The sequence below is a fragment of the Xenopus laevis genome, chromosome 1L (assembly GCF_017654675.1).
Source record: "Xenopus laevis strain J_2021 chromosome 1L, Xenopus_laevis_v10.1, whole genome shotgun sequence".
In the NCBI taxonomy this organism is placed as follows: Eukaryota; Metazoa; Chordata; class Amphibia; order Anura; family Pipidae; genus Xenopus; species Xenopus laevis.
In genome coordinates this window covers 70522808-70664580 of record NC_054371.1, presented here as the reverse complement: position 1 = coordinate 70664580, position 141773 = coordinate 70522808, and the positions used below count along the sequence as shown (strand labels likewise).

Sequence of the window (141773 nt, the reverse complement as noted above, 5' to 3'; positions counted from 1 at the left end):
TGCTGTAGAGTGGAAGCTTTGAGGTCATTTTTCAAAAAATTCACCAATTTCTATAAAACACTATAACTTTAGGAAACAATTGCAACTTGGTGGTTTGGAGTACAAAGATATTTCTACCCATTTTTGATTCACCAGAATCTGTTCTTTCTAGTAATGGGTAGTTTTCTTGGGTAAACCTACTGTTAGTGGAATGTTTGGCCTTGAAATCAAAAGTATGCCGTTTGGGGAGTGTTGCTTTGGAAATTTGGTTGTGTACTGCTTGTAGATTTTGAGCTATACAAGTGAGAAATCTCCATAAAACTATATATATTTGGTATTGTCGCGTTCAGGAGACATAGACCTTTCTAAATCAGCTGTGTTCTCGTACGTAAAATGAATGATGTTTCTGATATATGTGATTGTTCTTCGTGCAACATGATTTTTTTCATTTTATTTGACACTTAGAATCCAATATTTTTTTAGAGAAGTAGAATTACACCAAAATTCTTGCATATTGTGAAAGTTCAGGTTGTCCTGAAAAAAACAATATATTGTTTTCCTGGGTTAACTAAAAGACCACCCCAGGAAAGGCCCTTAAAGTGAAAGAGTGCAAAATATCTAAAAACTGCTTGGCAGTAGATGTTCGCATCTAGGACAAAACGGCTGGCAGGGAAAGGGTTAAACTTGTTGGAGCAGAGAATAATTCTCAGGTAATTACATTTTTTGCTTGGCTTTATGTCCCTCCATATAACTGTTGGCCCACTCATTTCAGGTAAATACCATAATACCTTTATATATGTATGAGGAGACATTCATAATTAGAGGTCATTTCCATTTGAAAGATTTGAAATGACTGATCACAACAGCTTATTCATATTTTTGGGATCATTGTAAAACATCTGATAGTGTCTTAGTTATGTCTTCATAATATAACTACCCACACAAATCTGTATGTACTCAACACTTCTAGCAATATGCTGTCCATGTTATGCAAACATGATTTTTTTTCCTTTCATATAGACAGAAGAACTTAGGAGTGCTCTGTTAATGCAGCCAAATCTGTTGCATATATTGATCATCACCTGTTTTTAAATAATGACAAAAGGGCCTTGTGTACCATAGACAGTTGCTTTATAAATGGAATATTTTTTCAAATTTTTAATTATAATCAAATTCCAATTTTTCTTTTCTATATTTTTCTTTTTCTATAGGGACATCTTCTTGTAGCCAATGAAGAGTTTAGAAATATGTAATGCCAATTTTAGCTGCAGTGTGGTTATACAGTGCCAAAGACACACATTCAAGCTTTGACTTGTTATCAAATACTTTCTGCTTCTTTTAACTTTATCAATACACTGCAATTATGTTCACCCCAAACTTTTGAGCAAGCTATTAATGTGTATCATGTAATCTTTAATTCATTTTATTAAATTGATAAATCAGTTTCATTAGATAAAGCTAAATATGTTGTCTCTCTGTTAACTATCTGAGCCATATTAATCGACCAAACTCCCATCCACAAATTTAACTAATTTATCAAGGAATCAGCTCGAAAAAGTCAATGTGGGAAAAAGTAGTGACACAATCGCACCTGAATTAAACAATCTTTTCCAGTCCAGTGCAAGAAACAACTTCAGGGACATCTGCCATTGACTTCTACATGACCTTGACTGGTTTTAGATGGAGCATTTTCGGATTCTGATTTTTAGCAACTGTGGGGTATAATAAATCTTCGACTTTTTTTTCCTCTAAAAATTCATGTTTTCCCCTTGACCAGAAAAAAATCGAGGCTTCATTAATAGGCCCTTTAATATCCTCCTAAAATATAATTCTATGCAGTAAATTTTGAAAACTTTATTAAACTTTATTAAAAGCAGTAACATATTTCTAAATAAGGATAAATAAATGTTTTTAAAGTGATGTAAATCATATAAATCTATTTAATTATGTGTATGGATAAAAGTGATGCACAACCAAACCTAAAGATCACATGTTTTAGATTGGGCATTGCTGTCATTTCACCCTGGCTCTTTTCTGTACCTTCATTCCTGGGTGCTCCCTTGTTCTTTCCAGTCATGCACAGACACACCCTGTATACAATAATCCTTGCCAAACAACTACAAACCATAGAATTTGCAAGGTCTGGAAATAAAATGGGCCTTTCCTGTTTTGCTACCCTTGCACTGTTTCAGCTTGCAGAATCAGATTCATTGGTAGGAATCACTGCTTTTAATGAATTTCCTCAATGAACAGCTCGGTTTAGTATTTTAAAGTTGTGTTTCAAAGAGGCTATTCGCTATAGTTTAACTGGGAGTTTAACAACCTGGGATAAAAAGAAAATGGCTGAAATGACATATAATCAGTACATGCTTGAGAACTCAGCCTCCAAATCTGCTACCACTCAGGGGGCCACTGAGCTACAATAAATTCACAAGAAATGCAGCATTATATAGCAACATTTACCTAAATTTTCTTCCTTAAAGTGGACCTCTCACCCAGACACAAAAATCTGTATAATAAAAGTACTTTTCAAATTAAACATGAAATCCAATTTCTATTTTTTATTAAAGCGTTCATGGCTGTTGTAAGTTCATTTAAAAATATCAGCTGTCAATCAAATATTGTCTGCCCCTCCTCTATGCCTTAGGCATTCAGCACTTCCTTGATGTCACTTCTCTACACACATTCCACCTCTCTCTTTACCATTTAATTGTGTAGCCAGGGCATGGGGATGGACATCAGGTTCCCCATTCTGGTGCACAAACAAGATTCTGAGATGATACAAGACTTGTCTTAATAACGGTGCCCACTAAATGGCTCCTGCCTGCTTGCTATAATTATGAATTCCCAGACTGAAGGAAACCAGATTCAAATAATTTATACAGTGTAATTAAAGTTCATTTTGCTTGACTAATGTGATAAAATAGGATTTTGAATATTTTTTTCAAAACAGGTCCCCTGTAATACATTGGGGAGACAAAACAACCGCTCACCAAGCGAATGGCTCTGCATAGGAGGGCGAACTCTACAGGGCAAGACTCAGCTGTCTTATCTACACCTAAAAGACAAGGGACACTCCTTTTAAGATAACTGTGAAGTTACCCATAGGAGACTCATCAGCAGTTAACTCTTAAATGCTTTATTGAAAAGAGTGGTAGAAATATGTAAATTGGATGTAACTATTGGTAACTTGATAACAGTGGCATGAATAAAGCATTTCAACATGTATATGACAAAATAGCTGCAACAACAATTTACAATCCACACGTCAGTTTCTCTGGATGATTATTAGGGAGTTGAAGCTGTTCCACTCACAGGGATGCAGCAATGGACTCCCTGTGTGTTTATTCATGTGAAGCTGGTGATAATGGTGACTATGAGGTGTAGTTCTAACCAGCAAGCCATTTCACACTGACATAATCCAGCACATGTGCAGGCTGCACAGTTTAGTTCCACAGAGAACACAGTATAGTTCCACAGTCTCTCCTCAAGACGTGTCAAGCACAGGGGCACTGCAATGTGTGGGCACAGACTGGGCACAGTCACTGGCACATATAGTGCTGGTAGCACAAATACCAGAGGGTGATATGGAGATGAAGGCCAGGGGAAATACAGCACTTTGCCCTTATCCTGCTCTCAAACTCGGATGATGTGTGGGCTTTATGAGCAGCCCATTACTGGCACTGACCTTTATAACATCCAGTTTCCCACTGTCACAGAGGCGGGGGCCTTCGACACCATCTGTCTGCTACATACAATGCTGTTCTAACATCTGTACCCCGGCGGATTCAGAACACTTCACACATCCATTCATGCAACTCTCACAAGTAACACCTGTTTCTAGGAGTTGCATGATACCTTGGTAATCCAACACAGTAATCCCACAGAATCACAGTTTTGCGAGTTTCAGATGTCACCTCTCTGAAGAGTTACAATGTGCCATTGTGATTGGATTAGTGGAAGAGTTTATATGCAGAGGAATTTCCACACCAGTCAGTTGAACTGAAGAAGCTGCTCAGATGAGCAGTGAAACGTCTTCATTGATTACTCAGCAAGTCCAGTTGTTTTAGAATTATTTATACTAGATATGCTGTGACCTGGATGAATGAAAATCTTAATAGTTATAATAAAGTGAAACTATTCATTTCTAAACAAAGCTGTGTAAAATACTGGATAACGCAGCAAACCCAATTGAATAACAACACAATAGGAAAAATACTAGAATAATTAAATTTTTCTTTTTAAAGGGATACTGTCATGGGAAAAAACATTTTTTGTAAAATGAATCCGTTAATAGTGCTGTGTCAGCAGAATTCTGCAGTGAAATCCATTTCCCAAAAGAGCAAACAGATTTTTTTATATTTAACTTTGAAATCTGACATGGGGCTAGACATATTGTCAATTTCCCAGCTGCCCCAAGTCATGTGACTTGTGCTCTGCTAAACTTCAATCACTCTTTACTGCTGTACTGCAAGTTCGCCGTTACTAAAGTTTGCCGGGCTGGGGGGGGTGGAGTTAGGAGGTACCACAATATAGGTAAGCGATGACAAGACAAGCACTGTTATATTTTGAGGGGGTAATGCAGCTGTATAAAGTATTTTAATAGCTTGCCCTACTGCTGCATACATTTGTATATCAGACATTGAGGGTCTGATACAAACTGTTGGGTATTAATATATACCAGTGCTGAGGAAGAGGTAATAGAGTCTAAACAAAAAGGAGAAGTGCATTCAATACTCATTAACTTACATCTTCTTATATCAAATTGGTGGTGAAATCCTTTGTCTTTCGACATCTTCTAAATTAATTCTACTATAGAATGGGTGTTCCCTTATATTTCCAAGACATTTGCATGGTTGTTTCTTCAAAAGCTGAAAAACAAAAGAATGGTTGTTTACATAGTATACAATTCAAATGTCCCAGGATTAGGTGTGGTCAGGAAAGAGCAAAAGAATGGCCTAAAATGTTGGCAGGTATGAGTTTTAAGATTACTTTTATTCTTTTTAGGTCATTAGGCCTATGGAACATATGACATTTTCTCCACTGAGGAGAAAATGCCTTGCTAAACCTATTGTCAGTGATCAATTGTCCTGGTTGTTGCTCACAGTTGGTCCCAAACTACACCCCAATAATGGGTAAAATAATGGGCACACCCCACAAACATGGATCTTTAAGGCCGTCACTGGCCATTAAGAGCTGAAATATCATAAAGCATGGTCTGGCCACATTTTTGTCTTTGATAATAAAAGCATTTTAACTTTCTATCATGATCTTTTATTATGCTATATATAATGCTAGCAAATGACACCTAAAGGTATGGAATTGCTGTCCAAGTCGCTGATTGTCAGTGACCCATGAGGGTTGTGCAAACACAAAATCCTTGCAGTTTGTGTAGCGAATAGATTAACTGCCCATATTTGCCTTCTGTAGGAAATCTTGCAGTTTTGTGCTTATCCATTCAGGAAACATCGGCTCACCGGGAGGATGGAACATCTCACATCCTGTCAATAGCTGTCATCTTCAAACGGGGAACTTCTGGTGGCCATTTTATTGAGTATTATTCCAAATGACCACCAGTCTACTGCTGCATTGTACTTCTTGTTAGCTAGCATTTTATCTTTAGCCCAGCTTTCCACCCCCCACTTATACTTTCTTTGTTGCTATTTCTTTGTGTCCAATAAGAGAACTCATAATTAACCTGTTTCACCAAGCTTCCATTGCAAACTGATATTAAGGCGTAACAAAAGGGTCTGGTTAGTTTAGGAGAAGTTTTTTAAAGTGATCAGCTTGGAGCCTGCTGTCTGCCCTCAAGCACTAAACCAACATGGATCGTGAAATGATTAGACTAAGTGCTCTGAAGATGTGACTGGATAGGGGCATTAGTAACAGCACAGAACAGCACATAATAGATGATCTTCAATTTCATAAATAAATTGGTAATTGTCACAACCACAGAGAGATCAGCTGGGGGGGATTTTGGATCGATGGCAAGACAGAATGCTCCTTCATTGGTTGCATTACAATCAGGACACGTGCAGATTCCAATAATAGGGAAAAATATTGCAATGCACTTATTTATATATTTGTCCTAGGAGTCATATAAGCCCTCTTAAAGGCGTTAATGGAATCTGCTATCAAAACATCACCTGGCAGGGTATTTTGCAACTACACTTCCTCACCATGAAGTCTAAGCAGGCGGAAGCAGTTTGGGGAGATTAGTCGCCCCAAAGAAGAGGCGATTAGTCGCTGAGCAACTAAATCTCCCCGAATCTCCAGGTGTGTCCTTACCCTTAGGGCAGGGGTACACAGGCAGATTCAGGGAGATTTAGTTGCCTGGCAACTAATAGCCTCTTCTGCTGGGCGACAATCTCCCCAAACTTTCCAAATATATATATAAATATATATATTATATATATAATATATATTCTTATATATTTGTCTATATAAAGAACACTTATATAAGGGAAATCTGCCAGTAAAAGGATTAAAATTCCACTCTGTTTTTCAGTTTGTAAATTCATGTTATCTTCTACGTTTGTGTTTCTGTTTTTGAAAATGTTTCAAATAAAATATTCATACAACAGAACTGGTGGTAAAAATGAGCGATTTTACATGACTTCACTGCCTGAATTTAGTCTTAAGAGGAGAGAAAGTGGCCTCAGTATTATGATAGTGTTACTGGGATTTAGGGTTTCCACACCTCTAATGGAAAAAAATACTGGCTATTCGGATGTTTTTTCCCTAAAAATGACATTGGCATCAAGCATAATTTCTACCGAGGGGTCTGTGAAATGCCAGCCAGGTGGCAACTCTACGAGTGGGATTATGGTTGCCTTCTATGTTCTATATAGATAACTGAGCTATATTCTATGTACATAACTCAGTTACATAGAACATCATGTTTATTCCCTCATAATGACACCAATACTTGTTCCCTCCATAATGCCACAGCTTTCCAGTATCAGTCTGTGCTCTCATATCTACTGCAAAGTTTTTTTTCTGCTCTCCTTTACAGCTTTAAAACTTGCCCCCCCCCCCTTGGGCTCAGTCCTCTCATCTGCATTCTGCCACACCCTCCCACTACAAACTACCTTCCTGCCTGCTCTGTCCCCCTCTGCCCCTCCTCCCCAGCTTCCCCCCCAACTGTGAAGTTATGACAAGTAGTGAGGAGGAGGGTGCAGAGGGTGTTGTACAGTTTTAGTTACATTTGTGTTTCAAGACTAGTGTTAGCAGCAATGTAACGGGTTCACTTTAAAAAGAGGCGGGTCAAGCAGAGAGACTGCTCTCCGTTGACGTTTGATGATCCCCCTCCCTTCCCCCAGCAAACCAGGAGATCCGGTGCTTGCTATTGGTGCATCATGCAGAATTGTTTATCAACAGTGCCCTGGTGAGCTGCTACTGAGAGCTGTGGTGCCTGCTGCTGCTGCTACTGCTGCTGCAAGAGCAAGTGGAAGGGAGCTAGAATGTCGGGCCCAGGGGAGGACAGCATGTCTGGGACACTAGACTGGAAACAAATGTACTATGCATCCTGGTCTCAGATGAGTAACAGCGCTTCCTTGTCAACAATGCTGCTCTACATTGTATTGTTTCTGGGACTGTACTTGCTTATGGGCTGCCTTTGGCGTTACTACCAGATCCTTCATAGTAACGCACCTCCTGGCCCTACCCCCTGGCCCGTTGTCGGTAATTTTGCCTTCATGCTGATGCCTGGGTGGCTCATTCAACTGCTGAATTTTGGGATAGGCAGTGGGAAGCTGCGCAGGGTGCCGGCTGGGGCCACCAGAAGAGGTGCTTTCCTGTACCCACACATTGTGCTGACTGATATGGCTAAAATGTACGGAAAGATCTATGGTCTCTACATTGGCACCCGCTTAATGGTCATCCTGAATGACTTCAACACTGTCAAGGATGCGCTTGTCAATCATTCGGAGGTGTTCTCTGACCGGCCCAGTGTCGCATTGGTCACCATCATTACCAAGAGAAAAGGTATTTTTAGTGCTTCTCTCCATCTCAAGTCCCGTCCTACCCAGCAAGTGGTTTTCATGGCATGGGATGAATTTTCTGCAGCAGCAAAGTCAAATCCTGAAGATCCCTTGCGGGCATAGACAATTTCCAAGAAAGATCTTTAGTTTCAATACACACTTGTCAGATATACAGGTGGAAACAATAGAATTTTACTGTATCTGACAATGCAGCACTAACAATGGGCAATGTTCCTTCAAAGGCACCAAAACAAAATTTTCCGTCCAGCCCGATCGACGAGCTGACCGATATCCAAGTCTTCTGACGATATCGGTCAGCTCATCTTCCACCATACACGCGCTGAATATCATACGAAAATTTGTTTAGTACAATATTATTGGTGCGTCTATGGCTGCCTTTAGATCTATGTTGGATTTCTTTCTTTGCAGCTACTGTTATTATGCAGCTACTGTCCAATTGCTTTCAGCTCACAGATGAAAGATCCCTTTGGTTATATAAGATTTATATGCTAATTTATAGTTCACAGGTGGTATATTTGCTTTTACTCGGTTCACGTTTGTACATGTATGGGACCTGTTATCCAGAATGCTCAGGACCTAGGATTTAAAGGGATACTGTCACGGGAAATTTTATATTTTGAAAAAAAAAAACCATCAGTTAATAGTGCTGCTCCCATAAAGAGGATCACCGTACCAGAGGCCACTTCAGACTAGAAGAAAATAACTTTCATTTGAAGCAACATAGGTGGTTCTTCACAGTGAGACCATGAGGTTGTGGAATGCACTGCTGTGTGATGTTTTTATGTCAGTTAATGTCTTTAAGAATGGCTTGGATGATTTCTTGGACAGACATAATATCAAAGACTATTGTGATACTAAACTCTATAGTTAGTATAGATATGGGTATATATAATTTATGTAAAAGTATGGAGGGGTGTGTATATGGATGCTGGGTTTTCATTTGGAGGGGTTGAACTTGATGGACTTTTTCAACCCGATTTAACTATGTAACTATGCTCCAGCAGAATTCTGCACTGCAATCCTTTTCTCAAAAGCGCAAACAGATTTTTTTATATTTAATTTTGAAATCTGACATTGGGCTAGACATATTGTCAGTTTCCCAGCTGCCCCCAGTCTTGTGACTTGTGCTCTGATAAACTTCAGTCACTCCTTAAGGTGGCCATAGATGCACAGGTAATATTGTACTAAAACATTTTTGTACGATATTCGGTGCGTGTATGGTGGAAAAAGAGCCGACCGATATCAGCAGAAGACTTGGATATCGGTTGGCTTGTCGATCGGGCTGCATGAAAAATTTTGATCGGGTGCCTTTGAAGGCACCCAAACATCAGCCATTGTAAAGGTGGCCATAGACGCAAAGATCCTATCGTACGAATCCGTACGATTTTCGGACCATGTGTGGAGAGTCCCGAAATTTTTCGTCCGGTGGAGATCGGTCGTTTAGTCGATTGGACAGGTTTGATTTTGTCCCGACCGTCCTGCTGGAGCCCATTGCGCTCTCATCATAATCCGATCGTTTGGCCATAGGGCCGAACGTTCAGATTACCCCCGATATAGCCATGCCCGTTAGGGGCATATCGGGGAAAGATCGGCTCGTTTGGCGATGTATATAATGTTGCAATGTTTTTAAAACTGTCATTGTAATAGAATGAAGGCAGGTGTGGGTCCGGCCCATACAGTGTGTCTTCTGAGAATCAAATTAACACAATCCCTTGCACCGTATTCTGTTTTCTGGAGATAAACAGCTTGTTTGTGAATCAAGGGTCATTGTACTACCTTGCCTGGTCAACATACCCTGTTTCCAGTAACCCTCAACTTTGAACTGTGTAAATGATAATGTTCCACTGCTCTCTGTTATTTTGAAGCAGTGCTGATGCTGTTTCCATGAAGCAGGAATTTCTTATCATGAAAGTCTTCAAACAGAATGTACAACTGTACAATTGATCATGCCCATTCTCAATTGAAGCAAAACATACTTGAATTTGGGTGGCCACTGGGATTAATGTTTATCTTCTACCCTGGGCATTTCTGAAAGCCCAGCCAGTGGCTATGTTTCTCCCTCTTCTGATCTTATCAGAAAAAATGGAATCTAGATGTAAGGTAAAAGCCAAGTCAAAGTGCATAAAGTACCCATAGGAGATATCGCCAAATGCATTTGTTTATTTACGGGATAGCACATGTTTAAACTTTGGTCAAAATTCATGTCCTTTCAAATTTTTCTTTGAACTTATCTTATCATTGACTGCAATAAAACATTATGCCTTATTATTTTTATCGAAGAAAAGATGTTTCATGGATAAAGAACTCTGCACTGACTTGCGTTGTAATGCAATGCTTAACTTGGTTAGGGTGTTAATAGTTTAGAATAAAGGTAACCTTTCCTGCAACCATTGGTTCGTCCATCGTTCATTATAATTACAGACGTTCAGAGCTGAATTGTCAGATATTCAGGTAGAAACAATAGAATTTTACCTCTATTTGATGATTCAGCAGTTAACCCTTCAAAGGCACCCATTCGAAATGTTCCAATTCGGCCGATCGTCAAAAACACTGATATCGGTCCCTAACTCCTTGTGCTTGTTCATTCTTAATGACACACAAGCTAGGACCATGTCATGGGGTACCCATGTGCTACCCAGCTCCCTCCACTACTGTATGCAATGGCACATAACATAGAGAGGTGTAACTTGCAAATTTGATAGAATTTTAACGCAAGTCGCTTCTGTCTGGAAATTTTTGTGCATGAATATTTTCAGTTTCTGACCTCCTACACAGATGGATTTTAATGATCTTACAACCAAAAATCAATTCCCCCATTAAATATACTGTAGCTTGGCACAGTATAGAGCAGTGATCCCCAACCAGTAGCTTGTGAGCAACCTGATGCTCACCAACCCCTTGGATGTTGCTCCCAGAGGCCTCAAAGCAGGTGCTTATTTTTGAATTCCAGGCTTGGAAGCAAGTTTTAATTGAATAAAAACGAAGTATAGTTCCAAGTAGAGCCTCCCGTAGGCTGCCAGTCCACATAGGAGCTACCAAATAGCCAATCACAGCCCTTAGTTGGCTCCCAAATCTTTTTACATTTAAATATGGCTCAGGGGTAAAAAAGGTTAGGGGCCCCTGGTAAAGAGCATGCCTCACCATGTCCCCTTTCATGCAAATTGTGCAAAATCCCAGTTTCCCTACAACATATTGTCAAATGTGGGGCAACAATATTGTTGTGTACTTGTCTTCTTATAACACTGAATTGTTGGTAAAAAGTATGAAAATTTGCTTCCAAAAATGGCATCTTACATTTTGCACTAGTCTCAAAAATGAGGCCCTCCATCCTAAAAATAAGTCTAATAAATGAGTTAAGCATTAGGGTTATCAATATTGATTACCAAGTTATATAGCCACTTTGATAGTACTTCCTGGTTGGTCTATCAAGGAAGTTTTCCCACTACTAGTCACCACATGGCACAGTGACGATTAAGGTTAATGTCACATTTGGCATTTTCTCCCCCAACTGAAAGGGATTCTTTCACTCTCTATCATATAAAATTTAATTCCTGAACCAGCAAGTGTATTTTATTAGTTGTAATATTGGTGTGTAGGTGCATCTCAGGTCATTTTGCCTGGTCATGTGCTTTCAGAAAGAGCCAGCACTTTAGGATGAAACTGCTTTCTGGCAGGCTGTTGTTTCTCCTACTCAATGTAACTGAATGTGTCGCAGTGGGACCTGGATTTTGCTATTGAGTGCTGTTCTTAGATCTATCGGGCAGCTGTTATCTTGTGTTAGGGAGCTGCTATTTGCTTACCTTCCCATTGTTCTGTTGTTAGGCTGGGAAAGGGAGGGAGGTGATATTACTCCAACTTATAGTAACGAGTGATTGAAGTTTATCAGAGCACGTCACATGACTGGGGGCAGCTGGGAAACTGAAAATATGTCTAGCCCCATGTCAGATTTCAAAATTTAATAAAAAAAAATCTGTTTGCTCTTTTTAGAAATGGATTTCAGTGCAGAATTCTGCTGGATCAGCACTATTAACTACACTATTAACTAATGCATTTGAGAAAACAAATTCCCATGCCAGTATCCCTTTAAAACCCCAGAGAAGAATAATACAGTCTGCTCCATTCTGTTTAATCTTGGTCAATCATCAATGACAGGTATGGCTTCACTGAGATGGTAAGGATATGCCCCCCTTTGGTTGGGTGTTCAAGGTGCGCTTAAAACCGGGGTGTCCAAACTACGGCCCGCGGTCCATTTTTAATTGGCCCGCAGCCAGGGCTGGATTACCCACAATTATAATTAACATATAAAACACCATTGTATTGGACAGGGCTTATTTTATCAACAGCCCTGAGCAAAATAATGTTAAAGGGGTTGTTTACATTTAAATGAACATTTATTATGATGTAGAGAGTGATATACTGAGATAATTTGCAATTTAATTTTTTCTTATTATTTGTGTTGCTAGGATGCAAATTACCCTAGCAACCATGCACTGATTTGAATAAGAGACTGGAATATGAATAGGAGAGGACCTGCATAGAAAGATGAGTCTAAAATGTAGCAATAACAAAAAATGTATAGTCTTACACAGCATTTGTTTTTAGATGGGGGTCAGTGACCCCCATTTGAAAGCTGGAAAGAGTCAGAAGAAGAAGACACATAATTTAAAAACTATTAAAAAACCCAATTGAAAAGTTGCTTAGCATTACCCATCCTATAACATATTAAAAGTTAACTTAAAGGTGAACCACCCCTTTAAACTGTACATTGGCATATATGCGGAACATTTGGTGGCTGTGAAAGTTCTAATTGGCTCCTTTTCTTCTCTCAGGTATTGTATTTGCACCTTATGGACCTATCTGGAGGCAGCAAAGAAGATTTTCCCATTCTACGCTCCGACATTTCGGACTTGGAAAACTCAGCCTTGAGCCCAAGATAATAGAAGAATTTAAATATGTAAAAGCTGAAATGCTTAAATTCGGAGACAAAGGGTTCAGCCCCTATGAGATCATTAATAATTCAGTTTCCAATATTATTTGTTCCATAAGTTTTGGCAAACGCTTCAATTATGAAGACAAAGAGTTTAAGACTATGCTAAGACTGATGTCTCGTGGGCTTGAAATCAGTGTAAACAGTGAGGCCATCTTGATCTGCCTGTGTTCCTGGCTGTATTACTTGCCATTCGGACCTTTTAAGGACCTACGTAAAATTGTTATTGATATTACCGCATTTCTCAAGAGAATCATTGGAGAGCACGAGGCCACTTTAGATCCTGCTAACCCCAGGGATTTCATTGACATGTACCTTCTTCACATAAAAGAGGAGCAAAAAGAAAAGGCAGAAAGTATTTTCAACACAGACTATCTCTTTTATATCATTGGCGATCTCTTCATAGCCGGCACTGACACAACCTCAAACACTCTACTGTGGTCTCTTTTGTATATGTGTCTTTATCCAGATGTGCAGGGTAATTTTCTTTATTCTTTGTTTGACAAAAGATATGTAAGGCTTTATGATTAAAGGAGAAGGAAAGCTACCAAGGCATTTTAATACCAATAGATTAACCACAATAGTGCAAGCTATAACACTATATTTATTCTGCAGAATGCTTTACCATACCTGAGTAAACAGCTCTAGAAGCTCTCTCTGTTTGTTTTCGATAGCAGCTGCCATATTAGCTTGGTGTGACATCACTTCCTGCCTGAGTCTATCTCTGCTCACTCATAGCGCTGGGCTCAGATTACAGCAGGGAAGGGAGGGGGAGAGGAGCAAACTGAGCGTGCGCAAGTCCTAGCCCAGAAGGTTTATGCTGTAAAAAGGTAGTCTGATACAGAAGCCCATGTGTACACAATAGAAGGAAAGAAATGCTGTGTTTCTTTTGACAGAGGACTCAGAGCAGCATTGATTTGAGGGTTAACTGATGTACAGTATTTATATAGGGGGGGTTGTGGGAGCACGCCACATTACTAAGTAAAAATGTATATAAATATAAGGGAAGTGCTACTGACATGTCCAAATTGGTCAGTGCACATTCCCTGGGCCCCTGTCTAGGTAGTTCAGTAGATATGCAAATGCATGTGTTAACTAAGACAGGGGTTTTTAGTTACAAAGTTATGATCATAAAGTTGAAAAGCCACCATACCACATCAAGGTAAACCCCACATGGCGGTCCCTAACTTGTTTACCTACCAGTCACATTATTGAGGATCCTATGTCTCTCTGCATAATAGCATTAGTAGAAGTCTGCTGAACCTTGGTTTCTATCTATGGGCTGAATCCTCCCCCGCTACTGACTCGCAGCTTTTAAGAGAGAGTGATTGCCCAAACCAACGCCCATTTTTTGAAAAAATGTATTTTTATAGACCTTTCTGAAAAAGCTTACTTAATATTAGAATTTCCTTCTCCTTTAAAGTATGACTACATTATTGTACATTGTATGAGCTAAAACAGATTTATTATACCAGAAAAAGCAAATAAGCATAGACACAAGTTAGCTAGTGATTTGCAAGTAAGACATAGCAGCTGCTGGCATGTTATTGTGTAAAATGCATCCAAGGCATGCTCTCTGTCTCAGCTAAGGGGTTGGTTTATGTACTTGTCTCTCTGCAAAGCTCTACACATAAGAAAGATATAGTGAAAAATAACCAGTCACGTTTGAGTTTCATAAACATATAAGTACTGTTTATATTGTTAATAAAGTACCCCCTCTTGTAAAATATAAGGATATTATAAGTTGCCAAGGCATTGCATGACCATATAAAAACATATATGGTAATGCCATATAAAAACTCAAGGTTTGTCATAGAACTCCGAGGTGACTTCTAATATCCTCATATTTTACAAGAGAGGGTACTTTATTTATTAAAATACACAAGTTTCAATGAGTCATGTGAAAGAAATTACATCACTAAGCTCCAATTATAACCGATGACATCACTAAGCATAGTTTATAAGGATATCATTTACAGGGTATTCATGGCTCTTGTGTATTATATAGTGAATAAAGTACCCCCTCTTGTAAATTATAATGAAATTATAAGTTACCGAGGAGTTTCATGACCATATTTACCATGTTTTTATACAGGAACTTCGAGGTAACTTCTAATATACTCATATTTTGCAACTGGGGGTACTTTTATTTATTATAATACACAAGTTTCAATGACATCAGAACTCACCGTTTATAAGGATATAATTTTACAAGATAGTCATAGCTTTTGTGTATTATAAGGATATATTTTATAGAATATTCACAGCCCTGGTGTGTTATATTATATGACTTTCATGAAACTGCTGATTAAAGGGATAAAGTCATGGGAAAACATGTTTTTTTCAAAACACATCAGTTAATAGTGTTGCTCCAGCAGAATTCTGCTCTGAAACCCAATTCTAAAAAGAGCAAACAGATTTTTTTTTATATTCAATTGTGAAATCTGATATGGGGCTTGACATATTGCCAGTTTTCCAGCTGCCCCCAGTCATGTGACTTGTGCCTGCACTTTAGGATGGAACTACTTTCTGGCAGGCTGTTATTTCTCCTACTTAATGTCACTGAATCAGTCTCAGTGGGATTTGGCTCTTACTATTGAGTGCTGTTTTTAGATCTAACAGGGAGCTGTTTGGTTCTGATTACCTTCCCATCGTTCTTTTGTTAGGCTGCTGGGAAGGGGGGTGATAGCACTCTAACTTGCAGTACAGCAGTAAAGAGTGATTGAAGTTTATCAGAGCACAAGTCACATGACTGGAGCAGCTGGGTAACTGACAATATGTCTAGCCCCATGTCAGATTTCAAAATTGAATATAACAAAATCTGTACAGTAAGCCTTCACTGGTTTCATGATGTAGGCTGTAAAGATTCCAGTAGACATAAAGATACAATTGTACAAAACAAACAGTGGTACATGTATGCTGGCCAAACCATCCCAAATCCTGCAAAACAATGGTGGATTTCAGCCAAATCCCATACTGATCCCTCAATAGGTTTCATCCATAGCAAATACACACAGAGTGCTTTGCGGCCTTAAACTAACACTCTAAAATAAAATAAACTGAAGATTGAACTTTTGTCATATGTATAGTTGGAGGCATTCTCTTTATGTGAATATCTTGCACACAGATAATTTTTAACACCTGATGGTATTCATATAATCTACTTTCCTTTAACAGATAAAGTCCAGGCTGAGATTGACACAGTCATTGGAAGGGATAGGCCACCGTCACTTACAGACAAGTCTCAGATGCCCTTTACAGAAGCTACTATCATGGAGGTTCAAAGAATGACTGTAGTCGTCCCTCTTTCCGTTCCACATATGGCTTCAGAAACCTCAGGTATGCAGTTACGCGTAGTAACAAGTACAGAGCTTTGAAAAAAACCTGCTTGTGGAAAAAAAGCTTGTTTTTTTTAAACACATTTGGCAGCATGCCAAAGCAATCGATTGCAAAAATTGTTGGTGTGATCAGAAAATCGTTCATCGTTTTTGCGTTTGCTTTGTCGACCCCGGACAGCCGAGCCTTCCTAAATCGACCACAGATTTACAAAATGTGAGTTTAGAGCTTAATAAATAAAAACTCAGCCACGTCCCATTCATTCCAACGGGAATTTTAGAAGTGTATTGATCAATGATTGAAGTTAGAACTCACCATTTGATAAATACAGTTCTAAATTTCCCATAGGAATATATGGAACATGGCTGAGTTTGTAGTAGTTAACCTTCAAGTTAACTTTTAGTATATTATAGAATGATCAATTCTAAGCAACTTTCCAATTGGTCTTCATTATTTATTTCCTATAGTTTTTTTAATTATTTGCCTTTTTCTTCTGAATATTTTCAGCTTCCAAATGGGGGTCACTGACCCCATCTAAAAAACAAATGCTCTGTAAGGCTGCATATTTATTGTTATTGCTACTTTTTATTACTCATCTTTCTACGCAGACCTCTCCTGTTCATATTCCAGTCTCTTATTCAAATCAGCACATAGTTGCTAGGGTGATTTGGATCCTAGTTACCTAATTACTTAAAATGCAAATTGAAGAGCTGCTGAGGGTTGTTCACCTTTGAGATAACTTTTAGTATGATGTAGAGTGATATTCTGAGACATTTTGCAATTGGTTTTCATTTTTTTTACGTTTTTTGAGTTTTTTAGCTTTTTATTCAGCGGCTCTTCAATTTGCAGTTTAAAGGAACAGTAACACTAAAAAAAATTATGTGACGAATCCACTCTAAACTGCTTCAATAACAGCTCTATTGTGCATAAAGTTTATTATATTCAATGCTTTGTCCAAAAAACATATTAAATCTCTGCTTCCGGATGTACACTGTAGAATGGTGAAAGGGGCGATTCCGAGGCGTGGCGCTCCACATCTCTGCTTAGACTGCTGAATCGGAAGCTAGTTCTTGCTGCCGTACTGAGGATTTTACAGACCTCTGCAGGACTTGCTTCTATGCTGCAAGCAGGGAAGGAATGTCCGCAGCGTAATTTACTTCTGTGAGTCCTGCGAGTGGAGAAGGAATGCCGCCGGGGGTTATTCCTAAGCTTGCTTTAGCTCATTCAGTGCTGCGAATGGTAAAGGTAGCACGCAGATCAGCCATAAATCGAACACACAGGACCAAGTTACCGCTGCGGGCATTCCTTCTCCACTCACAGAAGTAAATTACGTTGCGGACATTCCTTGTCCTGTTACTGTTCCTTTAAGCAATCGGGTAACTAGGATCCAAATTACCCTAGCAACCATGCATTGATTCGAACAAGAGACTGAAATATGAATAGGAAAGGGCCTGAATGGGAAGATGAGTAATAAACATTAGCAATAACAATACATGTGTAGCCCTACAGAGAAGGTCAGCGATGCCCATTTGGAAGCTGCAAAGAGTCAGACGAAAAAGGCTAATAATTATAAAACTATTAAAAATAAATAATGAAAACCAATTGAAAAGTTGATTCGCATTGGCCATTCTATAACATACTAAAAATTACCTTAAAGGTGAACCCCCTGGTTATCTGGGTCTCAGCTTAGAACACTCTGATAATGTAATTGTGAATGCTTGTAGTCAGTCATAGCCATTGTATCTGCTTATAGGATCCTGTATTATAAACACTACTTTATTATGTTGGTTTGAAAAAACCAACATATTGTTTTTCGACTTCAGCTTATTCTTCCGCTTATACTTATTATTCTTAGCGCCCCCAATGATCTAAACGCTCCTCCTCCTACAGTTTTAGGGGTACAATACCCAAACTCTTCACACTTCTTCGACCTATAGAGGAGCAAGATGCTTGTGATTTTCTAAGCGATCCTGCTCTCCATCTTTTTGGGGCGGACTCCGAACACCTCAATTTTTCCAGGGAAGATAGGGAAGATTTTTGGACTGCTGCCACTCTTACAGCTTTGAAGCCACAATCACCAAACTTGAATCACATTGTTATGGGGTGAACCCAAATGAAAAGGGGGATATTGGTTGGACGCTCAAAAGTGGGAGGGGCCAACAACAGCATTGACTTTAAACTTATATTTGATGCCAGTGTCCCCAAACTTTCCACAGTTGGTCACTGGGGGACTAAGGTTAAAAGTCACAAAAGTGGGTGGAGCCAAAAAGAGCCAATCAGATTTTGACTGAGCTCACATTTTTTTCAAACCAACATGAAGTTTGTTCTCAAACTTCCCTTTCTAGTTATTGACCTTTATTATTATTTTGAAAGTTTGATATTCAGAGATTTATATGCAGTCTAGTGTACAGCCATGTGTAATAAAATAACTTTTGCCCAGTATCCCTGCTTACATTTTAGATCCTCGATATTGACAGCCCAAAGCTTGATAACCAGAGGAGTTGGCCAGTGTTTGTACTTGTGTCTTATACATTATGTTGTGAATTATTACACTTTGAAAGGCCAGAACTTTATCTTTAAATGTTTTTTTTGGTTATATTAAACAATCAGGATTTCAAACAAAGATCAAAGAACAACGAGGCACACCTATACAACTTGTTGTGACTAAATGCACAGAAAGAAAAAAAAAATACAGTTTTTAATTGGTGATGCCACCTAAACAATTTACTAGATTACAAACAAGTAAATTAAACCAAAACCAACAACCTAATTACACTCAGTGAATTTATGTAAGATTCTTAACTGTTACAATCATACAAGGAATGAAAACGACTTTTTATGAACACATCAGATTAACCACTATCAGAAAATTATAACTGTAATTGCTCTGGAGGTATACTGTATGTCTGCCCTATTTGAGCTGGTTTAGTTCTTTAAGAACTAGCATTTTCACACACATTAATTCAGAATGCCAGCTTACAATCAGCCTGTTCCTATCACATTAGCTCTTTAATATTAATTGAATTTGCTTTTGCAGTGTGGAACTGGCAGCAGGAGTCCCTGTTTGACTTGGGAGTGGCTGCTGTACCTTTATTTTACTATTTGAGCTTTGGTAATGCAAATATGTTTTTCTTTCAATTCAGTGTTCCATGGATATACAATACCTAAAGGCAGTGTGGTTCTGGCCAATCTCTGGTCTGTGCACAGAGACCCGAACGTTTGGGAGAAGCCTAATGATTTCATGCCCAAGAGATTTCTAGATGAGAATGGGCAAATCCTCAAAAAAGAAGCATTTATTCCTTTCGGAATAGGTATGGCATTGTTCGATATTTAGCATAAATTGTGCAGCAACAAATGTATTATAGTAAACAGATGAAAGAAATCTTGCTTTGGAAAAACCCAAGGCTCTATTAAAAGAAGCTGCAGCTAAAATATTTTGCTTATAATGTAGATATAGAAAGAGTCTCTAAACGGTAGAATGATAACTCACCACATAAGGGAAGAGGCCCAGGTGCACCGAGTCCTACATTAGCCTTCAGCACAGGGAGCGGATAAACTGAAAAACCTATGTAGTGGGCACTCAGAATGAAGGCAGTTGTAATAAAGTAGAAAAGTTTATTATGTGGAAATAATACGGAAATAATACACTTTTCTACTTTATTACAACTGCCTGGTGGAAGAATGCCTTCACTTTGAGTGCCAGCTTCAAAATATTTCCAGTCCCTAAAAATATGGGAAGTGATATGTAAAGCCATTATCCAGAGAGATATAGCAATATTAAATGAAACAGAGAAGCCTTCACTTGCCAAATTGCAGCTGTGATATCTGTTCCATCACAGCTTTTTCTTAATAACTATGAATATTACAGTTTCTTTTTTTATTTATTTTACAAAACAGCAGCATCCAATACCTTGTACTTGATCCAGACTGAGATGTAATTAATCCTTATTGGAAGAAAACCAGCCTATTGGGTTTATTTAATGTTTACATGATTTTTTATAGTAGACTTAAGGCATGAAGATCAAAATGATTGAAAATCCATTATCAAGAAAACCCCAGGTCCCGAGCATTCTGGATAACAGGTCCCATACCTGTACATTCTTTATAATCATTTGGAAATTTCCCCTGTGGTTCCAGGGTTTGGGGGCACTTGGCTTAGTTTTTGCTACATGTTTGGGTCCAAAACAATGACTGATTGTGATGGGCTAATATAGTATTTCTAATGACTGTATGTTTACTTCCATTTAAACAGGTCGACGAGTCTGCATGGGGGAGCAGTTGGCTAAGATGGAAGTATTCCTGATGTTTGTGAATCTGCTACAGTCTTTTAGTTTTTCCTTGTCTGATAACAAGTTCAAGCCATCACTAGAAGGGCGGTTTGGTCTCACGCTTGCACCCTATCCATTTGATATCAAGATCAAAGAACGATAGAGCTTATAATAATGTGACACTATCTTTCCCATAAATCAATGTCTGCTCTTAATTAGTGGCAGAAAATAAGGCATTTGTATTACCCCAATTTCTGCCTTTCTGAGCATACATCTTGGATTGCACTTAGGTGTAATTTGCTCTGTGTACTGTCCTGAAACTGCCATGAAGTAGATTTGATCTGTGAACAAGTTAATAATGATGATCAAAGTGGTGATTGATTAAACTTTAATAATACCTGTACCTTTCTCTATATGATATGCAACAAATAGTAATGCACAGCTATATCCAAATATAGATAACCACTGATATATGGATTAAGACAAATTATGAAGTGATAAAGAAGCAGTATATAAGCGTTCATAAACAGGAGAAAGAAGGATAATAAAAATAAATGTTTACCATATGTATGTACTGATACATAGAACAAAAAATTCCTAAAGAACTTTTAATCACTAATTCAAAGGGAAGGCTTAAAGCCAAAACAGAATCATAAAAGGAATCTTTATATGACTATTGTTAATACCAGTGACCAGTCAGTGTGCTGTAGCATTTTTCAGCAGTATTGTTAGTATTAGGAACTACGAGAATTTTATGTATACTGTGTCTAGTGCTTACAGAAGGAAGATAAGACTGCTACAGAAACATGAACGGTTGAACTAGGGGAATGTACCTGAAAAGACAAATAGCTGTTGCCCATAGTAAGTGGCACAGAGCCAGTATGCTTTTATACCAATTCAACAGTTAAGTGTTAAAGGAGAACTAAAGCTTAGCTAAAGAAGTAGGCTAGAAATGTTGTACATTATGTTTTGGGCTTCTGTACCAGCTCAAGGCAACCACAGCCCTTTAGCAGGGAAGATCTGTACCTCCAAAGATGCCCCAGTAGCTCCCCATCTTCTTTTCTGCAGATTCACTGCACATGCTCTCTGCTGCTGTCACTTACTGAGCTTAGGGACCCACTGACATTATACAGTACACATAGAATAGAAATAAGGCTGATTAGTAATAAATACAGATAATTACTATATGTCAGTTCAGAAACCAGTGCTTATATTAGAGGACAGTCATTTTCTGCTGGATAATTTGCAACAACCCCTACGTTTAGTTTATCAACAGCTGCTCAGAGCCCACTGAGCATGTGAGTGTCACAGACACTTTCCAAGATGGTGACCCCCTGTGAGTTTGAAGTCCTGGATCATTGCTGCTATTGACAAGCTGAAACTTTAGGCTGGTGCAATAAGTTTAGTATATTTTCAGCATTTTTATCTGTATGCATTTTTAGGGTTTAGTTCTCCTTATATAGTCTAGTAGACTATAATTTACCCATTACATTTTCTTTCATATCTTAAAGCAGAGGTGCCGACAGAGCATTCAGAAGAATGGTGCTATTCTTTGGCTGGCTAAAAACATAAGTGCTATGGTATCATCTACTTTATACATGACTCAATTTCCCTATTTCCATAGAATTCTTTGTTCAAATGAAACTCTGCATTACATTTCCCTGTTTTTAATGAAAGGGATTTTTTTATGGTCGCTAATGCTTAATTCTTAAATATGGTTTTCATTCACGTGAATGCATTCACTAAAATTTTCATTATAGTATATATTTTACCCTGGATGGATTATTAATGCTATCAAAGTATTTTTACAAGACTATAGTTGCTCACTTTTAATGTTGTATGTTATTATGTTACTTGTATTACTTACTTTTCTGTTTAGCCCCTCTACTATTCACCTTCCAGTCTCTCATTAAACCACTACCTGGTTGATAGGGTAAATTGTACCCTAGCAACCAGTTAGCTGCTAAAAAAAACTGGAGAGATGCTGAACAAAAACCACAAAAACAAAGGCCAATTGCAAACTATCACAGAATGTCACTAAGTGAAACTAAAAAAAGAAAAAGTGAGCTACACCTTTAATCAGAAAAATTCAAATTTTTGGGCCCTTAGTAGGCTCCCAGCCACAAACTACCACCTGTAACAATTAAGTTATTTGTTTAATTGCAAGAAGTCTTTTGCAGAATTCTGACTCCAACATCATTACCAGTGTTAAAGCCCTTTTCTATAAAAGGATATACTTTCTCTGCATAATCTTATAATTACATGTACTCATGCAGTTTCTCAAGACATCACAAGACACAGAGCACTTGTGGCCAAAAATTGATGTTGCTGTAGGGACAAGCAGTATGAAAGGTCCCTTGTACAGTATATACCGGTAGTAGGTATAATGCAGGGAGGGAATTAGTGATGCACTGGGAAGAAAAACTCAACCCATACATCTCTAGATACAATGTGCTGTGCACACAATAAAACTGGCCATACACATATCCTTGTAACATACTATTGTACAAGACACAGAGCAAACAGTTTCTTTATTTTGTACAAAAACACAGTTTATTCTGAAATGTAAATGTTTGCTTTATTTTTATTAAACAAAAATTGTATTCTAAAAATATCTGTTTTTGTCATGTTTTTGTATCACCCTACATTCATTTTAATTCATACAACAAAAGTGGCAAAATTCCTGTAGCTACACCTTCTAGCTCAAACAATTTAAACAGTAACACCAAAAAAATGAAAGTGTTTTAAAGTAATGAAAATATCATGTAGTGTTGCCCTGCACTGGAAAAACGGATGTGTTTGCTTCAGAAACACTACTATAGTTCAAATAAACAAGCTGCTGTGTAGCAATGGGAGAAATTGAAAAAAGGCTATATGGCACAGGTTAAATAGTGGAGAACAGATAACACCATTATATTCTACAGAGCTAATCTGCTGTGTAACCTGAGCCTTTTCTCCTTTGAATGGCTGCCCCCATTGCTACACAGCAGCTTATTTATATAAACAACAGTAGTGTTTCTGAAGCAAATACAGAACTTTTACAGGACACTGCAATATATGTTTATTACTTTAAAACACTTTAATTTTTTTGATGTCACTGTTCTTTTAACAAATGAAATGTCATACAGGGCTTCCTTAGGATTCTGCACCAGTGTATAAATGCATGCTTAGATCAGATCTGAACCAAGAGGCATTGCATCAGCCTCAGTGCAGACAGTGGATCAGATTTCAGCACAGAAATAGGCGAGTATACATTTTCACACCAAAATCTACATTGTGTCTGCATAGAGGCCAATGCAGTACCTCTTGGTGTAGACACAGGAACCAGCAGATTTGCTGGATTTATACACAGTACAGGATCAGCCCTTCTGGCAGTACAATTACGGCGACTGAACCCCACAAGAATAGTGATCATTCAAGAACAGGCTTGGCCTCTAATGAGCAATACACATAGGAGTGTGTCAGCCAAGGTACTTGCCTTTTCTTCACTATTACATGTTGTGGCTGAAAGAATCTGCCGGCATGATGTGTATTGCAGATAATGGGGATATAAACCACAATGTATTCCAGAAGTTGGAATTGACTTGTAACTGTGACACAGAAAATCATGGTTGTATCGCTAAGGGGTGGGGGGTGCTGTTGTTACAGCTACACTGTGCTAGCTCAGTGTTTACAGTATTACAATTTATTCTTAATCCACTAGACTCCCACCATGGGCAGAGCGAGATAGACAGAGCTATTTTTCTTGTGCAGTGCTGGATGGGCAGCCTGTCAGGTGGGACATCATGTGGGGCCACCACACAACATCATATTTATGGAAGTAATATGCTATTTAGTAATACAAAAATAGTATATATTATCCAAAATAGAGGGTTTTGGATAAGGGATCTTTCTGTAATTGGGATCACCATACTTTAAGCCTGCTAAAAACCATTTAAACATTAAATAAACCCAATAGAATTGTTTTGTTGCCTATATGGATTCATGTATCTTAGTTACCATCAAGTACAAGGCACTGTTTTATTATTATTATAGAGAAATGGGACATTTTTAACCATTTTTGTTACTTTAGTTACTGTTTTTATTAAATTGACTATGGGAAATGGGCTTCCCACAATTCAGAGGTTTTAGTATAATTGTTTTCTGGGTCAGGGATCCCATACCTGTCACATACTGTATAGTAACTGAATCCATGGGTATGAGTCAGTAAGTAACCCAATGGGCTGCACCCCTGGTAGGCCATCCTGAGGGTGCAATGATGGTACATAGTGTGTATGGAGACTACTCCCATATTAAAGGGTACCTGCTGGATAAAAATGTTATCCCCAACCAAAGGTGCGGGCTAATAGAGCCATGCGCATGACATCACATGCACATTATGCACATGCTAGTGACAACATGGCTGCTCATACCAGGAGCTCCCTCCCGGTGCGGGTAGCCTAGCGCTGGACATTTTTTTCTTTCTAAAAAACTACTGTTATCTCCAACCGGAATGCAGGCTCTATTAGCCCACACCTTTGGTTGGGGATAACATTTTTACCTGACAGGTGCCATTTAAGGGGATGTGTCTGGGTGGATCCATACAGCAATATTGGTTGACCAACTCCAGCAGTCCCCCACTTTACATTTGCTGAAGCACTGGGGCACTTAAATGCCAAATCTACTGGGATCATGCCATCCTAGGCCTTTGTGGGGGATCTGTCACACACTGACTGGCACAAGGGCACCCTATGCTGCGGGTGCCCTTGGCCTAACATAATATACAGTAAACAATTAACCTCCAGTAGTGTTTAGACAAAACTGTTTATTACTTGTGACGTTATAACACAGGTGAGGCCAGGCCAAGCATACAAACAAATGCAGGTTATCTAACAATGATAAACAAGTTTAAATGTAAGATGAAAGGTTTTGGACAGACAGGAATGTAACAGTCTCACATGGTATTTAACGGGATGAATAAGATAATTAATGAAACAATTCTCTTCAACAAAATAATATATAACAGCACCCAAAGTGCGGTCCTAGGCTGCAAAAAAAAGACGAAGGCTTAAGACCAGCTGTATGTTACCTTTGTAAAATGTGCATATTAATTGTTGAGTAAGAGGCAATACATAATTAGCATCTAGAAATAGCAGCTGTACTAGAGTTCTAAAAACCACTGCCCAGAGCTGCTTTCCATCCTGTCAGAGTCTGATGAACTAGTCATCGTCCCCACCACAGATAAGAAGGAGCGCATTCCTGTAGTCTCCAGAAGTGTCACCCTGTAAGAGGAAAAAACACAATTAGGAGCCTGGCAGAAAGTCACGGAATGCATTAAAAGGAGAACTAAGGCTAAGGCCACACTAGGCGATAGCGCCGCGACTTTTAAGCGCAATCGCTGGGGAAACTTTTGCGCTGGCGTCTATGGGGAATCGCCAGCGTAAAAACACACGCGGCGATCTTTTTTCTATTGTCGCTCGAAATCGCCTAGCGAGGCAATTTCGAGCGACAGTAGAGAAAAGATCGCCGCGTGTGTTTTTACGCTGGCGATTTTTCGCGATTCCGCATAGACGCCAGCGCAAAAGTTTCCCCTGCGATTGCAGCTTAAAAGTCGCGGCGAAAAGTCGCCGCGAGTCAAATCGCGGCGCTATCGCCTAGTGTGGCCTTAGCCTAAAGCCTTACTAAAGAAGTAGCTAGAAATGTTGTACATTATGTTTTAGGCTTCTGTACCAGCCCAAGGCAACCACAGATTTGTGTCTCCAAAGATGCCCCAGTATCTCCCCATCTTCTTCTCTGCTGATTCACTGCACATGCTCTGTGCTGCTGTCACTTACTGAGCTTAGGGACCCACTCAAAATATACAGTACACATAAAATAGAAATGTCACAACATAAGGCTGATTAGTAATTAAAATGGATAATTACTTCATGGCAGCACAGAAACCAGTGCAATTAGCATCAGAATCGAATTATCAGCCCTGTAACATCCGCTTATATTACAGACAAATCTCATTTTCTGCACGATAATTTGTGACAACCCCTAAGCTTAGCTTCTCAACAGCTGCTCAGAGCCCACTGAGCATGTGAGTGTTGCAGACACTTTCCAAGATGGTGACCCCCTGTGACAAGTTTGAAGTCCTAGATCATTGCTGCTATTGACAAGCTGAAACTTTAGTGCAATAAGTTCGGTATATAAAATATGGCATTTTTAGCCACATTCATTTATTGGTTTAGTTCTCCTTTAAAGGATTATAGTGGAAAGGTCCAGAGAGAGTATTTGTGAATGATTACAATGACATTTCTACAGATTGATATTAAGACTTTGTTTGAATTCCATTTCTATTTTTACTTCTAATGAAATCAGATGGAAGTTTGGTGCATGTGATCCAGATTGGCAGACTAAAGTTTCATCATCTCGAGCTTTGCTTCTCCAGTTTAAATTAGATGGCACTATATGACATATTCTGAACACAAACATAAGACTTGCTCGTACAAGATCTGACTTGTTCATACCTGATTCAGGTAGTTCGTTCAGCTTCTTTGGCCAGGTCACAAAAAAGCAGAACTTTGGAGAGCCATGTAATTAGCCAAATCTGTATCAAAGTCACTGGATACCTGCCCAGGGATTCCCATCCAAACTGATCTTTCATTAGGTCTGATAGATATCGGAGTGCCATTCATGCCATCTATTGGGAAACCTTACATGACCCTAATTAAGTTGGAGAATTAGCCTTGCCACTCAATAGTTGGTTTATTTCTACTGAAGGAGGAACTTTCACTGGGTTCAAGGGAAACATAAACATAACAGGAACCCATATTTGGGTCTCAACCCATAGTTTAAGAATTCCGGTTTACTATATTCCATAATCAGATTACATTTACCTGGATCATTGCATGCAAGGATTTGCCAAAGTTCTTGCGGAACTTCTCCTTGATATCAAGCAAGTCAATCTCACTCCTAGAAACCATAACTCTAATTAGAGTACAGTCATCAGTACCAGCACCCTGGTGAAAGGAGGAGAAAGAAGACATTAAAAGTTATAGCAGACAACAATGAATAATTATATGAGAACTCACAGAGAAATATAAAGCATGCATGTACAACAGTCACGCTTATGTTATTATGGTATATGAAGGGTGCTGCGTCAACCATATCTATGCAAAAAACAAAATCGGTGCTTTGTCCAATGATATTGCGGTCTGCAATAAACTAAGAGAAAAAAGTACCATTGCCTGGTCTTTGTCTACCAGAGATACCCGATATATCACTATGCATCTAGTCAAGTATAGTATGAAATTAGAATTTGTGCAAGCATCTGTGTAATGCATTAGGCAAGTCTAGTTAAATACTTATCATGAAAATATAAAATGTTATAAACATCATCATCATTTGGCAAAACTGCTGGAGATAATAAAGTGTACTAAGAAGAATACTGATTATTATTACTTTTATAATAAGCTACAGTGGAAATAAAACTTGCACATACATACCTTTATTGCATGATAAAGAGTATCTGCCAGGTATTCAGGAATGCTTCTAACGCTCTTCACTAAAAAAGCACACATAGTCACAAAGTAAGTAAGGGTGCAAACCTGCAGGTAACTAACCTCCAAAAAATTTTGTTCAAATCCTGTCCTATATGTATGATGGTTGCTGGATGTGTGCATCCCCTTGAAATGATTTGGCTGAGTTTACATGTAAAACCAAGCCTGCTGGTATTCTGATATGCAATTTATATGCAGCTACCTGGCCACAAAGTTCTGATCATTCCTACGTGTGGCCAATTATACTGTATCTGTTTGTTTGGCCTGGTGGCTGCAGATGCACACTATAAACAGCAGGAAAATGTATGACCACATTAAATCCCCCAAAGAAAAACTAAACACAAACATTATTGCTTACCGATTGCAAGAAGCAGATTCTCCAGGTGGCCAGATGTCTCCCGGTCAATGCTTTCTTCAATTTGATACCCAGAGATAGTCATGTACTTATCAAACACTAAAAAATAAGGGAAACACAGTGATCTATTTCTGCAGATGGTTAATAGGCTGCATAAGAAAAGGTCTGACAGTACAGAATAAGTGCATAGGTGCTTGAGTATCACCTCAAGCACCTATGTCCCCAGTGATCATCAGTTCCATGATCATACCCCCAATATGGAGCTATATCCTCCAGCTACTGCAGGTATACTCATTTTCCTCCCATACTCCAAAGCAGCTTAACTGGCTCCTGATAAAGTTGACATAATGTGTGTGTGTGTGTGTGAGACTGTGTTAGGGGCTTAGTCTATAAACGCCTCTGGCACAAGGGCTGATGTGAAAGATGTCTAATCTCTGTAAATAATATTTAGGTGGGATTGTGGGTCTGCTTCATGTTCCGGTTACTCATATTGGAGAATGCCAGCCACTGTGCGGCTATTCTTGCAAATGTATAATGCACCCATTGCATGTCTTCATTATTTTATGCTTTCATGTTAGAGTATTTTCATTTAGAAGTATTTTATAAAGAAGCATTACTAAGACTGAACACTCTTTAAGGGCTGTGGGAGCTTTCTGTTTCCTTTCAATGTACAATTTTCAACTCACTTCGATGCAAAACACTGCAATTAGCTCCCAGTCTGAGATTCTCAACCAAAACATGGACAGTTCCATTTCTGGGAAATGACTGTATACTTGTAACATAGTAGTCAATCGGAAGTGATTCCCAATAGGTATATCATAGCTACTTTAATCATCCACAATCAGATCTTTGTGTAAACCACATTAATGCTACACCCTGTATAAAATGCAGCTGGATATTACAATGTAGAAGAATCAGTATTATCCTGCTCTATTTATATAGCGCCAGCAAGCTCTGCCTTCTTAGTCATCAGAAATATTTAACCACTGTCAAGCTACTTTTCCACAAGAGGAAGTCAAGAAGGTATAACCGTAATATTTAATACTTTCCATCTGTGGACAGAGTAAGGATATCAGTGCAAACATGGTACAGTGCATACTTTTTATATTCATGACTCATACAAAGAAATGACCAGAACAGACATTTGTATAAATGAGTCACAAAACAAGTATATTTTTTTCCAAATATTAGGATAAAAAATACGACACAGTCTAGTAAGTTACAGGGACAGAGATACCAACGGCTATTAAGTAGCAGCTCTGCAGAGATGGGAAAATCAATTTTGCCCACATAATGTACTTCTAATAATAGACTAAAGTGTCAAGGGATGTTGGGAGTTGCAGTTAATCGACAGCTGGAAAATCATGGGCATGTTTTGATTATATTATAAAAAGCTATATTCCTATGTAGAAAGTGAAAGATTTAAGATACAGACACATGATCCATTAAAATATATTTGGCATTGGCAGTAATATGTGGGTGCTATATACAGAATCTCTTTGTAGAGACTTTTTATTATTCAGTCCTTACTCCAGCACAGTTTACACTTCGAAATGAGATTTTCAGGAAAGTTCTAATCAGAAGTGAAAGAATTATGCAGGCTGCCATGGCTCCCTACCAAGCATAGCAATAAAACTTATTTTAACCAGGTACAAGTTGAGGATATTGTTCTCCCCATATGATATAAGAGTTGACTAGAAGACTGACAACACCAACAGTGACATCCTAGGAGTACATTTCCAGTTTGCTGAAACACATACAATATCTATTGTAGCCCTGCAAAACCTTACTTGTTGCGTTAGACAACTGAAATACACTATGAATAGCTATTTATAATATAAAAATAGTGTTTATTTACCTTTCCTCAAATGAGAAATGCTGCGGGTTCCCAAAATAGTAATAAACTTTTCTTCATCTGTGCCCCACTTCACTTCTCCAGCTTTGAACAAATCCTGTCACAGTCCAAGAATTCAATCTCCATTAGCTCTTGTACTGGTCAGAAATCAATGGATTGCTATACACAGTTTACTCCTACTGCATTGTGTGTTTCTGTATGTGCTCTACTCTCAGGGCTGCCTTTAAGGGAGTACAAGGCCAGAGGTAATGTAATCAGGGGAGCTGAGATGAAAAAGTGTTATTCATGAGTGTGAAATGGTAGATCATGAGTGGGTTTTCACATACTTGGGAAGTGGCCTGGACAGATATAGGTAAAGCCATGCTTTTGACTTTTTTTGGCAGGGCCCAGCACCTAGGGGTCCTGGGCAACCAGTGGGCTAATAAATGGGGTCCCCTGGGAGGAGGTCCCTGCTAACTTAACTGTATGGGGCTCAATGGTTACTGACGGCAACCCTGACACTTGTACTTAAGTATTTCATTGCTGGATATGCCTTGTTGCTTTTGCTATCGTATTGCTAGTTATGCTTAACTGCACTTTTTTGCTGTATTGCTGTATATTCCCTACTGCTACTGCACTGAGTATTGCTGTATATTCCCTACTGCTACTGCACTGAGTATTGCTGTATATTCCCTACTGCACTGTGAATTGCTGTATATTCCCTACTGCTTCTGCACTGAGTATTGCTGTATATTCCCTACTGCTACTGCACTGTGAATTGCTGTATATCCCTTCTGCTACTGCACTGTGTATTACAGTCCTGCATGGAACCAATTTCTAAGACCCAGACCTGTCCCGCAACCCGAACCGCAACCCACATATTTACCCACTTTGATATGCTACCCGACCCGGACCCGTAACTGCCTTATCCGCAACCCGACCTGCAACCAGCCGTCAACAATGATGCTGCAAACCGGAAGTGACATCATCAGAAGTGCCCGATAGCTTAGAGGGACAGAAGCGTGCTGCTGGGAGAGAGCTGCAGCACGAAGAGACCCACAACCTGACTCGCAACCCCTCAGGTCCGCATCTATACCCGCACCTGAAAAGCCTACCCTCGTTCCGCAGGGTACCCGCTCTTTTTGTGGGTAACCCGCGGGTACCTGACCCACTGCAGGACTCTGTATTGCTGTATATTTCCTACTGCTACTGCACTGTGTATTGCTGTATATTCCCTACTCCTACTATACTATGGATTGCTAGATATGCCCTGTAGCTGCTGCTGTTGTATTGCTGTATATATATCTACTCCTACTGCACTGCTATATAGGCCTGACTTCTACTGTACAAAGTAGCTGTACACAGGGCCTGTTTCTTCTGACATATGTATTGAAACATAATCCCTACTCCTATTGCAATTTGTATTCCTATACCATGTGCTTCTGTTCTATGTATTGCTGCACATTCTCTATATTTACTGAAGTGTATTGTTATTCATAAAATGTGCTTCCTGCACCGTGCTTTACTGTATTTGGCCTGTTCCTATCAAACGAATGCTGTCCTTGCCTTATCCCTGTTATACAGCACTGTGAGTATATTAACATTTTATAAATAACAATCTCCACAATCTCTAAAGCAATGCTTTTAGTGTTCTTCGAAGTATGTTTGTTCATTATCACTGACCTGTGCATCTTGTTCCACCAGAGAATCATTCACTTTAGAATCAGGATCCCTGTTGCCCTAAAAACATAAAAATGTATTTTCACCTACCACAAATGAACAGTAAACTGGGATAATGTCAGTTATACTATTTAATGCAACATTATAGGGAAAACAAGGATACAGGAAAATCTTTATTAAAAACTGCTGTCCTAAGAGGGGTTGTGCCATCAGCACATGGACATTGAGACCATTAGACAGGGCAGGGGTTCCAACACCCAGAGCTGTGCTTCTCCCATTTAACTACTGTTAACCTTGGCCACAGTGCATTACCCATTTGCTGTAATATTTTAGATCACAAACAAAGTAACAAAGACCCTCATTACTTCCTATTTTTGCCAGTAGTTCTATATAATCTGTACGTTTAATGTATACGCCCTGCTATAATACAACACTGCAGAATATATTGGTGTTTTTATAAATAATAATAACAATGGTTAAGTAATGTTTAGTTTATTTAATAGGTAGATTATTTTAGATCATCCTGAATTAAAGAAAGATACCTCAAACGACACGCACCTATACAGTCTGCTCTGGGCTGCTCTTGATGCTCGCTTACTGTTTAACTCTGCATTCATTTAACCAGAATACATTATTTAATTTTCCGAAATATAAAAGAAGTTATAAATAGAAGTATAGAACTATTTAATTACGAGACCAAGAAAATCACCTGTACAAGGACAACCAACATCCTCTGGAAGTATCCAGATGTATCTCCAGTGATGCTGTCCTCCAATTCAGTTCCATATTCTGCAACAAAACCCCACACACACAGTTAATGGTCTCCCACTGTATCCTGACTATAATGCATACTACAGATCACTGCTATATTTCCATTTAATCCAATAGATTCAGGAATACTGAAAGAAACTCCAGTTCATATTCTGATTCTCCAGCGAAGAACATTACCTTGCTGGTAAACCTGTTTGATGTGCCTCACTTCGTCTGTAGTACGAGAAGCAAGGATTTCTGTCAGCACATTCTCAGTGGTGCCTGCTCCCTGAAAACAGAACATTACATGAAGGTTTCAGTGTTGCTATTAACTACCAAACATATCACACATTCCAATATATTAGGAAATACATCTTATTAGATGCATTTTGCAAGTAAAATTCATGTTACATCATTGTTTTCATTTCTTATATAAGTAATGGAATGGACCTTGAATTATTTGCTATACTATAAAGTAAGAGTATTATAAATAAAGATATCCAATTTGAGACCCACAGGACAAATGCAAAACTCAGTCATGCATAGGCCAGTGATGCATGGAGGCTTGACAGAGATGGCAGCTTGTTGGTACAGTACATAATGAGGCCACATTAGCCAGATATCAGGGCCTAGGGGTACTTCTGTCTACCCATGGGTAGACAGAAGAGGCACATGCCTAGGGCGCCAAGTTGGAGGGGCGCCAGGCACTGTACCTCTTCTGCCAGATTCCCCCTAGTTCGGACCCTTGTGCCCCCACCTGCGGCAGCAATTCCAGCCACTAGCGTTCATCCATGCATGCGCACGCACTAACATACGAATCACCAGCTAGTGCGCTGGTTCGCGCATGTGCACTTGCTCGTTCGTGTGCACCAATGTGGAGGGGGCAACATAGTCGGCTGGGTTGCCTAGTGCGCCCAGCTGACTCGGCCCGGCACTGTCAGATATTGATGGGGTTGACTGGACATCCTGTTGGGTGAGGTCTGTATAAAGGCATGGATATGGTCCTCTCCCCAAAAGTCTACACAGTAGTGATGTGCTGGCTTGCCTGAAGACTGCGGGTTAGGCGGGTTTGGGACAGTTTCTGCACAACGGTCTTCTTCTACCCCACTTCTGTCTCTGCGTGCCTCAATTTGTATACTCCTGCAGGCCCTGCCCCCTTTTGTGATGTCAGTGGGGCAGGCACAGGTATATAAAGAGGGGAACGCTCCAGCTTAAAGGTGAACTAAACCCTAAAAAATGAAGCTGTGCCATATTTTATATATTGAATTTATTGCACCAGCCTAAAGTTTCAGCTTGTCAATAGCAGCAATGATACAGGACTTCAAACATGTCACAGGGCAGGGGGTCAACATCTTGGAAAGTGTCTGGTCTGTGACACTCACATGCTCAGTGGCCTCTGAGCAGCTGTTGAGAAGCTAATCTCAGGGGTTGTCGCAAATTATTAACCAAAAAATGAGGTTCCCCTGTAATATAAGCTGATGCTACAAGGCTGATTATTACATTCTGATGCTAGCCGCGCTGGTTTATGTGCTGCCATGTAGTAATTATCTGTAATAATTACTAATCAGCCTTATATTGTGACATTTATATTCTATGTGTACTGTATATTGTGAGTTGGTGTCTAAGCTCAGTAAGTGACAGCAGCACTATGAGTATGTGCAGTGAATCAGCAGAAGATAAAGAAGATGGGGAGCTACTGGAGCATCTTTGGAGACACAGATCCTTCCCTGCTAAAGGACTGTGGTTGCCTTAGGCTGGTACAGAAACCCAAAACATAATGTACAAAATTTCTACCCTACTTCTTTAGTGTAACTTTCCTTGTCGTTAAAGGTCGGGTGCGGGTGGAGGAGCAGGGTGCTTGGGTCTGGTGCGGGTCGAGTTTTTCTATACAGGTTCCCATGTAATATAAGCCAAATGAGGTCAAGCAGTCAGATCAGTTTGATCTGATGAACAAGGGCAGTCAAATCATGCAAACGGCCCAACCAACATATGTGTATCAGATTAAATAAATGATTAGTGCCAGGTTCAAAAGAAGGTGATTATCTTTGCTTTGCAGAGACACCAATAAGCACAGAAAAATTGTAGTCATATAAATAATATGATGGCAGTATTTTTTAAAAAGGGCCAAATATATATATATATATATATATATATATAAAATTGACATGTTCATTTTGCATGTTGCTAGCTGGCCAACATAATGACCTTAAAACCTTTTGAGGCAACAGATGCCCTTGAAACTAGATGTACAGAATGAAACTAAGTTAATTTGAAATGCAAATATAAGCATTTTTACAACTCTGTATAGCCCTACGTTTATCTAGTACCTTGAGTGACTGAGCTCATCATTTTTATAAACAGAAACCAAATATATAATGGCAGAATCAGCAGGAGTGTTTCCTTTTAGAGCAACGCCTGTATACATTATGCAACTACAAAGTATGTGGAGCCGCAGCAGAACTGTAATTCTCCCACAGGGGTAAATGTTTGATGCCCATTTCCATCCACAAGAAAAAAAAAAGTCACTGGAAATTTAAATTAAATTAACTGTGCTGCAGAAGCCCAGGCAATTCTTTTTACAGCTAATACTGCAGTCGAATTTGCAATGTATGCAGTACTAAAAAGATATTAAATACACTATATGGCCAAAGCATTTTCTAGCTTGTGGCACCAGTTTAGGAAAGTTCCTTCCCAGCTTCAGTAGGATATAAACCCAGCACACAACGTCAACAACTGTCGGAAAACTGGACCACTGGACCAACAGGCCTGAGCTCCAACATCAGTGCTCAACCTCACTGTTGCTCTTGTGGCTGAATGGAAACAAATCCCACCAACAATGTTCCATAATTTAGTGGAAAGTCTTCCAAGAAGAAGTAGAAACTGTTATAGCAACTTCATATTACTACCCATGGTTTGGTAATGAGATGCTGATGACAGGCAGACACCTACATGTAATTGCACGTGTAATTTATCCTGAATCTAAATTGTGCACTACACAATACATCAGGGGTCCCCAACCTTTTTCACCCGTGAGCAACATTCAGATGTAAAAATAATTGGGGAGCAACACAAGCATAAGTTCCTGGGGGTGCACTGCCAAATAAGTAGCCCCTATGTGGACTGGCAGCCTACTTGAGGTTCTGTTCGCAGTACAGCTGGTTTTTATACAACCAAAACTTGCCTCCAAGCCTGGAATTCAAAAATCAGCTCCAGCTTTGAGGCCACTGGGAGCAACATCCAAGGGGTTGGGGAGCAACATGTTGCGATGAACCTGGAAAACTCACCTTCATTGCATGTCTGAGTTCATAGGCGTCATACAAAGCAGATGGAGTCATCAGAGCCACAATCAGATTTTCAAATTTACCAGATATCTCTGATTTCAGATCATCAACAAGATCCTAAATTGGAGGACACCAAATAATTAATATTGTGCCATCCTGTTATATTAAGCCTATAGCATTATAATCTTAACATGGAAGAATAAAACTTAATACAGGTATAGGACCTGTTATACTGAATGATCGGGACCTGGGGTTTTCTGGATATTTCCGTAATTTGGATCTTTATACCTTAAGTCTACTAAAAAATCATGTAAACATGAAATAAACCCAATAGGCTGGTTCTGTTTCCAATGATGATTAATTATATCTTAGTGTGGACAAAGTACAAGTTACAGTTTTATTATTACAGAGTAGAAGGCAATGGAGTCTGAGAGATGGCCTTTTTCGGAAATGTAAAGCTTTCTGGATAACGGCTTTTCAGATAACGGATCCCATACCTGTATATACAGGTATTTGGTTACATAAAACTCCTTGTATATGAATTTGAATATTAAAGGGATCTTGTCATCAGAAAACATGTTTTTTTCAAAACGCATCAGTTAATGGAAAGAGAAGAAGGAAAATAATTCAAAAACTATAAAAAAATAAATAATGAAGATTAATTGAAACGTTGCTTAGAATTAGCCAATCTATAGCATAGTAATTTTTTTTCAAAATGAATCAGTTAATAGTGCTGATCCAGCAGAATTCTGCACTGAAATCCATTTCTCAAAAGAGCAAACAGATTTTTTTATATTCAATTTTGAAATCTGACATGGGGCTAGACATTTTGTCAGTTTCCCAGCTGCCCCTGGTCATGTGACTTGTGCCTGCACTTTAGGAGAGAAATGCTTTCTGGCAGGCTGCTGTTTTTCCTTCTCATGTGTCTCAGTGGGACATGGGTTTTTACTATTGAGTGTTGTTCTTAGATCTACCAGGCAGCTGTTATCTTGTGTTAGGGAGCTGTTATCTTGTGTTAGGGAGCTGTTATCTGGTTACCTTCCCATTGTTCTTTTGTTTGGCTGCTGGGGGGGGGGAAGGGAGGGGGATTATATCACTCCAACTTGCAGTACAGCAGTAAAGAGTGATTGAAGTTTATCAGAGCACAAGTCACATGACTTGTTATTCTGATTAGACATATTAGTCATATGAGGTCTTGGCATCCTTTAATTGAAAAGCAAAGAAAACAATTACACGTCTCATACATAAGTCATGCAGCATATCTAATGGTCTTGTTTAAAAACGTCTGTAGCAATCCTCATAAAGGAGGGGATTAGAATCTCAAACTGTTACCCTACAAAACATTATCTACTTTAATGAAGTTCTAATGAACCCATAAGACAGCCATGGTTCTGAACCATTCTTCTGGTAATAATTAATGGGTATAATTTCCAATACCCAAATTCTTAATTACTAGGAACTTAACTTAAAAAAAACCCAAGATTACATTGTTTCAATGTTTTGCCCAATAACTTCTCTGTCTGATTAGTTTCTCGTCAGAGGTTCCCAGTCTTGCCTCTCCAGCATATTTGAGCTGATATGAGTGATTATAGCAAATATCACTTTCTAGTCTTCCAGCATTATTTTTGGGTATGTTTTCTTTTGCTCCTTCCCATTCTGCATTTTAAGAAATTCCTGTGGATGCTGTGGTATTAGCCAGGAACAGAGAATATTTTATCCATATGTTCTGTAATTTTCCTTTTCTAGAACAGCAGATGCCAAGATCTCTCCCCTGATCCGTAGCTTTGCACTTAACTGCAATGAAATATCTTGTACTGATTTGCAGAAATATTCCCATAACAATATTTCATGGTTGTATTATTATACTGGAGAGAGGCTGTCCAATCAGAGGCAAGACAAGGCCCTCCCCTGTTTTTATGTACTGTACCGCATCAACTTTTTTGTATGAGATCTTTAGTTCAATGTAAATCTGGACAACAAGTTTGTTATATACAGAAATGGGACCTGTTATCCATAATGTTTGGAACCTGGGGTTTTCCTGACAATGGATCTTTCCGTAATGGGGATCTTCATACCTTAAATCTACTAGAAAATCATTTTAAATAAACCCAATAGGCTGGTTTTGCTTCCAATAAGGATTAATTATATCTTAGTTTGGATCAAGTACAATGTACTGTTTTATTATTGCAGAGAAAAAGGAATTCATTTTAAAAAATTTGGATAATTTCTGTGGGAAATGACCTTTCCATGCTTTCTAGATCATGGGTTTCCGAATAATGTATTCTATACCTTTATCTGATAATAAGCCCTCAACAACACTAAGAACAATTTTAACTTATTCTCCTGTATACTGTATTACCTACATTCAGTACTGTGCTCTAAAAAGAACTATTGTAGCTTCTGTGCTTTTAACAACAGTAATCATCCATCTACTATGTTATCAGATTATAGAAATGTATTTAGATAATAGTCTAAACAATAAAGAAATGAAAGACAACTTCAAATAGACCACCTTTAAAATTCCATAGCATAAAAGGATTTTGCAGAGATAGCAGGGTATAAAGCATAAGAAATGATAAAGGGGAAAAAGGGAATTGCAGTAAAGAAACTAACAACAACATGACAGGTAAGGCTTACTTCGTTTTCGAATCTTCAGCTTGAATTTTACTTTAAAAGTGCACCATAGGAGAAAGGCGAAAAGGAGACGGCAGCTTAATTTCTTCCCAGTAGCGATCCTAGAGGGGGGCGGGCCCTGGTGCGTGATGTGCAGCCTGGCCCCACCCTCTCCATACGGCCGCATTTGTCAGTGGTGCACGGACTGCCGGGGGGCCCTGAGGGGGTGCCGGCCCTGGCCCGCTCTCACCCCCTGCTCCCCCAGTAGTTCCGGCACTGTTTCTTCCATGCTCTGAACTGGAAGTCAGCTTCGTACTGAAAACCTAAAGCACCTAAGCTTTCTTTTAGTGTCTGCAGCTTAAACATTTGCTCACATCATTACCCCCAAAAGCTGTCTGAAGGAATAGAAACATACATTTAAGCTGCAGACAATGAAAAAAACGCTTAGGTGTTTTAGGCTATCAAGCTTGCCGGCGCCTTTTCGCCTTTCTCCTTGAGGTACTTTGCATGTCAAATTCAAGCTGAAGATGTAAAAAAAGCCAAGGGGAAGTAAGCTTTATCTAACATTATCACTGTTTTTGGGGGGAAATAAGTATTAAAAAAATTGGTGTTACTGGTCCTTTAAGTTTGAGCTCTTACCCTGCCGAACAAGGTTTTGTAGGCAACATCAATTTCCTGACGTTGAGCATTGCTTCTAGATATAAGTATCTTAATGATGGCTTCTTCATCAGTACCTGAGAGATGATAAAAGAAAAAGCTCTGGGTGCCAGGGATACTTATAGGTTTAACAACATATTTAAATGAATGGCAGAACTGGATTGCTAGATTGCAAGAGCTATTTCTGTGTTCTGTCAGCAATGCCTCCTGCCTGTTAGAGAGAATCCTGCCAAAAGCTAGAGTATTTGGCAAAGCCCGATCCACCACATACTGGCCAAAGTGTCACTTCCATTACTGTCAGTTCCCAACCTTTTCTCCATTTCTTTACATAAAACTAAGCCCACAATCTCAGCGTAAATTTTTCATTGATAATCGAAACACTTGTATCATGAAGCCCGATACCACTTGTACTTTCCCTTTGGAGAAAGCAAAAGTAACATATTTAGTGGATAATGTAATTTATAAAGATATCATAAGTCACCGAGGAGTTATGTGCTTTTATACAGGTCACATAACTCCGAGGTGACTTCTGATATCTTTATAAAATTTCTAGTAGGGGGTACATTATGCATTATGATCTACATTTTGTGGGGGGGGGGGTCGGCGTCGAAATTTTGGTCACCGGCGTCTGTTTTGGGCGCGCCAGCGTCCGTTTCGGACACGCTGCATCAAATTCTGATATAGTGAATAAAGTACCCCCTCTTGTAAAATATAAGGATATTATAAGTTAACGAGGAGTTTCATGACCATATAAAAGTACGAGGCCGAAGGCAACTGGGGGTACTTTATTTATTATAATACACAAGTTTCAGTGAGTCATGTGACAGAAATGACATCAGAACTCACCGTTTATAAGGATATAATTTACAGTCTGGTCCCATAGGGAAATGACCAGACTGTAGATTATATAGTGAATAAAGTAAAGTACCCCCTCTTGTAAAATATAAGGATATTATAAGTTACCGAGGAGTTTCATGACCATATAAAAACACGAGGCCGAAGGTAACTCCGAGGTAACTTCTAATATCCTCATATTTTACAACTGGGGGTACTTTATTTATTATAATACACAAGTTTCAGTGCGTCATGTGACTGAAATGACATCAGAACTCACCGTTTATAAGGATATAATTTACAAGATATTCATGGCTTTTGTGTATTATAAGAATATAAATTGTCATGTTTAGTTGTCCAGAGCCTTAATAATCTACACAGTCACAAACAGACATGCTCTTTTATAATTAGCTGTAGATCATGTATAAGTCGATACAAGTAACATGGCAGCTCCAACTCAGGTGTAAATCTTTAGATATGCAGAAAATTAAATGTGTGCATGTGTTTTTTAGTTGAACATAACTGTATACACTGTAAATATGGGAGGACCGCTGGAGGGTTGGGTAGGATACCTTCAAGTTAAGGTTTAGTATTTTATAAAATGCCCTGTTTTTAAAATTTTCATTTGGTAATTTTTTTTTTACATTTCCTGCCTCTTTCCAGCTTTCAACTCCACCACCCAATAAATATTGCTCTGTGAGGCTACAGTGTTATTGTTACTTTTTAATACTTTCTTTCCTATTTAGGCCCTATCCTATTCCTAGTAGCTAGGGTAAAATGGGCCCTACCAACCAGAGAGTGGTAGATATTTCAAACTCAAGAACTGCTAAATAAAAAGCTAAATAGTTCGAAAGATAAACTGCAAGTTGAATAAATTATACTTAGGATGCATCATTTTGACATCTAAACTGCTGCAATGAAATTATTATGAAAAAATTACTTATTTTTGTCATGGGGTGGGTTATCCGGCTGGTACCACATCAGCAAACCAAATATGCATTTTTGTCAGCATGTCCTCAAAGGAAAACAGTATGTCTATCAAAAAAAAACTAAAAAAAAAAAACAGTGAAGCTTTAACTTAACTTACCTAATCCCTTCATTGCCTTGCGAAGAGCTTCGGCATCATCATTTGCCTTAAATCCAGGGAAATCCTTTATTGTTCCTCTGGACTAGAGAAAAAAAATTGTGTTAGCTAATACTTTTTTAAAAGAGCAGTTTCTTCAGGTCTGCGTTGTGGTGCTGGCACAAACGATTTTACGTTTTCTAGAAGTAATAGGAAGTACATGTATAAACTGTAAAATACTGTATTAGAATTTTTTCTCACTCGTAAAACAACTTCTAGCATTATCCTATGCCAGTGATGTCTATGGCATCCCAAGTTTTTTTTTTTTACATGCATTCTTTATTTTTCATTATAACAAGATAAGGGTACATAAGGCAAGAGGCGGGGGGCAAGCGATTTGTACATCATAGAAATAACAGTTACAAATCATACAAGGCATGACAAAAAGTTATGTCTGCTGGAGATTAAAGGAAAACTATACCCCTCAAACAATGTAGGTCTCTATATAAAGATATTGCACAAAGCAGCGCATATGTAAAATCCTGCTTCATGTAAATAAACCATTTTCATAATAATATACTTTTTTAGTAATATGTGCCATTGGGTAATCATAAATAGAAAACTGGCATTTTAAAAAATGAGGGCCGCCCCCTGTGATCGTATGATTCACTTTGCACACAAACATACCAAACAAACCATACATGTTAGGTCACATGAGCCAATTAACAGACAGAGTTGTGTCTTTTGCTTCCACACTTCTTCCTGTTACAGTTAGAGCTGCAGTATTTCTGGTCAGGTGATCTCTGAGACAGCACACAGACCATCACAAAATGGTGGTTCAAGGCAAGAGATGTAAAAGGGCAATATTTAATTAAATATATACAGTTTGATAAGATTCTTTAATATGTCACTTAATTTGATATAAGCTCTGTTCTCTGTATAAACATCTGTTGCTCAAGTATTCATTTTGGGGGTATAGGTAACATAGGCCACCGACATAATCATTCAGTAGATAGATCTTCTTCCTAATATAGGTTGGGTTCAACCTGGAACTAAGTGAGTGTCTTGATGGTTGTGGTGGTTGTCCGCTGTAAAGGTAAGACATGGCCTCCATGTATTCTAGAAGGTGTTACTTTTATTATTAAAGATGTGTGAGATTTCTTCATTCTGCATGTGTCGGTGGATGGGGTGTCCTTGCTGCTTGTAGAAGGTGCAAGTTTTCTTTTCAAGTATTACATTTAATAATGTCAATGGAATATCAGTATTTTACATGACAGCCAAATGTGTGTATGTGTACCTTTATCTCTTTCATACCTCCAACAAAGTTCAGAGCTAGTGGGGTACATTCTGTGTAATTTCTCTGGGTTAATGTGCCGCCTAGCGGCTGTTTTATAATTGAATTCCCTTGTTCTTGCTGCCCTGGATGCTTTATGACTAGGTAGGCCTTTTGAAGAGGTAAATATCTTTTCTCACAGATGGACTGACATTTCTAAAACCAGTTCTTTCTCCCACTGTTCACAAAGGGGTTGGGTTTTGTTTCAAAGTCCTGTATAATTATCATTTTAAGAGTGCCCAGCCGTCCCCGACCCTCTGCACAAGACTGCCCGCTTACTTCCTGGCCTCCCCATGGATGTTTCTGCCATAAGGCAAGGTGAGTTCCCCAGAAATTACCAGGGGCTGCAAAAAGCCACTCCTCCTTATTAAAACAGAAATTCGGCTTTTCTAGCGCAATTTTGCTCTCTGTGCAAGTGATGCGGATGGGGCGGGTGGTCCGTGGGGGTAGTGGAGGGGGGTCAGAGGGCCCAGAGGGGGGTCAGAGGGCCCAGAGGCTGGTGTGTTTACATGGTGATGGTCTTAATTTAAAAGCCGAAAGTCCAGCAAAACTAATATTTGTGTAATAATTCTGGGTAAAGCTCATAAAGCAGATTCTTCTGGCATACACAATTCCCCAATGTATGAAGGAAACATTCTTAACCAATTAGCTTAACGCAGCCATTTCCAAGGAGAGTAACTTGGAAACGTATTCTGTTTATAGGCTCAGAGCCTAAACAGCTTTATTTATTTAAAACAACAAAGGGAAGATATGGTTTATTAGATACAGTTTAACCTTGGAACTTTCTGGATAACGGATCCCATACGTGTATAATATTGTAGAGCAGTACTACTGTGCAGTGTGATATCTCTTGAGTTTTCATAATATTTGTTAATTCAGTTAGTACCACTATTCCGATAAGAGTTGAAATCTCACCCTGAACATGATTTTAAAAGGTTTTACAGATAAAAACATGAATGATAAATAAAAAAACTGCAAAGTCCTTTACAAATTAAACATGAAACACAAATTCTTTTTTTTATGAAAACATCCATACCTGTTATAAAGGTGTTTAAATATCTGAGCTATCAATCAAATATTACCTGCCCTGCCTCTATGCCTGAGGCATAGAGTTGGGGCAGTCATTTACTTTCACTTTCCATTCAAAAGTTCTCTCCTCAGGCTCTATCATTGTGTAGAGCACTGTGCATGGGCATTAGGTCCCCCATTTTGGTGCATACACAAGATTTTAGGATGATACACAATTTGTCTTAACAGTGTCCACAAAATGGCTCATGCCTAATTCCTGTGATTGTACAATTCCAAGACTGAAGGAAACTAAATTTTAAAAATACATATAATGTAAATAAAGTTTATTTTGCTCAACTAACATGAATGTGGAATTGTTTCTTAGGGGGACAGGTCCCCTTTAGGTTGCCATACACTGTACGATTTGCTAGATTGGCAATGAGCAAATCTTCCCTCCGACAGGTCTACCTTAATTGGGCAATATCGTGGTAATATTGTGGTTTGGCCCAGAAAAATCAAGCCTTCCTAATCAATCTGGCAGATTTTTGTCCAGATATCAATCACAGAGCTTTTTGCACGGCCCCATACATGTGCAGATTAGGTGCCGAATCAGCATCTTAAATCTGCCCGTGTATGGCCACTTTAATTCATTTATATTGTGATTGTGCACAAGAATAAAATCAGCACCCTTAACAGCCAGTATATAAAATGAAAATGAAACATTAGAATGCCAGTTTGTCTATACTAAAATACAAAAGGATATTCATAATATAAATAATTTATAATAAAAGTTCAAATAATATGGCCAAATTTGCTTCAGACATAAAAGAAACAAATTTGATCAAAGTACATCCCTGGATCTGTGTATTATTAATAATTCATTTAGTTCAAGTGTATACATTTTTTTAAAAAAATGGGGATTGTTTAGCAAATTTATGTTTAGAAAATTGCCAAGTCACTATGCCACATCAAGGTAAACCCTTAAACTCTCTATTTTTTTTATAGAGACCTACAGTGTTCAGAGGGTATAGTTTTCCTTTAAGGGCATGGGCAGAGTCACTGGGAATTTTTTTTATTCTCTATGGACCTAAATTTTGCCACAGATTTTAAGCAGCATTCACTTATAGCCACACCCAACTGGGGCCTTCCTTATTTGAAACCATGTTCTTTTTAAAAGGCAAATTGTGGAATGCTAAAAGAATTCTAGGAATGAATAAAAGGCACGAATAAAGGCAAGTTAGAAATTCCCAAGGTGTAGATAGGAATTCCATATTCCCAAACACTGGCTTATTAAATAAATTATAGGGGAGCACTATGTACATATACATGTTGTCTGGAGCCCTGCTTGCTCACTCACCGCTGACTCACTCCTTTGTCATTTTTTAGGACAGAAACGGAATGCCTCGTGGTTAGTTGGTAAGTTTAACATGCCATGATCTTTTCACTTTACTGTGCACTTATATGATGCATTTTACGTATTTCTCAATGTTAATTACAGCATGCATCAAATGCTCAAAAATGATGCATGCTGCTTAAAAAGCATATGAATTTAAACTGTAGAAAAAAAATACTGCTCAGTGTACATTGAATTCCAAAAAAAAAAAAAAAAAAGCAGCAAACATGCATAAAACGTTTGCCTTGTGTATGAGCCCAAAAGGGAAAGCAAAATCATTTATATATTTTGCAGTCTGTGCCTTTCAAGGGGGCAAAGAAAAATCCATTTTGAAACTATAACTTTCACCCCTTGGGATTTCCGTTGTGCTGTTTATAATTAGAATAGCCTTGTAGCTGATTACAACAGTTACCACTGCAGGGAATATTTATAACAGAGCAGAAATTAAAGAGAAACATACACTTACACAGGGTTCGTCCACTTTTTTTCCTTTTTTAGTACCAGCGTAGCAGCCAGTTGCAATGACTCTCCGCAGCAGACAGTTGCAACAAATCCCCACCTTAATTGTATGGCTGTTTGCTATAAGGGTCAGGGCACAGGCTCAGATTCGGGGAGATTAGTCGCCCGGCGATAAATCTTCTCTTCTTCGAGGCGACTAATCTCCCCAAACTACCTCCCGCCGGCTAGAATGTAAATCACCAGCGGGATGGCACTCTGAGCGCTTCGTTTTCTGAAGTCGCCCAGAGTTTCCTCGTGAGGCAACTTCGGGCGACTTTGGAAAACTAAGCGCTTCGAGTGCCATCTCGCCGGCGATTTGTATTCTAGCCAGCGGGAGGCAGTTCAGGGAGATTAGTCTCCCCGAATCTGAGCATGTGGCATGACCCTTACTCCGGAAAAGGCGGACCCTTACTTCTAGCCGGCGGAAGGCAGTTCAGGGAGATTAGTTTCCCCGAATCTGAGCATGTGGCATGACCCTTAGACAACACACTTTCTATTCAACTGAGTCGCGTGGATTCAAGCACTTCTGATTTCCATAAGGATCAAGTAGATAAAGAACAGCTTTGTGGCCTAATATTTTATTCATGCAAGCTGCATAAAGCAGGCACAGAGCAACAGAGGGAGATTCAGTTTATACATTACTTTTGCTTATTTAAAAGGGTTGTTCCCCTTTGAGTTAACTTTCAGTATGATGTAGAAAGAGATATTTTGAGACAATTTGCAATTGGTTTTCATTTTTTTATTATTTGTGGTTTTTAAGTTAGCGTTTTATTCAGCGGCTTTATTCAGTTTGCAGTTTCAGCAATCTGGTTGCTACGGTCCAAATTACCATAGTAACCATGCATTGATTTGAACAAGAGACTGAATATAAATAGAAAAGGGTCTGAATAAAAAGACGAGTAATAAAAAAATAGCAAAAAACGTAAATTTGTAGCCTTGCAGAGCATTTGTTTTTTTTAGTTTTGAAAGCTGGAAAGAATCAGAAGAAAAAGAATGCTAATCATTAAAAAACTATAAAAAAGGAAAAAATTAAGGCCATTGAAATATTACTTAGAATTAGCCATTCTATAACATACTAAAAGTTAACTAAAAGGTGAACCACCCCTTTAATATTCTTTTTATAGTGATGAAATGTTGACAGAGATGGTTGATTCACATTAGTCCCTGCTCCAATGAGCTGACAATCTAAGTTCCCTATCACATTCCTACAACACAGACTAAAGTGAAGTCAATAGGAACCAGTTAGCCTGCCTGTATGTTTTTAGAGCGTGGGAGGAAACTAGATAATCATACAGCATTACTTCCTTTGAATATTACACAATATTGCCCACCACAGTTTAGACTTAAAATTCACCAATATACACGAGTGGTATGTTTATATAATAACAATACTGTCCTTAATATCTTGTCACATGAACTGCTTGATTAATAACCTACATTTTATTTGAAAAGAAAAGTGTTCTTAGGAAACCACCCGTTCCCCCACCTCTCTTTTTATAAAGCACCATGCCTCTAGATCTGCTAACCCTTCTCTGTGCCACAAGGCAAATCCATAACTCAAAAACCAGTTTGACAACCTCCTGACAACAAGCTGCTTTGGCACATTTAAGCACTTCTGAACAAATGTATATTTACACAGGGTGCAACGAGATCCTCTTTAATCACATTTAACTACAGTACAGCAGTTTCTAGTGAAATGGCCAGCAATGGCAGGGGTTAATATAACAGAATTCAGAAAAAGCTGCAGGCTGCCTCCTGTCATGTGACCAGCAAGGGAGCCCAAGTTAGCACTGCCGATTTGGGTGGGTTCTGTACAGTTACAGAAAATGAGAGGAATGACTATGAAGTGTACACGTCAATAGGGTTTTCCCGCATAAGTGTCTATTTCGAGGGAAAACTAGACTTTTAATAATACCCTTGCAAAGCAACAGATTAGTGCATACAATAACACATAACAAAAAAACAATACATTTAAACCCATGTCATCCAGATAAAATATCTGATATCAGATTTGAATCCAGTTTTATACTATATCTAACTAGTTCTGTAAAGTACAGCTGCCAGGCTGCCTAGGCCAGGAATAGTCAAACAGAAGAACTCCAGATGTTGAACTACAATTCCCAGCAAACCCCTCAAAAAGAACCTTTTGGAAAGCTGTTTAAAACTAAAAAAAAAAGTTAGAAGTACTGAACACAGTATATTATACTTAAAGATTATATATAATTATCATACCTTTGTTTTAAATGCCATTTTAGTGTTGATGAGGTAAGTGCCTAGAGCTGCAAAATAAAATACATTTGAAATTAAAATTACAAAAGGATATTTAGTTTTGGAAAGAGTTTCTGAAGTAGCATGCCAAGCACCAGATACAGGCTTGGCCGGATGTAAAAACTAGTACATGTGCAACTAGACACCCTTCAAATGTTGTTGGACTAGAACTCCCAGCAAGCAGTCAGGGGTGCTAGACGCTGTAGTTTCACAGCATCTGCGGGGCGGCAGGTGTCCTGATCTGTGATCTAAAGCTAACACACACCTGACTGTTAGTAAGAGCGCTATAAAGTTACATATAACCCCACCCAATGGACAGGTCTACAATTACTACAGTGCTGCAATTTCATATTCAGCGTTACATTTAAATTAGACTGACTTTAAAAACCAGGTAAGGACTTATTCAAGCTACTGCTTCTGCCTAATTAAATGGCAGGTATCAGTATACATAAGGAAATGCTGGAAAAGTCCTTTGAGTTGTGTTAACCCAACTCTTCCTAAAAAATACTCTAACAATTGACGTTTTGGATTAATTATCAGGAGAGTTTAGGGTTGCCAACTATTTAATAAATATTAAATAAAAATTAATCTCTTATGTCTTTCCTCCCTATAATAAGTATTATTTATACTGAGGGAAGGCCAAAGTGGCAAGCAAGTAATAGCAACCAATTGTTTTGCTTTCATTATTCTTACTACAGGTAAGCGGTCAGTGCTAATTGTAGATTGATTGCAAGGTGTAACTCTGTGGTAAAGAAACTATAAATTACCGGATACCTAATTATTCAACATATTTGTGTTTATTTGTTTGAGTGGGAGTGCCTATTCTAATTATTCTGTGTATAAACATTTTCCATTGAAAATAATACAGCTGTGCTCTTCAATTTGTTATAAAAAGTGGCAGTTAGGCTTGGCTGGATTTACTAAGCCATTAAATATGTATCTCCCAGATAGAGGAGTACCATTGTTTTGACCGAGCAAACATAGAAAATATGTATTACTTTTCAATCTGTAATTGGTGCCATTAACAGAAGCGGCTGCATTCAGCAGGTGCAGCTGAACTTTAAAGGAGGGCTCCACCCAAAAAAAGGGTTTTTTGAAAGTGTAATGATCAGTTTTCCCAATATATTTTAGTTCAGCATGTTCAGCAGTTTTTAGAAATGTTTGCAAATAGACTTGCCATTAAAAAACAGGATCTATCTGGCTGTTTATATCTCATACATTCATTAGAACAAGTATAAGTTCTGGGTGCAAAACAAAGTTTAATCTAGGTATTTACTATGTGATTCAGTACAGATGAACAGGTACCATAAACTCTCCCTTTTATTTAATCCAACCTGCCTAGCCTATGTGCAGCAGGACATTGAACAGCAATGAATACATTTGACAGCAATAAATACTTACAGAGGCTGCTGAGAAAGTGATGCCTCCTGTTTCCTCGGATTCCAGAGAGCACTAGGAGAGGGAGCCTGACTGAAGCAGTGGAAGTGAGTAAGATCCACCCTCTGTGATCTGACACACCCTGGCTCTGCTCTGCCTTCTACCACATCACTACTCTCTCGGCACAGGCCCATGTTCCCTCCTCTTCTGTGAGCTGCTCAACCATAACACTACCTGGCTTCCTACATCATCCCTTTCATGCTGCATGGCAGCAATGAATCATTTTGTTTTCACCTATTATAAGTGGTAACAACAATTATCAAGCAGCAAATTATTACAGTTGCCGCTTGGCATGTGGTTTTTATAATGAAATGAAAGTTAAAAGATATAGGAAGGCCTGTGATTCTTACTAGAAAAAGTGAGATTTTTTTTTTTTTTTTGCAAAAATAAAACACTGATTCTACACCATAGTTTCAGATTCCCACATGCTGGTGATGTGCGGTTTGAGTTTCCCTCAACCCACACCCAACCCTAACCTGCCCCATCCGAGGTTTATATTCATTTTATATTTTTAGTAGTGTTTGACATATTCGCAGATTTAGACATTTTACAACTCTTTGCCAAGAATGTCAGTGACCTATCTGACCCATGTCTATGCACTTTCTGGATTCAGTGAAACCCATAGGCGTCTGCAGAATATTTTTCAAGAGGGGGGGGGCTAGTGATCTGCGGACTGGCTTGATACCCACGGGTCGGGCGGGTTCGGGCCGGCCTTGAACCTCCGGTTGGTCCGGGTTGAGCTCTTCTTCCTGCTCTCCCCTCCCACCACCTTGCACTTCCGGTCTTTTTTATAGATGCGCACCTTATCATGCCAATCCTTTTTGTGACATCATTGGCGGGGCAGGTTGCACGGGTCTATAAAAGGAACCCGGAAGGCGCGGGTGGAGGGGGGCTAAAACGCAACCCGCACATCACTGGGGGGGCAAAGTCATCAAGTGAAAACAACCTGTATTTTAAGAGTAAGCCTGTATACAATAACTAGGGGCCAAGCTTGCAGAAAACCAATTTATTGTCAAAGCCCACACTATCGCTCACAACTTGCATAATTGTACAGCTAGGGGGGCTAGTTGGAGTCATCTTGATTATTTCCTTACTTTTAGCTGTACTACTGCAATGGGGGACAATATTCCCAGGATGATGCAAAGGGAAAGAGCAATATAAGTCTACAAAGGGCGTCGGTATATCACAGGTAGAAGCGGCAGTAGTAAGAGCAAGAAAATAATCTGGTTGGCTCCGTCTGTGACAGTGCAGACTGATTTTACAGAGCGAATTGGCAGTCCTCCATATATTGAACACTACAGCCAGGAACCTCCAAAGGAAAGGGAAACTCGCAGCATCCTGGAGAATTTAAATCAGAGCACTCATTTCAATCAGTTAACTCACACAGATTCTTCAGGAGTCACCTTGTTTTGTCCTACACGAGTCACAGTTCAGCTACCCACACTCTGCCATTGAGAAGGACAGAAAATGCACTTAATATCTTCAGGAACTAGAAGGGTGCACAATGGGGTTCATGGCCATAGGCATAAGGTGCACGGTCAGGGTATAGCCAGGAAACACCCTTAACCTAAAACCATTGTTTTGGCTTTGTTTGCATCTGTTTGATGAAATTCTTAGCAGGTCAAGTGTTTCAAATAGTGCTGTCAATCTTACTAACAGCAACACACACAACTAATAATACAGTACCTTGTACTTGATCCTAACAAAGATATATTAACTCCTTGTTGGATGCAAAACAATCATATTGGGTTTATTTAATGTTTAAATTATTTTTTAGTCAACTTAAGTTATGGAGATCCAAATTATGGAAAGACCCCTTATCTGGAAAACCCCAAGCATTCTAACAGGTCCCATACCCATAGTATATTGAATGTATGGACAAGCACTACATTTCTTTATTTCACCATCTCACTGTGATTCCAGTTTATATAAAATCAAGGTATCTGCATTCAGATTGATCAGGAGTTCAATTTCAGAATGAAAATTGTTAAGGTGGTGAACAAGATATGCAGTATATAGACCTGTCAATTTCTTAATGAATAACTTTGAGGGACTTGCAAAAATGTGGGCATGGTCAAGTGACTTCATGCCACTAAATGATTACTGCACATGAGAACACATTTTTTCAGAGAAAAGGAAAACCAAGGGGGCATTTTGCACTACAGAAGGGAGTCTCAACTGAGTAACTCCTGGGAATGTATAGCTTTGAATATACAATCTATTATTTAGAACAGGGGTGCTTAAACATTTTGCAACATTCACTAATGTGCCCAAATATTACTGCTACGGTTACTTGATTCCTGTAATTTAATGTTAATGGTTCAAAGAATGTCAGACTGAATGGTTGGCCCACACACATTTTCACCTCACCAAATCTGGCCCTCATTGCAAAAAGTGGCAGATCATTTCACTAATGTGCCCAAATATTACTGCTATGGGATTCCTGATTGCACTGTGCGGGGGGCTCATTATTATTAATTTCATGACGGAGGCTGAGGGCCGGTATAAATTTGAAAACGGGCCGCAATTGGCCCCCGGGCCGCACTTTGGACATGCGTGATTTAGAATGATCTGGAGTTTTCCGGTTAAGGGATTATCAATGGTAGAGTGCACCAAAAACATTTAATCAGGGAAAGTTTTTTGGATTTATGCAAGCTTAGTTAAAATCAAGTACAAGGTGTTATTAGTGCAGAAAACAAGCAAGTATGTCTAATAATTGCTTAGTAATAATTAATAATATTTTAAATAAAACATTGTGAAAAATAGCAATTCATAGTTTTCTGGATATTGGGTTTCCTTATAATAGATCTCAAAACTGTGGCATGTGGGATAAAAAATGCTAACCTCTTTGAAGCATTTGTTGAGTACAGGATGGCTGATAATTCTAAAGCCATTATGCATCGGCAAGCGAAATGTTTTAACTTACCTGGTCACATGGGTGTCTTAAGCATACCTGTAATTGTGAAAAACCTTGTTATTGTGCAAACCAATAGTTGTTTTCAGTACTTATCGGGTTAGCTTTAAGCTATGGTCACACATTCATCAAGTCACGGTATGACCCTGCCTGCTATACTGTATATGTTGTTCAGGAGCCAGCAGAGAACCCTATCATGAATGATGATATGATTACAGTGGAACCTCAATTTTACATCCCCTGATTTTAAGTCTTCCCTCATTTTAAAATGTTGATTTTACATTTTCCTGGATTTTACACCATTTTTTCTGGGGGTTCTACTGTATTATTATTATGCTTTATATAGGGCCAGCATGTTAAGCAGCACTCTACAGAAATTGTACATCATTAATATCAGTCCCTGTCCCATTGGAGCTTATTTCCTACCATATTAGCCTTTTTCATTTTTGACTGTGCAGCTATATTCTCTCCAATATCAACTGCCCTGGATTTGCCCTGCACCATGAAACCTAGTAAATGCAATGGTCTGTAGTTTACACATACATCTGTCTGTATGCTGATTTATGCAGCCAAGTAATAGTTATCGTTAACTCGTGGAAGTCTGAAATTCAGACTGAATTTAAGCAAGAAATGGCTTACATACACTATTTCACCATGCATGGTTCATGTTATTGTTAAAGGGATACTGTCATGGAAAAACATGTTTTTTTTTAAACGCATCAGTTAATAGTGCTGCTCCAGCAGAATTCTGCACTGAAATCCATTTTTCAAAAGAGCAATCTGATTTTGTTATATTCAACTTTGAAATCTAACATGGGGCTAGACATATTGTCAGTTTCCCAGCTGCCCCCAATCATGTGACTTGTGCTCTGATAAACTTCAGTCACTCTTTACTGCTGTACTGCAAGTTGGAGTGATATCACCCCTCCCCCCCCCCCAGCACCCTAACAACAGAACAATGGGAAGTTTACCAGATAGCAGCTCCCTAACACAAGATAACAGCTCCCTGGAAGATCTAAGAACAACACTCAATAGTAAAAGCCAAGTCCCACTGAGACTGATTCAGTAACATTAAGTAGGAGAAATAACAGCCTGCCAGAAAGTAGTTCCATCCTAAAGTGCAGGCACAAGTCACATGACAGGGACAGCTGGCAAACTGACAATATGTCTAGCCCCGTGTCAGATTTCAAAATTGAATATAAAAAATCTGTTTGCTCTTTTGAGAAATGGATTTCAGTGCAGAATTCTTTTGGAGCAGCACTTGCAACTGATGTGTTTTGGAAAAAACATGTTTTCCCATGACAGTATCCCTTTAATAACTGCCTATGCAGGGTTATCCAGGGCACTTCTTATTTACATCTATGTATGTACTGCTAAGCCACAGGTTGACATTGTAAATAATAATTATGAATTTGCTAATGCTTTGGTTAGTACAGTCTTACTGCAGTACCTGCAGGTATTTAAACAATTAAGTGCTTACAGTGAGTTCTCACATACCAGTAATAGCATCCTGAAAACGTCAGACAGATATGCAGCATATTTTACCACTTTCCATTTTACTTGCAAGTGATCTATGTTTTTATTAACACATATTTCTAAAGTGTCAACCTAATACACAGTACTGTAAACCAGAAGGTGTTATACTTCATACAAATGACATACAAACACTAATTTATACAGTAGGTAAGAGGAGCTTGCTCATTAGCGATTGCAATAATAAAAGAGAAAGCTTGGTCTACAAACTAGAGAGTGGCAACTCCTGTGCAACTCCTAGAGAGTGGCAACTCCTGTGTAAACCCCTGCCTGAAGAACCAGCAGCAGGGGAGAAGCTTTATGGTTCCACCAAGATGGAAGTGACACCATTGACTCCACTCTACAATAAGAAAAGAGAAGGGTGATCTTTAGTATTCTGCCATAACCTGCATAAATGAAACACTGTCTTGGGTTCTACTTCTAAAGCTCAGGTATGAACAATTGAAAAGACCTAAAATACTGGAAGTGAATCCAACATTTCAATTGCATTTAATGTCCCAAGGTTATTAAAAGTAAGCGAAACAATGATAAAACTTTAACTACTGTTTATTCAACAAGAAGTTCTGCAAGTGCTGCTTTCACTTTTAATTGCATAAGAAACCTTGTAAAAACTTTTAACTTGTGCAACATTCTTTTCATTTCTATGTATAAAAGCTCTTACATGGTCTATTTCTTCTTGAAGATCATGAAGTCAAAAAATAACATTCTGTTTGGTAACAAGCTGAGAGTACCCACAAACAGAGATTACATGTATGAGAGGTATAAGCCTAGCATGATTCATTGAGACAGTGACTCTGTCTGATGATGGATCAGGATCAGGCACAAGCATCCTCCCGGGAGGGGTCATTTATCCCCATTGGAGTTTTTCCCTAAAGATGCAAGGATTTCAGGTCCCCAAATTATTGCACAGAAATTGGGGGCATGAGTAATAGTAATGTGCCCAAAACCTGCAAGTTGGGTGGGCACAGGTCAGGGTGATAGGCCAAACTTTACCCAAGGTCTTCCCTGTTTCATATCTGTTAAATGCATAAATGAGAGAATCAAACAAGCACAGGTCACTGCTATTCTAATCTATTAAGATTGTGGTTTTGCATATTTTAATGTACTTTGTCAGATCAAATACCACAATTACCTAAAGAGAAAAAGGAGAAATTTAACAGACCAAGTTTGCTGTATTATTAGTCCTACTAGAGTCATTAAAGAAAATCCCCATTTCATAAAGAAAGTACATAATAAAAATACTGCAAAGCAACTGTTTGTCTGAAATCTCCCAAAATGCTCACTTTTCCTTTCTGATCACATGAACGGACATTTACTTAATACAGATGTATGAAATTCAGATTTTCCTATCCTACCCACATCATGACAACAGAATAAACATGTCCAATACACATTACTATGTTAGTAAAAACCATAAGAATAAGTCACCAGTTCGACTGACTCATTCATTCAACTGTCTAAGTAGAAATGATTCAGAAAATGACTTCTGGTTGGAGGCCAACTCACAAGGGTAAATATTTCAATGACGTAAATATCAATAATATAGTAACTGTGAATATAGCAACTGAAAGCAATAAAAAATTATTTTTTTCTTAAATACTTTCTTGAATTTAAAACAATGTTTTTTGACTTACCAACACAAAATGACTAGGGCTAATATGTATTATATTATACTGTGTATGAACAACTATTAAGACACTTATTTTTGGGTTGAAAGCGCTGACACCCTGGCATGTTTGAGTCTGAATTTATAAAGATCATTAAAGGTCATGGCTGGAATAAGCACTAAGGAAGAATGAGTCACATTTAGTAAGTCAGAGTCACATGGACACATCTTTTTTTGAGTGGAAAAACTAACTGGCAGATGTTCTGATAGAGCCGAGAAGGGAGTTATGATTCTTGAGGAATTCTTCTCAAACACTTCTGCTTGTAACCAATTTATTTGTGCTTCATAAAAACAGTTATTTTGGTCTTGACAGTCACCAACTGTAATTCAGTAAGTATCCAGGACATTAAATAAGCTATCACCCTATTCACAGAGGCACATAGTGGGTACAGAGCTTTGTGGAATGAATCATACGAGGTAGGAAGGAGGAATGCAGTTAAGCAAACCAAAGAATCTCTTTGCCAGAAAATGTAAAGAATTTCCGAAGTGTTACTATAGGAGTGATAAAATGTTTTCTGAAACACTTGAACAGAATACTTAAGAATCTGAGTTGTGCGTTGTATAGCAGATATAGAGCCATGAAAGGCTTCCTATACTTTTTTTAAAAAAATACGGTATGTGAGTTCTTTTTTATTTAAGTCAGTAACAAATATGATCAATTTAGAAAACAATCTCCAAATTGTATTTACATCAGGATTACAACACAGTGAAAAATAAAATCTACCTGGAGTTTTGGGTAATAAATTATTTATGGAGGCGTAGGAAAGACTGAGGCTGTTACACCTCAACGATAAAAAATGACACATTTTATTTAAATGAATAGGCTACAGGGCCATTCATTTTTATTAACCCTTCAATCTTGGTCACACAATGGTACAACTATAGTATAAAAGAAAAAGTTACTAGTATATAAATGTATGCCCAAACAGTCCTCAGTTAACGTAAAAGATCTCTCAAATGATCTTCTGCAAATTGTAGCACATAGAAAACTCTGATGGTCAAAGCTATGAGACAGAAGTAACATCATTTAAAGTATACAGTGCAGTATGTTAATAAACAGGGACATACCCTGATATACACAGTGTTAATTAATGCTACCAGATAGTACAAGAACAAGCCAAACAAATTAATTCTAAGCCAATTACACTCTATTCTCAATAATTATACAGTAGATATAGATAGATTAAAGGAGAATTCAACCCTTAACTAAAAAAAACGTAAAAACTGACTGCTACATGACGTTGGAAGGTTTGAAATGGCAGATTTTCAGATTTGGACTTTTTGCAGCTTCAGGGTATAATAAACCTCAAAAATTCAAGTTTTTTTTCCATTTGAGTTTTTGCCCATAAAACCCAACCAGAAAAAATCGTGGTTTAGTAAATAACCCCCTAGGTCTACTGAAATGTGAGTGTCTCCTTGGAAGTCTCAGGACACCAAGGGGTCATTCATAAAAGTAGAGCAAACTGAAATTAGAGTGAGAAATATTATTGGTGTTAAGCTTGAGTTAAAATAATGTATAATTTGGCAAAGCCTTTCTGGTTTGTTTTTTGTACACTTTGGAGTTCACTAAGTACATTGTGAGTTATAAACAGCCCAGGAAAATGAGCATAATATACTTACTCCTAAGAGGTGCCATCAGACTGCATATGCTTTGTCTTTTAACTGGAGGTAAAAAACTGTTGATTTTAGATCGTATTTCTAGAACACTTGATGATTAGCTTAAGTTTCCAGTATTTCCATGTGAAGTATTTCCATGGTGAATTAAATCTGTTCGTTTGATTTGGACAATTTCATCTGGGCAGGATCAGACATTCTCTCTCTGACTCTTGAGTGTTCCCAATGTAGCATGCTGCTGCTAGACAAGGAATTCTTCAGCTGCCGGGTCAAAAAGAAGATTAGCAGAATCAACAAAAAAAGCAAAATGAAAAACAATGCCAGATACAGCATTAGGTTTGTATCCAAGTCCATTCTTGATGTTCTTACACGGTATAAGTATATCCCCTTATGATTATTCAGACAGCGACTCTGTATCTTAACAAAGTAACTTATTGAAAACAAAATTACATTTACAGTATCTTCAGTAACTACCTGTAATACAGGCATATCTTCTGTTGACTCTTTTTATTTCAATGTTGAGCCTTCACAAAGTCACTTATACAGATGCTAGGAATTTGTTTTATTATTTAATATTAGGTAACACAGTGGTGAAAAGTAAAACAGCCAGAGGCAGGATCCTTCAAGGACACATAGCAAATTCTCATTCTATGGGGAGACATCTGTCAGCAGCAAGCTGTCACATACTGCCTTAAAACCACTCTATGTCCTGTTTATGTCACCTCCTCCATGCTAATATCTTGCATATAGTAGACCCCTCATTTCAAATCCAGAAAAATGTTAAATTAGGGAAAAGCATTATGCAATATATATTGGTGGGACCAAAAAAAAATGTAAAACTCAAAATCCGGGGATGAAAATTTGAGGTTTCACTGTACTTAATTTCTTTGTTGCAAATTTTCTTCACTACAAATTTAAACAGAGAAATTACGCCCAGGAGAAAATTCACCCCAATTCTCTCTAGCGTACTTACAATTTTTAGTAAATAAGAGATGTGTTGTGAAAATATGCCTGACAATTGGGCCAAACTTTGAAAAGAAAATTAACACTTTACTAAATATGGCCCAATATCTTTCATATACTGGACTTGAGATTGTGAAGTGGCACTCCAGCTCACAGTTTTATTTTCATTGTGTGATGAACAATCCTTGTTTCAGAGCTCACAAGGCTCCGTTAGGTCTCAGTGCCTGGGTGTGGTCCCTTATTCTGCTATGTCGGACACTTTAGAGAAAAATTGTTCCCTACACTGCAGAGAATATTATGGTAAGGAGACAAACATAAAGTAACTACAGGTGAAAGCAAACATTTGTGAAATATAGTGTAACTGGGTATTAGCATTGTTTCTCCACTCACTAATTCCTGCTGTTACTACTTTTTACTAACATATTTAACTTAATATATAATTTATCAAACGGTGCTAAAACATTTGATTTCAACTAGTACACTGAAAATCACAATACTTTGAGTTTGTGTCAACATGGTTTTATGTGTAATAGATCTTGCCAGACTTTTCTAACTGCCTTCTATGAGAAGGTGAGCAGGAACCTAGACTCTGGGATGGTAGTGGATATGATCTACTTAGAATTTAATAAAGTATTTGATAAAGTACCACACAAATTTTAAGTGCACAAATCCTTAATTGAGGATGCTCCCGACACACTTTGGGGATTTTTGTGCATAACAAGCTGTGTAATACTGGGCAGTCACTCAATTGCTACCAAAGCAACTAAAGTACTATCTTGCATTTTTTGCTTAAAAAACTATTAACTCTTTAAAGGTCCCAGGTAAGGCCTCACCTTGAGTATGCAGTGCAGTTTTGGGCTATAGTCCTTAAGAAGGATATAAATAAAGTGGAAGGAATACAGCTAATTGTAAAAGGGATGGAGGACTTAAACTATGAAGGTAGACTGTCAAGTTTGGGACTCTTTTCTCTGGAAAAAAAAAAGATACTTTCGAGAGGACATGATTACATTTTACAAATACATAAGAGGACTTTATAGATAGACATAGGGGGATTTTTTGCCTTATAAAAGATCAATGAACGGGAGGCTGCACCTTTAGATAAAATGAGCTTTCATTTGAAGCAGAGCAGGTGAGGTCCACTGGGGTTCGCTTGGAGGCATTAAACTTAATAGACTTTTGTTTTTAAAATCCAAATTAACTATGTAAATGTATGAAGTAAAAACTTTTTGGTGCAATCATTTAGTATACCAATAATTCAGTTTTAAATTCATCTGTTAATTGGATCGACTTGCACTTTTACTTTTTCTTTAGCATCATCAGCTTCATCACAAAGTGCTCTTCCTTGTAATTTATATAACAGCCCCCTTAATAGCACATCTGAACAATTCCTGGATGTTCAAACCTTGTTCTGTAAAACAATGGACTGTGATGCACATGCATGTCTACATAATAAGGGTTGCTTTCCTCCAGGTAATAATCGATTGGTGCCAATTTCACAGTGAGCTGAAAAATTACTCTGGACGGGATTGGTCTCAGTTGAAAGCTATGATTCAGCATGTAAATAATTGGGATATAGACATTTGGAAAAGCCACTAGCAGAAAGCTTAACAAAGGGTCCAAGAGCCCTAAGAAAGCTAGGGTGCTAGGGTCACCAAATACACTAGAGCTTCAGCTATGCTTGCCAAGGTTATCTAAACAAACTGAGGATTATTAAAGGAGAGAAATAAATCTGGTGGCTTTCCTATTGCCCCTGTGTAATTGTGCTAACAGCTAGTCACTTAAAATGAGCCCATTTGTCCTGACTGCCCCCCTAAACCTGTGGCATACATCCAGTGCAGCCACATAAAATATTTTTCATCATCCCTTCTTGATTGCCCCTAAACCTTTACCAGTGTCCAGTATCAGTAAAGCCATATCAAATATTTAACCAGCCCCCTTCATGTTTTCCCTCCTAAACCTGCTCCAGCATCCAGTGCAGCCAAAAAAAAAACATTTAGGCAGCCCCTTTCATGATTACACCCCCCAAGCCTGTGCCAGAATCAGTGCCTACTCCTAGTTCTGGCCCAGGGAAATACTGTACCATCCCTCCTGTTCAAGATCAGCAGTGAGCTGCACTAGTGGTCGCGTTGTACTACCTGCCTGACCTCTCACCATCTCCTCAGAAACTTGATCATTTGTATCTTGTTCAGAAGGAAAGCTACACAAAAGAAAAAGACATTGCAACTTTAATAGGGAGCTTGTTATGTTCCACCATGTCACACATAAATTATTTGTGTAGTTAAAGCCTATAAATTGCCACAATTTCTCTGCATATGTCAAGAACAAAGACAGGATCCCTTACACGAGGTGCACAGTTACAGCTCTTCTGTTAAAGTATCCCAGAAACCTGAGCTAGCAAAACATAACCCTGTTCTGGTCTCAGCACAGGCCTCATTTGTGGGAAAAACAAGCAGCATACCACATATTCATTTGATCATGCAAAAGCATAACAAAAGGATGGGCTAGGGTTGCCACCTGTTCGGTTTTGACCAGGACAGCCCGGTTTTGGAAGGGCTGTTTGGGTCAAAACTGGCTGCTTGGTTTTCCAAATTAGGAAAATCGGGAATCGGGCAGGATTTCCCAAGATTGATGCTGCGATCAGCCAATCACCATGCCATAGCTATGCCGCCACAGCTCCGTCCCCATCACGGCACAATCCTGCCCCTCTAAATCACAGCCCCACCCCCCTGGAGTTCATCTGGGGGTATAGGTGGCAACCCTAGGGTGGGCAGACGCTATAAATGCCAGGGGCCGCAGGAGGTCTGGACTCACGGCCTGAATTTCTATTTGGGTGTGCCCCCCTTCGCATGTGCAGGCACCTTCAGTAGTGCTGGAGATTAGGTTTGCAACAGCTCTTCCCCCAGTGCTTTGATAATATTGATTTGCGGCTGAGCTTCATGCCGCCCATAAAATCTTGCCGCCCTAGGCCTTTGTGGCCTTCCCACAAATCCAGGCATGTCTGAACTGAGAGTCAAAATAGGTCCTGGCATTCCAAGTACACAGAGGCCCAAACAGCCCAATAAATAGTGACCGTCTATGGCATCTTTAAGCAGCCCCTCTGACATTTGCCAGAATCCACAGATTGCCAATCTGGGCCCGAGGACAGTACAAGGCTCGGACCTGACTCCTCATCTTCCAGAGGAATTAGAGCCCTAAAATACAACTACACTTACATACTTCTATAATTGCTGCTTATAAATGTAAAAAGGGAAAATAAACATGCTTGGAAGTTGAAACTACACTGTAAAGCCTTCTCCAAAAGATATCTTTACTATTTGCTAGTTAACAAATTAACTTGTTGATATCAACAATACCTTTTAGTCTAATATGTGTTCACTCCACTTTTATGAATGTCCTCCTTGTCCTTATTAAACCAAATTCCTCTTTACTCTTGTCAAATGATCTCACTGCACCAGGTCTCCAAATAGCCCAACACCTCATAATCACCCTCCTCCATCACAGGTGGGGACACAATTTCCTTTACACAAATTTAAAGGGGTTGTTCACCTTTAAATTAACTTTTAGGGGCACATTTACTATTGGTCGAATATCGAGGGTTAATTAACCCTCGATATTCGACCCTCGAAGTAAAATCCTTCGACTTCGAATATCGAAGTCGAAGGATTTACCGCAAATGCTTCGATCGAAGGAAAAATCGTTTGATGGAATGATTAAATCCTTCTAATCGAAGATTCAAAGGATTTTAATCTATTGATCGAACGATTTTCCTTCGATCAAAAAAAGCTTAGAAAGCTTATGGGGACCTTCCCCATAGGCTAACATTGGTGCTCGGTAAGTTTTAGGTGGCGAAGTAGGTAGTTGAAGTTTTTTTTAAAGAGACAGTACTTCGACTATGGTCGAATAGTCGAAACGATTTTGTTTGAATCGTTCGATTCGAAGTCGTAGTCGAAGGTCAAGTAGCCAATTCGATGGTCGAAGTAGCCAAAAAAAAACTTCGAAATTCGAAGTTTTTTTCCTTCTAATCCTTCACTCAAGCTAAGTAAATGTGTCCCTAAGTATTATGTAGAGCATCATGTTCTTAGGCAATTGGTTTAATTTTTTATTATATGAGGTTTTTGAGTTATTAGGCTTTATTCAGAAGCTTTCCAGTTTTCAGTTTCAGCAATCGGGTTACTAGAGTCCAAATTACCCTAGCAACCATGCACTGATTTGAATAATAGAATGGAATATGAATAGGAGAGAGTCTGAATAAAACAATGAGTAATACAAAATATCAATAACAATAAATGTGTAGCCTTACAGAGCATTTGTTTTTAGATGGGGTCAGTGACCCCCATTTGAAAGCTGGAAAAAATCAGAAGGCAAATAATTCAAAATCTATAAAAAAAATTTGCTTAGAATTGGCCATTCTATAACACACTAAAAGATAACTTAAATGTGAACCACCCCTTTAATATGGCTTTTGTGAACAAGGAAATGGTTTATCGACCCTGTTTTCCAGTGGAAGAATGTAAAGGTTATAGTTTGCCAGTGCTCGTGCATTTAATGAAACTTCTAAATAAAAAAGTTATTTTTCCTCTGAAAGATTACATCACTTTCCAAGCATGCCTTAAAAGTATTAAAGGATATGGAAAGGCTAAAAGTTAAGCACCCCCAAATGATTGTATATACTTACATCACACCCCTGGCACAGGGCTCCTATAAGGAGAAAACTGCATCGGCCTGGGGTTCTTCCAGTGAGCACTTAGGGGTGCCTAACATGTGGCACAACCCTAATTAAATTTGCCATTTTTCTCCTTTAACATCCAAAATGGAATAACAGCCTAATGAAGAAAATTACATTTAGGGATGCACCGAATCCTCTATATTGGATTCGGCCAAACTAGCTCACTGCCATATGAATCATCTATTTCCTATGAATTTGCATATGCAAATTAGGGGTGGGAAGTGGAAAACGTTTTTTACTTCCTTGTTTTCTGACAAAAAGTCACACAATTTCCCTCCCTGTCCCTAATTTGCATATGCAAATTCATAGGAAATAGATGAGCTAGTTTCTATCCCTAGATAGGACCTAAAGCCCTCTAGTGGTGAGGTAAAAGGAAAGCATAGGAACTAGTCCAGTCTATAATGACAAAGCTAAATGGCATCCAGTACAAGGACCTTCAAAGTAAGGTCCCAAATAAGGATAGACTCTAGTCTGTTTTAACAGAGCTAGCTATTTACAATCCTTATAAAGGCCCTAACAATATATTAACCTTTTGGCATGTTAAATAGATAGAAACTAATTTAGAGATAGTATTTATTTATTCATATATATGATTTGTGAAATCATCTTGTGTTCAGCTGTTTTACTGCTACTTCCTATGAGGTCCAGTACATGGATAGAAACTAGTCAGTTCATATAAGAACCAGCTAATTCCTATCCTGTATAAGGACCTTCTCTCACAGAAAAGGGACCATCTGTATTTGGCAATTACCTTATAGGTCCAGTAAAGGAATAAAAACTAGTCAGTTCATATAAGAACAAGTTAATGCCTATCCTGTCTAAGGACCTTCTCTAACAGTACAGGAACCATCTGTATTGGGCACTTACCTGACAGGACCAGTAAAGGGATAGAAACTAGTCAGTTCATATAAGAACCAGCTAATTCCTATCTTGTCTAAGGACCTTACAGGAACCATAGTTGTTGAGAGTCTACTTGAATGCGTTGGGAATTTCACGTATATCACTGTAAAGACCACTAGTATTCCAATGTCAGTGTTTGCTGCAACCCAAAGTCCTGTCCTGCAGACAGGGAGACCAGGTTTAGCAAAAGGTGCAGTACCCAAATATATTTATTGGTACCCGCTAAAAAAGAGCCATTGACAGACATCAAAGGACTACTCCTAGGTACCAGGGTTTAGCAGTCCACTAAAAATATCCACTTCCAGGTTCTCTCTGCCCAGTTACGACCTAAGTTTATTGGTCCATCCAATCCTTGAAATGCTAAGTCCTGTCAACGTTCCTTTAGAGCTGCCAGCATCTTTTAAAATGGATAATGTAATTTATATTTCTTTAAGCTGCTCCACGCCAACTATAGGGTCCAGAGGCAGCCCTTTGGGGGGTAATGTAACATCCTGCCTATAGTTGAACCAATGTTCTGGTGTTTTATATTGTTTCCATTACTGCTACTCTATAGTAGTCAGCTATGGTACTGGTTTACCTGTACCTTATCTGGCCACAGATGATCAGTGGAAGCCATTAGTCTGGCTATATTGCCTCCTGCTCTGCACTGACTCATGGTCCGTTATAGTCAAGCTCGCTTGGTCCTAGGTGCTCTGAATACTGCTTTGCTGGTTCCTTGATTTCTGTTCCTGTTCCCTGTGTGATTTCCTGGTTCTGACCCCAGCTTGTTCCTGACTTTTGACTTTGCTTGCAGCTGTTATTTGGTTCTGACCCGGCCTGTCTGATTACATCCAGCTTCTTCCGTACCGGCTTCTTCCCAGAGTATACATTTAACTCCCTTGCCTGCACCTGTGGGAGTACTGGATTCTTGTATGGGAAGTCCTGGTGACACCCGAGTAGCTGAGGGGCAGGCCCAAAGCCAACGGTAATTGTTATAGGCAGAATAGCAAGCCTCAACAAGAATCCAGTCACTCCCCTGCCATACATGATAAAACTCTTAAATATGGGACAAGCAAAGTCCATATCATGCAGGAGGCAATATATTTTTAACCCACTACTAAATAAGATACTGGGTTTCCCCCTTGGTAATTATGGGTCTCATTCATCAACAGTGGGCAATTTTGCCCATGGGCAGTAACCTATAGCCAGCTGCAGCTAAACAAATTAATGCAACAATTAGATTTGTTGCTCACCACTGGAAAATGTACCCAGTGTTGATAAATTACCCCCCCCCCATTGACATTATCAAAATGAAAAGAACCTGTAGCAGCAGGGGGAGGTAGTTGCAAATCAAAGAGATGGCAGTGGCACTGGAGGTTTCAAGGATATTTCTACAAGAATAAAGGACAGCAGACAATAAAGAGAAAAATATTACATACATGAATGATACTTTTTGTGTTCTTTTTCAGACACTAAAGGGTTAAAACAAGAGTTATACTTTATTTTAATCGATGAAAAATATAAAATTGTGGTGAACTCACATTTTCTCTGTTTGTGCAAAATGAATTACACACATATAATTGAACTCCCAAATCGGCTGAAGACTAACAATACAGGTATGGGATCCGTTATCTGGAAAACCATTATCCAGAAAGCTAAGAATTACAGAAAGACCATCTCCCATAGACTCAATTATATCCAAATAAACCAAATTTAAAAAAATTAAGAAATGGTTGTCATTTAAAATATTAAATTGTTACTGTTCTCAATTTATTCCCTTAAAGAGTAAATGTAGAAGCATCACCCTATGTGGCTTAATATAGAAGTAAGGAAGTTAATAGGAAAGAGGACAGAAGCATTTAACTCTCTGCATGGCATACGTGTTGGCAGGCAGGGGCTTTAACTGCCAATGAAGTACTATGTACGTCCTTGCAGTAATTAGGGCTTTTCTCTGCATTGGGGGCTTTACCCCTAAAAACTTTATTTTGGCAGTTGGCCTGCGTGAAAATTCATATGCATGTTTTTCATTTGGGGTTCCTACATACCACATACTTTGGTAAATCTATGCTTTTGGGGGGTCTTTGTGCTGTTAGGAGGGTCTTGAGGCACATAATACACAGTCAGGGATCTGTCATGTGCACTATTTTTTATTTGGGGTCTGCACATGCCAGCTGCTTTGGTATATCTTAGTGATGCACCGAATCCAGGATTCAGTCTTTTTCAGCAGGATTCGGCCGAATCCTTGCGCCTGGACGAACCGAATCCACTACAGAAATTCAGAGGCACAGTGACCCCCCCTCACCCAATAGAAAATTCAGAGGCACAGTGATCCCCCCTCACCCCACAGAAATTCAGAGACAAAGTGGCCCCCCAACTCCAAAGAAATTTAGAGGCACGGTGAGCCCCCCTCACGCTACAGAAATTCAGAGGCACAGTGATCCCCCTCACCCTGCAGAAATTCAGAGGCACAGTAACCCCTCAGTAAATGTACCCTCCCAATAAAGCCCCCACAGTAAATGCAGCAACCTGCAACATTTTTAGGCGATTTTCAGAAATGTAGTAAAAACCTCTACGTTTAGAAAAGCTTTGCAGTTTGGTAGTTTGTTGTAGAAAGACGTCTTTATCTTTGTTGGATTCGTCAGAATGTGTACTTTCCAAAAATATATGGTTTTAGGGTCTTTGTGCTGTTAGGAGGGTCTTGTGGAACATAATAAGCAGTCAGGGGCCTTTGTTCACAGTAGGTGAATCGGCAGCAGAGAAAATTCATTTGCACTATTTTTATTTTGGGTCCGCACATGCCAGCTGCTTTGGTATATCTATATCTTAGGGAAGCACCGAATCCAGAATTCGACCTTTTTCGGCCGACTCCTTGCGCCTGGCCGAACCAAATCCCCCACAGAAATTCAGAGGCACAGTAACCCCCCTTCCTCACCCCCACATGAGCATCCAGAACAGTAAAAACCCTTCACCCCGTACAAACATCCAGAGACACAGTGAACTGGCCCCAAAACCTAGAGTAGAGGTTGCAACCTGTACCAAACCTACATTACAAGTTGGCAACCCCGGAGATTGAATTGCAGGTACTGCGAAGTGTTCGCTGCTTGCCACTACAATCCATTAGCGCTTTTGCGAGTCTTTACCGCTCACTAAAAGGTAATGCGCAATGGTGCGCTCTAATAGTTGGATCACATGATCGTGACGTCAAGGAGGTCCTTTCCGAGGAGAGGAACTTGCCACTATCCTTGGTCCAACCCACCCCGAGCTGAAGGATACAGACGTCCCAGTTGTTTTCAACCAATCCGCAGGCACCTCTAACATACGCACAAAACAAGCGCGCGGTACTTCATGTTGCTGCCATGATTACGTCACAAACATGCGACAGATTTGAGTTCCTGGCAACACATGTTTGATTAGATAGAACTGTGTAGGTGCCGATGAGTCTATAGTTATATGATTTGCCGCTGTGTGTTACAGACATGAAGGAGACGCCGCTGTCCAACTGTGAGAGGAACTTTCTTCTTCAGGCAATTACTGAGAAAAAGGTGCGCAAACCTTATGATTCTTAAGTGGGCAGCCTCAATTATAGGCTTTACCTCTGTGTGTGGGATATTCATACAGTTTTCTGTTGTGCGTCTGTGTTGATGACAGAAAGCAAACCCGTCACAAGTGCTGCATGTACATGTCAGGCAATTACAAGTCTTTTGGGGGGGGGAGTCAGTCTGTCTGTTGTTTACATGCCAATATCCTTATCAAATATAATCTTGCACAACAGGTTTGTTTTAATAATGCATTGGAAACGTTTTCTAAAAAGTGATTTTTAAAGAACTGTTATGTTTTATACTTACAGCGTCTTGATGGCAGGCAGACCTATGATTACAGGAATATTAAAATTGCTTTTGGAACAGACTATGGCTGTTGTATTGTGGAGCTTGGAAAGACCAGGTAAGTATTTTGCATAAACCTATGTCTTATTCATTAGTAGGCTTCATTTATTAAATACACAGGACTTAGTAAATATCCATAGGTACACCTGCCCTACAGCCGGGAAGTTTTAGTTGTTGCGAGTTATTCCTTTGTAGCAGTACTTATTCTATTTTCTGTTTTCCCAGGGTACTTTGCCAGGTCTCCTGTGAAATCGTTGCCCCCAAGATGAGCCGTCCTACTGAGGGAATACTTTTCTTCAATCTTGAGATTTCCCCAATGGCATTTCCAGGTTTTGAAATGGGGAGGTAAAATATTTCATTTCTTAGCAAGTAGATAAAGGGTTATTCTTTTTTAAAAAAAAATATGTTGTTGCGCTTTAATAATTCATCATTTATTCTATACCAAACTGGGGTTATTTTTTGGCAGTTAATATCATAAAGAGTGGTATGGTTCAAAAAGCTTTACATTATAAAAAAACAGGTGAACAGTTGTACTGCAGGTTGTATATCTGCTAGCTACATTTTTTGCATTAAATTGCATTGATTTATCTTTTTTTAAAGTAGCCCATTTTGTTTTGCTTAAAGGAAATGTAAACCCTCAAGGCAAATTAATGTAAAAAAAAAAAGTTGCTTCGAATTGGTCATTCTATAACATACTAAACGTTAACGTAAAGGTGAACCACTCCTTTTATACTTACTGGCTTTTGAGTTTGCCTTATATCTGAATTTACTTAAGTTAGAGCTACTAATTCATGAACATACCATACAGATAACTTTAGTTTCTGTAACATGTGTGACCTATTGCATTGTACCAAACTGCCGTTTCGCCGTTATTTTGTTTAAAATTAAATTATATATATATTTTCTTATTGCAGGCAATCAGAATTGTCTGTAAAATTAAATAGATTGTTGGAGAGATGTTTGCGGAACTCCAAGTGCATAGACACAGAATCTCTCTGTGTTGCTGCTGGCGAGAAGGTAAAGTGAATGAAAAGTTATGTTCTTGTATGAAGGTATGACCAAATACCACCCTTAAAAATACACACAGCTGTTACAGTGTTGAAATATATCTTGTTTTATGCTCAAACGAAGTAGCTCATTTCATGGGACCTGTAACTTCTGCAGTGTTATAACTGTGTTGTAGGCAAGCATGATCACGGAGTATGAATTATATTTTATATAGTATTAAATCTGACCATATGATAAGTTAGAGCTCACTCACATTGATGCATTCCTATTTCTTTAATCATGATATAATATACCTTTACGGTCGTTTTTATTCTGCTTTAAAATGTACACAGAGTTACCTATATGTTCTTGCAAAGCCACTGTTCTCCCAATGCATATGTTTTTTAAATATTACCTTTAGGGCAGTGGCCGACGGGGAACTTTGTCGCCTTGGATTATTAATGCTCAACTGCAGGTCGACAAATCTCCCAAAAATGCATCTGGAGGAAACTTCAGGCGACTTTGAGATATGTTGGTTTTACTGCCAGCAATTTCCGTTATTTCCACTGAAGATGCATTTTTGGGAGATTTGTCTCTCACAGTTGTGCAATAATAATAATTGTGGGTGACATATCTCCCCGTCGGTCACTGCCCTTAAATGCCATGATCTTTGAAGATTAATAAAAAACATATGAGGTAGCAATATATACATGCCCTCTACCATGCACTTGTGCACATTTTATGTTGCAGGTATGGCAGATACGTGTTGATCTGCACTTGTTAAACCATGAAGGAAACATCATTGATGCAGCAAGCATTGCAGCTATTGCAGGATTGTGTCATTTCAGGAGGCCCGATGTGTCTGTCCAAGGGGAAGAGGTCACTGTGGTGAGTGATTCTAGATAATGGTGAGATAATCTATACATGAATATTTTAATTTTAAATCATTTTAATGCAACCTGTTTCCCTTTTTGCAAATATATAATCAGCCACAGTGTTCATTTACTGCAGAACTAATATATGCATCTTCATCCTGTACATTTAACCAAATTATAACCTAGTCCTTAGTATCCCTCTACACAACCAACAGAACAATCCTTAAACAAAGCAAACCCTCAGATTAAGTAAAGTAAAAGTGCATGAAGTGTTCTCCCGAAACGACAAAAAAGGCTTCTTATGGTTCTATCCCTCTGATAGCCCCTTCAGCAATCCGGGAACAATAATTTTGTAATTGTGCTTTCATATAAAGATCATTTTGAAGGGATCATATAAAAGTCATCTGACCAGCATGAGGGATTTTTAGTATAACTAAGACCTCTCCCAGGGGAAGTTGCTCTGGCCCTTTTCAAGAGAGCAATGTTAGCAAAGAGGCACTGAGCAAGTAGGTTTGGCATAGTTGCTTCATAAATTAAAGTTGGCGCCAGCCGCTGTTGTAGGGAAAGAGATATTTAAAGCTTATTTTGCTGGGATTCTTTGAGAACCCTTGGAGTTTTCCACTTGTTGCTCTTGGTGTGACCTTTCTTTGACCATTCCAGGGGAGGGTAGCTGTGATGTTGAATTGCCTTTTTTTGTACACAGTCTGCCTGACAGTTGACTGGTTTGGGCACATTTGGATAGGGAAGATCCAGATTTCTGTTCTTTAAATAAGGCAGAGCCTCCCATACTCCAAAATTATTACTGTCCCATTGATACACCTAATTCTGAGTTTCTCATTCAATGAAATTTGCATTACTTTTGCTACTCTTTCTAATTTGCCACTCACACAAACTATGCTTTTGACATGTTTTTGACTCACTTCTTTAATTAGTTTTATACATAACAGATTATGATTTAGGACAGAAATATTGAAAGTTTGAAAGGTTTCACAGACTTGAATAACTGTTTGTTGTTCTTTTGGTTTCAGTACACTCCAGAAGAACGTGATCCTGTGCCTCTCAGCATCCATCACATGCCAATTTGTGTCAGCTTTGCCTTTTTTCAGCAAGGGTAAGAAAGATTCAGCAGACATTTCTTTTAACAGTACAGAAAACTAGGATTAGAGGTTTACCATTGCCTTTGTCAAAGTCTTGCCTCAAGGACCACATTAGGCATTACGAAGGCCTTTGTCCTAATTCAAATTAATAGTTGCGTTAGCCAGTTTGGATGTCATTAACATAAGGTGTCCAGCAAAATGGAATATTTTGGAAGTTCAGCTATATATTTATTCCTACTTAAGTGTGTTATATATACCATGTTGTCCATGCTGCATGATAACTGTGTATGAACAACTTTTTTTCATTTCACTTTCTTTGTCTGTAAATTTAGAATATACTTGTTAGTAGATCCCAATGAACGCGAGGAGCGGGTTATGGACGGCTTACTGGTGATTGCAATGAACAAACACCGTGAAATCTGTACAATTCAGTCCAGTGGTGGGATTATGCTGCTTAAAGAACAGGTAAATTTGTCACTTGCACAGGTCATGTAGTTTATAAACTGACTGCAAGAATACTGAATTGAATGCAGAGGTGTACAAAAGTACACAATGTGATGCACTGGAGTGTGATTATGAGGTTTTGTGTCTGAACATAAGATAGAATAGTACACATTTCACATTATAATACTGCACCAATTAAGCCCTCCTCTTTAAATGACAAGAGACTGGACAATGTGTTAAGTTTGTTTCTGTCTTTCTTGCATTAAAACTAAGCTGGGATATATGATAATGAATGTGAATGTGCTGCTAAGGTCGGAGAGAACAATGTCTTTGTAATGCTTTAATGCAGAGAACTATACTGCTAGTATAGTTTTCTTTCTTTCTTTCTGAGACTACTTACTAACTAATACCAGTTTTTATTTTGCATGTAATTGTCACATATACAGGTTCTGAGGTGCAGCAAGGTAGCAGGTGTGAAGGTGGGAGAAATAACAGAGCTCATTCAAAAGGCCCTGGAAAACGATAAAAAGGCCAGGTTAGTCATGCCTCAAAATCCTAATGCATGACTTCTGCTCTTACGAAAATGTACTCTGTTGAATAGCGATGTTTTATTTCATAGTGTTTCTGTTTTCAGAAATCTATTTTCTCTTCTTTATTCTTATTTTGAACTAGTGCCTAGCTGACTAGCTGGCCATGGTTCAGCTTTAGCTTTGAAGGGTCCTACATTAAAGGTGGGAAAATCCTCTAACTTGGTTCAGGCCCCAGTACAATGCTTTAGATATAGGCAGTCCTCCTGTGGATGAAGTGGAACAATAGCAAATATTTCAGCTACACCCACGTGTAAGATCATATACTTATACTATAACATGCATCACTTGTTTTCAGTTCCCTGAAACTATTCAGTATTGCAGTATTTAACATGCGAAGCCATTATTTCATGACCTAGTGGCTCCAACATTTTGTTACAGTGGCCTCATAATTTAATGAGAGATAAAAGTAACCCTAGAATTTCATGGCCTAGCTCCCTGATGATATAAGATGGTGAACCCAGTGTTGTATGAGTATTTATTACGACATTCTGTTTCTTCACACTTTAGACAGATTTGGTTTGCATTTAAACATCTATGTAGAGTTTTATTTAGAACAATAAAACTGTTTCAATGTTTTAAAATTGTTTGTCTTTTTGTGCAAAGGAAAGAAGGAGGCAAGTTTGGATTTGCAGAATCTCTACCGGATAAAAGAATAACTGCTCTAAAAATGGAAAAATCTTCCGTTGATACAACAGATGTGGAAACCAAGGCCGAGAAGATAATATTGGATGCTGATCCTCCATGTAGAGTGTATCCTTTCTAAATAATCCTTATTGGCATTTTTCACTTCACTGCTTTGGTACCTACACGTGCTTTGTCTTGTTCTGCAGTTTATCCATAACAACACAAATAACCATATTCTACTAACCAACTGGGTAATTACCATGTCCAACACATTGCGCCCTATTGTTTCCTTCCAATACACAATTCTTGACCATAATATTCCCATGACCACATGAGAAAGAAAGAATGAAAAAAATTCTATAGGTCGGTATATTTCCAATGTGTTAAGTTGTCATATTCTGCCTTGAGCTTTTAATTTTGAATTGGCTGCTGTTTTTTCCTTAACTGATGAGTAGCATTTCTAAACCAGTAGTATGGACTGAAGGAACAGCCCAGATTGGGGAGGGTCAGGGAAACACATGGGGCCAAATTGACGAATCAGAAGATGATGAGGATGATGAAGACTCTGCCCCTGAAAGCCCAGTGGTTGAGATTCAATCAAAGAAAACAAGTTTAAATGGTAATTGCTGGATCATGTCCCAGGAAAATGTTAATGGTTGCACAAATAAAAAGGGGAAATGTTCAGATTATTTGCTAATATATATTGGTCTCCAGACACTAAATAATGAAATAATGGCACATTTCGGGGAAACTGCTTTGTGGAAGAGTTATCAGTGAGGATTCCTTCCTTGCCCTCTCATTGTCTTCTCCCTGAGTGCCTGCACAACTGAGCGTGGGCTGTGTTACTGTCATCGATGTGGGGAAGTTAGGAATGTGTGTGTTTGTAGGGGAATACGCATATATTTAACTTTGCATAGTCTGCCCAAACAACAGTATAGCGTTGCTAGCTGCATGCCTATATAGCTACCATACCAGGCCCTAAGATTAAAGGACACTGTTTCATTGGTATGTAAGGATCAAGCTGGATTTAGTATTTGTTTCTAGATTTGCCCAGCACTTTTGCACAGTTTAGATGAATACTTATTGGCTGAAACAAGTGCCCTTTAAAGGAACATCATTTAAAAACTCTTGACAACTGATGGTGACATTTTTTTCAGATTTTGGGAGGTTTTCCTTATTTGAATAATCATATTTGAGATTGGATTCAGTTCAGTATGTATTCTAATGCAAAAAGTATTCTGATTCTGTTCTGAGCTGCTGTATGCCCAGTACAATGTATGAATGTAGTTTCTTTGTGTACTCTTCTGTGCCTTGAGCCCTGCCCATCCTCCAATGATAAAGTGGTGGCCCCACACATAAGCTTTGATCACCAGCTGAGGTTGGCTTTTATTTCTTCTGCCGCAGACTTTGTCCCAATGTTGATTTAAATATTCAAAACATACAGATGCTTGTGCTGAAAATCATAATTAGCATTAAAGGGAAAATATCATTTGTGTAACCGATTAAGGAAAAATTAAATGTCAAATGTATATTTTTTATAAAAAATATATAAGTGCATGAAAAGATGTGTTGCTACATTCCCTTTTTGCCAGAATTTTTGATATAAAAATGAGGAGAAAAATTGTTTAAACCTTTTCTTGTAGATGATGTTGTGACACTGTCGGATAGTGAAGAAGAAGATGTAATAATTCTACAGCCTGAGAAACCATCACAAATAAGGTAAAGCTCTGACCTCCTTTACCCCAATAGTAGAGGGTGGGTAATGATAGAAGAATATGGAAAGGGGAGCTGTTGAAAAACTGCAATGTTCTCACCTCCTCCATTGACTGTGCTTTTCATGGCCTTGGATATAGTTTAAGATGCATAATCTGCCTGGCAAAAAGTCCTGAAGCACTGAATAGTCCCTCATTGTCTGTTGATCAGATATTTTCTCCTATTTTGTGAGTCCAGCAGTTGGTAGAACTAAGAAAGATGTAGGAATATGAACATGAGATGTAAACCATTATCTCTAGGTAGATCCAGAGCTCCCTGGTGCAGAGATCACAGTCAAGTTTTTTACATAAAGAGGAATGTTGTTCTCTGCAGGGGCAAAATTCTTCTTGCCTCCTAGTAAAAGTGTCCCTGTGAATTAAAATACCTGATTCGTCAAATTTGACCATGTTGAATTGTTTTTTTCCTCTTGGCTAGAGTCACGGAACAACAAGCATGTTCAGCAAGTGATATATCCAGTGCGAAGAAGAAGAAAAAGAATAAATCTGCACAAAAGTGATCTGTGGATAGCACTCAAAGCGAGAAGCTTGAGAAATGTCTGATTCCAGTAGCTTACAGACCGATGTATATTGTTTTGGCATAGATGAATGCTGTTAAATCATATGTTTGCCTTCAACAACAGTCTGCAAACTGTCTCTCACAGACTAGCTTTTTTTATTGAGTAAATGTAACATTTGACAGGTAAAAAAATAAAAAAATTAACACATTGGTTAGTTGTTTGCTTTGTAGATGAATGCAGAAAAAAAATCAGTTTTTGTTTATAGAGAAAAGTCAATTTCGGCTTTTAAAGAAATTATTTGATAGTATAAAAATATAGTGTGCGTGTGTGATATATAAATAGGCATAGATTTAGCAAAGGGGAAATAAAGTTCATAGCGGTTGATAAAAGGGGACTCCATAGTTACTGGTTAACTTCTATAAGGTTATCTAAGAGCCAATTTAGTCGAGCGTGAGCATTTTTTTCATGAGCAGGGCGATATCACAGGACTTGCTTTTTTCACTGACTTCATTTCCTTATGTGTCAGATTAGGTGAAATGAACAGCACCTTCAAATTAATTTGAAAACTAGAAAAAAAGTATCGGTGTAAATTGTGACACTGCTTTTGTAATAAGGGTTTACAGGGTTTCCATTTCTTTCAACTGGGCTTCAATTATGTGAGCTCTTGAAACCTAAAATGAACTCCCAACCTAAAATGAACTCCGAACTCGAATGGTTTCTTAATTAAGAAAAAAACTCAAATCAGCTAGTTCTGGGTTAACAACCCAAAAACTCTTAATTGATTGAGTTTTCGATGGAAATTTTTTTTGAATCGCTTGAATTGATTGAGTTTTTGGGCAAAACCCCCATGAAAAAAACTCAAACATCATGAAGGCTATTCACATCTTCAAATGGTTCAAGGGACATCTGCCATTGACTCCTACATGACCTCAACACATTTTAGATGGTGTTTTTTCGGATATATAATAAATCTTGAAAAATGAGTTTTTGAAAAATTGAATTTTTCAAGTTTTTTTTTTTTAACCCGAAAAATCTGTTTTTGTCTGAAAATAACCTTTCATAGCTCAAATTTTTCATGGAAAACACAACTCGACCACTAATCAGTCTGCCCCTTAGTGTTCATTGCTCTTTCAAAAAACAGGAACCCATATTCTAAAATATCTGGCACCAAGTAGTGGGAATGGTGAAAAAGTTTAAAAATTCTCCGCTGATCAGTTTCCAGCCATCCTTACTTTTCTCTTATTATTAGACAGATGATATGCTGTAGGGTCTGGACACACGGGCAGATACGGGGAGATTAGTCGCCAGGCGACAAATTTCCTCTTCTCCGCTGTGACTAATCTCCCCGATCTGCCTTCCGCCTGCTAAAATAAAAATCGCCTGGGGGCACAGACGGAGGAAGGCAGATCGGGGAGATTAGTTGCCTGCTGACTAATCTCCCCGAATCTGCCCGTGTGGCCAAACCCTTAAGTAGAGGTTCTGAATACATCTGTTCACTGAAGGAGATGTTTACAAACTATCTCCACTTTCTCACCAGGACCTTTAATTTCCATAAATAAAACAGGCACAGGCTTGTGAAAATGTTTTCCAGCAGTGTTGTGGGTCTTTTCCTAGGAATGTGTCAAAACTTAATCATTTGTGAAGCTGAACCATCAATCTAGAAAAGGTTCAAGCACTGGACACTTGCTCTTCCACTTCATTAAACTGATTATACATTAGACGAACAGTTTTTCATCCAGTACTTTGTAAACCTGAAAGAAAATAATCCACTCTGGTTATGATTCCATATTCACGTGGGCAAGGTAGGATGTACTTATGCTATGAACCATAGCAATATATATATAAATTATTGCACACAACATCCAATAAATCTTTTGGTTGGAGGATAGCCTGCAGACCTGTTTATATTAGCATATCATTTTAAACACAACAGTGTAATAGAAAAAACATAAGCGAACCATTATTTTGATAACAAACCAGCCAGTCTTTGCTCAGAACCCAGCAGGCCGCCTTTTGACTATTCAAAAATGTTCCAAACAATATTAATGGCATATTTATTTGTTATGGCAATCATGTATGCACCATACTTTCCACCATTTAGTGCTGTGACAGATTTTTTCTTTTTAAAATATACGTATACAACTCATATATTGAATACAATGAATACATGAAGCGGGGGGGGGGCATCACAGTTTCTTTCCTTCTGGCTGGCGTGCTGAACACCCTGTTTGCCTGGCACAGGTATTTATACCCCCTGGGGCCCTACCACCTGACCTAAACCTCCCAATAGGACCCTATTCTACTACCGATTACCTCACCTGCCGAGTACAACATCCCCTATTAGGTAACCCCTTGGCAGATGAGTATTAACCCTTCACTGGACATTCCACCCGCCCATGCCTGCTTGATGTTAATTCCCATGCTAATAGTTTCTGGTGTGTCCATTTTTCAAAGCAATTCATATGCAGCATACATTAAAGTCTGTTTAAGGCTATAATGACGTGTGTATCACTCTGGAGAACCAATCTCTTTAATAAGTAATCACTTTATTTGCAAATGCACTACATGTTTCGGATCAGGTGAGGAAGGATCACCGGTTGCGAAACAGAAATTTCAGCATGTTGTTTGCTTCCAAATGGACAATACCCCTCCATCTTAGTGGATTGTAACTCCTAGTGATATAACCTACCCCAGTGGATCCCAAACTCTGGGGCTGACCCAACCAGGGGATGTGAATTAGTGACTTAAATAGACAAAAAAAATACAATAATGTACATTAAAAGTTACCTATAGGTCACTATCCTATTTCTTGCTTTTATCTCTGCTTTTGAAAATAAACCGGACTGTTTTACCAACCTGACTGACCCTTCACAATCTGTCAGTGTCTTTTCTTTTTTTTTTTTTTTTTTGCTCAAGACAAGTTACACTTTGCACATTACACATTGGCGATACATGGTATATCATACATTACATTCTTTTGGTATTCCCCCTGAGTGTAAGTGCCAGGTCTGGTACACTCTCCAGTTGAGAGATTTTAGCCGTCTGGCTTGGAATAATAATTTGGTGATTATTGGCCTATACGGGCCTGGTACCTCTGCTTTTACCACTATGTTGAGTACACCAAGTGCTGGAAGGTAAGGCAGAGTGGTACCCATTAGTTTGGAAAGGTGTTGTAGAATACTTGCCCAGTATTGCTGCAGGGAGGAGCGGTGCCTTATGGTATGGAACAGAGTGGCTGTTTGGGCACCACACCTGAGACAGGCAGAAAACATATTAGGGTACATTTTGTTTAACTTATCCCTGGTATGGTAGGCTCTGTGTATCATGTATAGTTGCAACAGCCTGTCCTTGTAACTCTTAGAGGCTCTACAAGCCCCTGCATATATCTCTGACTGTGCACCATTGCTTTTATTAATCTTTTCTAGTTCATTGAGAGGGTGCCTTTCTGCAGTGGCTGCTGGAGGGAGGCTATTACCGGGGAAGGGGCAATTGGTTTATGCTTTGTTTGCCATTTGAGGGCAGTGCAGATCTGCAAATAGACCAACCATTGTGCATTCAGTATACGGTATAGAGTTTTCAGTGTAGCAAAGGGTTTGGCGAGTTCCCTTTCCAGATATCTGTAACAGCTACCATTCACCTATTCATCCAAGCTCTGCAGGGGATGGAGTTGCAGCAGTTATGGGAATACCTTGTTTTTCCATAGGGGGTCTGTAGGGCATGATGGTTAAATTGTATTAGAGCACGCACCTTCTTCAAGGCCTGGGCCTGTGTGTTCTGAAGTGGGTTAGGAGATTCTACACCACTGTGAAATATTGCATTCCAGGGGAAGCATGGTGTATTAAAAGTTGCTGCCCATAGCTTGTATAAGGGGGGTGCAGGCCAGGATGGAGCAGTACTGTCAGGTGAGACAGCTGAGCAGATGGGAAAGTAATAGAACTTATTCGGTAAGCCCTCCTTCTCTTTGAGATTTAGTAAGCATCTGTAAGCTTAATCTAGCTCTGGAATTTCCCCATATAAAGCTTCAGAGGATAGCATCTATGTTGCCAAATAGCCTTGCAGGTATCCAGTTGGGGGAGTGCCATAGCGGGTATAGAAGTTTTGGCATAACCACCATTTTTATGGGTTGAATCCTACCAATAGGACAAAGCAGAAGGCACTCCCATGACCTTATTTTGTCTTTTAGCCATCACAATTGCTTCTCTATATTTAGGGTACCATATTTGCAGAGCTGATTGTTTACCTCTATGTCAAGATACGTAAAGTGGTCAGCCTTTTGCATTGTACAGGGGGTTGCTTGCTGACCAGGTGCTGGGAAGGGGTCCAACAGAAAGAGCACCGATTTAGTGGGACTGACTCTTAAGCCTGACAGCTCCCTGAACATCTGGGCTTTGGAGAGACATTGGGTAAGTAAGGGCCCCCTGTCCTCGAGAAATATGAGGGTGTCGTCAGCATATACCTGGATTTTCTCTTCTATGCTCTGAAGTTTGAACCCCTGAATTTTCGGATCTTGCCTGAATGCTTGGGCAAATGGTTCTAATGCCAATGCGAACAGGAGGGGTAACAAGGGGCAGCCCTGCCTGGTCTTCCTTTGGGGGAGAAGTAGAGGAGCTTGACCAGATTCTGGAAAATGAGCCCAAAGCCAAATAGTGTGAGGGTTGAGCAGAGGTACGACCATTCTACTGTGTCAACACCATGGCAATATCCAAAGCTGCAAATGCCCTAGGAATAGGCGTCTGGTGTTCAGCGCCGCAGTTCTTCCCAGAAAAAATCCAGTCTGGTCTAGATTGATTAACATGGTTGTAGCCTTACTAAGCTGTGTAGCCAGTATTTTGACTACCAATAGTAGGGCCAATACGATGGGCCTATTCACAAAGCAGACGGACAGACAGACAGACCGATGGACGACCGGACTGATGGATGGACAGACGGTCATACAGACGGATGGACGGACAACGGACAGACGATCAGTTGGACGGACAGACAGCTGGATAAACAGACAGACAAACAGATGGATGGACAGATGAATGGATGGACGGCTAGATGGACTACAGCACAGACGGACAAACAGGGGGGGGACAGACTGACAGACAAACGGTCAGACAGGACAGATAGACGGACAGACAAATAAACAGATGGACAGACAGACTGACAGACAGTCGGCGGTTAGACAGGCGGAAAGACAACGGACAGACGGACTGACAGACATACAGAGAGATGGATGGACGGACAGACAGACAGACGGAAAGAAAAACGGACAGACGGAGAGAAAGACAGACAGACGGACTGACAGATGGACAGACAGTCCGAGAAACTCTTTGCAGGATGTATTGTATGGTAGTTTCAGAGGTCTGCCAACTGTGAGGGCGAGGGAGGAGCACTTTGCCGGAGTCAGCTCCATTTTTCCAGCCTGCTAGCTGCCAGGGAGGCCTGTTTTGAGCTTTATTCTTCCCCACAAGTGCTCTCTGAGGAAGTGATTACCGGTGACTATCCTGTTGGAAGATGGATTGTAGGGCAAATTACTCAGTGTAGTTGACCATTCCATCCTCAAGATGTGACAATGAGTCAAGTAATAAATAAATAAACTAATTAACTCCTGAAAACAGGAGCTCTAAGATGTCCTAACCTCCTGAGGACACAACGAAACTGAGCTGTGTCTGCAGAGGGAGGTATAGCAGGCGGAGGGACTAGTTTGTTTTAATTGTGTCCTGCCTCCTAGTGGTGCGAGCTATACTGCACTATTCCTGTGTCCCCCAAGTTGACAATGGAGAAAGGTCAGGATAAATGAGGCCCAGGGAGAGGAGCTCTTTAGCATATGTCTGCTCACATGAAGTCTACTGCTGCACAAATATGGCATCCCCCTCACAGAGGAACATGACCGGTAATATAAACGCATTGGTGTAACACTTTTCTGGCAACTATAAATAGCAAATCAAACACAATGACAGAAAATTATGCTATTTCTTTAAAGGGCATGTAAAGGCAAAAAATAAAATCCCATTTTTACTTTATTTAATGAAAAAGAAACCTATCTCCAATATACTTTAACGAAAGTGGACTGTAACCCAGACATAAAAAGCTGTATAATAAAAGTCCTTTTCAAATTAAACATGAAATACAAATTATTTTTTATTAAAGCATTCATAGCTGTTGTAAATTCATTAAAAAATCTCAGCTGTCAAATATTGTCTGCCCCTCCTCTGTTCCTTAGGCACAATTACTTTTTACTATCCATTCAGCACTTCCTAGATGTCACTGCTCTCTCGTCACTCTCTTAATTTAATTGTGTAGCCAGGGCATGGACATCAGGTCCCCTATTCTGGTGCACAAACAAGATTCCGAGATGATACAAGGCTTGCCTTAATAACAGTGTCCACAAAATGGCTCCTTCCTGCTTGCTATAATTATGAGTTCCCAAACGGACTGAAAAAAAGATTCAAATAATTTATACATGTAATTTTGCTTGACAAACATAAAATATAATTTGGAATCATTTTTATGGGTGACTGGTCCCCTTTAAAAAAGTGACACCAGTGTTAAAAGTATGCAGTGAAATTCTCCCTTCATTTACTGCTGTGGATAGGAATTGTCAGACTATCCCTAACTGCTCTGCAGGGAAACAATTGCTTATAAAGAGCAGGCGGAGCCCCTGCCTTATTTCCCAGCCATGCAGAACTAAAGCAGCTTTGTTTTTCTCCCTGTAGAGCAGTCAACGACTGTAGAGATTTGTATTGGATTTTATATTTGCCTTTACATTCCCTTTACTGTTTCCAGCTGCAGGGACAAATATCATGGAGCCAGATTTAAACAGAAACTGTGATTCTATTTGGAGGATTATTTTGCTGCAGCCACTGGTTCTGCAGAGTTGGGAGAAAGTTTGTAATAAAAATATAAAATCCACATTAGATTACATAACACAGGACCCAGTGCAGTCTGTATATTCTGATTATTAATCAGCCTTAATGTTTTGGCTTCTGGCAGATATTTCACTTGTGCTGTTTTGATAATTTATGACGACCTCTAAGCAGCCCAGAAAACACGGAGAATGTCTTGGTCTTGCAAAGTTACAAGATGGTGACCCCCTGTGGCCAATTTTGAAAGCATAAATCATTTGTTTTATTAGGCTTCTGGTGCAGTAAGTTAATGTTTAGTATACAAAATACAGCATTTCTAGTCTTATTCTATTTTAGACTTTTTTAGTTGCCCTTTAAAGGGCCCAACCCCTTCAAATGCCCCTTTTCTGATCTTGGAAATCTAGTTGGAAGTGTTTCCATGTTTGTAGATAAATATTTGTAAGAGGCTCTAATGGAATGGACTCTGAAGCAGGGCTTGGATAAGAAATAAAAACCACAATAAAATCTGTACTACATCTAAGACTTATTGCCTTAAAATGCTCATCAGGTCAACCTGCAGCACTTTCCACAAATGTTGATTGAAAGCAGCCTGAGGCCAAATTGCACTGATCAGGTCTCTGATATTACCATATTAAATGGGGAGGCGTTATTTGACAGCATTTGTGCCTATTATCTGCTCTACTGGGTCCTCTTAACAGTCTTAAAATGTGCAACTACTCTGTTGCTGTTTGAACAGTAACAAAACTGAATTGATCTGGATTGTAACAGAGGTATACTTTTAGTGCTATATATAGCTACATAAGCATACCTGTCTTGGCCCCCCTGCCATACTTTTGATCTGACAATTCAAGTTACCATTTTATGTAAGGCATTCAACGGTCAGGAGTCCACATCTGAATTCTGGAAATCCCCAATTAAGCCAAAGGGACTTGCCCCAGTTCACAGGCAATCATATACAAAAACATTTTATATCAAAAGATCTGTCCCAAGGCCTTTTCTTTTAGTTAAAAAAAAAAAAAAAAAAAAAAAGTACATACTGACCCCACCTTAAGCGTTTCACACCCTCCGTACTTGACACCTATGATTAAGCACCAGAGGGTGTGAAACGCGCAAGGTGGGCCATGTGGGGTCAGTATGTATCAGATTTTTAATGTGAATATAAATAAATATTTTTTTTACTAAAAGTAAAGGCCTTGGGACAGATCTTTTGATATCATTTTTACCATTTTCTGTAAAACCATTATGCATGTGACCACACTACCCATAGCAACCAAATACATTTACAATCTTTACATAAGGGTGCTTGAATATTTCCCCATAAAAGATTTTCCAAAAGCAGCATATAAACTATGCCTAAGGCATATGGGGGGGGGGGTTGACTGCTCTGGTGCAGAAGTTAAAAGCATCATGTCAATCACTTTAGAGCAACATGGGAAATGTCACCTTTGGCAGAAAAGTTCACGCAGAATGTGAGTGAGCTTGCCTGTGTGCCAGAGTTTCCAAAGCTTCTATGTAAAGGGCTGTATTAACCACAGCAGTTCTCCCTGAAAACTGTCACAGCGTTGCACATGCACGTTCGGCAGTACTGACCAACTAGTTCAATAGAGGTGTATTTAGATAATGGGTGATTGGTCTTGACATACAAACCCAAGACACTTCGATATAAAAAAAAAAAAAAAAAGTGATGTGCTGTTTAGTTAACATTTATTGTCAAACAATGATCAATAGACAAAACAATATGCTAACTGCCTGGTTAAAAAGCTGTTGTGCACAGATTGATTTAAAGAGCCAATATATCTAACAAGATTCCACATACATAAAAGAAAAAAAATTTACAAAATGTAAAACCTTATAAAATAAAATTAAAAACATGACTGCTTCGTAATTCTGCTGCTCCAATCCTCACATTGAAGTTTGAGATTTACAACCAAAGTCTATCATAAAAATAAAAAAAAAACTGTACATCATGTGCTTTTATCAATATACATTTGAAAAGTCCATTCCTCGAGTTTATAAAAATATAGACAGCAATTCTGGAGGATCAATAAGAGATACAGCGTGATTCCTGGAAGAAAAACCAAGAAACAGTCAGACTTGGGACCTGCAAACAACCACTAAGAAAATCAGTTTTATTAAATCAAGTCTCCATTTACAGTAGCATGTCTGCACATTGCTTTCATGCTTTTTCACAACAGTTTGTAGTGCATTTCCACAAGCAAAACCAAAGCTACTTACTTAGGAGTTTTGTATTTCTCTCGCACAGCTTGCTGTTGGTGACTTGCTGCAGAGAGGTAGGCCTGGTATAGGTCCAAAATACAGGGTTTAAGTGTTTCAAGTGTGTAGCTTGTGTACTCCACCAGAGAATCCGGCTGCAAAAACAATTTTAGGCAATATGAACTACATGCAGTTTTACTATGATTGCACCTAACAAACATTAGCAGCCAACTAGGAACGAGGCAAACTGGCTATTCCAGCAACTGTTTGTAATGAAGTACCTTAAAAGGGAAACTATTAAATAAAAACAACTTACACTTAGAGTACTGCTTCATATAAAACATTGTCATAAAACAATACTTGGGTGCCATTTGGCGATTCCAAACTGCCATTTTAAGTACCAATGTTCACCCCAAGATTCTACAACTCACTGTTTACAGACAAACTAACCACATACATGCTAAGATACTATAAGCCAACAAATGGCCTGATCTGTCTAAATGTGGCCATACACGGAGAGATCGCCAAACGAGCGGATATCTCTCAGATATGCCCCACTTTGAGGTGGGCAATATCTGGCTGATCCGATTGTGGGCCCTAGGGCCCAACGATCGGATCCTAGTGAATGGGAACGGGTGGTCGGATCGCCGGAACACATCAACGAACAGATGCGGCCGCGATCTGATGGGATTTTTTTGTCCCATCCGATCTGCCCGACTTTCAGCCAGATCTCGATCGGGGAAGCCCATCGGGGGACCCCATACACGGGCCAGTAAGCTGCCGACTCGGTCTGTCGGCAGCTTTTATCAGCCCGTGTATGGCCACCTTTACTCCCACACTTCATCCAGTTAGAATTAGAGCTGCATCTCCTGAAAGGTGATCTGAGGGAGCACAAAATGGTGTCAAAAAAAAAATTAATGACCGCTTTAATATGGCACTTGCATAAACATTCTGTTGGTTATGCATCAATTCTGAAATTAAGTTTTCGTTAACATCCTTGACCTCATTGATATGTTTGGGGCATCAACTACTTCAAGTTAAAACGTTTTGATGGTGTGGCATACAGTGTGTTTTTTAGTAGAAAAAGTACTTCACATACCCAAGTTCTCTCATTAATTGTGTAGTTTGCAATGACAAATGCGGCAGCAGCAACAACAGAGGGCAGATACCGCAGGAAAGGATCGGCATCAATCAAGCTGAGCTCTCCCAAGAACTGCAAGGCAAAGAGATTTAATGTAACCATTTTAGAAACAACTCGGCATTTGATTATACATAGAAAGTTTATTTCCATCGCTACAATCAAACAGGGAGGTGGATATGAAACTGTTTTTCTGGGATTAAGTGAATAAATGTAAAACGCATCTGTAAAGCTGTATACATACCATGCTTAAGCTTTCCACTTTCGGAAAGACAGGATGTATTTGGAAGTACTGATTGAGGTATTGTAAAATAGTTGGAGAAGCAAGGTCAAAGGAGAGAACTTTGAGCACCAGATGCTCCATCTTGAGAACCTGTTTCTTTGTGTATGTATCATCGGTAATGTAAACAAACTCCGCCACTTCAGGAGGATAGATTTCCTCGAATTTTCTATACAAAGAAAAAAAGCTATAATGACGGTTTGGACTGAGAGTAGCCTATTATACATTAAAGGGGGAACTATTGCAAAAATGAAAACTTAACATAAGCTTTATCGTACTGAAGAAACTTTGTAATTACAATCAAATTCTGAATGGTTTCTGAAATCAAGTTAATGTTCACTATCCCTCTCTCAGTATCCGTTTCTCTTCATGGAGCAGTTGGGCGTCAGATATTCATTGACAGTTGGATCCAACAGATCTAATAGGGGGCTCCTTTTGCCTAGCAGATGTATTGGAGCTCATTCAAATAACCAATTCCAGTACAAACAAAAGTAATTCAATTTTTCACAAATCCTGCATGTAGAGAGATGTCTGGTGATTTTAATAGAGTTGGCTCTAATGCATCTTCAAGGCAAACGGAGACCCCCCTACAAGATATATTGGATTTAACCATCAATGAATATATGACACCCAACTCCTGCATGGAGAGAATGAAAAGAAACATATGCTGAAAGGAATAGTGAATATAAAATTTCAGAAACAGTATATAATTTTTAATTGGTTTAGAACATTTTTTATTTCAGTATGCTCAAGCTTATGTTAAATATTTTTTGTGATAATTCCCCTTTAAACAGGAACCCATCGCTGTATTTATTAAATAAAAAAAAAAAACCCACCCAACTGTATATTAAAGGTGGCCTTATACATTACAACTTTCCTGTGACCAATGGATGCATTAAAGATAGTTTGACCTTAATAAAACCTTAATATAACGAGCTGAAACATACAGATGTGGATATACTCTACTTTTAAATATGGTGTACATAACCCATAAATACCAATATTATTAGCAGTGTGGCCAAAAACCCCATTCAATAATTTCTTATGGCCATTTGAAGTGTACCATTTCTACTTACGATGCTAAAAGCATTGCAGCGGTTCCAACCAACTGGAGCTTGCCTCGCAATACAGACATAGACGAAAGGAACCGATCTATATAGTTAACAGCAAGGTACAGGGTCTCATTTTGCAGCTTATACTCCTCACCAACTTCAACCAGCCAGTCGACAAGGATAGCTCTCATGTTGCCGGTTATGTCTGGTTGTTTTTGCATGTAACCAGACTTTGGCTTACATTTCACCTGCAGAAAAACGTGTAAATAGGATATTTATTTGAAAAAAAATATATAAAATAAATATTCGCTTCTACAAACTGATCAGTACCTCTGCTCCACAGAAAGATTTGTAGAAGAACATATGTTTGAACAGACCACTTGAACCATGCCAAAATTAATGTGAAGCTCAACAACCATTCTTTATTTACTATTCTTCAATTCAGGTAATCACCAGTGCAATCTGTTATGAACGGATTTGCAACTATACAAGAAGAGGAAATTCAATAGGAATGGCAAAGTGTTAAAGACACCACAAGTAAACTATCAAATCTTTCCGAAGAAGAACCAGCATTTTACCCATCTTTACCAGGCTTTCCTGTCTGACTTGGATATGGCAATAAAGTAGAAATTTGTCCCAAATTACACTACTTTGAAAGTGTAGTCTTGGTGTAAAATGCCTGGGGTAGAGGTAAGATAGTGGCACTTTTATAAAGTTCCATGGGATGGAAAAAAAAATAAATTAGTTTGAATTAGGCTTTCCCGGCACTTTAATGGAAGGCTCTATTTGTGGTCCCATCGCCTTTATTGCATTTTTATTAAAGGGATACGTCATGGGAAAACATGTTTTTTTCGAAAAGCATCAGTTAATAGCGCTACTCCAGCAGACTTCTGCACTGAAATCTATTTTTTTATATTTAAATTTGACATGGGGCTAGACAGTCCGTTTTCCAGGTGCCCCTAGTTATGCGGCTTGTGCTCAGATAAACGTTAGTCACTCTTTACTGCAGATTTGAGTGATATCTACCTCACCCGAAAACAGCAATGGGAAGGTAACCATACATCAGCTTTTTAAAGGAACAGTAACATCAAAAAATTTGAGTTTTAAAGTAATACAAATATAATGTAGTGTTGACCTGCAACTGTTTTGTTTGCTTTAGAAACACTGTAGGACCAGTATGCACTTACAACTCCTGTCCATGTAAATGCATGTAGTGCAGTAGCCATTTACCGATGCTGTCTTAATTTTTTTTTTTTCTAAATTACACTGAAAATAATTCACTCTACCATATAAAATAATTTTTTTTTTTTGTAATATTGGTGTGTAGGCAGCCATCTCAGGTCATTTTGCCTGGTCATGTGCTTTCAGAAAGAGCCAGTGCTGCACTATGGAACTGCTTTCTGGCAGGCTATTGTTTCTCCTACTCAATGTAACTTAAGCCGTCTCAGTTGGACCTGGATTTTTACTATTGAGTGCTGTTCTTAAATCTACCAGGGAGCGATTATCTTTTGTTTAAGGAACATTAACAAAAAATTAAAGTGTTTAAAAATTTCGCCCTGCACTAGTAAAATTGATCTGTTTACTTCAGAAACACCACTATAGTTGATATAAAGAAGATACTTTGTAGCAATGGCAGACATGGGGGGGGGGGAAGCTAAATAGCACAGGTTAAATAGTGGATAACAGAACACCATTCTGTACTACAGAGCTTATATGCTGTGTAAGGGTAGGGGGTGATTCAGGGAGATTTAGTCGTCTGGCGACTAATTGCCTTGTCTTTGCGGCGATCAATCTCCCCGAACGCCTTCCCTCTGTCTTATGCCGGCTATAATGAAAAGTCGCCTGCGGCATGGCACACAAGCCGAGGGAAGGCGTTCAGGGAGATTGATTGCTGCAAAGGCGAGGCGATTAGTGACCAGGCGACTAAATTTCCCTGAATCGCCCAGCGAGTCCCTACCCTAACCAGAATCTTTACTTCTTTGAATGGCTGCCCCCATTGCTACACAGCAGATTATTTATATAAACAAAATATCTTTGTTGCTGTGATAGCACCAACTTCCATTTAAAAAAGGTATTTACTTTCAACATGTGCGTGAAAATTTCCTTATCATAGGTAAACAAGCTGGCATTTGCTACAACCGGAAATTGAGGTTAAACACATGTGCCATGTTACTATTTAAGACAAGATTAAAAGTTTACCTCCATTTCTCGCAGGTACGTGTGAATCTCTTTAGCATAATCAAGAACATTACTACAAGCGACTACTTTTTGTTCTTCATCCACAATTGACATATCCATAGGAGAGCCTAAAGAGAGTCAAAACATTCACGTTGTAATGTGCTGTAGCATTTGGGGGGGGGGGGGGCAGTAGGGCATTCAGCAAGTGACAAAACCAATCCCAGCTGGCAATAGCAGCTGAGAACACAATGAGCAAAACCAACATACCAAAGCTAGTTTCCATTGCAATCTGGATAGGTTCTAAAGGTTTTCTAGTACCAATGGTACCCAGAACCGTATTTAGTTGTCGTAGATTTTCATCTTGAACGGTCTTCTTATGAACAGGCTTTCTTCTGTTATTTGCACAGTCTGGCTCATCCACGTGGATTGTAAAAGTTGGCTGTTTGTTGGCGGCTTTTCCTGCCGGTATCTTGCCATAATTCTCATCATTAACTCCTAAGTGATTAACGGACAAAACCTAAAAATGAAAAACAAACAAATTATATATTTACAGAATGATTGGAGACATTGTCTCATTGACATTTGGTTATATATTTTAGCTATTAAGCTACCAACAGCCGCTGCTACACCACTAATTGAAAAACATTGTGATCACTATCTCTGCTAGTACCCCTACATTACCCCAACATGCAGTAGTGAGCATTTTTGAGCAAGTAAACTGCCAGGGATTCAGCAATTAGGTTATTCAAGGGAACATTGTACCTAGTAATTTTATCGCCAACACGCGCAACATCGGTGTCCTAAATGAAGACTACTTCATACCATGCCCTGGCATTTTAAGTAGAGGCCTATCAGTGCCCCAAAAGCCTGGTATAGTGTCAATGTATGGGAACGTGTGTTACAGGCTACAATATTTGACAGTCTATCAGCCCAGCCACATTCTCCACACTAGCTTGTGTACAATTGTTAGATGCTGCCACTACGCAGACACCTGGCTTATGTTTCAATCAGAAATATATGAAGAAAAGTAGGCTTTGAGAGTGCTTAAAATCCCTTCACCAGGATACAATATGGACATCATTTTAAAGATGCCTTGAATGAGCCCCTTTTTATGTAAATGTAGAACATCCCAGCCCACTCAAGCTATTCTGCATTCCTAAAATGGTAGCTTAGTCCAAGTGAACTGGAAGCGCCTGCTCATACTATGCTGCAAGCAGGTCCAATTTGGAGGGGTTTGAAGATTCACACCATGCGGCAACTCAGCCCTAAAACAAAGAGTTGTGCTGGCAAAATACATCACACAAGCTCAAGATTACCGAGGTAAAGCTTGCTTTTAAACAAGTCACAATTTATATTGACATTAAATGGGATTTAAAGGGGCAACGCAGGTAGACAAACCAAAGAGGCAAATGGTTAAAGGAGACAAAACTGATACATTTCAGTGCTAGCAGATACTTGAAATTCTTAGGTAGCCCGTGTAGCAACTTGGTTATGAGAGTAGCAGAATGGAATGTACCCATGGTGTCAAATGGCCACATGACAAGGAATGGCTGACATTGCTACCAGGGCACATGCACACAAATGAATGGGACAGTGACTTGAAATAGTAAAGCAACAGCAGCCCATGGTGTGAATGTATTCTCTGCTGAAAAATGGGTCAGACGCCGACCTTCAGGTCACAGTTGTTAGACACCAGCAGTGAAATGGCGGCGGCGGCAGCAGGTATCCCCCCCCCATACACGGTGCTCATGTGGTATAGTCAGTCCTAGCACAGGCCCTCACCAGGGAATATAAACATACTAGTAATACCTGCACCATGAAGGATGTTAGGAGTTGTAGACAAATCCCAGGGAAAGAGTGAAGACATGTCATAAGGACTTTATTATAGATAAAGTCTCTATACAATTGGCGGGACCTGATCTACCGGACAATCAGCCTTTTAGATCGCTTCTGTGCTATTAGCCATTGTGGTCGGTACACGGGCTCCATACACGTACCTGAGTCTGCTGGAGGGCCGGCTTGCCCGTTTTCAGCGCCTGGCGGCCCCGGTGGTTTTCCTGCAAGACCCCCAGCACGGTGCGTCCACCCACAGGGGCGAGGGGCTTTCGGGGCTGAACATTTTCCTGATTCTCGTCCCGCAACAGAGGGTCGGCCATACCGTGCACACCGATCCGGAGGGAGGAAGAAAGCGGGGGAAGGACTGGCGCCTGTAGGAGAGTGCGCGGCTGCACGTCTCCTGCCCTCCCTAGGGTTATAAGCAAAAGACGATGGCCGACCGTCTGTCTACTGCTCAGCTATACGCCCCTTCCCGCTTAAATGCCGGTATAGTATTCTAAAAACCTCCCACTCCCGCCGCTTCTCGCTGCACCTCTCTAACAATCCCTTCCACTACAGCAGCTGCAGCTTCTCAATTCAAGTAGCCCGCGACTATTGAAATCAGCCAATCGCAGGACAGCGCGGGGAGACGTCAATGGCCGTATGGAAGCCGGGAAGGGAACGAGGAGGAGAACGCGTTTTCCTTGCACCCGTGACGTCATTTAGTCTATAGGGCAAGGTTTGAGGTTTACTTGAAAACGATTGTATTTCTAAGGCGCCAACACGTACTGGAGCACGGTACAATAGAAGGGTGTATTCATAATCATAAAAAAATTACATTACAAACATATACTGACCGACACAGGAGGCCCTGCATATTACAGTTTAGATTCTACATTTATGATATCTTACACTTATTTTGTTTTGGTTTAGTCATCAATTAGAATTTGTAGCTCATAATTTCTGGGACATTGCATTTGTTGAAGCCTTGTAGGGAAACCACTTATAGGAGCCCTTATGTGTGCAGTTTGTATAAATTGTAACAACCAGTCAGCAATGAGATTTGATCTGCATAGGCAGGGCAGCCTTACAGGACAGGGGCTCTTTGAGGCAACATGGGAATCTTAGGCTGTACAAATGGCTGCTAATAGCTGCTCCTGGAAACTTTAAGAGACACATTTATTGATTTTTTAACCAAAAATGTGTCTTCTTTAACACAGAGAGTGCATTTGTTTCCTTAAGCTTGCACCAATGCAAGTAGGGTTGCCACCTTTTCTGGAAAAATAATAACGACCTTTATATATAGTTATCTTTTTTCCCTATTAATAACATTGAAATCAAACATCATTTTTACCAGCCAGGCAGGTAAAATACAGGCCAGTTGGCAACCCTGAGGTTAAAGGGATTCTGTCATGGGAAAGCATGTTTTTATATTTAATTTTGAAATCTGACATGAAACCAGGCATATTGGCAGCTTCTCAGGTGTCCCCAGTCATGTGACTTGTGTTCTGATAAACTTCCAGTCACTCTTTACTTCTGCACTGCAAGTTGGGATGATATCACCCCCTCCCTACCCCCTCCCCCTGCAGTCCTTCGGTAGAACAATGGGAAAGTAACCAGATAACAGCTCCCTGACACCTACATCACTATAAATACTCCCACCCTAGTGGTATGAGAACAGCATTCAATAGTAAAAATCCAAGTCTTGCTAACCCAAGGCAGACTGCTTTAGTTACATTTAGGCTTGCCACCTGGCTGGTATTTTACTGGCCTGGCCGGTAAAAATGATGATTGATCCCAATGTTATTAATAAGGAAAAATGATAAATATATAGGAAGGCCGGTATTTTTTTTCTGGAAAAGGTAGCAATCCTAGTTACATTGAGTAGGAGAAACAATAGCCTGGCTGAAAGCAGTTCCATTGGGAAATGCTGGTTCTTTCTGAAAGCACATGGCCAGCCACAATGTCCCGAGATGGCTGCCTACACACCAATATTATAAAATGTCATGACAGAATTCCTTTAGAGGGGGCAGTACCAGGATTGTTCTTATAAGTGGGCCAATCATTTTGTAATATATTTGCTATTACTTCCCATTCTTTATGTGCCTCCCATTAGTATGCTCCACCAAATTTTCTAAAAGTTTGCTTTACTGGCTAATTACTTTAAAATGCCTCCTCACAGGGCCAGAGTTACATTGATCCATTGATTCGACTTATTGGAAGTTAATCTGTCCATGATTGTGACAGCAATTTGACAAGGCCGAAGCAGAAGGTCAGACACACAAGTGTAAGGAGCTCCCAGTAATGAGAATCACTGTACAATTTGAGTGAGCAACAAAAAGTAAGGTTCCTCTTGGGTGAGGAAAATCTGGAACTAGTTTGCTACTATGTAAACACTTGCCACATCTTAGCCAGCATTTTACTGGTCTAGCCATTAAAATATCAGCCAAGGTCAATATTACGTGCCAGTAAATTTGTAATCTCTACTCATTACATCGCTGACCTGCCTCCAAACCAGAGATTCATAATATCACCTTGTGAAAAGCATACCTTAGTAATACTGGATGCCATTCTGTCTGAACTTATAGTATGATGTTGATGGGGATTTGCATTTAGTCTTCAATACACTTATTTTATTTTTTTTAATTAGCTTTTTTTGGGTTAGCTCTTAGGACTTACTAATATGAATATGGGAGGAAATCACAGTTAGTTTATTTTGGTTGCTGAAACTGACAACTATATAGTATTTTCAGTTGCAGAATAAAACTAGGCAAAAAAGAACTGCTAACAGTAAAACATAATATAACAAAAAATAATGAAGACCAACTAAAAAGTTGCTAGAATAGGACCCTCTCTAGCATACTAAAAGTTAATTTAAAAGTTATTTTTCCCTTTAACTGTGGACAGTTTGCCATAGTAGAACTCCACAGATATATTCATCAGTTGGCCTCCATTTTATATTTTTATAGTTTTGAATTATTTGTCTCTTGTATTTCTTTCCAGCTTTGCAATGAGGGGGATCAGTGTGCACAGCAGCCAAAAAAAATATTGCTCTTTAAAGTTATAGTTTTGTTTGGGATGTACTTAATTTTGGGATTTGGCCGAATCTCGAATCTTTCACATACAATTTGTAACTCTAATAAGCATAAGCAAATTAGTGCTCAGAATGGCAAAACAGATGTTGTAAAAAATGTTTTCTTAAATGTGTGATTATCTTTCATAAAAGCCATGTGATATTTAGGGTCCGGATTCAGTTCAGCCAGATTCTGGATTTGGTGCATCCCTAATTTTGTTACTTTTTATTACTTATCTTTCTTGCCCTCTCCAATCTATCTTTCAGGTTCTCAATGGTAATGCTCTGGATCTCATATTTACCAGACTCTGTTCAACCACCAATTTTACTAACTCACCATTTCCCCTCTCTGATCACAATATGCTCACATTTCAACTCTCACTAACTCCCTCCTCACCCCCTGCTATTCCCCAAACACGTACTTACCGTCACTTGCAGGCTGTAGACGTGTCACATCTCTCTTCTTCCTTTGACTTTCTTCACTCTAATATCTCAGCCATCTCAATGTCCTAATGTGGCTACCTCTGTCTACTATAGTACTCTCACCACTGCCCTCAATGAGCTTGCTCCTATAAAAACTAAATATTCTAGACCCAAACCACTTCAACCTTGGCATACTGCTCATACAAAAGCGCTCCAAAGACACTCACGTGCACTTGAGCGTCGCTGGTGCAAATCCCGCTCAGAATCACAAATCTGCCCTGCGCTCCTATAACACCAACCTCTTCCAAGCCAAACAAACATACTTTACTTCACTCCCTTTCTAAAAAAATAGCACATTTCTTCTCCTTTAACACTCTCCTTTCCCCTTCTCCACCCCTTCCATGCACATCTGTCTCTGCTCAAGATATTGCTGAGCACTTCAAAAACAAAATTGACACTATCAGAAGGGACATTATACTACTCAACCCCCCTAGACTTCCACCACCCTCCCTCCACACTCCCCAGTCTCTCCTGTGCTCCTTCACCCCTGTCACTGATGAGGAAGCCTCAAAGCTTCTGGCCTCTTCTCACCTTACCACCTGCCCGCTTGATCCAATTCCCTCAAAACTTCTCCGCCATACCAATCCTTGTCTAATCAAAGCCTTAACTCACCTATTTAATCTCTCGCTCTCAACTGGACTGTTTCCTTCTCAACTAAAATGTCACTCTTGTCACCCCCTCTGAAAAACCCTCTCTTGATCCCTCCAATCTAGACAACCTCTGATCTCTTTGCTACCTTTCATCACTAAACTACTTGAGTGCCTAGTCTACAACAGACTAACCTTCTTCCTCTCTGACAATAACCTGCTGGACCCCCTACAATCTGGTTATAAGCCACAACACTCCACTGAAACTGCCCTGACCCAACTAACTAATGACCTTTTAACCGCTAAAGCCAATAATCATTTCTCACTACTAATACTGCTTGATCTCTCAGCTGCATTTGACACTGTAGATCACCCTCTCCTCCTCCAGTCCCTCCATTCGCTTGGCCTTCGTGACACAGCCCTGTCCTGGTTCTCTTCTTACATCACCAATTGTTCCTTCAGTGTCTCCTACAACGGAGTAGCATCTTCTCCCCTACCTCTTTCTGTTGGGGTTCCTCAAGGCTCTGTCCTGGGCCCCTAACTATTCTCCCTCTATACTTCCTCCCTTGGCAAATTAATCAACTCGTATGGTTTCCACTACCACCTCTATGCTGACGATACTCAGATCTATCTCTCATCTCCTGATCTCAACCCAGAACTCCTAACTCGTGTCTCATCCTGCCTGTCCACTATCTCTACCTGGATGTCAGAACGCTACCTTAAATTAAACCTCTCTAAAACTGAAATGGTTCTCTTTTCTCCAACTAACACCAGTAACATCCGGAAGTATCCATCATAGCTAACAATTCCACTATCACCCCCTCTCCCCAGGCTCGGTGCCTTGGGGTTATCCTAGATTCTGCCCTGTCATTCACTCCTCATATCCAGTCACTTATTAAATCATGTAATTTCCACCTAAGGAACAAAATACGATCATTTATCACCCAAGATGCTGGCAAAATTCTTATTCACTCTCTCGTTATATCACGTCTAGACTGCTGTAACTCTGTTTTATTTGGCCTTCCCCTCCAGAGACTGTCACCTCTCCAGTCCATAATGAACACTGCTGCGAGGCTCCTACACCTCAGCAACCGCTCCTCCTCTGCCTCGCCATTCTGTCAATCCCTGCACTGGCTTCCGTTACCTTTCAGAATCAAATTTAAATTAATGACCCTGACATTCAAAGCACTTCATAACCCTGTCCCACCCTACATCTCTGAACTCATCTCTATATACTCGCCCAAATGCTTACTACGCTCCTCTACTGACCTACTACTCAACTCTTCTCTCATTACCTCCTCACATGCTCGCATTCAAGACTTTGCAAGGGCTGCACCCCTCCTCTGGAACTCTCTCCCACGGTCTGTCCGAATCTCTTAAAACGCACTTCTTTCGAGAAGCCTACCCTCACTCTGCTTAACTACCAAACGCAACACCACATACAATACCACATTTCTCACCCACTTAATTTGATCTTGCCCACTCCCACACCTTGTGTATTACGCCCTTCCCTTTAGAGTGTAAGCTGTTTCTGCATAGGGCCGTCCTCACCTTTTGTACCAGTATTGATTGTGATTGTATGTAATTACATATGTTCTATGTATATAATTCATGTGATTTAGTTGTATAATCACATTTACTTTACAGTGCTACGCAATATGTTGGCGCTATATAAATACATGTTAATAATAATACTGCCTGGTTGCTAGGATAAATGGGACCCTAACAACCAGCTGCAGAAATTCCAAAAAGCCAGAGCTAAATAGCTATAAAAAAAAAATATACACATTGACAGATTGCTAATTATTTCAATCAATGTACATCATACTAAAAGTTATTTTTTAAAGTTTCACTACCCCTTTGACAGTATCATTTTGGCCAATCCTGTGCATGGCATGTCATCTGTCTAGCCTGCAGGCCAATTGGTTGGATACCCCAAAGTGTTAGCCTGTGTATAGTCAACTTAAAACTTTTTGTAAACTCATATTTGGGAAGCAAGTTTGAGCACACCCAAAAACATGCTTATTGATTCCAGTTTATAGTGCCTTTTTGTACACATTTATTAAACTATGCATTTTAATGAGTGTGGATAGTGTATTAAGGGCTCATATGGGCAGGCGTTTTTACCCTGTGCTCCCTGTGATCTTTTTTTCCTGTCTTCAAGGAAAAACCGGAAAGCAGGATCGGGTGAGATCAATCCAATTATTTTGGGGGGCATTTACAGCTCAAAAAAAAGAGGTAGTGGGGGACGCCCAACAAATCCCTTTGGAAACCTGTTTTTCATCTACAGCCTTATACAAATTAGCTTGATAATCCACTGAGAGAAGTACCTTGTACCCTATACAGATTTACCGTATTGGAGAACTATAACTCACACTCTAAACACAAAATAACTTTTCCAAGTTGAACTTTAACTCACAGGGGCAAATTCACTAAGCACCACACTTCGCCAGGGCGCAGCTAATTCACTAAAATCCAAAGTTGCGCTCAGGAGGCGAAAGGTAGCAAAGTTGCGATACCGTTAATTCGTCAAGCAAATCGAAGTTACGCTAGCGATGCCTAATTTGCATACGGCTTCAAGTTAAAGTACAATGGACGTATATGTAGCAGCAAATACATTACACTACACAAGCCTGGGAAAGCTTCATAACATAAAATAGAGTTGTTATTTTGCCCTATACATGTGCCCACTATATAGACTAGGTGCCATATGTTAGGAAATGTAGGGGGGAAGGGAGGTACCCCCAAAAAAACTTACAATTTTTTTCAGCCTATCACCCTTAAAAAAGTAAAAGACACCAGCGTTTTTTGGGACTTAGAAAAAATTTCAAATTTTTTTGAAGCAAGCTCTATCTACTCTATTGCACTTCGCCTGGTCTGAGGCGGCGAAGGCAAGTCTGGCGTTAGAGGTAACGTTCAGTAAAATCCACAAGTTAGTGAATTAGCGTAGTTACGTCCCTTCGCCATATCGCAACTTCGCATGGCGTAAGGGTGCGAAGTAGCTCTAGAGTAGGTCCACTTCGCTAGCGAATTTACGCCATCTGTTAGTAAATCGGCGAAGTAACGAAATGACGTCACACTGGGGAATTTTCGCCCCACAGTCTTCCTTGCTATATCATAATTGGGGCAAGCACCTATCACAACTAAGGAGCATATATTGTATTATTTAAATTTAAACAAGTGATTACCCACCTGGAATAACTTGACAATTGTTTTTATGTACTTTTATTGATTATCTATTTATTGTGTTTCCTGGCCGGACAGTTTTTAAGAATTTTGTTTGATAAATAAATTTTACTCTTTTTGAATATATTGGTCTTATAATACACCTTCAATTTACTCTTTTGATGTGTTCTTCCTTAATGCCACAATACCTCAAATTATAACTTTTTTTCCTGTGTTCCACCGCAGGGAGAGCAGAACGAAACACAGCTGACTGTTCCTTACCCATACTGACACAGGCGTTGAACGAAGGTGAAACGCATCAGGATGCACAGGGTGAAAACACCCATCTGTATGAGCCCTTAAACAGGGGGAAATCACAAAATTGTACTTGTACATGCATTAAAAAACTCCTAAATGCAATGCTGTATATGTATTTTGATATGTTCATGCATGCATATCCACATTCGTGTCTGTAAGAGTCCTAAGTCTTTAGACATCAGCTCTAACTACAGTAATTCGTGTAATAGTATAATTGAACTGTTGAGAGCGAAGCATTTTACAGCACACTAACAACTCATTTGGATTGCATCATTTATTGAAAAAAGAAAGGAAGGTTTGCCAGACAATGGTATTAACTAATTGCCCACCACACTATGTAGTTGCAACTAGCCAGAAAGGCATTTACCAGTTTGCACATGCAAATTGGTAGTGGGAGATTCAGTTAGATCCCTTTTCATTGACATGCTAATGTGCTGTACTTTGCCCCACGTATGCTCCGGGAAAGAATTTACGTTGAGTGTGTAGAACAGATGTCTCCTTTGTTTTTCATTTGAGATGATGCCAGTGAGGGTAAACAATGTACACACTTCCAAATAGAATAAAGCCTGAACATAGTATTCACAAAAGTGTAGGAAACTAAAACTGGAGTAAGAGGAGTCTATGATGTTAGGAGCCATACACACAGACATTTATGCTTGCCCCTGTACTCACAGCACTGTGCTGAACCAGCAAATCCAGGTGTGATGCAAAATGAAGTCTGCAGTCAGAGGAAGAGCACAGTGTTGTGAGTACAGGCAATATAGAGAAGAATGGGCTCTGAAAATGCACGTGGGTTCCTGTGAGTGTAAAAATTAATACAATAATAACCACCTTTGTATGAGGGCCCTATGAGTTTACAAAAAGAAAGTGAACACCAAAAAAATCTTACTCCAGTTTCAAGAATTCATTTTTATGAATTTAAGGAATTACAGTTTTTTTGGTGTGTGTCATTAACACTTGTTAACAATGTCATATTCATAAAGATTGAGATGAATTGGTAAAGCTGACTTACACTAACCTTTTGAAGGGAAATCACAAAAAAAGAGCACATAACTTGGACTAAGAAATTGTATTGGGCTCAAATTGAGTTAAAAGACTAAAGCTGTCCATAGACGCAAAGATCCGATCGTTCGAATCTTCGAACTATCGGACTTCCCCATCTCCCGACCTGCCACTAACCATTCAGATCAAATAAAGTAGTAAAAGAACAGATCAGCTGATGTTCTGCCCCTGATAGCAATCGTAAAAAAGTACTGAAAATCAACAGACAAAATTGGTGTAAGTTTTTTTGGAGGTATCAATGCCATTTTGCTGCAGTTAATAACGTTGCATTCAAAAAGATGGCATTAAACTGGCAAAATTGCTTTACTATACCTTTTTCATAAAATCAAAAAAACATTTTGCAGTAGGGTGGTGCAGAATTTTTTATTTAGATATTTGTGATTGATTTCATGGTGTAAACAAACATGTTACACTAAATAAAGATATTTTGTCTGTGAGGCCTATTCCTCCTACAGTATTGTGTCCACTCTGTAATGATCATACCATTAACCCTTCTACTTCTGCAGGGAAGCAGATGCATATTGCCGAGCAAATCACAGTTCCTATAGAATGGATCCCCGAGTGTCAGCTCTGTAAATTTTTTACATTTAGCGGCAGGTATGTTGTTAGAGATTAAAGGAATTGTTCAGTGTAAAAATAAAAACTGGGTAAATATATAGGCTGTGCAAAATATAAAATGTTTCTAATTTAGTTAGTTAGGCAAAATGTAATGTATAAAGGCTGGAGTGACTGGATGTCTCACATATCAGTCAGAACACTACTTCCTGCTTTTCAGCTCTCTTGGTTTACACTGACTGGTTACCCTGGCTACCAGGCAATAACCAATCAGAGACTTGAGGGGAGGGGCACATGGGTCATATCTGTTGCTTTTGAATCTGAGCTGAATGCTGAGGATCAATTGCAAACTCACTGAACAGAAATGTACCATGTGGCCCCCCTTCAAGTCACTGACTAACTCAGAGTTATAGAGCTGAAACGCAGGAAGTTGGATTCTGGCTGTTTTATTAGACATCCTGTCACTCCAGCCTTTATACATTACATTTTTGCCTAACTAACTATATTAGAAACATTTTTTATTTTGCACAGCCTATTTACCCAGTTTTTATTTTCACACTGAACTGTTCCTTGTTTTTTTATGTGAGTTGGTCAGTAAAAAATCTGTAGGGTACTTATAGGTAAATCCTTGATGGCATTAGGTACTTAAGGATAATAGACTTAAGCGGGCCATACACTCAGATATAGTCCTATATTAGACAAAGTTCATAAGGTCCACGGTACATTTTGTATGAATGTATGTATAACTTTATTTATGAAGCACTGCAAGGATATGCAGCACTGTACAATTGTCATCATCTGTTAAGATCCTACTATTGATATCTTTAGGTCATTCATTTATAAATATGTTGTCATTCCAATGAAAGGATACCACCACAAGTACTTTTTAAACCTGTTTGATTGCCAGTATCCATGGTGTGATTATGTCTATGCCAGATTTGTGGGCATGATACAAATGCCCAGCCATAGGGGAGCAAATTTTTGGGGACTGCATTTTTCGAGCAGTCGACCCTCTCAGTCGTCTCAGTACAGTCCTGGGCAGAAACAGTTTTTGAAACCTCAAACCTGACCCAGACCCACAAACCACATTTTTACCATTACCCAACGTGCAACCTGGTGACCACCATTAAACTGGAAGTACTGTTGCTGCAAACCAGAAGTGACATCATCAAGTGGACAGGGCAGAAAGGAGTAAAATATAGACAATATAATATAAAAATATATAGACCAACAACCTGACATCCATGCGAAAATCCTACCACAGCCCTGCGGGAGTCCAGATTGGGAGCTTAGGGCAAATGTCCTCTCTAACCCCCAATATATTCAGGGTGCATGGTATTTGAACAGAGAGATAGTTTATAGTTACAAGGGATCAATGAACCAATGAATATCACATGCAGTTGTTTAGCCAACCTCCAAACAGAATTATTTTGCAAGTAGTATTAATTGAGGATTAAGGAATTAATGTTTAATGAGAGACCAGCTGCACCAAGGTATTTGTTGTAGAAACAGAAAACCCTTGAGCATTAGGGCGCCTACCATCGGGGACTGTGTAACGCCGTTTCTATGGCTGAAATAACAGAAAGAGACTCTACTCATTAATAGTGGCTTCTTCCCAGAATGTAAGGAAATGAGTGGGGGGAGGGTAACCAGAGATCAGCGTTTTGTTCTACCATTTCTGTTCACTACAGGGCTGGTTAATAATCCCTTGTTATTAGCAAAGTAAAGCCAATTGCTAAAAATAACTGAAGCTAACGGGCTTTGTTACTAGGAGCAATGAAGGGGCAGGAAAACATTCACACCTCGTATACGGAACGTTAATGAACACAGGTAAAACATTTACATGCACCCTCCCAGATGGATGCACAGCAGTTTATATAACATTGTATAGCTGGAATTGGGTTTAGCTAATTCAACAAGACAGGCCACTTTCACTGTTCCAAATGTTGTAGAATTAACTCCCATCAATTCCTTCAGTTTACTTTTTTATTTTTATTAAACAAAGCTTGAGAACTGTATTGTTTTTTAATGATTTATGGGCACATTTACTAGGGGGAGGGAAAAATGCAAAAAAAAAAAAAAACATCTGCTATGTTAGAGTAAGGGCTCTTACACATGAGCGTTTTGACCTGCGCTCCCCTGCGTTCCGTTTTTTGGCGTTCAGCCGCAGGGGAGCGCAGGAATAGATGCAAGTCATTATTTCAAATGGGGCTGTACTCACTCAGGCGCGTGTAGGCGCCGAACGCAGGAAAAATGCAGCATGTTGCGTCTGAACCTGCGTTCGGCGCCTACACGCGCCTGAGTGAGTACAGCCCCATTTGAAATAATGACTTGCGTCTATTCCTGCGCTCCCCTGAGGCTGAACGCCAAAAAACGGAACGCAGGGGAGCGCAGGTCAAAACGCCAGTGAGTAAGAGCCCTTAGAACTGGGCAATCATTATGTGGTTGCAAGGCAATCTATAGCAAGAACCTGCTGCAGGTGTTAAGTACAGAGTTTCCTTGTTACAGACTGAAGGAATTTGTGATTTGCACTGGGTTTACTAATAAAGGAATAAGGACATAGACCACAGCAGAATGCAGAATGAAATCAAGTAGTATATGCACAGTGGAGATATAAAGATGTGGTGCATGGCAAACATATGATACATAAATTCTCAATGGTATGTTCCTATACAGTATGTTGGGTTACTGGATCAACCCCTAAACTAAGAAAATGGCATTTGCAATTACCCAAGCAGGACATATTTGTCATAAAAGAGTTATCTGATCAGGCTATGTTAATATGTATCAGTGCATAGGGGTTGTTGTACCACATACACAGCTCCACCTTATTCTCTAGTCTGTTTCATCCGCTTCCCTGCTGTGATGTTATGCCCAACACCTACACTGTTTTGAGACGCAATGCATACAATTTGGACTATAGGGAGGAAGAAAGAAGGCAGTCCAGAATAGAACACAGTGGGGCTCATTTATCAATACTGGGCAAATTTGCACATCGGCAGTTACCTATAGCAACCAATCAGTGATTAGCTTTTTGAAGCCAGCTGCAAGTAGAACAATGAATGCAGCAATTTGATTAGTTGCCATGGGTTACTGCCCATGGGCAAATTTGCCCAGTGTTGATAAATGACCCCCCGTATGTAAGTAGGGGAGATCAAAAGGATATAACTTGAGCAGAGACATTAACCAACCCCATGTCATCCAGTCCTGGATTTTTTAGCCCTAAATTCCTCTTCACACAAATAGTATCAAAAAGGCCCAGAGTTGATCATTATAACCCTCATGACATTGGGGTGGTTGATGTCTTTGCTTTAGGGCAAGGGCACGCAAATCGTTGGCTCTGCTGCTATCAGCCTCCATTTTCTGCAAGCGGAGAGAATCGGATCCACTGCAGTTTTGCGGAGTGTCATTGTCAGGCCAATCTCCATTCTGCTCCATGCACTCGAGAGGCTGTACTTTTTCATTGCAGATAAACAGCTGCAGAATAAAAGCAGGATGAGAGCAGCAGAACGAGCACTCCTTGTGCCCTTGCTCTTAGGGCCCTAATAGTTTGCTAATAACAGTTTGGCGAGCACTGGTATGCATGGCAATGAAACTATTTTATTCTCTGTTACAACTTCATTCCAGTAGTGAATAAATGCCCATAGATCCTACCCAAAAGCAGCCACAAATTACTTATCAGATAAATCTTAGAACCCCCAATCACTTAAGCCCCTAAGTACTGGTGTAAGGGTTACTTACTGTATACTTTTGTAAAACAAGGGCTAAAAGTTTAAAGAAACCCTGCACTGAGCATCAAAGGGCAACTAATGTCTGTGTTAAACTTAGGGTGTATGGAGTGACATGTGGCCGACTTGCTTTTAATAGCCAGCAGCCCTTCCCGGGCAGTCCCAGGTAAGTATACTCTGGCAATGCACTGTACATAGATACAATGAGCTTTATACACATTTCCAGTAGTACACTGTCATGCTTTTTACTGTGGAATCTGTAGCAATGGATTAGTACTAAATTATATTTTCTACCAGCATTCCACAGGGTATTTTAACAGCTGGGCAATGCTGGCATTTGTAGTTGGGAGCAGGTGTAGGGTCATGGTTCTGCTGCTCAGCATTAGCGATTTTCTCGCATAAGCACGTTACTCACGAGCTAGACTTAAATGGGCCACCTGTCACTATACAAAACAATGCAATCTATTTTTAGCTTCCGATAGGATTTGTCTGGGTTTTTTTTTTTTTTTTAGTTCAAACAAGACCAAACTTGCATACAAAACAAAGATCTGCACAAAGCTGGACCATTGAATATTCACGGGTGGATTAAAGGGGTGTTTCACCTTAACACTCACCTTAAAAGGGCACTCCACCCTGACAAGTATTTTTACTCCATTTTTTAACTTAAACTGCATTCTTTCAAATCAGCAAGTAGAAAGGAATAAACAAGTACTGCTTTCAAATGCGATTACAAAAATCCACATCCTGCACAAGTAACTAGCAATACATTTACATGCAGATTGCTGCTGTGGCAACCCTATCTGGTCCTGAGGAGTATACAGGCACACTGGGTAGAAAATTGACAATATTCCATAGTTTTGCTTTGTCTAATAATACTTTCAATATTTTTCATTTCATGAAAATAGGCCAAAATTTGACTCTGAAAATATTTAAGTGGTTTGTAAAAGACACAATGGGGCAAATTTACTAAGCGAGGAAAATTCGCCACCGACGGCTTCGCAGGCAGCACAACACTTTGCCAGGCGAAAATTCGCTCAGACGATGCTAATTCGCTACCATGCAAAGTTGTGTCCAGGGTGCTGAAAGCTGACGAAATTGTGCTAGCGTTAATTTGGCAAGCAGAGTGAAGTTGTTACACTTACACTACACTTACACTACACCAGCCCTGGAAGCTTAATAAAATAAAATAGAGTTGTTATAATGCCCTACACATGAGCCCAGTGTATAGTTTAGGTGCCATATGTTAGGAAATGTAGGGGGGAAGCCGGTTACCTCAAAAAATTTGTACGATCTTTTGCAGCCTATCACCCAGAAAAAAGGTAAAGACGCCAGCGTTTAACCTCTATGTTTTAAGGTTTTGTGTCAGAGAATGTTATATTATTATGTGATGGTGAATAACCAAACACCAAACAGAAATGTATATTGTAGTCATCTAAATAAATGAACATTTAGGCACTGCCTGTCTGAGCAGCATACCTATCCCTAAATATTTAGGGGGTTATCAAAGGTCAACTTTATCAGGTTTTTTTCTACTCAAATACCTCAAATTTATTAAGTTTTCCAGGGCAAATCACTGTAAAACACCCGAAAATCATGAAGGTAAAAAACATTTTCAAACGGTTAAAGGGACCTCGACAGGTTTTAGCTGGAGTATTTTCAGATTTGGGCTTTAAAGGAAAAAGAAAGGCATCCTGCACTTGGGGGTGCCAAATGTTAGGAACCCCTAAGCAGGACTGCCATCAGAAATCGCAGGGCCCCATACGACAAAATTTCCTGGGCCCCCTGGGCTACGCCCACCGCAAGCCCCACCTACAGGTCCGCCACAGGTCCGCCCTCCCCACCCCACAGGTCCGCCCCCCACCACACAGTAAAAAAACAAAAAAAATATTGGTGGCTAGGGTTCCCACATGTTAATAAAAAAATATTGGTGGTCAGGGCCCCCCATAAAAAAACATTTGTGGCCAGGACCCCCCCCATTAAAAAATATTGGTGGCTAGGACCCCACATGAGAAAATAAATTTGGTGGCCAGCCCCCCCCCCCACATTATAAGAAAATTGGTGGCTAGGGCCCCTTAAACGATGTGGGGCCTGGCTCCGAGTAAGTGTGGCATGGCTGGGCCCCCCTTACCCTCGGGCCCCCTACAACTCTCCCTCCTGTCCCCCCCTTATGGCGGCCCTGCCCCTAAGTGATTATATTGACTGCAGGCAGGTGCTCCTATCATTGCACCGGCCTGGGGTTAAACCAGTGAGCACCACGGAGTGTCTTCCGATTTCTTTGCGTGGCTGCACATGCGCAATAGAACGTAAATCTGAACTTTAACTAAAAAGTCAGCTATTTCGTTCAACTGCACTTGCATTTGCCCTGGGAAATTCGAAGCAAGAAGAAACTGGAAGAGGATCGCTCTGTGGTGCTCACTGGTATAACCCCGGACCAGTACAGTTTTCTGCTGATAGGAGCACCGGCCCGGGGTTTCAGGTAAGTCAATAGAATCATTTGGGGGGTGCCTAACATTTGGCACAACCAAGTGCAAGATGCCTTTCCTTCTCCTTTAAGCAGCTTCTGGGCCCTTTTCAGAGAGAGAAACTACACTAAAAAAACTAGAATTTTTTGAAACAACACAACTCAAACATAACGCCTATAATATGTTAGATTGGATCCTATGACATTAGATACTCAGGTTAATAAAATGGCCAGGGCCTCCGACAGAAATCACATGGTCCCCCAACAATTAAAGGGGTAGTTCACCTTTAAAAACAACTTTTAGCACGATATTGATATTCAAATTCTAGGACTATTTGCAACTGTTTTTTTATTATTATTTAGCTTTGTATTCAGAAACTCTCCAGCTTGGCATTTCATTATGGTACCTCAGACTCCAAATCCTCTGTTTTTCATAAACTTATGTATTTTCCATGTTGATTGAAATACGTTAAGTACACAACATGCAAGGCATTTTATCACTGCCAAAGTAATTTTAAAGCTTTATGAAGATGGGGCCTGCTTTTGGGAACAAATTAAAGAACTAATGGCCATCTAAGCCTGTCCCTGCCAATATCAATGAGAATACTGTTCAAGTTTGGGTCTGAATCTACAACTAAGCCTACTTTATTGTGGCTTTTTCTTCTATTTTTTACAGAAACTTTAAACATTCCTTAAACCTAAACATAAAACTAAGATGAAAACAATAAGTTTATATTTTTATCCAGAGGCCATAAAGTACAGGTATGGGACCTATTATCCAGAATGCTCGGGACACAGGGTTTTTAAGGGGTCTTTCCGTAATTTGGATCTCTATACTTTAAGTCTGCTGAAAAATGATTTAAACATTAAATAAACTCAATAGGATTGTTTTGCCTCCAATAGGGGTTAATTATATATTAGTTGTAATAAAGTACAATGTACTGTTTAATTATTACAGAAAAGGGAAGTATGTTTTAAAATATGCATTATTGGATTATAATGGAGTCAATGGAGATGACCTCCCTGTAATTCAGAGCTTTCTAAATAACAGGTTTGCGTATAACTGATCCCATACCTGTAATAGCATTATCATATATAAAAATCTGAAACAACTTTACCAAAATATAAACTACATGATTTGGTAATTCTAAACCAAAATCAAAGTTAAACTACATAAACCAAAAACAATTGGAAAACCTAAAACAACTTACAGTATATACTAATTGAACCTGGAATATAGCTGTAGAAAAGCTGGTGATACAATCTAAAATGAACTAAAGCATTGTTCCTAGAAACAGAATTGCTTCTGCCATATCCTCTTAACTCTCGGACAGGTAAAAAGATTTATTTCAGCTACTGATAAGATCTCTGCATGTATTGCCTATATGACGATATCAACGGGAGATTGCCACTACTATGTGTCAGACATAACTTACGTACAATTGCTGTTCATCAATTAATGGTCTGAGCATCATGTGATTTGTTCTATTTACTAATTCATATTAATCTGAATGGTTAGTTGCAGGTCAGAAGACTGTCATAGACGATCGTTTGTCTGACATAGGCTATAATTTGTGTGTTTTTGGTGCTTAAAGGTGGTCACACACTATAAGATCTGCTCGTTTGGAGAAGTCAGCAAAGCGGCTCTTTTACAGAAATCTAAAGGGCCCAAATGGGCAGATTAAATCTTCCTGTGTATGGCCACCTTAAGGCTAAAGCGGGTGGAGTAAATAATATACTATTACATTGTGTTGCAATTTCCTGACGCATAAATGCACATGAAGAGCTTCCAAGATCTCTACCTGATGAAGTATTTGGTCTGTTATGTCACAGCATGAAATCAGTTTCTTCCCATTTGCTTGTTTGTTTATTCAGAGGTGCTAGGGTAATTAAGTTCTATCAAAAACAAAGCTGGACAGTAAACAAAAACTGAAAGAATTCACCTGCAAACTGTCTTAAAGGTGGCCATACACGGAGAGATTCGCTCGTTTGGCGATGTCACCAAACGAGCGGATCTCACTCCGATATGCCCACCTTGAGGGACCGCATAAACTAACAGATGCGGCCGCGATCCAACGGGATTTTTAGTCCCATCTGATCGAGATCTGGCCGACTTTCGGCCAGATCTCGATCGGGGAAGCCCGTCGGGGGGCCCCATGCACGGGCCAATAAGCTGCCGACTTGGTCTGTCGGCAGCTTTTATTGGCCCGTGTATGGCCACCTTTAAGGTCCCCATAGACCTTTCGATTTTTCTTTGCCGAACGACCGATTTTAACGAAGTCCTACAAATTTGTCAAATTATCGTGAAGTTAGTGGGATTCAAACGATCGTACATCTTATGATTTTTCGTCCGACATCTGTCGGAAAATTGATCGGCCAGGTTAAAAAAATCTTTATCAGTCCCAGTGCAATCTATCTATGTTTGCAGGGCCAAGCAGGAAGCTACCCTCAGTTTTGCTGGCAATATCTCCTAAAATGGTCTTTTTGGTTGATGGACACTTAATGTACATTTAAACGATCGTTTCGAGATAATTGTGGTCTCATGATAAAGTAAAGATCTTTTAAAGATCTTTACATCTATGGCCAGCTTTAAAATCCAGTTTGCTACTATGTAGAGTTGTAGACAGTGGTATTCTAAGGTAAACCAGGTAAGGAAATGAAGGAAAAGGTATGCAGTATAAAAAATAAACAATATAGGGAAAGGAAGGAAAAGGTAAAAACTAAGCAGTATAGCCATACGCCTATTGCAAATTCAGGTTGCTGGATGGCTACATTATTTGAACAGTACATGAGTAGTTCCTATCACACTATTCACATCACACTGTTCAAATCACATTCAGTCTGGCTCACAAGTGAAAACTTCCTACACAGGTTACCAGCTAAATAAATAAACATCTAGATCAGTGCTGTATATCCATTTTGAGCCATGGCCAGTCCTGCAATGGCATTCTGCTGATTTATACCAAATGCCAGAGGGGCTGCTGTAAGCTGCCATAAACAGTCACTATTTAGGGCATTGGCGACTGGGAGATTTGTCTGCCACTGTGGGTGACAAATATAGTGAAAATGCCTCTCCATTGGAAATAATTAAAATCGCTGGCAGCATGACCAACATATCGCTAAGTCGCCTGAAGTTTCCTCCAGAGGCAACTTCCAGTGGAGAGGCATTTTCGGGAGACTTGTCATCTGCAGTCGCTAATAAATAATAGGGGGCGACAAATCTCCCAGTCGGCCACTGCCCTTATCGAACCTGTTCTTTGGGCCTCTGGGTACTTAACATGCTGGGGCCTATTTTGAATCTCAGTCTGAACATGGCCGTGGCAAGGGGTGGTCATAAAAAGCCTTGGAGAATCTGATCGGGCCAACCGATATCTAAATGTTAAAGGGATCCTGTCAATCGGAAAACATGTTTTTTTCAAGATGCATCAGTTAATAGTGCTACTCCAGCAGAATTCTGCACTGAAATCCATTTCTCAAAAGAGCAAACATATTTTTTTATATTCAATTTTGAAATCTGACATGGGGCTAGACATTTTGTCAATCTCCCAGCTGCCCCTGGTCATGTGACTTGTGACTGCACTTTAGGAGAGAAATGCTTTCTGGCAGGCTGCTGTTTTTCCTTCTCAGTGTAACTGAATGTGTCTCAGTGGGACATGAGTGTTGTTCTTAGATCTACCAGGCAGCTGTTATCTTGTGTTAGGAAGCTATTATCTGGTTACCTTCCCATTGTTCTTTTGTTTGGCTGCTGAGGGGTAAAGGGAGGGGGGTGATATCACTCTAACTTGCAGTACAGCAGTAAATAGTGACTGAAGTTTATCAGAGCACAAGTCACATGACTTAGGGCAGCTGGGAAATTGACAATATGTCTAGCCCCATGTCAGATTTCAAAATTGAATATAAAAAAATCTGTTCGTTCTTTTGAGAAATGGATTTCAGTGCAGAATTCTGCTGGAGCAGCACTATTAACTGATTCATTTTGAATTTTTTTTTTTCCCATGACAGTATCCCTTTAAGTTCAGCATGTTCAGAACATATGATTTTATCTTTAAAGGCATTGTAAAATATACAAATAATAGACATTTGCTGCACAACTCATAAAGAGAATAATTTAATAAGTTATTACAAATTTTTCAAGATAATGCAAATTAACTGTCACATTTTTAAGACAAGTGCTGTGGACAAGGTTATCAGGTAAAAGCAAGTCAGACTGATAAACTTGTTTTTTTCATGTTTGTACTATAGGAGTTGGAAGCACTGGAGCCCCCACTCAATGATTTCAAAGACCACAGATGCTGAAAATTAGCATACATTTGCATGTGTGTGTAAAGCCTCTATTATTCCTGCAGGTGTGCAAAAGTGTGAAACTGTGACAAATCAACGTCGGACAGGGGTTCCGGGACTCCGATCTCAAGGGCCCCACTTGTGATTTGAAGGGGCTCCCCTACTGACGTAACCCCTCTTCATCCCTCGCCGTCACTGTGCTGCATACCTTTTACATTCACTTACGATTGGGCGAGAGGGTGCGTTTGAGGTGCTACAGGGAGTGGGCCTGGGTCGGCAGGGCCCATGAAGGCTGCGGAGCACCTGATTTTTGCCCAGTGTCCCACCAGCCCAGTCCAATCCTGGTGATGGTCATTTATTCTGTATTTCACTTCTGTAGAATAAACTGTAATGGTCAATCATTCACCATACTCTATCCATTTCTCTTGATTCCAAGCAATGCTGATCTTATTTATATCCTAGACACCAGTATAAAAACTCTCAATCACTATGTGTTACTACTGTTGGAACTGTGATTACCCCTGAAATCAATGCTCCCCGTACGAATGACAGGGAAATCAGCAGGTTCTGTAGCTTTACTGTGCTGTTTTTTTGTAATGGCATATACTAATTAACTCAATAGCCACATTCCTAACATAGGAAACACAATAATAGGAATGTTACTAGTATCATCTTTCAAACTACACAAACATTTATGAATAAAAGACTGTTGGGAAGGAGGTCAAACAGAGAGACTGGAGAAATAAATACTATTCATCAGGCATATCAAACGTGGTTCCTTGGGTGTTGTTGAACTATTCTACAACCCCAGAATGGCCAGATTCTGCTATTATACATGACTGCCTTGATTCACATTACTCTGAGCTGTATCTGACTCACGTAAACTCATTGTGCAGTCTCAAAAAAAGCCATAAGAGCATTTTGTTCATAGTTGTCCAAAATCTCCAGCAAGAGAGGGACCTTCGTTTTCACATTTGTGCCCTTGAATTTGAACTTGTCAATGAAGAGATCAGTGATCATACCTGCAAAAACAAACAAAAAACTATACTGAATTGTCAGCTACTTTCAGAGGAGTGTTTTTATTCCCCTTTACAACCACCTTTTTGAGTTTGACTCATTCCAACAGAATCTCTTTATTAGTAGAGCCATAACTGATCACTAGTTTATTTCTATAGGGTCTATACAAAAGCATTTTTACTTTCTGTTTGAGGATTGCAGATATTATTAGGTAAGTGCAAATTGCTTTACTTTTACTCTATAAAGATAATAGTGACTCAGCTTGCAGTTCTAGCATTGTCTACTGTCACTGGTTGCATCCTTTCTTATCATCTGTTGTAGGTCTGTTAAAAATTTGCATTTGTGCATGGTCTGGCATTAGATATAACTAGGGGTGTAGTCCGTAGAGCAAAGCTGTAAGTGAGAATCTTTGCAATGGGATAAATCCCTATATACCATAAAAAAAATACAAAAAAGGTAAGTTCTGCTCACTACTACAAACATTGTGGCTAAAATACAGAGCCCATGTATAAAAAAACAACAAAAACCAACCATAAAGTCTTTCAAGGTGTGCAGGTTGCTTCTTGTATTCTTCCTGAAGTTTTTCGGCCTCTTCTAAAATAGAACGGTACTCTGGGATCAGAAAGTCTGTGTTTCCTTCATGAACTTGCAGCTCCTTTTGGACAAAACCATATTTTGATTTTAATTCAGTGCTAAGAGCATTAATTCTACTCTATGGGGTAAATTTACTAAGCGGCTAGAATTCACCAGCCGACGGCTTCGCAGCCATCGAAACACTTGGATGGCTTTGGTTTTTCAAAGTCGCCCGAAGTTTCTAACAACTTTGGAAAACTGAAACGATCCGAGTGCCATCCCGCCAGCGATTCACATTCTAGCCGGGAGGAAGGCATTTCGGGGAGATTAGTCGCTCTAAGAAGAGGAGATTTGTCGCTGGGCGACTAATCTTCCCAAAATGCTACGTGTGCCAACACCCTAAGAGGGAGAATAAGACAAAGGAGTGGGATCCTTCCCACGACGGGAAATGAAGAAGCGAGTCTCACTCCTGCTAAGCTCATGGTGTCAGATAGGTTCCTAACAAGACATGTGGAAAGAATAGAGCTGGCAGAAGTGCCAGAGAAGGACAAAACTATGTGCCCAACTGAAAAACGTTGATTTTATGAAATTTAAGTTCTGTGTTTAAAGGGGTTGTTCACATTTAAAACAACTTTTAATATGATGTAAAGACTTATATTCTGAGACCATTTGCAATTGGTTTTCGTTTTTTATTATTTGTGGTTTTTGAGTTATTTGGCTTTTTATTCAACAGCTCTCCAGTTTGCAATTTTAGCAATATGGTTGCTAGGGGCCAAATTACCCTAGCAACCATGCGTTGATATAAGTAAGAGACTGGAATATGATTAGGAGGAGCCTGAATAGAAAGATGAATATCAAAAAGCAGCAATAACAATAAATGTTTAGCTTTACAGAGCATTTATTTTTTAGATGGGGTCAGAAAGAATCAGAAGAAAATGGCAAAATATTCAAAAACGATAAAAAAAACAAACAAACAATAAAGACTGTTTGTAAAGTTGGTTAGAACTGGCCATTCTATAACATACTAAAAGTGAACTTAAAGGTAAACCACCACTTTAATATGATTATCCATATACTGCCTCATTTGCAGTGTTCTAAAATGTCCTTTGACATAAATGATTTTGAATACATGAGGAGAGAATGACCAGCTAACTAACTAGAATAAGCACACACACAAGAAGAAACTCACATTTTACTCACCTTTAGAGCATCAATTAATTGTACTTTTTTGGCTAAGAGCAGCTGGTACTCCAGTTTTGGATGAATCATTTTCAAAGTGTGCCCAACAGATTCTTCATTTATATCTATATATAATCCAAAAGAAGTGGGACAAAACATAGTTTTATATGGCCAGAACAAAGATGTAAAGCTTGCCACGCACGGACAAACTGCAACATTCATTCTAGTAATTACTAACTAAACTGCACTAACATTGGTCCATGTGTGAGGCAACTGCATGCACTTATATTCCAAGGAAACCTACTTCCTGGGGATTGTTGCTGGCTTCCTCTCTGTTGTAAACTTATTGTAGCTGCAGAATATCCCCTATGAGCTCATGGAAAATAATAGCACTAAAAAAGGTTGCTTGATATCCTTTTGAAAGGGTGTTAAAGGGCAATAACACCACTTTTTTAACAACTTTTTCTTCAAATTTAAAGGAAACTATACCCCAGAACTAGCCATATGCTTGTTGAGAAAGCCTCGACCTGCACTGCCCCTCCCCATCCATTTTTAGACAAGCGCCGCAACAGGCCGGGACAGGCTCTAGTCTATAAAACAGGAAGCCAGCAATCTAAGGTCACGGGTGGGGAGAGCAGGCAGAAGAGCTCAACCCGAACCCACCAGTGACCCGCAAGAAGAGCAACGAGGTGGACATGAACGCGCCCGACCTGTGGGTAAACATGTGGATCTCGCGAGTATCAGGCCGGCCCTCACATTACTACCCTGAACAATGTAGGTCTCTGTAATTCATGGACAAAGTTCAGTCTTTAACTCCCACCTTCTAGTTCAAGCTGTATTATTTCCTGTCATGAGATCTCAGAGAGCACAGAAAATATCATAAAATGGGGGCTCTATATTCCAGTTTGGTAAGATTCTTTAATAGGCCACTTAATGATATAAAATATGATACAAACTATGTGTTGTTTAAGTATTCATTCTGGCAGTATAGCTTATATTAAAAATGCTGTCACTGACATTTACATAGTTACATAGTTACATAGTTAAATTGGGTTGAAAAAAGACAAAGTCCATCAAGTTCAACCCCTCCAAATGAAAACCCAGCATCCATACACACACCCCTCCCTACTTTTAATTAAAATTCTATATACCCATACCTATATTAACTATAGAGTTTAGTATCACAATAGCCTTTAATATTATGTCTGTCCAAAAAATCATCCAAGCCATTCTTAAAGGCATTAACTGAATCAGCCATCACAACATCACCCGGCAGTGCATTCCACAACCTCACTGTCCTGACTGTGAAGAACCCTCTACGTTGCTTCAAATGAAAGTTCTTTTCTTCTAGTCTAAAGGGGTGGCCTCTGGTACGGTGATCCACTTTATGGGTAAAAAGGTCCCCTGCCATTTGTCTATAATGTCCTCTAATGTACTTGTAAAGTGTAATCATGTCCCCTCGCAAGCGCCTTTTTTCCAGAGAAAACAACCCCAACCTTGACAGTCTACCCTCATAATTTAAGTCTTCCGTCCCTCTAACCAATTTAGTTGCACGTCTCTGCACTCTCTCCAGCTCATTTATATCCCTCTTAAGGACTGGAGTCCAAAACTGAACTGCATACTCCAGATGAGGCCTTACCAGGGACCTATAAAGAGGCATAATTATGTTTTCATCCCTTGAGTTAATGCCCTTTTTTATGCAAGACAGAACTTTATTTGCTTTAGTAGCCACAGAATGACACTGCCCAGAATTAGACAACGTGTTATCTACAAAGACCCCTAGATCCTTTTCATTTAAGGAAACTCCCAACACATTGCCATTTAGTGTATAACTTGCATTTATATTATTTTTGCCAAAGTGCATAACCTTGCATTTATCAACATTGAACCTCATTTTCCAGTTTGCTGCCCAGTTTTCCAGTTTAGACAGATCACTTTGCAAAGTGGCAGCATCCTGCATGGAACCTATAGTTCTGCACAATTTAGTATCATCTGCAAAAATAGAAACAGTACTTTCAATGCCCACCTCCAGGTCATTAATAAACAAGTTGAAAAGCAAGGGACCTAGTACAGAGCCCTGCGGTACTCCACTAACAACACTGGTCCAATTAGAAAATGTTCCATTTACCACCACTCTTTGTAGTCTATCTTTTAGCCAGTTCGCTATCCAGGTACAAATACTATGTTCCAGGCCAACATTCCTTAATTTAACCAGTAACCTTTTGTGTGGCACTGTATCAAATGCTTTAGCAAAGTCTAAGTAAATCACATCCACTGCCATCCCAGAATCGAGGTCTCTACTTACATTCTCGTAAAAAGAAATTAAGTTAGTCTGGCAAGATCTATTACGCATAAAACCATGCTGGCACAAACTCATAGTATTATGATTTGCTATGAAGTCCAGTATCTTATCCTTTATTAACCCTTCGAAAAGCTTTCCTAATACTGACGTCAGACTAACTGGCCTATAGTTTTGAGGCTGAGAACGGGATCCTTTTTTGAATAGAGGCACCACATTAGCAATTCGCCAGTCTCTTGGCACAATACCAGATCTCAATGAATCCTGAAAAATTAAGTAAAGAGGTTTGGCAATCACAGAGCTAAGCTCGCTAATTACCCTGGGATGAATACCATCTGGCCCTGGACCTTTGTTAATCTTAACCTGTTCAAGTCTCTTTTGAATTTCTTCTTGTGTGAACCATGCATCATTAGTTGTATTACTAGAATTGGGAGTGTTAAGAAGGAAACCTTCACTTACTGGTTCTTCATTTGTGTAAACAGATGAAAAATACGAGTTCAGAATCTGCGCTTTTATTTTGTTTTCATCAACCAGCTGATCCCCCTCTGATAGTAAGGGTCCCACCCCTTCCTGCTTCATTTTTTTACTATTGACATATTTAAAAAATAATTTGGGATTTTTTTTACTGCTTGCTGCAATATCCTTTTCTATAGCAATTTTAGCTTGCCTTATAGCTTCTTTGCATGATTTATTGGCCTCCTTGTACCTTATAAATGTTTCGGCTGTACCAGCTAACTTGAAAGCCTTAAAAGCACGTCTTTTCTTACCCACCTCAACACCAACGCTTCTATTGAACCAAAAAGGTTTTGCTTTGCAACGACGTTCCTTGCTTACAAGTGGAATATACTGACAAGTATATTTATTAAGCAGCATTTTAAAGACTTCCCATTTTTGTTCTGTGTTTAACCCTGTGAAAAGCATTTCCCACTTAATATGTTGCAGAGATGCCCTTATACTGTCAAAGTTTGCACGTCTGAAATTTAGTGTTTTAGTTACTCCCTTATAGAATTGCTTCTGCAACAGAATCTCAAAGGAGACCATGTTATGATCACTATTCCCTAAATGCTCACCCACACAAATGTTAGAGATGAGTTCAGTATTGTTAGTTATTACAAGGTCCAAAAGAGAGTTATTCCTAGTAGGTTCTTGAACGAGCTGGAATAAAAAGTTGTCATTCAGCATATTTACAAACCTACTAGCTTTTTCTGTCTTAGCAACCCCATTACCCCAGTCAATGTCTGGATAATTGAAGTCACCCATAGCAACAACTTGACCCAGCTGTGAAGCCGCTTGTATCTGCAAGAGTAGCTGGGCTTCATACTCGACACTTATACGAGGTGGTTTATAGCATACACCAATGATAATTCTTTTTGATACCTTTTGCCCAGTCGAAATCTCTACCCAGAGTGATTCTACACCCTCACCAGTGCCAGCTATTTTTATTTCTTTAGCGCATGGCTTTAATTCAGGCTTTACATACAAACCCACTCCTCCACCCTTTTTAATCCCTCTGTCCCTCCTAAAAAGGGTGTAACCATTTAAATTCACAATCCAGTCACATGTTTCATCCCACCAGGTCTCAGTGATACCAATTATATCATAATTTTTAGAGCATGCAATTAATTCTAGGTCTCCCATTTTACCTGACAAACTCCGTGCATTTGCCAGCATACAGCGGAGGTTACTACTTTTACTTTTGAAATGTGCATTACTTAGTGAAGAATTATACGTTAAGTTAGTATTATTCTGTTTTCCTTGTAACAGAGGGACCTCCTTAGCTGGTAAACTGTATGCCCCCCTCACTCCTCCCCCATGACCCCTTACTAACCCCACTACCCCGTCTACACTAGCTTCCCCATAATCCTTTATCTCACCCACCCCCCTCTTGCCTAGTTTAAACACTCCTCCAACCTCTTAGCCATTCTTTCCCCTAGCACCGCGGACCCCCTTCCATTGAGGTGCAAACCGTCACGGCTATATAGGTTGTACCCCAACGAAAAGTCAGCCCAGTGCTCTAGGAACCCAAACCCTTCCTTCCTGCACCAAGACTTGAGCCACGCATTAAGCTCCCTAATCTCCCGCTGTTTTCCTAAACTTGCACGTGGCACAGGCAAAATTTCAGAAAAGATTACATTGGAAGACCTTTCCTTGATCTTAGAGCCTAGATCCCTGAAATCATTCTTTAAGGTCTTCCATCTACCATTTATTTTGTCATTAGTACCGATATGCACTAAGACAGCTGGGTCGTGCCCAGCCCCACCCAATAATTTGTCTATCCGATCAACCACATGCCGAACCCTGGCACCAGGTAGACAGCAAACTGTTCGGTTGTAGCGATCCGGACGACAAATTACCCTATCCACTTTCCTAATAATTGAGTCCCCTACAACCACAATCTGCTTAGGCCTGACTCTACTCTCCCCCCCACCACTACTAGAGAAACTGGTCTCCCGGCTGTTAGAGAGATCAGCCCCATCTAGAATTGCCAATCCAGAGTTCATACTCCCATCATCTTCACACAATCTGGCAAATTTGTTGCGATGTATAATCTCCGGATCAGCCTCCATTTTCCTTTTGCCCACCTTAGATTTTCTAACTGTCACCCAGCTAGCTGCCTCAACATCCTGCTGCTGTGCTGTTCCCCCCAAACTATCTGACCCCGCTAGGTCCTGCTCAGTGAGCAAAAGACTCCTTTCAAGATTTGACCAATTTATCTCCACTTAAACGAGCAGCATACACCTTTGCTAAAAATTAACACAATAAATAGGACTTGTGTTGATAACAGTTGCTGCCTAAGCTTTTAATTAAAATAGTGTAATTATTTCAAAGGGAGATAACGAGTTTTTTTTAAAAACAATTCCCTCCTATTCCTAATTCGCACCTTTTGTAATTAGGAACAGCTCATTATACAAATAGTAAATCGTATTAACAGGACAGATAAAATGTATATTTAGGTGCAGCCCTATTCATTAACCTTATATTTAAAAAAAGAGATGTACTGCCTTTTGAGATAACAAAACCAGTGTATACTAAGGCTGGTGCCACACAGGCCAATGTGTTTCAGCAGGCCGGGAAACAGCATAGGGACCGATTTTCTGTCTTCATTTTTCAGCGGGTTAATTTCAGCACCCATGTCGGCACTAGCCTAGACAGCTCATCTGATACCTTCTATGTAAATTATGCTCCATTCATTCCTATTGGAACTTGCATGGCTTACTTATATAAACTATAGTGGAACCTACAAAGCAAAATGTACTAGTTCAGGTAGTTGTACATTATATTTCATTTGACACAAAGGCATGCTATCTAGTTGCTATGGTTAACTAATCCTAGAAACCAGGCAGTAATTTAAAAGGGGACGTAAAGCAAAAAATATTTTTTGTTTCCTAATGAAAGTAACTGTTATTCTAAGCAATTTTTAACATTGATAAAATATTTCAGTGTTTTATATTGATTGATGAAAAAAATACTCTTTCAGACAGAAGACTAAATAAATAATGTAATTTCTAGTTTCTAACATATCTAGAATAATTAAGTGCCTAAATGTGCTAATTAGATGGTACACACAATTTAACTACACTAAATACCTCCAGACCTCAAAATAAATTAGTTGACTTGTGATAGTCTGCATTACAAAGGTGGGCATATATGGCAAATAGAAAACAAGGAAGAATAGGTATGGAACCTGTTATCCAGAATGCTTGCGACCTAGGGTTTTCTGGATAACGGATCTTTGCATAATTTGGATCTTCATACCTTAAGTCTACTAGAAAATCATGTAAACATTAAAACAAACCAATAGGCTGGTTTTGCTTTCAATAAGGATTAATTATATCTTAGCTGGAATCAAGTACAAGGTACTGTTTTAATGTTAATGAGAAAAGGAAAATAATTTTAAAAAATTTGGATTATTTGTATAAAATGGGAGATGACCATCTGTAATTCAGATCATTCTGGATAATGGGTTTCCGGATAACGTAGCTTTATACAGGAGAGGGTATGTGAAAGTGGATGAGACAAAATACCATATGATATGTTGAGATTAATCTTTCTTTTAGTGGCTTCTTTCGACAGCACATCTTTCAGGATAGAAATTGTTGAAATATTGTCGGATTTAAATAATCCTTCTCCTTTTCTGTAACAAAAAAAGGTGGCAAAAATGACTGATATATATATAATGCTATATATTCATGGATGTTCTCAAATTTTGATAAATACACCTTTAAGTATAACATACAAAGTGTAACTATCATTTGTATATGTATTTATTGTATCAATATTCACAGTAACTCACAGGTAAGTGGCATTCAGTTTACAAAAGAACCCCAATTTTATGTTTTTCAGGGGACCAAAACAAAATAATGTAAAATCCAGGAAATGCATTATGTATTATTTATTGGCATGACCTCAAAAAACAGTGTAAAATGAGGTAAAAATTTAAATCTGGGGATGTACAATTGAGGTTTCACAGTATTTACATTTTTGAGGATTAGTTCTACATTTTAAAAGAAGGTAATCTAGAATTATTTCAAAACGTTTAAGTTAAGAGAAAACAATCTTACTATGTACCTGTAGGTGCATTCAATCTGTGTGTCCAGAAAGGTGTTCTGGAAGTAAAAGGTGACATTCTCTCCCATTGGAGTTTTCTCTGGGACTTCAGGTAAACAAAACACAACCCAGGAATGCATGTCTGAAAAGCTGAACTGGCCAGTCAGGCTCACCATGTTCATGGGCCTGAAATACAGCAGATAAGATTAGTCTAGCACGACTCATGCTCCCAATCATACATTTTGGTCTGTTTTTGCATGAAGCTTTTTTTTGATCAATCTATTTTCTTACAAAAAATACTTTAAGTTCTCCTATACAGTGTAGACAAAACATTTGCTATACAATGTACCTGTTTTGATCAATAGCATGAGTTCTTTGATGGAGTGATAAAGGCTTAATTTGGTACTGACGGACTTGGCATGTTTTTGGTTGAATGCGAGGTGTAATATAAGCTTGCAGGGTTCCGTACTGTCCTTCAATAGACCGTATCTATGTCGATAGATGAAAACACAACGTGGTCTTAAAGCAATAAAATTTCACTTGCGAAAAAAACACTATTATTTTACCTTGAGTTCAAGCCTTGTGGTGTTAGCTTGGCATCGATAGGTAGCAAGAAGGAAGTTGCCATTTGGCTGCAACAAAGATTTACAAATAATGAGGGCAGAATAATTGCAACATGTCTTTAATATACAAATAAGCACACTGAAACCAGAATTACTTCACATACAAATGTCTGAACAACTGATATTTTGCCTGCAGCTCAATTGCTCTCTCTTCTCCATCTTTCTGGCTGTACTGATTCGCTGGTGAATGCGGGAAGTTGTATTTCACTGGTCTATGGGTACAGGCTAGGAATCAGTGGACAAGACATAAGGTCTGATACACTTGTTAAACAGGACACAGTCACTAATCCGGGATGCTTATCTGAGATAGCAGACCAAATGCCATCGGCTTCCACTGAAACCTAGCTCTTCTGCACACAAAAGATTCTTCTTTTAAAGAAGTAAACCCTAAAAATGAATATGGCTAAAATGCCATATTTTATATACTGAACTAATTGCACCAGCCTAAAGTTTCAGCTTGTCAATAGCAGCAATGATCCAGGACTTCAAACTTGTCACAGGGGGTCACCATCTTGGAAAGTGTCTGCGACATTCACATGCTCAGTGGGCTCTGAGCAGCTGTTGAGAAGCTAAGCTTATTTCTAGCCTACTTCTTTAGTTAGGCTTTCGTTCTCCTTTAAGGTCACATGGGGTGGCTTTTTGCTACTCCTGTACTGTTGGAGGTAATGTTTTGACCTTGTCTCATAGCAAAACAATCCCTTTAACGAATTTGTGAGAAATCTGAGAAAGTTTTATAATAGCTCATGTACATGTACTTAGCGACTTCCAGTAATTACATAAACTATACAATTTCCTGTTTCAATGAAGATGCTTCTTACATCCTCTCACAAGTGCTTCTCACCTCATTATCACAGCCACTGAAGCTGACCACAGCTGAATTCTTGTCTACATCCAGCAGATCCACAGGGACGTCACTCTGTAAACATCAATATCATGAGCACTGTGGGACCTCTCACCCCACTACACAGGCTGAAAAACATCAGTTCTTCCAATGGATTTACAACATCGAAAATAAATCACATTTTCATTTAAAGACAAAATATACCTTAAACCTGCTGCTGAAGGAAGATTGTAATATTAAAATTACTACAATGATGCTGCTTTAATCTTAATATCTTTGTTCCTGGATTTTATTTGGAGTAAAGCAAAAATGATTTTGCATGCACTGAAATGCTACAAACAAAGGTTATTGTGCCTACAAATGCCCCTTACAACTGCACCTGCTCTAAAGAATTTTGCACAAATACAAAGTACAGGACACAACTACACCAGAGAGCTTTGGAATTAACTGGTATTAAATAGTATTTAAATAGTATTTAGAAGAATTTTAACCCAGTTAGCCCAAATACAACAACACACTGCTGTAAGCTTTTTTAACTCCAACCCAGAGTACAATGGTGTAATGTATAAAGACAATAATGCAACAAGATATATTTGTTTTGTGCATGATACCTGTATCAGAACATTATCAATGGCCATCTGTACTTCCAGAATTAGGCTGTAGCTGGCATCGTCTTGGTTTAAGGTGAATTTGTCATTGATACTGAAGACAGGCACAGCAGACACAGCAGTAACTGACTGGGAAGAATGCTGGTACCGATCACGCTCTTGAAGGACCTTAAACTGCAACTGGTCCAGTTCAGACCTATACAAAAAGAAGCGACTGTATCATTTACTTCACAGCAAAACCAGTCTACGAATTTCCCCCTTTTTTTTTATTGCTGCCGAGTTATCTACTAAAAGATTTTTCATGGTTTTGTTTGCGGTTATTTAAAGGGATAAAATGTTGCTGCTCCAGCAGAATTCTGCACTGAAATCCATTTCTCAAAAGAACAAACAGGTTTTTTTATATTTAATTTTGAAATCTGGCATGGGGCTAGACATATTGCGAGTTTCCCAGCTGCCCCCAGTCATGTGACTTGTGCTCTGATAAACTTCAGTCAAACTGTACTGCAATTTGGAGTGATATCATAAATACGTACACGTATAGAAACAGATCTGCACACACTCAAGTTTGTGCAGTCGGGGAATGGACCCCTTTTATTTCACCACCAAACACATCAACGTTTCAGTGGGGGGGGAAACACCCTCCCTTCATCAGCTGCTATAAACACAATTGTGCCACCGTTCGGTCTAACCCACATTCTGGAGTTGACCAGCTGCTATAAATGATAAAAAGCCAATATTTGTACACCTTTAAAAATAATTACAAAAAAATGAAGTGTTAGTACAGGTATAGGATCCCTTGTACCAAACTTTGGCCAAAATATGTAAGCTCACATGCCATGTCAAGGCCCCTCATTGAACGAGTCCTACACTATGTGAGCATTATAAGTTTGTAGTGCATTTAAAATCAAGTCCCCCAGCAACCAATGTGACTGAGTAGTAAGACCACTTACCATTCGCTCAGGAGCTCTACAGGGAAAGGAGAGAGCTTTTATAAAGGTAAACTGTGCGCTGGCAAACTTTCACAAGATAACAGCTGCCTGGCAGATCTAAGAACAGCACCCAATAGTAAAATCCAGGTCCCACTGTGACACATTAAATTACATTGAGTAGGAGAAACAACAGCCTGCCAGAAAGCAGTTCCATCCTAAAGTGCTGGCTCTTTCTGAAAGCACATGCCCAGGCAAAAAGAAATGAAATGTCTGCCTACACACCAATATTACAACAAAAAAAAATACACTTGCTGGTTCAGGAATGAAATTTTATATTGTAGAGTGAATTATTTGCAGTGTAAACAGTGTAATTTAGAAATAAAAACTACATCATAAAAATCATGACAGAATCCCTTTAAATCAATACAAGCAAACATAATACATCTAGAATTAGCAATGTGTAAAACTGTGTGCAACTTGCTTTACAAAAACACCACAAAATAAAGCTTGTGTAAAGTTTCTTGCATGAAGCATAAACACGCCATTGGCCTCTTACTGCAACAGGCACAGTGTGCAAGAGTCCTGTACTTTAAACCTTCCATTGACCTGGTAGTGCATGCATGGGCCCACTTTGTACACTGTGCTCACACAGGTACCCATAACACCATGAGAGCAACAGGAATATACAAGGTGGTAAAGTATTGCACAATATTGGGCATCACTTTGCAGGTGCAATTATGCTGCAATTCTAGAAACGAACACTGCAATATGCATTTAAAAAAAAAAACATTGTAGAATGGAACAATTTTTCCAAACACTCCACATAATCGCAAGAAAATACTTCTCTTATTTACATCATGACAAGGGCCATGTTTAATGTTCACCTGGTCTGAGTACCCAGATTCATATATTTGCCTCCACTTACAAAGATTTGTTTTCCAATGGCAAATATCTGGCTTTCAGTCTGTTTGCCAAATAACGGTGGGATATTTACATATCAGGTGATCTCACTCCAAATTGTGATTTCACTCCAAATTACCCTCCTGCTACCTCTTCGGCTCTTACACAGGAGTCTTTTTCCTGCATGTTAGAAAACGAAAAAAAAACACATATATTGCATTTAAACACTTTTTTTAATGCAACCAAGTGATTTTTCCGTTCCAAACATAACCAGGCAGAATATAATGAATCAATTAGCGAATGTGTTTATTTGCGCTCAAACGCACGTTAAACGCAGAAAAAACGCCCATGTGCAAGAGCCCATAGGATTCCTTGAGAACACAGCCACAGGTGCTTGTCCGAAATTTTCACCTGAAACCAACATTTTACAGTAAAGCCTACAAAGGAATATAATGCTACAACCAAACACAACACATAGTTAGCAAAAGATTACCTTAATGAAGCAATTTTGTTTTGCATATCCTGGCTCATTTTTAACTCTTCCCCAGGACCAGCTTCTTTATGTATAGGCTCAGTGGTAAGTCCAGTCACCCATCCTAAAAGAAAGAATAAAACACCCAGTCGTCACTCCACAAATTCAATATAATTTAAAGCTACTTTTAAGAAAAGAAATATAAAGTTTAAGGCAGCGTTCAACAAGTTAATGCTGTACAAGTGAACAGTGTGCTGAGGCAATGTATAGAAACCAATTAATTATCATGTTGCATTATAAAAAATAATTATATATGGGTCTCTAATGTTAACATATTTTAATATTATAAAGAATGGACTCTGGAGAACCAATTGCTGATTCAGTGATTCATTTATTCAAAACCAGCGCACTGGTTTTGAATAAATGAATCACTGAATCAGCAATTGGTTCTCCAGAGTCCATTCTTTATATTGTGAAAGTCACTAGGTCTGGCGGTGCCTAACTCTGAAGTTGAACCAAACTAAACAACGAAAGGATTACATCATCCAACAACACATATTTTAATATTGATGCTTGCATGATAATTTTTTAATACATTTTCTATTGCTTGGTTGTGGTTGCTTTTATAGAAAAAAGCATCTAAGTAGCTCAGTGGGTAGCACTCCTGAGTTTGATTCAGGCTGGGCATTATCCGCAAGGAGTTTGCATGTTCCCCATGTGTCTGAGCACGGCCCCTCTCACACTCCACAACATACTTGCAAGTTGCTTTATGTCTCTGATAAAAAAAATTACCCTGTGTGTGAATGTGATTGGGACCTTAGATTATAAATTCAACAGGAATTCATGTGAATGATATATAAATGTATTAATTATGGATAAGTAAAATCTGAAAAACATGTACCTCCTAGCAAATCAAAATAATTACGGTTTAATCCCAGTTTGGTGCTCCTTTTACAAATATAAATGCACCAGGTAAAAATGTAGCCTACAATTTTGGCATCCCTAGTGAATATGTGCATTCTTTGTCCTTGCCTCTGAAATACCTACATGGTGTTTGTCCAAGAAAAATACAGCTTTAGCACTTACAGTGCACAGCTATTTGATGAATTAAAAGAGGCGTTACAGTATGTGTCAGTCTTACCAGAATATGTGGATAACACAATTTCATCATAGCCGTCCTTCCCAACACAGCCTCCTTGGATTGATGTTATACTTTCTGTCAAAGACTAGGAAGACTTTCAAGTCACACATACTTAAATGATTACAATTGTTTCAGATAAATTAAGAAAAAAAAACACACATTATATTTCTATAAATGATTATATTTTATAGAGAAGCTAACTTACATAGTCATGTCGGAGGACAGGTTCATTGGCACTGTCGTAGCCATACACCTCCACTGTGCCATCGTCACGGCCAATAAGCATGTCCTTTACGCCATCTCCAATAATGTCAAAGCTATCAATGCATAGAATGCCTAAGAGACAAAAATATCTAAATGAAAAAATGCATACAAGTTCACAGTAGCTTAAATGATGTTTACAGCTTTATTATCTCTGGTACTATGTAGTTAACAACATTTCTAGCAGATTCAGAGCTCAGTTCAATATCTAGGTGCTGCTGGTCATACAATCCTATTTATAAATGCCAATTGGGTTGGGGGTTATGGCTGCTTTTTAAACTCTGAAGAGTTCTCAGCATTGCTTAGCAGGTATCCATTGTCCTACTCAACCTGGAAACAAAGTATTTTACAGAAGACACTTACTGCCTCCTGTATTTATAAAAGATTGGTTCTTCCAAAGAAACATAAAACAATATATGTGCCGTGTCATTCAATAGTAGTGCAAAGTTATAAAGGTGTAATAAAATAAGCATGTGTTTTACTAGCTTTAATTTAATTGCTATTACCTAAATGGCACAGTATCTGACAGTTTAGCTTCTGGGACCAATCTGATGGATAACTGGCAAGCCAGTCCATTGATGGTCACCTTAACCTAGCAGAAAGTCATCGTAATGGGAAAAATGTATTGGGTTATTAATGATTACAATAGAATTGAGCAAGGATAAAGTCATAATTGTAGTTTAATACTTGGGAGACTACAGGGTGGACATGTCTGTTTAGGATTAATTTGAAAAGAAAATGTAGAAAAAGTAAATGCACCTCCCCTCTTTTTTTCATTTGGAATTTCCCACTTGGGAATCGGAGTATTCATTGCAATATGAATTAATCCAATCTTGCCATCTGAAGTGCCGTATAAAAGTTCTTCCCCACTTTCACCTTAATATAAAAGAATTAGATATAGTTGTTACAAAGTAGCAGATACAGATATAACACTTTTTAAATATTATACAAGCATTTTTAAACATTTAGCACAAGTCGAAGTGCAGTAAACATGTAAATAAATACACGGTATGGCAGTATTTTTGTTTATTTTATGACAAGAGATTGGAGGGTGCCGATCCCTCACTACATACTGAGTACCAGGCAGACACAAGAAAAAAGATCAGGGTGTATCAGTGAGTTCCATGAAAATAGTTATAGAGATTATACATTCGTTGTTGCCCCAGCAGAGCTTACAGTTTTAATCAGCAACCAACTAAGAATAATGGCCGCTTTTGTGGGCGAATAATCTCCTTGAAATGCTTTCCCATCAGTAATAATGTAAATCACCAGTGGGAAGTCTGAAGTCGCCCAAAACTGCCTAACTAGGAAACTTCAGGCAACTTCAGAAAAACGAAGTGTCGAATATGTTTTCCCACCTGCGCCAAATCTGGCAAAAATCTTCTTATGTGCCAATCTTGCCAAAGAAATAGATCTTGTCTAGCATGGCAGTCTAATCTGACAAGTGTTTTCTGGCCAAAATCCTCCATTTGCTGGCTGCACAACCACATTTTCAGCTGGTGAAAAATTCAACCAGTGTTGCCAGAGGCCTTAGAACACAGCAGAGTTGATATCAAACATGTGTACAAGATAGGCTGAAATTGTGCTCCTTAATTTTGATTAGTGGGAGTATCTATACTAGATATAGCTGCATAATAAATGCCTGTAGGAGATGTGAATACGGTTACAGAAATATTCCAAGCCTGCTTTGTTTTGGCCAATTTTGGTTACATACAGAACCAGTCCAGACACCTTGTTCTTCTCTTGTAGTAGGAATTATAAAACTAAAAGGGTTGGGTAGGATGAAGAGGACAAAACAGTGGAATTCCACCTTCAGGGAAGCATGAGTATTATATAGCCTGTTGCCTAGCATATCCACAACATTCATCACCGTGGGAGATGACGAAGCGCTGGCTGTATTTCAAGAAATAATCATAACAATAGCTGAAACAGTCCTATCATCATTATGGCAGAGATTCTAAATACAGAATAAGAGAAACAGTCCCAAGACTCTCTCACTGTGACAGGATCTTTATTATTGCTATTAGTCTTGGAAATGTTAACCCTGACCCCGTAGATGTCTTGAGAAAGAGGCTTTAAAGTAGAAATCCCAAATAAAAGGAATGGAAAAAAAAATTCAAGTGACAAAATTATTTTAACATATTACAAAAATATCATGAGTGATATTTCTTTTGCCGAATGGTTTGTAAGAATGCTTTTCATGCTTAAAATATACCACTCCTAGTAATGTCCAGACTAGAGGTAATACTTCCCACTGCACAATAAACCAGGGCTGTGGAGTCAGTAAATAAATCCTTAGACTCCAACTCCTCAGTTTAAGGTACCTCCAAATCTGACTACAACTCCGAATCCTCTGTTTTTAAAGGACCAGTAACAACAAAAACCAAAACTGTATCAAAATAATTAAAATATAATGTACTGTTGCTCTGCACGGGTAAAAACTGTATATTTGCTGTAGATGATTATTATAGTTTATATAAATGAGCTGCTGCTTAGTCATGGGGGCAGCAGCTGTTGTAAAGGAGAAAAGACACAGCTAACATAGCAGATAAGAGATAAAACACAATTGTATTGGAAAGGGCTTATTTGTTATGTACAATGTAAGATGTGCCTTTTTCCAGGGGTTGTTCACCTTCCAAACACTTTTTCTCAATTCAGTTGTTTTTAGATTGTTCCCCAGAAATAAATACTTTTTTCAATTACTTTCCATTATTTATTTTTTACTGTTTTTCCAAAATCTACGTTTAAAGTTGAATCTTCTTGTCTGGTGTTACTGAGCTGCCAAACTCACTCTAAAGTAACTGTTACAATTTTGCAACATTTACTTGATACATTTCTCAGAAGCATCTCTGGAGTATTAGCAACTATTGTATCAGTTCTAACAGCTGCCTGTTATGAAACCCAGAGATTCTGCTCAGCAGGGACAAAGATAAGAAATGTATCAACTAAATGTATCCATTTAGAATAGTTTATAAGGTCGGTGACCCCCCCTCACAGAGCTGCTTTAGAAGGTGAAAAATGACATTTTACACTACAATATTAGAAAAACGGTCACACATAGAAAATAGAAAGTCATTGGAAAAAGTAGTTATTTCTGGTGACCTATCTGAAAACAACTAGTTGTTTGAAGGTGAACCACCCCTTTAATGGCTGCCCCCATGGTCGGGGCGATCCAGGCCATTTTGCCGCTGGAGGCGACCTTCGTTCTGCCGCCCCCCCTCCCCACGGCACTCACCTTTTTAGCACTGGAGGGGGTCGGGGGGGGGGGTCTGTGTCGCTAGCAGTTGCACTCTCTGCACTAGAAGAACCGAATTTGGGGTTGAATAATGGAAATTCGGCTCTTAAAGTTACCAGTAGTGGAATTTTTGCCATCCCTGGCAACCAGGGGGCACTGCCGCCTCAGGCGAGTTTCTCAACTCGCCTCATTGGAGGAGCACCCCTGCCCATGGCTACACAGCAGCTTGTTTATATAAACTATAGTAGTCTTTCTGAAGCAAACACACAGCTTTTACCAGTGCAGGTTAACAGTATATCATATGTTAATTACCTTCATTTTTTGGTGTTACTGTTCCTAATGTAATCTCCATGTTGATTGAAAGAAGTTAAGTACACAACATCCAAGGCATTTTATCACTGCCAAAGCTCAAAAATATAAACCATAACCTTTGGTAATCCTAAAACAAAAAAGTTAAACTACATAAACCAAACATACCATATAGATGTTAAATATAATCCACAATGAACTAAAGTATTGTTCTTAGAAAAATAATTGCTTCTGCCATATCCTCCTTCATTGAAGCTCTTAAATCTGATTTGACTATTTCAGTACATGTATTTAAAGTTGTTAAGAGTTGGAACATTTTTTGACGACTCCATATACCCAAATTTGCTCCTGACTCCACAGCTCTGCAATAAACACACAGAATTCTTACCGCCATTTCCATTGTTCAAAGCCAAAATAGATGGAGGTCCCGAAACTTCAACTTCATACATCAAACTTGAGCCCTAATCATTAAAAAAATAAATAAATAAAAAATAAAATGCGTCTATACATTGACACTATAAATACACAATCAGCAACACAATCAAAATATGGAATAATAATTATACAATTCTAAAAACAAATAAAGAAAATGAAAACCAATCACAAATTGTCTTAAATTGCCTTCAAAGCTGTAAACAAAATAACAGGGATTGTATATAACTACCCAGGCCCGGATTTGTGGGCAGGCCGCATAGGCCCGGGCCTAGGGCGGCAAAATGCTGGGGGCGGCATGCCGCCCGCTGGCCGCAACAGAACCTGTACTGAACCCATCTGCCGCCGCATTTTAACTCGCCCTCCCAGTGTCAGCTATTGGAAAAATTCCAAAGCAAGTGAGCGGGTCGGGGTGAGCTGGCTGGCAGTGGGCGGACGAGCGGGTCGGCGGCGGGAGGATAAGCAGGTGGGGGGTGAGCCCAATCCGGACCGGGTGGGGAGGTGTGCGGCCTAGGGGCGCACATTTTAGAAATCCGGCCATGTAACTACCTACTTTCAGATGGCCATTACCACACAATACCATACCCCAATGGCTTTTTTTTAGTTTGTAGTAAAGTAGACTAGAAATAGTGGGTGCTTAGGCAAGACAAACTACAAGATGGGTAGTTTAGTCTTGCAGACACCAAGGACGTCAAACAAATTATATAGTTTGATGTTTGATTATTTTTTTTAGACAGCTGCAAAGTAAAAATTTAAAATATATGGTACAATGAGCCTTAAACAGGCAAGCAACATCTATTGTCTAAAGTTAGAAAACAAAGTTCTATGAAGCAAGATTTTTTTTCTTGCAAACATTTTAACGCACAAAGTGGAGCAACAAATGCCAAACCCAGGTGTTACTGTTTATTTAAGATGCATTTTCTGCATGTATATTTGCAAAAGACCAATGTGTAATCATGGTTTTCTAATAGAGAAGAGATGAGAAGATCACAGTACATTTTAAAGTGATTATGGATAGAAAAGCTGTGACAGATGAACATCTAATATGGTATTGCAATAGTTGCAGCTATTCAAACCAAAAAACATTGATACGAAAATAAGAAAGGCAAAATACACCCCACTAGCAGAAAATACCTCAAGAACTCTAAGCACACGGTCTTGGCAAGCCAACACTGGGGTAATGCGCTCCAACCTCTCCACGGGTAGACATACAACATCACTGATTTTATCTCCCGACAGGAAGTAGTGTTGGTCCTTGCATTCACAATAATGATTGTATATGTAACTTGCACATAGAAACAAATCAGATCCAGATATGTGCCTTAAAAAAGGGAAAAAGGGTAGTTTTTACAAATTTTTACATATTATTTGAGGAAAATATCACAAATTATTAAATATATATTAATAATACACTAAAGACATATGCACTAAAGACATAAAAAAGTGTGTGTAAATTGACTTGGGATCAGGAAAAGTAGGGGTGGATTGAGGGAAATGAAAGGAGCAGGAAAAGAGGAAGCAATGGCATGTGAAAGGGATGTTATTCTTGACTGGCAAATGCATCCGTAGTTTAATCTTTACAACATCATCACTCTCAGAATATCTGCCCACTGTACATCTGGTATATTAGATATTTAGCTAGTATCACAATAACTATGTGACAAAATCTACAAAAGCACCTCCCATACTTAAAAACAAACAGACAAAAAACTTACATAGCTCTGATACTTTCTGTTAGATTTGTTTCAAATGACAGAAACTGTTTCCCCCTCTTTGTAAAACCTCGAACTTCTGATCCTGCAGCCACAAAAATCTTCTCTTGTTGTGTGCCAAGAGCACCTCCTAGTTCTAATCGGGAGATCTTCTGGCCTGGCAAGGTCTTGAAAACTGGCTGAAAAGAGAGAAAACATTGATGGTCTCTAATTTGCATTTTCCAGCAACACATAACTATGCTTTATTTTGCACATTGATATATTTATCCTCAATACGGAGTCACACATAAACAGTTTTGGTTGGGGACTTTGGCTGATACCTTACTGTCTGACCGTCCAATCCAATTTGATCATAGCAGGTCTGTTTTTCACCTATTGTGCTTTTATTTATTCTTGAAGTTAGGATGAGGTTTTGGCAGAACCAGCAATTTATGGATAATATATATATGTATAAATATAATCATATATAAATGATCATATAAATATATTCTTATATATTGTCGCTCGTCTATTGATAGGATTCTCAACTAGGGATATATGATTCTCGCCCACAATGAGTTAGTCTCTCTTGGATTTAAATAAATACTTCCTCAAATCGAGCCTGGCCCCGAAATTCCCCCTGGGCCTGACTTGAACCATTCAGATTCACTCAGGATATTAACCAGACAGCTTTATTTGAGGTATACATAATATGAGTAATATAATACAGAGTATTAAATAATAGCTCATACGTCCTGAAAGCGTGTGAGGACGTGGAGGGAATAATTAGCAATACAACAAATGACCATTTTAACCATTTCTTCTTCCATGGGGCTAATCCAGTGGCATCCAATCATCATTCTTGTTTTAGCATAACTGTGTCACTATTTCCATCTTAGGGACAGACTCACAGTCTCAGTACAAAAGCCAAATAAGGTTCAACTACTGTGTCAGCACAGTGTCCAGAATGGTATCTATGCTGTAGTTTCTGAAACTATATGTGTCTTTCTTGGCCTTGCACTATCAATACTTGTGACATGAGACAACAGATATATTCCTTGTTCTGTGCAAACATTCTACATTCTAATAACAGAATGCCCTTTAACCTTGAGCTTCTTCTGCAACACACCAATTCTGTACTACTGTCATGCTCTTTGTTCTTTGATTATAACCACTTATGGCTGAAATCTAAAACCCTGATATCTACATTTGGCAATTATACTTTAGATGTGCTCAAATCAGACTTCTGACAAAAAAACAGTCAGTTATTCACATAACGGCAGTCAACTGCTTTTACAGGTCCTATTGCAACAAAAATTTAAAAATAAAAAACAAAAACAAATCATGACTTATTTTGAAACATCAATAACATGCAATAGTTTAAAAGTTTTGTGTGTACAGGTATAGGACCTGTTATCCAGAATGCTTGGGACCTTTGGTTTTCCGGATAACGGATCTTTCCGTAATTTGGGTCTTCATGCCTTAAGTCTACTAGAAATGAATTTAAACATTAAATAAACCCAATAGGCTGGTTTTGCTTTCAATAAGGACTAATTATATCTTAGTTGGGATCAAGTACAAGCTACTGTTTTATTATTACAGAGAAAAGGGAAATCATTTTTAAAAATTTGGATTATTTGGATTAAATAGAGTCTATGGGAGACAGCCATTCTGTAATTCGGAGCTTTAAGGGATAAGGGATCCTATACCTGTACAATATTTCCATCCTATGGGTGTGTAGGCAGCCATGACTTAAATATAAGTGTAATTATTTCATTAGTTATGGTAATATCACTTCAAAGTCTGAAAGGCAGCTAAATCTCAGGGAAGCTGCTGAAGTGTTGCTTCCAAAGTACCATTTACTTCCTTCAGTTATACGTACCTAGTTACTACAGAATTTATTATAATATGGAAGCATATAGTATATTTAAACAACTAAGTGACTACTGTCACGATGCTTTCACAGATAAGACATTTTCCACAGATAAACATAATACAGCAACTTATGATCATGGCTGCTACTAGCAGCGCTATACGCCAGGTTCTCTAAGGAACATAGCACAAGGGGAGATTTGTTGCCCATAATAAACCTGCGCTACTACGGGTTACACGTCTCCGATAACCTCTTTCCCACCAGCAATATTATGAATCATCAGTGGGAAAATGTACACGTTGCTTTGTAAAAAATTATGCATTTTCAGGATATTAGACAGGGGTAAGCAGATTTATCACAGGTGACTATCGCAGTAAAACCCCCATTTTATGTTTTTCAGGGGACCAGAAAAAAGTGGTGTAAAATCAAGGAAAATGTAAAATCAGGGAAATGTATTATGCATAATATATAGGTGGGACCACAAAATAACAATGTAAAATGAGGAGAAACTTAAAATCAGGGGATGTAAAATTGAGGTTCTACCATATGCATCGCTGCACCCACTTTGGCTTTTTTTGTGTCCCTCCCTGCAAACAGAGCACTCTGGAAGGGCAGATATTATGACCTCCAGCAACAACTAAATACTAATTCCCCATTAGCTACAGTTATTGTATTCACTAAAGATATTCAATAGGATCAGAGCAAGCTCGTAGTGGAAGTCTGCTGGAGGTACCTCAATATAAGCTCCATCAAGTGAATCAAGTCATGTCAACAGGTTTCTTTATGAGATAAGCAACACATTTGTTTTTGTTTTTTTTTGGTCTGATGTAATTATTATCTAGTTTTAACAAATAAAATACATTCTTTAAACCAATATGAATAACCCACAGCTCACAGTAAGGAATTCAACAGTTTAGTTTTGCTAATACTCACCACAGCTTCAGTTTTCTTGATGCCAAAACATGTAACAACACCGTCTTGATCTCCAACAACAACCTAGAGGGAAATAAAGTTTAATTTTCTAAATATTTTCAACTGTTTGCAAAGGCACCATAAAGGACACATAGGGGCAGATTCACTAACTTCGAGTGAAGGATTCGAATGAAAAAAATTCGAATTTCGAAGTATTTTTTGGGTACTTCGTCCATCGAATTGGTTAAATTCGTTCGAATTCGAACGAAATCGAACGATTCGAAGTAAAAATCGTTCGACTATTCGACCATTCGATAGTCAAAGTACTTTCCCTTTAAAAAAAACTTCGACCCCCTACTTCGGCAGATAAAACCTACCGAAGTCAATGTTAGCCTATGGGGAAGGTCCCCATAGGCTTGCTAACCTTTTTTTGATCGAAGGATTTTCCTTCGATCGTTGGATTAAAATCGTTCGAATCGTTCGATTCGAAGGATTTAATCGTTCGATCGAACGAAAAATCCTTCGATCGATCGATCGCAGGATTAGCGCTAAATCCTTCGACTTCGATATTCGAAGTCGAAGGATTTCAATTCGAGGGTCGAATTTCGAAGTATTTTTAACTTCGAAATTCGACCCTTAGTGAATCTGCCCCATACTGTACATAAGGGCTGCACTTTAAAGAGGCCAGTTCTACATAGGAATCCCACCAGAAAATCTCTTGTAAAAATACCAATAAGCCTTATTATACTGGCTGTTCAAAACTCAAAGTGAATAACTTGTCTAGCTCAAGCCTTTTGAGCTTGTCTTTGCAGAAAATAATGCTGAGTTAATACAAGGAAATACCCATCAGCCACCTCTCCCTGACAGAGACCAAGAATCTGGTGCATGCGCATACTTTAAGAAGTATTGGTGAGCGCACTTTGAGGAGCTCCTACCAACAATGACCCGGCAAAGCCCTCCCAATATTAAGAGCACACCAAAACAGTTGCTATAGTGATGCGCAAACCAAGCTGGAACATTTAAACAAACTGTTATGCTATGTCTTATCTCAGTTGATTGGTGCATGCTTTGTGCTGCATCCTTCTTCCTTTGCCTGCAACCTACCAGTGTCTGTTTGTATCTGCCAGTGCTACAAATCCTCATCTCCTAGCATATGCACGAGATTCAGAGGGTGGTTCAATTTTGGCACATATTGTTAGGAGTGGCTATGTTAATGACGCCACACCAAATGGTGGGAGCGACCGAAGATGAATGGGCGAATTTATTAGAGAAGTGGATTTCTGGAAACATTTACTCAAAAATAACTTAGTGATCAGGTACAGCAAGGGGGGTGCTACATAGTGATCAGGTACACCAAGGGGGGTGCTACATAGTGATCAGGTACACCAAGGGGGATGCTACAACATAATAAAGTGTTGGGATACTGATTTCCCTACAGGGGCCCATTTATGCTTATCTGGGTTTCCTTAACACAGGAATTAACAGAACTGCTAGTATTGGTTGAAAAAATAAAAAAAGCTGTAACTCCAGTTCAAAGAAAAATTTCTCAGTTTTCGTGATTGCAATTAACAACCACCGGGTGTGTTCATGAACTGGTTTGCGGTAAGTAAGTGCAATTACTATGGTCAGAAATAATTATGTAGTAAGAATGGGTCATATAATCTTTGCCACACCTTTTGTATTAACTCCATCTTTCCAGGGTGCACATCACACAACATACATTTTATTTTCCAATTATCGTCCCATGAAGGGACTGTGACATTATTAAAGTAATGCTATACTGTATACAGAGATTATTACAACCCCATTTCCAATAAAGTTGGGTCACTCTTTATAATGCAAATGTAAAAAGAATGGGGTGATTTGCAAATCATTTAACCCTATATTTAATTGCAGATAGTACAAAGACAAATCAACAAATCTTGAAACTGAGAAATGTTATGGGTTTCAGAATAATCTATGCTCATTGTGAATTTGATGCCAGTAACACATTTAAAAAAAAAAAAAAAGTTGGGACAGGGGAATGTTTCCCACTGTGTTGCATTACCAATTCTTTTAACAACTCTACTGTCTGGGAATTATGGAGACCAACTGCTGTAGTTTTGAAAATGAATGTTGTCCCATTCTTGCTTGATACAGGAATTTAGCTGCTCAACAGTTCAGGTCTCCTTTGTAGTATTTTTTTTTGATCATGTATGGCCAGCTTTATATTTGTTGCCAAGAATGATCAAGCCTGGGACTGCCAGGGTGAGCTGTAGAATTGGTTTTCTGCTTTTACATGTGCTAGGAGCCCAAATACCACTGAAACACAGTGCAATTCTACACCATTGCTCTAAGAGTACATTAAATACCTATATGGACTGGACAGATAATACAGTCATTCATTTGATGTTTCCTGTACTGGTCACGTATATAGTGAATAAAGTACCCCTTTTGTAAAATATAAGGATATTATAAGTTACCAAGGAGTTTCATGACCATATAAAAACACGAGGCCGAAGGCCGAGTGTTTTTATACAGGTCATGGAACTCCGAGGTAACTTCTAATATCCTCATATTTTGCAACTGGGGGTACTTTATTTATTATAATACACGAATTTCAGTGAGTCATGTGACTAAAATGACATCAGGACTCACCGTTTATAACTGATGACATCAGCACTCACCGTTTATAAGGATATAATTTACAGGATATTTATGGCTTTTGTGTATTATATGTATATATTCAACTGACAAAAAACGTACTGCTGTAACCTACAACTAAACAATTATCGATGATATATTAATCTTATCTTAAGATGGATTGTTATGTAACTCAATATATTGCTGAAAACTTTTTGGATAATTGTAGAAAAGTCGCAAAAATTTACAAATACTTAGCAGTTACCTTCTGAGTAGCTCGTCTTCCTGAAGCAGGAAGCAATCTCATGGTTTTCTGAGAAGTCACTCCTACCTGAAAGTACAAACAAAGGCAAGTAGTAAATCAAAAGCAATTAAATGATGTATGGCAAATCAAATGAAAAATCCACAGGAAACATCAACAAATTTAGATACTACAGGTAATTGTAGCCAGTGGAGTGGGGCAGGCTGTTATAGTGGTGTGCAAAACTACATTTTGCACTTATTAAGACCTGTGTACAGTTCTTTTAAAAGAGCCATCAGAAATCTTGGGGCACTGTACAAGTTATTTATCTGGGGACCCTCTCAAGAACACAAAGCACCAAACATTTTTGGCCACACCCCTTGTGTGCACTACACAAAAGATCAGCTACCAATTAGGGAGGTTTTGCTATGACAAATTACAGTTACTATGTTACAAAACGAACAAATCACAAAAGAAGTTGAAAGTTACCGTAAACAGGGGTGTCATTTTAGAGAAAAATTACGTTTAACTGCTAGGGGCCCCAGGAATTATAGGAGGCCCAGTGGGAGTTTAACTGATAAGCAGTTGCAATATATGTTAATAGAAAATGTATTTTATCCAAAGTTTAGGTGCCCAGTTATCTTGCGAAGGGGTGCAGTAACTTGTCATTTCACTTCTAAAAAATGCATGCAGGAGAGAAGTCATATAATTCAGTAAACGGATACCAATATTTACAGTTGATGCTACTCTATAAAAAGTAAATAGTCCCATTAATTAATGTTCTCTTTGGCTTGAATATTTACTCAAATCTGTTACAGATCAACTGCTACTCTTTGAATGAGTATGGCAGATTTATTGAGCTGCTACTGGGAACATGGAGGGGGGGGAGAAACCAAATAAACAAATTTAGAGAAATGTAGATAATTATAAATTTGAAAGCACCCTGAAGTCTTTCACTGGAGTGTAGTATTTGAAAACAGTAAGTTTTGTGAAGGAAAAAATCCCCTTTAAAGATATGTATAATGGTTAAAAAGCTGTGCACACATAGTGATGCATGGGAAAGCAATGCTTCCACACACCGACCCTCACCCACCTCTCCCAGCTCCAGCCAAACCCACTGCTACAGATGCTCTCATCTATAAACACATTTGAAAGTCTTTCCACAAGTAGCTTCTAAAAGCCTTTTGCAAATAGGTATTTTGAAATATAATTGTAAACAAGTCTGACAGCCATTAGAATATAAATTATATAATATAGGCAAATGTGGACACTGACAGAGCACTGTAATATAACAAAAGGGAAAGTTTATTTAACAAGTCTTCTATACAAATGCCCCCACCCAAAAAAAAACAAAAAACAGACAAGCTCAATGAATAAACCTTTGGTCAAACTACAGATTTGGTCAGAAATACACTGTCAATCATCCAGTAATGTGGCCTCTAAACAAGCATTCAAACAACCACAATGTAGAGCTAGAAGATAAGGGGGGAAAAACAAAATTGAATACTGCACTATAAGGACTGGGAAAGTGCTTGTATTGGCACTTGGGCTTTCTTTGTCTACATACTATCTGGTTGACAGGTCAGAAAGCAAATTAATCCCGATATGTAAACAATGAGGATGAAAATAAGAGGTACAGTATTACAGACAAAATGGCAGAAAACAAAATATAATAAAGGGTTAATTGCGGTCTTGTGCTGATTAAATGCATTTAAATACAGATTACTGTGCAAAGCAACACTGCTTCTCTGCCTTCCCTTTACTTCAGGATAATAAGGATTAATTAGTGCTGTACCTGCAGGTAATCCATGCGATGTAATTGCAGTTCCATGGTGGAGGGGTGCTGCTGTTTATCCTCTTATTAGAAGCAAAGCTCCTCCACTGGGTGGGTGGAAAACTTATGTATAGACTCCTTTCAGGTCATTTAAATCTGTGATATTTATCTTGCACTAAACTGAAAGAGCACATAAAATACAATCACATGGACATGTTTTAATTAATGTAAAAACAACAACCAAATGATAAAAATTATACAGTGTCTTAACAAACAACCAAACTAAACTTTTTTATTACTAACCACAACAATAACAGAGCAAATGCTGGCCATTTAAATCAAGCAAGGTTAACGTTCAGTTTTTTGTTGTAGTTAAAGGGATTCTGTCATGATTTTTATGACGTAGTTTTTATTTCTAAATTACACTGTTTACACTGCATATAATTCACACTACAATATAAATTTTCATTCCTGAACCAATAAGTGTATTTTTTTAGTTGTAATATTGGTGTGTAGGCAGCCATCTCAGGTCCTTTTGAATGGGCATGTGCTTTCAGAAAGAGCCAGCAATTTAGGATGGAACTGCTTTCCGGCAGGCTGTAGTTTCTCATACTCAATGTAACTGAATGTGTCGCATTGGGACCTGGATTTTACTATTGAGTGCTGTTCTTAGATCTACCAGGGAGCTGTTATCTTGTGTTAGGGAGCTTCTATCTGGTTACCTTCACATTGTTCTGTTAGGCTGCTGGGGGAAAAATAGAGGGGGTGATATCACTCCAACTTGCAGTACAGCAGTAAAGAGTGACTGAAGTTTATCAGAGCACAAGTCACATGACTGGGGGCAGCTGGGAAACTGACAATATGTCTAGCCCCATATCAAATTTCAAAATAACATTTTTTTCCCCATAACAGTATCCCTTTAAAGTAATATGTTCAGAGGGAAGGCATCACTTTCGTAATAAGAGATGATCTTTTCACAGTCACAAAAATATACTGCCGACAGAATGGCACTAATGTTGCTTCTACTAATGCTCCTAGGCTGCAGGGCCCACTTGAACCAACCTCCCAACCACTGCAGCTTCTTCTCCTCTGGTGCCATCGCCTCTACTGGGTGAGTAGGAGATTCCAGCTGTTAAAATCTCCCATCCAGCTCCAAATTTATTACCAAAACAGGGACCTCTGGTTTGCAGTAAACACACTCTGGCACCATAAGCAATCCTTATCTTGACTTTAGTTTCAAATATACTATTTTTCCTAATATTCCATGTACTAAGTAGATTTGTGATACCTGATATTTGTATGGACCGAATACTACTGATGTATGTATTTTTGTATCTGCATTTAGACCTTATTTGACACTTGCGACAAAAACTGATGCTTCTCTTCTTGTCCTTTGATGTTCTTTTTTCCCCCCGAAATATACCAATAAAACATAAAATTAAGAAAAGATAGATAATCTCCTGTCCAGTCCCCAGTGGAGATGCAGCACGCTGCCTGAGATATTTGCCATCTTTATGGCCTGCTTCCAGTACAATGTTCAAGACAAGTTGGTATTCCCTTTATATAGGTACACTTTATTAAACATGTATCAGGAAGTGCTGAAGTCTTTGCTGCCCCATGTTAAAGGGGTAGCTCTTTAAATTAACTTTTAGTATGATGCAAACATTAAATTAATTCTTCCCAACACTCTCCTTTGAATATATAGACTTAAAGTAAATGCATATTGCATAACTAATATTTCTGAAGGCCTACTTTAGGTATACATGCTTTCAGCTGTTACTTAAATTGATCCTTTACAGGGAGGAACTGGAGTATAGAGGTTAACTCTGAAAAATGGTACACATTCACAAAAGCTTAATTCCAGTTTGAGGAATTCTGAGCTTTGTGTTCAACTGTCGGTTTCAACGTCAGTTTTATAAATGACAAATAGCAATTTGTCAACACAGCTTTCTGCTGACCTGGAGTTGGCAAAGTTTTGTTGCTGTTATCAACATTATTTTCCTTCACTTAATAATTCAATTTAATGCAATCTGACCCAATTAAAACAAAAAATACAGTGAAACTGAAAGATTTTGACTTTAAAACAATTTAGATTTTCTGGTACAAAGAAACATTTTATTGCTTTTTAATGAAATGAATGCACCCTTCTGGGAGTGTCCTGAAAAGACTTGGATTCTGCTTTAGGACCACAGATTCATTACAGAATCAAACATATTTACTTTTAATTAGTGTAGATTGCAAAAGGTGATTTATTTTATTAAAGGGGATCATGCGGCATCACTGTAAAAGGAACGTGGACAGGTTCAAACCATTAGATTATAAATTGATATCAATAAATGTATTGTAAATAATTTTTTAATTAAATTAAAACCCCTTTCATTGTCACCAGCCCTGTCCATCTCCTGCCCTCCCACTAATGTGAAGGCTGCACAGTGTATATGGACTTTATATTGGCTTGGGGCAGTAGCAGGTTCTGTCAGGCTGGAGATGATGCTAAATCAGACTCCAATGGTGCACTCCACCCATACATCGACCCCAGACCTCTGACACATTGTATATAACGAAATAGTAACAACTATAATGACATTACGTGGCTTTAAACACAATAGGGAGATAATAAAGACAGTAGTGAGTGTACCTCTATCGAGTTCAGTGAGCCCCATATCAACCATACTACAGACAAGCCAAGGGCTCTGGGCAAAGTACAATACACACCTTAACTGGCGGTCAGTCTAATACTATAGTTCTCCGGCTGCTGGCATTTGGGGTCACACAAAAACGAGAGCGCGCACAGGAAAGCCTATCCGCGACACCGCAAGTACCGATTCTCCCTGGCAACCAGCGCGTCCGGGGAGGAGCCGACGTGCAGCGTAGCATTGGTCACATGACTTCTTGGTTCATTGGAACGCTTTGAATGCAGGTGGAGTTCTCGCGTTGTTGGTTCTCAACTGTAAAAGCGCGATTGTGTGCTTTTTTTTTTTTTTTTCTGGCCCGTTGAAGTGTACATATTCGCTGCATTTTGCGACGCGCTAATATCTGTTTGTTCTCTATTCCATCCCCTGACTTCGCACATCAGAAGAATCCATGGTACATGGTGTTAAATGTAGGGTCACCTGAAAAATCAGGAGAATGTCTATTTCTATCTAGAGGTGTATACTGCTCTTTTAATAAGGCGACCGTTTTTCTATTGAAGGAGCTTAACTGCGTGCCTATAAACAGTTCCCTGCTATTTAAATCCTTTACTTTGGCTGTTTGGCAGAAATCTAGTTGTTGAGAAGAAAATTATTAGCAGTGAAAGTTGTCTTTGTGAACTCTAACCTTCTTCGGTGATACTTCAGATGTATCATTTGCTTTTGCTACAATAAACTTATTTTGCCCAACATGCTTCCTGCTAAACAGTGTGCACTGTGCAAGAGCGCAATATACAATGAGCTATGCAAGTGATATGGCTGCCATAGCCTGCTGGATAAAGGTAACTACCTTTAAGGCCTGTGCCAAATGTGGAGAAGATAATGCCAGTCTGCTCTTAAGGTGGCCATAGACATTCAGATTTACCTTCACATCGGACGAACGATCGTTCAGTGCCATCTCCAGACCTGCCACTAACCATTCAGATGAAATTTTTTCCCCTCCGAAACGATGTTTGGTGGCTGAATAAAAGGGGATATTCCCCGACTGCATTAATCAGCGTGTGTGCGGATCCGTTTTTTATACACATCGGTTGCTAAGGGATCCGGCCCGGTCAACGGAAGGAACGCACCACCAATTGCAGGATTGGTGAACTACAGGTGTGCGGTAGGAGAATTACATTGCAACAAAAGCTGGTGACAGTCTCCCACTGATATTGTCAGATCGGCAATACATGCAGAGATATTAATGGCAGCCGA

The 141773-nt window shown here is 39.1% G+C and overlaps 5 protein-coding genes and 1 long non-coding RNA gene across 8 annotated transcripts; 3 read left to right on the top strand and 3 right to left on the bottom strand.

Annotated features, from left to right (window-relative positions):
* The first annotated feature begins 7118 nt into the window (after positions 1 to 7118).
* Positions 7119 to 21603, top strand: cyp2u1.L (cytochrome P450 family 2 subfamily U member 1 L homeolog). The gene is made up of 5 exons (XM_018251207.2): positions 7119 to 7965; positions 12812 to 13447; positions 16147 to 16308; positions 19449 to 19616; positions 20558 to 21603. The coding sequence occupies exons 1-5, from the start codon at positions 7443 to 7445 to the stop codon at positions 20734 to 20736; spliced, it is 1668 nt and encodes a 555-aa protein (XP_018106696.1). The 5' UTR covers positions 7119 to 7442; the 3' UTR covers positions 20737 to 21603.
* Positions 21604 to 25357: 3754 nt separating this feature from the next.
* Positions 25358 to 49093, bottom strand: anxa5.L (annexin A5 L homeolog; the record flags this gene model as incomplete). The annotated part of the gene is given in 13 exon segments (NM_001088973.1): positions 25358 to 25834; positions 27434 to 27556; positions 28043 to 28101; positions 28455 to 28550; positions 30310 to 30403; positions 31969 to 32025; positions 32675 to 32754; positions 32914 to 33004; positions 36000 to 36113; positions 39249 to 39343; positions 41188 to 41269; positions 47628 to 47674; positions 49065 to 49093. Coding segments are annotated over 12 exon segments (972 nt in total). The 3' UTR covers positions 25358 to 25771.
* A 17696-nt stretch (positions 49094 to 66789) lies between these two features.
* exosc9.L (exosome component 9 L homeolog) lies at positions 66790 to 74356 on the top strand. The gene is given in 12 exon segments (NM_001091970.1): positions 66790 to 66937; positions 67243 to 67337; positions 67505 to 67624; positions 68194 to 68296; positions 69017 to 69154; positions 70170 to 70252; positions 70571 to 70703; positions 71129 to 71217; positions 71876 to 72022; positions 72352 to 72515; positions 73540 to 73615; positions 74084 to 74356. Coding segments are annotated over 12 exon segments (1296 nt in total). The 5' UTR covers positions 66790 to 66871; the 3' UTR covers positions 74166 to 74356.
* An 8347-nt stretch (positions 74357 to 82703) lies between these two features.
* Positions 82704 to 90110, bottom strand: ccna2.L (cyclin A2 L homeolog). The gene is given in 8 exon segments (NM_001096243.1): positions 82704 to 83081; positions 83252 to 83385; positions 84330 to 84443; positions 84613 to 84817; positions 85725 to 85948; positions 87900 to 88006; positions 88146 to 88395; positions 89876 to 90110. Coding segments are annotated over 8 exon segments (1248 nt in total). The 5' UTR covers positions 90035 to 90110; the 3' UTR covers positions 82704 to 83026.
* Positions 90111 to 91602: 1492 nt separating this feature from the next.
* On the top strand, positions 91603 to 98819 carry LOC108710145. The gene is made up of 2 exons (XR_001934739.2): positions 91603 to 92034; positions 97248 to 98819. It is a non-coding gene; the product is annotated as an uncharacterized LOC108710145 (long non-coding RNA).
* Positions 98820 to 109217: 10398 nt separating this feature from the next.
* bbs7.L (Bardet-Biedl syndrome 7 L homeolog) lies at positions 109218 to 141502 on the bottom strand. 3 transcript variants are annotated; one of them, XM_041589979.1, is made up of 20 exons: positions 141442 to 141502; positions 137908 to 138066; positions 136137 to 136202; positions 133271 to 133333; positions 130489 to 130664; positions 129908 to 130094; positions 128730 to 128802; positions 125557 to 125673; positions 124742 to 124872; positions 124537 to 124621; positions 123417 to 123519; positions 121098 to 121290; positions 120487 to 120561; positions 119589 to 119654; positions 119372 to 119511; positions 119044 to 119208; positions 118500 to 118609; positions 112197 to 112300; positions 110955 to 111078; positions 109218 to 110428 (listed from the first exon to the last, which is right to left on the bottom strand). In XM_041589979.1, the coding sequence occupies exons 2-20, from the start codon at positions 137941 to 137943 to the stop codon at positions 110292 to 110294; spliced, it is 2151 nt and encodes a 716-aa protein (XP_041445913.1). In that variant the 5' UTR covers positions 137944 to 138066; positions 141442 to 141502; the 3' UTR covers positions 109218 to 110291. The 3 variants fall into 3 exon arrangements, with proteins under 3 accessions (XP_041445913.1, XP_018106692.1, XP_018106689.1); XM_018251203.2 differs by lacking the exon at positions 141442 to 141502 and adding an exon at positions 140525 to 140759; XM_018251200.2 differs by lacking the exon at positions 141442 to 141502 and adding an exon at positions 140602 to 140759.
* Positions 141503 to 141773: the final 271 nt, after the last annotated feature.

Bases quoted from the DNA above. Each gene is read 5' to 3' on its own strand.
- cyp2u1.L (XM_018251207.2), top strand. From the start codon at position 7,443: ATGTCGGGCCCAGGGGAGGACAGCATGTCTGGGACACTAGACTGGAAA. The intron at 16,309-19,448 runs GTATGCAGTTAC...CTTTCAATTCAG, and splicing joins TATGGCTTCAGAAACCTCAG to TGTTCCATGGATATACAATA. The intron at 19,617-20,557 runs GTATGGCATTGT...CCATTTAAACAG, and splicing joins ATTTATTCCTTTCGGAATAG to GTCGACGAGTCTGCATGGGG.
- bbs7.L (XM_041589979.1), bottom strand. From the start codon at position 137,943: ATGGAACTGCAATTACATCGCATGGATTACCTGCAG. The intron at 133,334-136,136 runs GTAACTGCTAAG...ATTTCCCTCTAG, and splicing joins GAAGACGAGCTACTCAGAAG to GTTGTTGTTGGAGATCAAGA. The intron at 124,622-124,741 runs GTAAGTTAGCTT...AAGTCTTCCTAG, and splicing joins CTGTCCTCCGACATGACTAT to TCTTTGACAGAAAGTATAAC.